General features: G+C 39.9%; 3 protein-coding genes across 3 annotated transcripts; 2 read left to right on the top strand and 1 right to left on the bottom strand.

Moving 5' to 3' along the window:
• Window positions 1-27,977: 27,977 nt before the first annotated feature.
• LOC104036679 (claudin-22) lies at window positions 27,978-28,631 on the top strand. The gene has a single exon (XM_009490361.1). The coding sequence runs from the start codon at window positions 27,978-27,980 to the stop codon at window positions 28,629-28,631; it is 654 nt and encodes a 217-aa protein (XP_009488636.1).
• A 1,264-nt stretch (window positions 28,632-29,895) lies between these two features.
• Window positions 29,896-30,549, top strand: LOC104036681 (claudin-22-like). Its single transcript, XM_009490363.1, has one exon. It carries the CDS (start codon window positions 29,896-29,898, stop codon window positions 30,547-30,549), a length of 654 nt encoding a protein of 217 aa, XP_009488638.1.
• A 3,523-nt stretch (window positions 30,550-34,072) lies between these two features.
• WWC2 (WW and C2 domain containing 2) lies at window positions 34,073-142,541 on the bottom strand. The gene is made up of 24 exons (XM_075709068.1): window positions 142,411-142,541; window positions 100,747-100,856; window positions 85,502-85,705; window positions 84,436-84,512; window positions 80,004-80,083; window positions 76,486-76,615; window positions 75,667-75,813; window positions 74,422-74,495; window positions 70,160-70,402; window positions 65,207-65,296; window positions 62,759-63,372; window positions 60,241-60,246; window positions 59,071-59,194; window positions 56,448-56,528; window positions 56,278-56,364; window positions 52,936-53,128; window positions 51,130-51,294; window positions 50,206-50,321; window positions 48,993-49,185; window positions 46,892-47,056; window positions 44,192-44,284; window positions 42,843-43,085; window positions 37,142-37,269; window positions 34,073-34,139 (listed from the first exon to the last, which is right to left on the bottom strand). The coding sequence occupies exons 1-24, from the start codon at window positions 142,539-142,541 to the stop codon at window positions 34,073-34,075; spliced, it is 3,561 nt and encodes a 1,186-aa protein (XP_075565183.1).
• Window positions 142,542-144,179: the final 1,638 nt, after the last annotated feature.

Below are 144,179 nucleotides of genomic sequence, written 5' to 3'. Positions count from 1 at the left end.
CTTTCATGCTTTCACCCATGCTGCTGATTATGCATAGCACAAAATCTGTGTAAATACCCCTAAGCCCATCTTCCTTTGCTTTTTCAAGCATTTCGTCTATGCCCCAAGGTTTGTCAGAGTCCGAGCATAGCTACATAACTGTTTTGCTAGATGTACTTTTTCATATGAACCGGTATCACACCTTCTTCCTGCTCATCTTCTCTCTATAAGCCTAGTAATAAATAATAAGCACTTTAGCATCAAAACAGCCTCTTTGTTTTATGTCTGTGCAGTGCAAGCTACAATGAGGGTGGGTTTAGGTGTAATTTTAAGAGCAGTATTAATAATAAAAAGAGAGCAAACCAAATGATTTGTCTTGTTTGTAAGTCTGTAACAAACTTCCAGGAAGTAGCTCCAACATAGGATGTTTAATTTTTCATACCAAAGTTGCTTAAATCTGTTGATTGCAGGAACAAATTTGCCATAGGGACTAAGAGAGAAAGAGGGGGACCAGGACTGTGCCTTTTGTAGCAGATGACTGTTAATGGCTTAGTCAGACTGCACCCTGAGGGGCTGTAGTCATCCTGTTTGTCTCACTCAGTGAGAACCATGCTCAGGATGGTGCAATGGGGGCACAGTGGTGTTTTTTACAGGTCTCTTACCAGCATCGCAATCAAATTCACCCACAATGCTGACTGGACAAACATCTGGCCACATCTGTTTAGAATTTTGGTTTTAGAATGGGCCTGTGTGTGGTTCTGCACAATTCTGTTTTATGGAGAGCTAATATAAAATGCCATTTTTCCCCTGTTTCTGTTCCTTTTGGAAGTTCTGTTATTTTATCATCTCATGAGTAGGTAAAGTGAATATTCCGTTGCAAGTTATACCTTCCAAAAAGTAATTGGAAGTGATGAGACTGGAGCAGAATTTAGGCTAATAACCAGGGTATGCAATTTAAGATTCTCAGAGACCTAAGACATCACTGAGAGGTGGACAGAAAGCTAGAGAACTGTGAGATCTACATGCTTTCAATACTTAGCAGCTAGAATATCACATTTTCATTCACTACCATAAAGCACCTGTTTTATTCAGGAAAAATGGGTCTTGTCAGACAACTTTGATATTGTTCTCTGGCAAGATTACAAGTACATTTGATAAAGATGACTCTATTGACATAATACACTAGAGTTTATGTAGGACATTTGTTTTATTCTGTATGGCAGCCTACATAGAAGAGATGTATGCAAAGCAAACAAATTAAACCTGTTTTTCTATATGGTTGGTTGCTATGTCACAGCTCCCTGCAGCAAGCCTGCCTGCTTTCCATGTTTTCCATGACTTTATTACCTCATAATGTCTCTAGTTTAAAGAAGTCCAGTCTTTGCATCATGTGTAACATCTTGAAGTATTCAAAATACCAAATAATGGGTACAGGAACCAAAGCAGTTTGTCAAGGATCTGTCCTTTTCTAGTTATACCCTAAAACTGTAAGGTAGACGTGTCTTCTCTGGTTTATAAAATCAGTATTATCAGATTCCTACTTGAATAAAACACATAAGAATCAATGATGCAACCATGGAAAAAAGCCCATGAACCGCTGATTTAAAATGAGCCCAGTGCAGGGCATGACTCAATGCAGTTCACAGTGGATATATATACATTTAAAAATATCCAGCTATCATTTGCATGCTGTTGCACTAATCGCCAGAGAGTCTATGGATTGAATAGTGAAAGGGTGAAAACTACTCTCAAAGCCCTCAGTAAGATGAGCCCCAGTAGTATGAACACACATACCAGTTGAGAGTAGAGGGCTTCAGTCCCTCTGGGATGGGCGATCAGTCCCTGATGACACTCACTGATAATAATTTAGATTAAGTTTAATCTCGGTGATTTCAGTACAATTCTCAGCACAATTCTCAGCACAGTTCTCAGTAGATTTCTTAGTAATTTCTCAGTGCAGGCAATGAAAGGCGAACCTTTTTTTTTCCTAGCACTCAGGAACAAAAAGCACTGATAATAAAATGTCTCTTTAATTGTCTAGTAGTTTGGCTAATTAAGGTGACAGGCCATGAACTTTCAGAAAATTTACACTTTTAAAAGGTGGATTATACACCCAATAAACACCACTAGATATTTGACTCCTCAGTATTCAGCAAGACTTGATTCCCAAGCTACAAACCCTATTAATCACCTGGATGTTAAGTATTGATTCTAGCAGGTACATAGTAAAAAGGCCTTTGACTTAAGTCATTCAAATAACGTACACACTATATGAATAAACCATACACAGACAAAACCTCTCTGACTACAGGTAAGGACAGCTCCCTCCTCCTTTATGTGAAAAAGTCTCAAAGGCTACGCATTCATGTCTTTTTAGCCATGAATGTGTAGAGAGGTGGGGCTCTGAATATTTGACTGGTGTGTGTAGGAAACAAGGCACTAGATAAATTATTTTGTATGAAATCAGTTCAATTGTCAGCAGTCAAAACATTTCGTTTTCTTCAAAAGTATATTTTGACTGAGACAGTGCTGTAAGAAAACAGGCAGTCTTTACCTGACTTTATTACTAAAATTGTGTAATTTGCTATAAGAGAGACAAAATTAAATCCACTTTTTAGTGGCTTGTAATCATCTGATATCTCCTAAAATAACAGAGTGCAACCTGTATTGTGCTTAAGAAAGTTTCTTGGGATTACGAATATGGCTGTAACAAGCGACTAGTGTTATCAACAGAGATTTTAAGTGAAGGCTTTACTGTGATAGACCTGTCTGAGTTGGATAACAAACTCTTTCACTATTTCAGCCCATAAATCCTGAAGAGAAAGATACTATTCTCTTAGGTCACTGACAAACTAAAAGAGAATCTTTGTTTGCAGAGCTCCACAGAGTTAACACAGTACTAGTTAATGATTTCACCATGGTAATTACTTTCTAGGGTCTGTCAATCAGGCAATTTTAATGTATTCACCATGGGATGCATTAATTCTGTACAACACTACTATTTTACCTGGTTTCATGCTCTTTGTCTACCAGTCTGTCCGTAACAAGTTTTGACTCTGTGGACCAATTTCTGCCAAGTTTGAGAAGAAAAATGTTTTTAAATATCAAAACCAGTTGGAATCATGCAAGTTTTGTGAATGTTGACAGGTGGATAGAGAGAAATTCACATGATGGCTCCCATGGTGAAAAGGTTTTGGAAGGAGCTCAGCTGTTACCATTTCCCTGTGGTATGCTAGATGACCAGTTGGTATATGCCTAATTCAGAAATTGCACATCATGTGCTACCTCTTCTCAAGCTCGCACGTAGGGGACGAGGTGGACTAAAGAGTACATGCCAATTATAGTTGTGTATTTTTAAAGGTACATTTATCCACTGTGTACCTGATTTAGTCCTGCCCTGCACTAAATTAGCAGTTTGTGAGCTTTATACCATGGTTGCATCACTGCTTCATATGTGCTTTATTCAAGCAGACATCTAATAATACCTCTTTTATAAAATAGAGAGAAGGCAGGTCTAACCCTATAGTTCGGTGTAACTAGAAAGGGACAGATCCTTGACAAACTGCTTTGGTTCCCGTGCCTATTATTTTGGTATTCTGAATACCACAAGACATTAGAGATTATGCAAAGATTGGACTTTTAAACGTGTTCATTGAGTATGCTTGCCAATGTTTGTAAAGGACTCTGGCACCCAGTTGGAGTGCTGACATTGGTTTCAATCAGTGTGTGATGAGTCCCTTTGTCGTTGAAAGCATCATGTTTAATGGTATACATAGACAGAGCAACTGGCTAATAAAATGTAAAGTGAAATAAAATTGGTTTTAATATGTTTGTAGGAGCTGGGTCATGACTTTTTTCAGCACAACAGTTGGAGTCACAGCTTGGAGAAACTTGAGAACATCTGTTATTTCTGTTGAAAAATACAAGTACATTGAGTGACTCACACCTTTGAAATTCCTTTGTGGGGGTGGAAGACAACTCCTCTTCAACACAAAGCTGATTTACTCAGGATTTGGAGAACATTTGACTAGTTCATCCTTTAGGTCTCTCATAGTTCAGACACAAATGTTCTTTGGATGGAAGCTTTGAAAAGGTTTTTTCCTGTGTGACTAATCAGTGAGGTTAGTTGATTCCAGAAGGAAAGGCTAAAATATCTTACAAATTTGCAATACATGGTAGTTGATTTTGCATATAAGCTTATTTAATTTGTAAAATACATGAAGTTGCTATCTTTAAAAAAGCCAGAAGAAATCTGGTTACAATTGAACTGTGATCCAAGGCTAAATTTCTTCTGTACATCTTAAATGCATCTACCTTACTATATTTTTTGTAATAGATTTTTGGAAATCCATTTTCTCCTATAACAAGTCCTAGGGGTAAGGAAAAAATCAGCAGGAGCTGAAAGCATTTCTTATCATCAACACACCTATCATGTGCACATACATGTTACACCCCTGGGCATATACATCGCAACACGTAATTGAAAAATGTTCTCCTTTTTATGCTTGAAATTCTTTGTTGGTACTGAGTCTTTTTTTTTTTTTTTTTTTTGACCTATAAATATGTATCTTTTGTGCCAGCACACACCGAGGACTTCATGTTTTGCCAACACACATCCTCCATCAACCCTTAACTAGCATCAGCTAAGAGGCTTGTTTTCTGGGCTCATGAAAAGGCTCTGAGTGACAGCCATTTGAGAATGAAGATTCCTGGACAGGCTGATGTATCCGAAATACCAAGGAGAGCATATTACTTTTCATAGCAGACATACTAGTCTTTGTAGCAGACAGTGTCTAGTAAATAAGGATGGGGGCAGAGAGAAGATGGCAGTAATGTGGAAAGAGATGTGGTAGTAGTGGTAAGAGCATGGAGCGTGGAAGAAACATCTTTGGGTGTGAGAGGAGGTGAGGGTAGGAGATAAGAAAGCATAATAAGGCTGTGGACTGGAAGCAAATAATGAGTACAAGTGGGAAGGGGGGTCTATGAAAGAAACAGTTGTGTGCCTTATTCCCAATTTTGTCTCCAGACTAGGTGTCCGTTTAGGCGGTGCCTGCCATGACATACCGGTTTTCCTGCAAGTAGTGTATAATGTAGCAGTTTTGGCAGATGGGAGGCTGCAATCCGCCTTGGGAAAGTTAATCCATTGAACAGAATGTGGTAGTTGAACAGTAACTCCCCAGAAACCCTACAACAATTCACACAGGAAAAGTTTAGTTATAGATTAACCCCAAATGAGGGTTTTGGATTGGTTAGGCAAATTTAATATCCATTCAGTTTAACTCAGAATAACATATTTTGTTCTACTTTTCCTAACAGAATAGAAACATTTCAGGAAAATTGTGATTTGGACACTTCATTTTCCAGGGAAAAAAAAAAAAATAAATTGTAGAGCTTTCCTGAATTCCTCTAAATCAAACAAAAGTGTGTGTAATTTAGATTAGGTTTAGTACAAATGAGAAAATGACAGATAACTTAGGGGGTTTCTTAATTTTTCATGTGTTTTTTTTTCTTTCCAGCTCCTGTTTCTTTAGTGTAGCTTAGTGAATTTTCCTGGTGATTTTACTTTTTTCTGCATGTGCAACATCAGTACTTACCCTGGTTTTCCCTCTCATGCAACAATCGATGATTCTCTCTCACATCTTCCTCATGCTTTTTCATTACTCTCTTCCTGTACCTCCCTGTGATGTCTTGTCAGTCTCCCTCATTTCTATACACCTTTTCTTCTCTGCATTCATCTTTCTTTCCTCTTCACCAAATTCACCAAAAGCACTATCTCACCTGCTTTTCTAAAGTTATTTTAAACTGCAATTTCTGTCTGCCATTAACTTCTCTTTCTCTCCCTCAGAGTCACATACGGAGTTATGTTTTCTCTCACATTATTACAAAGCAACTCCTTCAGTTTCCTTCCCTCTTCACTCCACTCAGCTGAGCCATGATTTTATTTTTGTAGATCTAGACTTTGTTTTTTTCCTCAGTTATTTTTCTTCCAACTTCAACTTTGCCCCTAGGAGGAAGAATAAGGTAGTAAATTTTGCCCCTTGGATGGCATTCCTCTCTAAATGAGGAAGGTTATTTCTGTTCTTGATGGTGTTTAGTCATTAACAAAGAGAGTTTGCTTTGCAAATATTTGTCAATAGTTTTGTTAAATAGTAACAAAAAGTAAACCATTTGATTGCAAATCCAAAATTCCTTCTCCTGTAGTGGTTCAAGTGGTTTAGGTCATACATAAAAGGGAATTTCAGGTTATAGAGTGAAATATTTAAAAGAGGGCTTTTTAGCATGAACATGTGTATATGCTGCAAGAACAATTACAAAAAATATTCCTATTAAAAAGTACATGTAACAACTAGAAAATAAATGTTATGAGTTACCTTATTAATACTTTAAAATATATGAAAACTAACTGAAAGAATACACACATTAAACTTTAGACAATACAAAGCTTATTTTTCCCCAGAGAAAAAGAAATCATGGCCAGAGTACAAGACTAGAGATAATTAGAGATTTGTTTCTTCTCTACCTCCCAAGGTAAGGCTTAATCCTACAGTAATCTCTTTATTGAGAGCCAAATGTTAGTCAAGGAGCCTGCTGCACAGATTTGAAACTACCATTTAGCCCATATTTTCAGTATCAGAGAAGGAACTATCCTAGGAATGTATAGTCTGCATTGTTTTAAAGAGGTATCTTGATATGTTTTTTATTTTATCCTGCACTGTAATGCATTGGCATGGCTTCATGATACATTTGCTAGCTTATATTGTGATACAGAGCGAGACTTCTCATTCATGACCAGTAAACCTCCAGAGCCCTTCTGTCTTTTAGCACAGAAAAGGGGTTTGTATTGGGCATACAATGAATGGCACACTCTGTGAATGTGCGTAAACCGATTATCCCAGAACAGTTTTGCCTTTGAGCATTTCAGCATCGTGTTGCCCCATTGTCAAGTGTGCTTTAAGGATAAATGCCCAACAAACTTGGGGTTCATTCGAGAGGGGTAGATGTTCAGCAAATTGGCCTTCTGTCTTTTTTATTTCCAAACTGTGGTTTGTAGCTTTGTTGTAAACTGGTTGGCTCTTTTAATTCCCAGGTTAGATGGGAACAAGAAAAGTAGTAAAGAGAGAAAAATACCTGCTGAGGTTAGGATTTTTAAAAAAAAATGGCCTAAAGATTAGATCCACAAATTGATTTAAGTTGAATTTATGTATGTGAGGTTAAAATTTACACTCTGCTGCAGTTTTGCATTGAAGGATCTGTAATCCAGAGGTACCTGCTTCTCTGATAATAATGTTCTCACACAGCACATGCTGTGCCCAGGGGTATCTCAGTATCTCAGACTTGGTGGTGGTGGAGAGTGCTGGGCCTCTCTCATCTATATAGGTTCCGTTGAGGTTCACAAATGAGGTGACCTCCTTCATATATGGAAATTAATGCAGCTGTCATTCTGGACTTAACAAGCACAGGCTCCGTACAAAACACAGCTATCTCAGGAACAGGTAGTGGTACCTTTTAGGAGAGGAAATACGGAGAAAGGGGTACTCTATAAGGCCTGGGAGAACAGCCATAATACTGAATAAAACAACCTGTGGGTGCCAGATTCATACTCAACTGCGTAAATTGGATACCAGTCCAGAAAGAGAAGTGGGTGGTCTAAAGATGAGTGTCTCTGGAAGGGATGGATATTCAGTGCATGTGGGTATCCAGGTGACCCTACGTGATGGTGGCCCGTTCCTACACTCTGGCCTAAAGGGTCAGGTAGAGAAAGGGTAGAGAACATGTTTTGCTGCTTGGTGGGTTGACATGCTATGGATATTTTTTGTTTGCGTTTAAAATGAATTTGAGATAGAAAAGTTTTATTTATTATCTTAGGCTGGTAAAAAGGCAAGAGTGGCCTATACCCTCCCCTTGTTTATCCAAGGGCTTAATGATTAGAGCATTCATGTGGACAGTAGGTACACAGTCCATTTCATTCACTGCTTGCAGGAATTCGAAAGGCAATGCCCTAATTGCCAGGCTATAAAGTATTCTAGTATTCTGCTTACTGAGTTCCCTTTAGTGAAGTTTTGCATGGAATAATTAAATATGCTTTGGATCAGGAAAAGTGAGTACATCACTTGCTGGTGGGCACTCCCGAAGAAAAGGGAAGGTGGGGGGTTCGGGTTCTTACGAATAATTAGTGTAGGATAGTTGCCAAAAGAGGGACTGAAGTCCATGTGTCCTCCCTTGAGCAGGTCTAACCACCAGGCTGCAGAGGTTACTCTCTTTACATGCAAAAATTAAAAACTGGGCCATTCAACTGAGAACTTTTCACACGGGGTTGAGGAGCAGCTCCTCACTGCTGTTCCTGAACCTGATGAGGCGTGGTGGCAAGAGTACTTTGTGTTCAGTTTTGCTGCATTAAAGGCAAAAATCTCCATGTTTTGTGGGGGAGGGAAGTGGGTTGGTTGGTTTGTTTGTAGAACCTGCTAGTTTGGCAACTCAGCAGTTTCTACAAGAACAAACCCATTCACTGATCGCTTCTCCAGTGTAAATGGCATCCCTAGTCAAAAGCGAGTGCACGTGTGTGAGTGTACCTAAGCGACTGGGACACTCATTTGAAATCTAAGGGACAGAGGTCAAAATCAGTTTGAATAGAGTCTCTTTGATCAACCAAAACTATTTACTCTTCTGGAGCGAGCAGGTCTATCTCATTTTATTCCTGTAGGTTTTTAAAGCATATTGGGTCCATCTCAAAGCAAAACAAAGTATTTTCTGAAACTGCTGCAAATCTACATAATGGCAGAAAGCACTCTGTTTCCAGCCTTGTTCCAAGTAAAAAGCAACCCAAAAGCTCCTGAATGTCTTTTGTACACAACAGGGGTTGAAGTCTGCCCTCTTTTCACTATAGGGATGGGAAGTTGTTGCAGGATTGACCCAGTGCAGAGATATCACGCTGAATTAGCAGGAAGGAGGCTTAATGGAGCCTGCATACCTAATTAGTCCTCAGCTGTGCCTGTGGGTGTGAGGAACCTGTGGCTGCAGCAGTGGAGGTGGGCAGGAAAGACCTACAAGAGGAGAGAAAGTTGCTGTGGTGACAGTGCTTGGCTACAATAAAATCACAAGATCCATGTGAACTGAAAGAGAAAACAGGGAGCTGGGGGAGCCCAGGTGGGAGCAGAAACTTAAGTGTTTATAGTCTGTGCTTTGAGTGAGGGGAGGCTGGGATTAAATGGGAGGGAGCTCTGCAGAGACCTGTGCTGTGAGAGGGGTGGGCTTACTTGCTCTGCAGTGGTGTTTAGCAAGGGATGCAAGAGCTGAGAAGGCTGTGCTCCCCTGTGAGGAGGAGTCGTGCTGCAAGGACTTGCTGAGCACCTTGAAGGAAGCTCTTGTGTTTTTTTTTTTTTGTGGTGCTTGTGCTGAAATCCTGACTGGGGCTCCAGTTTGCACAGTCCAGCAGGGTTTGTATGGCAGCACTGGTGTGGAAAGTTGTTGTTTGCAGATAGAGATTAGATTGAACAAAGGGAAATTTTGAGTGCTTCCTTGGAAAGAGGCTGATACCTTTGATGTCTTGCCCCACACATTAACCTTTTCCCTCCCTGAAAAAAGACGTAGCAAGGTCTATGCATGCGCATGGCAGGGCAGTGGGTGCTACACTTGGTATTGCTTTGGTATTCATGTTTCCGAGACAGTGCTTTTTCCAGTTGTTTCCTGGTGTTCATAAACAATGTCCTGTCTGTCCCCTTGATGTGAATGTCTGGTGACACCCAGGTGTACTGAATGAGTGATAATGGATTTCTTTCTAATGCCTGAGATGGAGGCTTTTGAAATGTTGCTTTCCAGAAGAGGTACAGGCAGCATAGCTGACAGACTAGTCATTACTACTGAGAGTTTTTGACTGTAGGACTTGTTTGCTCCATAGGCCTACCTGAACCTGGAATTTGTGACTTAAAAGGACTGGTGGTATATCCCCCTATATACCTCATCAGCCAATGTAAGCAAGGAAGCTCCCCCCCCTGCATACTTCTAACTAGCTTCAGCCCTCAAGAAGAGACACAAATTATGCCAGATTTTCTCTCTTAAGCTAATTAGTTGTATCTGTAATGGCATTGTGAGGAAATCTATAGTTATCTGAGGCCTTTTTGTAGCCATAGAGTTTACTGCTTGTGATACAGAGAATGTCTTGCATCATGTTGGTGTGGTGTAAGAGCTGAATCTTGTCACAAAACTCTTGCATAGGACAGGTCTAAATTTGGGAAATCCGTCTAGGTAATCTCAGGGGCTACTGTTTTGACCTTGCACATTATCTGGCGTAGCTTTACTAGATTGTTCTGCTTCCATTTAGAAGTTACCTTGCTTAAAAGGGAAGCATTTAATTCATTTAGAGAAGATGTATCCCAATCTCGTCTCAAGCAATTGTCTCTTTTGCAAAAACAAAATGGTCTCCCTGTAGCTATGATGCCTATTTTGTCTCACCATATAAAGGCTCTCAGCTGCTTTTCCCCTACTAACTTATAAATGGGAGGTTTTTTTCTTCACCCTCAATGCTCTTAAGTGGCATATATTAGAAACTGTGTTTGGTTTCTCTCACAAAACGCGGCTGAACAAAGAAGCAGTGCTATTTATCTTCTAACTGTTCAGAGCTTTCATCTTCTACCGTGGCAGTGTATAATATTAAAATGTTAGCTTCTGCTAATTGGCAAAACTGAGGTATTCTAATAAGAAATCCTACTAAAACTGGTTCATTGCATCTATTCCTGTTAAGCATTAACTTTCAATTTAAATTACATGCTGGAAACAGTTGTATTAGAAACGCTTCTATGATTAAGAAGTTATTAAAAAGTCACTAAAATCCTCCTTATGCATACTTATGTCATCTTACACTTTTATCTGTGTGTCTTAAGGCTCTCATGGCACTAGAAATAATATCTCACAATGCATGTCTCCATAATTCCCACTGGTATGCTGAAAGGTAGTATTAAGAAGATCATTAAGAGCATAGTCTCTTTATGTTCCCATAAGCTTTCCATTAATTTGCATTTAGCTGTCTAAACTACACCAAAGTTAATATTTACAGCAAGATAACACATTACTAATAGAAATGTGAAGCACACTTATTCCTCCTGGTTATTAATACTACTGTCTGGGCACAGATGTGTTTTCATAGGGTTTATTTGCTTACTAGATATGTACTCATGACAAGTGCACCCAGAATCTTGCTGGACATGCTCAAATTTGTAAGGGTGTTTTGTCCAAAACAACTGGATGATACACCAAGCTGTGAGGCCCCTCTGTGGTTCCAAACGTCCATGTAGAGTTGTGTTGGGAGCAATAGCAAGCTGGCTTTCCTCTAGATAAACATAGTATACAGACTGTAGAGCAACAATTTTGGCTGAGCCCATTGCAGATGTACAGCTCCATTTTGGGAGGCATGCATGTTCTGTGGGCCTAGCAGTGGGTCATAACGTTATAACCCATGCACGGTCAAGAAGTGATTTGTGTTTGCCAGAGCAACTGAATTAGGCTTTCTGCACATTCAGGCACGCATTGCTATGTTTGATGATCAAAAACTGGAAGCATAGATTTGGATGAAATTGTAGGACTCCATAAGCTGGTACTCCAGGCATGAGTCTACTCTGCCTATACTGCCAGGCTGCTGCTTTTATTTGCTGGTAGGGAAAGGGACAATGCTATAATCTTTCCAGATGTGATGAGATAAATATTCAGTTGGAATAGATCATATTTGCATGTATTTGCTACAGTCTGAAGGGACATGTTAGCTTCCATCAGATTGGAGAGGTAGTAAATTTCAGTGATTCAACTTGTTTCTCACTGCCGGCAGCCTTCTGCGCCTTACAGATCTGTCTTTACTGAGACCATTTCTAATGTTCCAAAATTGGAAGCAGTTTTAAACAATTGTTTGTTTAAAAGCTGTCAGAGAGCTGAGGAGAATGAATGTTTTCTTTAACTAGCCCCAGGCTGCCCATCTGATTGTGGGCTGTGCTCCTGTAAGAATAGGGACCCAACTTCAGAGCAGAGGGAGAAAGTTGAGGCAAGTGTTGTTACTTAGCACAGCATCTAGTTTTATTGTGCACTGGTTGGAGCCTCAGTGAACTTTTGCAATAATATTAAATGTGGCTTTTTCATCAGGCCTGCAGGGAAACTATTACAGAAGGTTTTAATCTTCTTTTGACTGAAAGTCCTTCAGGACCAGGCACTAACATTTTGTATGCTGTCATAGCATGTCTCGCAGCACTGCTCCATTTGTGCCTAGGATCACTGAGTAGTCGTATAATGAAAGGAAAAACAAATGGTGAATGACTCTCAATTGCTTTTGCGTTGTGCTAACTGCACTAAGGTATTTGTTTAAATGAAAGCTTTTAGCATAAACAGCTACGCATACAGAAACCAATTAAAGTTTTGAGACTTCTACCTAAAATTCCTACTTGCTTCTGCAACAGCTGTAAGAATGAAATAAACGGAATAGTCTGACAGGAACCATATGCCCTTTCTTACGTTAGAGCAGTAACAATCAACTTGTGCGTTATTGCACTAGTGTTAAAATGTTTGTAAGCTATGTAGTAAGGACATTTAGCAGTTAGTCTCTCAGACGCTGAAGAACTCAAGCTGCATTTAATTGAAAACTTAATCTTTGAAAACACTGTAAGGTCGTAACATAAGAAAAGTTGTAACATAAGAGGTAAGTATAATGTTAATCAATAGTCTGTTCTAACTTTCTCCGAGGTATGTAACCAATTGGTTTGGTTTATGAATACACATAAACTGTGTCTGGAAATAACCCCCTAAATGTCTCTCATTTAAGTGGAGAGGAAACTTATCTTTGGGGAAACTGTCCGGAACTGTTGTTCATCACTTTACTACTATTTGATCATAGTTGCAGAAATACACTTTTACACTTTGCTTGTTTAAAAATTGTATTCTTATTAAAGGATATTAGTATGTATAACAACAGAAAACATTGTGTATGTGAATAACTTTTTATGTGATTTGTTTAAAAGAACAAGTCTTAAAAAGAAGTAAATCTGACAAGTCAGGGCTAGTTTATGGTACAGTAAATGATTCTAGCTGCCTTGAAAGTGAATAGCTAGCAGCATAAGCATAAAACACCTATTGTACAGATAAAATAAGCTTAAAAATGCTACCACAACCCTTCACAACACACACCTTTTTAGAGCTCCTAACATAATTTTGATGACTGCCAGATCTGACTTTTAAGAATTTAAATAATGGCAAGTGTAGCAAATTCTAATTTCCATTGCCATATATGTAAGCCCATGCCTCAGGTTGAAGACTTGTTACACAGAGAAGTTTTACATTTGAATACTTATGGGATGTCTGTAAAGGAATGGAGTTCTACTACAGCTTTCCAAAACTGAGAAAGAGAAATAGAATAGAGGCTTAAGGGGAGATGGTTTAGTTCTGCTTCACTTGCATTTAGTTCTTCAGGCTTATGTTTCCAATTTCTTCTGGCTTTCCAGTTATGCCTGACATCATAGCATAAGGAAGGTTTATATAATTCTCAGAGCTTGTTCCTAAGTAATCTTTGAGAGACATGGATTTTTTAAATTTTTTTTTTTCCCCCCCACAATCCTGTTAGGATAATAACATGAAGGCAGCTATTCTTTACCTGAAGGCATATCAACCTAGTGGCATTTGCCTTCAGATTAGGATATAAGTCAGCAGGAGACTGATTAAAGCAAGATCCTGTCTCCTTGCGAATGTTACCACTGTCATATCCTGCTAAGTTCTAGCTTGTCTTGATATTGACCTTGGGTACCTCAGTGGTACCTGGGTCAGGAAGAAAGATGGCTGCTACTATTATTTTAATCAATACCTACAGAGGAGCATCTGGGAAAAATTATGATGTATTCTGAAGGGACAATCAGGACTGTCTGGAATAGAATAGGTATTGGCGGGGGTGGTGGTGGTGGTGGATACAAGAATAGCAAGAGGCAGAAATATTACTTCTTGGGAAGGAAGGAAGGAAGGAAGGAAGGACAAAGTGCTTAGCCTTCTATATCTAGTTGTGACATTGCTGCTGTAATAACTGAGCCTGAAGTTGAGAGTGTTTGGTGGTTGGGTTTTTTGTCTACCTGGATGTCTTGTTTAGAGAGGGTGGTGATAGATGACAGGGTTACAGCTGAAGTTCATAAAAGGTGTCATTCAGTTCAGAATTGCTTATTTTGGCACAAAATAAAATATAAATAGATAACACAATTTTAAAAAATGTTTTTGGATTCAAAGATTGGTGATAGGTAGTCCTGACTGTGATTATAGGGCTTGAGATTTATAGCTCACTTGTTATTCACTCTCTAGGATGCTAATGGGATCCCAGAGCTATGTATTATTGGAATTTATGGGCAAATGGCAATGTAGCAACATGCCGAGTTGTTGGAAATTTTCACATTTGCTGTGTTTTGATGGAAGACTCTTTGTGGAAATGCATTTCCTAATTTGGTTTGGCTTCCTGGCTGCTAGCAGATTCCTTGTGAGGTTATGTAAAATAATTTTGTAGTTCTTGCTAGAAAATGCAGAATGGCAAGATATGTGGGAATGTAAGAAATTAGTATTTTTAATCTTTTATGTGTGAGACTAAATATAGGCAGCTTGAAGGGGAAATGAGGTGTCCATGAAGGTGTGTCCACCAGAAATTCTAGAAATCCTCTTGTGCCACATGTTCTTTTTGACACTTGGGAGCACTAAGACAACATTTTTCTATGAAGTAAAGGTAAATGCTCTTTTTGGGATGAATGCTGTTGAATCCTGTTCTTGGGATTTGTGCACAACAGAGTTTTGATTAATTAATAGGCATTGGGGTATCTAACTGACCTGACAGTACTTGTTCAGGGATGAGAGGGAAAGATATAAGGAGCAAAACACATACATCTTACTTTTTCCTTTTTACGTTTGCCTCACCTGGAATCTTGAAAAAATCTGGTGTCAATAGGTGATCAAAAAGCTAGACCATTGCATGTCTGTTAATAAAAACATTGGAGCTGCTGTGTAATTTTCATCTATTCACTCTCGCAGGATGAGGGAGTTGTAGTAGGGTCACTGTTTAGATCCAAGACTCTGTGCTGGTTTATACCCCAGGTAACTTAATTTGGTAGGGTTAAATAGTGAATTATATGTTTCTTAAACTACAGATACTTGCTATCCTTGTGTTGGTTTGTTTTTTATTCATTACTGGATTGTACTCATGGCATGTTCTTACTCTTTCCTGATTTATAATGGATCTCTTTATTGAATTATTGAGCAAAACTTTTAAATAAAACATTGACGAATTCTCTTCTACTATAAATTCTCCTATAGTCATAAGACGTACCAACCCTTAGGACTGCTTTCCTCATCAGAATACTGACACTGCTAGACTTATTCCTAAATGTGCTGTGCACTAAAATGTTCATCCAATATAGCCTTTTTTCTTTTGAAAGTGAAATAATTTGCCTTATAAATATGCAAAATTAGATTGCTTCTTGTACAAATATCTTACACAGTATTAGTTTTGTTCTTTCTGGCCACCTTAGATGTGCAATAGTTTTTTCTGCTCTGAATGCCATTTTATAGGTGAAGAAAAACAAAGTACTTACAGAAAATGTAGTTAAATTTCTGCTTAAACTAAGTCCATTATCAGAGTTGAGGAAAAGACCAGAGCCTGACTTCCAGCCCTTGGTCATCTTCCTTGTTCTGCATGTTATATACTTCTTTGCTTGGCCTAGAGAGCCACTGAATCCAGACTATATTATGAAACTGTGAATTGTGATTATTTGTCAGCAATCCAGTTTGTGTGGAGATAAAAACTGGAGCACAGGCCTTCTCATGGCCACTCGTGTAAGCTCTACTTGTTAATCCTTTTTGGGGATTTGTCTGCTTATTTCAATGCATTAAAACTGACTTTATGGTTCTGATTACTGTTACACAATAACTTTATCATACCTTTGAGGTTCTTGTCACTTCCATAGAACCAGTAAGTCTGCTTTTTGCCCGGAGGGGATTAGTGTTTAGTTTGCACATAACAAAACAAAGAGAAGGCGTAAAGCACTGTTCAGTTATTTCAGAACCCCAAGAAATAGTTTGTAGTGTAAGTATTATGCTTTAAGGATAGATGAGATGAGGCTACTGGGAACAGCATTCAATTCCTGAAAGTAAAGCATAAGCTTTGATTCACAGAAAATGAAATTTGGAACAGCTTGGCATCTTTTTTTTTCTTTTTTTTTTAAATAAATGTAATGCCAAAAGGAATACACATATTTATATTTAAATGTTTAAATTCTGTGGGCACTATTAAATATATATTTCTGTCATCTGACTATTTTTCTAAAGGCTAGAATAGGCTTGCTAGAATATCTGAACTAGAAAACCCTTTTATGATGTCTTGTTGTCTAATATATTTTACTCCCTCAAAAGGGAATAAACTGTACAAGCAGAAAAACTTATTTAGGTGCTGATTTAAAAAAAGGGGGGAATGGACTGACTTTCACCACAAGCTAATACTGTTTCACTGGCAAGAGTTTTCTGTAGGCTTGGCCTGAGATGAGTAGTTTTTCGTAGCTGAACATTATTTCAGTAAGTGCTTGGACAAAATGATGAGAGAACAGTGTACATCTGTTGAACACAAAGACAGCACCTCTAGACTTCGGAAGCCCCTGACCTGCATTTAGGTGGAAGCTGGAAGAGATGTTGAGGAAATGGCACTATCAGCTTGCCCTGTTCAGATTCTGCTCTTCTCTAGCATGTACTACCTACTACCAGTCCCTGTCAGAAGTGGGATACTGGCTCAGCAGGGCTTTGGTGTGTGGCTGTGATCTGTGCTCTTAATGCACCTTCTTGGATTTGGCATGATCTCTGTGTGTCTGGGCAACAGAAGATTTTTTCTTACTGTTTGGGGCTGTCAGTATGTTTTCAGCTGAAACTCTCTGAGCTCTCATAAGTAACTGATCCCACCCCCCCATTTAAAAACAGAGTAAAGCAAGGTAGTCAAAGACAGTTCAAGATGTATTTGGATACAAACTGCCTTTTGAATCCTGCCACAACCCACCTCTTTGACTGCTTCTCATACCAAATTCTAACAATGGGGTTTCTTTGCTTTATGATCTAAATTATTTTATTTTTTGCCTTCAGGGCCCTAGATATGTCTTTAAAAATTAGGTTTTTATCTATATCAGAAGCTCATGGCAGTGCAGAGTCTCAAGTTTTCTATATTAATTATCGAATACTTAATATATGTAGCATTTCAAAGATCTTTTTATGCTTTAGTTTGCAGCATTTCTGTGAGGCACACTCGCAAAGAAAGCTTCTTGTCCCATTTTGCCCAGCTGACTGGAAATCTTTCTTGCCTTTATTGCTGCAATGTTAGTAGGCAGCTCTCGGGCAGCTCTCAGCTTTTTATCAGCTACTGCTTCTTCCCTGAGCTGTTGGGAACTCCCCAATTATGCATCTGCAGCTCCTGTTTCATTTGCAAGAGTCATTCATTTTTGCCCTTAATTCCTATTCCAGCTGGCATTGGGGATTGTGGCAGTCCCCGGCTCTGCTACAGTACTTGACACTGTAGATCCTTCTACTGAAACTTGAGTATCTTCCTTCCATCACACTCCAAGATCTTTTTATCTGTTACTGGTTGTTTAGGTCACTTACTAGGCTCCAGTAGTGTATTTTCACTCCTGCTGTTCTCTGATACAGAAAGCTAAATCACACAAAAGACAAAGGAGCCAGGATTTTTGTTATCTTTTCACCTTGAGAGCTCCCAAACTTTTCCCTAGCCCACTTCTGGTCTTGCACAAATAATGTAGCTCCGTAGTCAACAGTGGGTCAGAAGATCCTGTTGCGTTGGGAGTTCAGGGCTGTGTGCAGCACTACTGCTGTATGCTGATAAAAGCTGTTCCCTTCTCCAACTGGTTTCACTGCAACTGGTCTCCTCAGCCCCATGAGGATTGCTGGCTTTGCAGCCTGGGCTACCCCAGATCAACTAGAGATAAAGCGTGTTTTCCTGGTCAAGTCTGAGAAGCCAGTTTATTTGCTATGTTTTGTGGAACATGGTGTGATGACAAGAAAGGCAAATGTTCTGCATGGTAGCTGTGAGATGATTTAAGCACACTAATGTTTTCTGTGCCCTAGAAAATAATCCAAGAGATGTGACTGTTCTGTAATTAAGAAGGAGAAAGTGCCAAAGCTAATACTGACTCACCTTTTGTTCTGATACGCACTATGCCTCATGTGGGCACAGGATTTAGGACGTGAGCTCCAGGTCTTTAACAAGATGTTCTCAAGCTATATCCTTTCCCCTCCCTTTCCTCAAGCCACCCCACTCCCAGCCTTTCACAATTTGGACGTAGTTTGATTCTGATTCAGAAATGTGAAAAAGGCTGCCTCTCTCTTGCATTTGCAGAGATGTCATAAGAGTTCAGCAGGGAGCTCAGCGATCAAACGTTTCTGAAAGCAAACCACTTGCAGAGGTGAGAGACAAAGGCTCTTCTGTCAGGGCTACATGGAGGGATACCTGCATGTTCTTCATCATAACTAGCAGGGAGTAGAGGAAGAGGAATGCTTGTCAGCCCCTATCTTCTTCCATATGTGTGCTAAGCGCTGGGAAAGGTCCTTGTCCTCTCAACATCAGCAGCAGACAGAATGTGTGTGTGTGCTGCAAGGAACATGAACATCGTACCAGAACTCAAAATTATAGCAAATCATAAAGTGAATGTGATTTAATGATGGCGTCAACAACAACAAGCAGCTACTTCCTTTTAGGGATTGCAACAAGAAGAATGTTTTTTGTAAGAGAGCAGACAATGCTCATCTCTGTGACATTATCCACTAGGTGCTATTGCTTCAGAAAGGAGGACAAAAGGGGAGAACAAGAATATGGCCTTAGGAAATACGATCTATATTCCAGTGCTTCATTAGAACAGGTTGCTTAGGAATGCTCTGTTTTTTCTGTCAGCAGAGATTTTTAAAGAAAAGCTAAGTAACTGTCTGTTAGTCTAGCTTTGCTTTATTTTGTCTTGTAAGAAAAAGATGGACAAAAATGGCTTTTAATGCTTCTTTCAATTTATATGGAAACTACATGTAATTTTATTCCACCTTTGTGGGGAAAATCCCCAGGTTAAAAATATTTCTGCACCCTGCTGTCAGGGGTGTTCCTGGGGGTTGCGGTTCTTGTAACTGGTCATACGGGTCCGAGAGAGAAGTTCACTTGCACTCCTTGAGGGATATAATGCCCCATTTTTCCCTCTACCACAATAACAGCAAATTCTGTGATCATTGTCCTGCAGAGAAGTGATAATTAGGTAAAGAGAAAGCATGATAATATGATGTAGCATAAAGGGTTTTCACATGAATACAGATGCATTATTCCCAACCACTGAACCTATACTTTATGAAAATCATCATGCACTTGGTGCCAGGAGCACTTTCCTAATCTCGTGCCATCTGTGCATCTGGCAGAATATTACAGGAAACTCATTTGTACATCCACTTGGGAGTGTATCCTTCCTATTTAAAAAAACCCAAACCAAACAACAACAAACCAACCATTTTTAGATCATATCTTACAGTGGAAGATACTAGATTTCAAGCAGACTACTGTTGAGAGAATTCATTTGTTTCCATTTTATGTCTTAGGCTGGAGTTCTTATTTTCCCAAAGTGGTAAAATGCAGATACGAACATACTAATAGACCAACAAGATGGTGCTGTTCACAATGTTTTCAACTTCAGAAAAGATTTTAATGAAATTTCTTTTTGTCCTGAAGTGTATGGTGAACAGGAACATAACTATGACAATCATGATAGTAATGGTGTAAAAGAAGAGAGGTTTATTCTCCCACATTAATTCTCTTACGGAATGATAGTGTACATACTGTATTGAACCCTGACAGTGGGAAGGTAGGATCACCACAAGAGATATCACCACTCTTTTTCATCTGTTTAGAGATAATTGTATATATAATAAGCTAGGATCTTTTAGCATGGACAAGACCTCTGCATAAGGATATTAAAGAGTTATATACCAAAAAGAATAGTTTTGAGATGGTGAATTACAAAGTATAGTGAACATCACATAAGAACTAGGGACTAGTAGATAAAATGATCTAGCAGTAAGTTTATAATTACAGGGGATAAAATGATGCAAGGCAAAATTAAACTGTGGAAGTTATTGTCAGGTGCTTTGGATGCAGCAAGTTGTGCTTTAGGGGCAAATTCACAAGGGACGGGTCCATCAAAGGCTGCTAAACATGGCAATGTAGACTTAAAGTTCAGGCTCAGGGATCTTTACACTGTAGGATGGAGACAATATCAATCTATCCTTACCATGTCGTTACATTCTTTTCCTGCTGGGCTAGATAAACTTTTTGGCTTGGGCCAGCCTAGTACTGCCATTCTTGTATTAGGGAATGTAGCTTTGCAAATGTATACCAAGCTCAGTAACGGGTATGTCTGCATTGTCTTTATACATTCCCCTAATTCATGCAGTTGCTACCTTTTGTCTACATGGGATTTTGTACAAAATAATACAAAGACTTGAGTATATTGGAGAGTAGTCACTTTCCCAGTATGTCTTGCTGGGTACTATGTAAAAGAAAAAGTAAACTCTTGTGACTGACCAAAGAATTCAAAGCAGACGTCTGCCTAAGTGAACACAGATTATCTTTATATTGGGAAATACCAATTGTAATCATCTTCACAATTGTTTTCTTGCAGTCAGAACCTAAGCCTCTTCACTGTCCTTCATTTAGGATAAAGTATTCTCTGTTTAAATGTTTGAATACATGGTACAGAAGTAGCCCTCACCTCTATGCAAGTGTGTTTAGAAAGAGTGTGATACTTTGCAGAAGATGCTTAGTACCTTTCCAATATGCAGTTATCATCAATTAGTTAAAACAGAAATAACTATCACATAACTATTGTGAGGGATGATATTAGAAGTCTTCAGCAGTTATCTCTCTCTGGGTTGATACTGAACATGGGCAGGCATTATCTCAATCTACTGATGCAGAGTTAATCAGAACTCCTGGAGTCTCACTCATCTCAGCTATACCATATTTTGCAATACATCATGCATTAGATGTGTCAGTGGATTCTGTGCATCATCCTTTTCACCTCTTCAGGCAGTATTTGACATGGGAGGATGCTGCTGTTCCTCCTTCCCTCCCTACACCCATCCCTTCCTCAGGAGTAGCCATAGGCATCTCTACTTGACTCCCTCTTCACTGGCCCCTTGAAGGAACCTGAATAGATAGAGGCCTTTTAGCTTTTTCTGATATAAAGTAGGGAAGGTGAGAGGAAGTAGAGAGAAGGGGTGAGGATGAGTATGATGGAAGATGACAGTAAGGTGTTTAAGTTTTAACTAATACTGACAAATGTTAATGGTTTAATTTGTTAATGACAGGATCTCATGAACTCTTTAAACTATGAGCTTGCTTAGATTTCAGTTGGGGGGAGGATATTTAAATCCTGGGATGGAAGAAAAGCGCTTTTTTTTTTGGTAGCAAAAAAGATCTGCAACATTAGAGAGAACAGTTGCTTGCTAGGAAAGACCTTCCTTTTCTGCATCTTCTAGCTCCCTGCACCTTAAAAGGTAAAACACTAAAACAGTTTAGCCCAGTATAATCTGAAGAACAATCATATTTCAAATGACAACCATAAATTTGTTCAGTTTCTTTTCTCCCTTCCCCCCAAATCTCAATTATGGCAGATGAGCAAAACGCCACAGGTGCCCCTCACTTCCTGCACTTGTCAGAAATTCTCACGGCTCATTTCACACTCTGGCTAGCTTGATGTTAAAAGGTATGTGCAGTCTTCTAATTTATGGTTAACAAATCCATATTATCTTTGTAATCCCTATTGTCATGCAATAACAATTCCCCATGTAGGTTCAACTGAGTACTACAAATAATTTCTCATAAGTTTACTGATAATAAGAAACATGTCTTAAGGAATGAGAGAAAGCTTATTATAATAATTGTTTGCAGGTGTTAAATGAAAAGCATTATAGAAATACATATGTGTAACACTCTATTAAACCAGAATCTCATAATAAAGGATGGATAATGATAAAGAAGCTTACACATTTCACAGCTCAGAAATTAATTTCTTAGACTTCCATCATTCAAGGAAATCACATTCCAATCACTGTTCAAGTGACATGAGTTTTCATACTTACAGTAATCTGCTGTATTGACAGTACACCAAAAATAGTTCCCTGAAGAATAAGGCCAATTTTCTAACCCAGTCAACCCTCACTTTAAAGTCTGGATTGGGATGGTGATGGAAAAGTTGCTGCAAAGGTTGAAGTACTGAGCCTTAAAGCGTTCTTTATTCTTCCAGTATAACGATGGCAAATCTACCCTCTCTCATTTCAATCTTTTGAATAAGTCCCCAAAGCAGAAATAGGCAGTTTCCCCTTGCTGTGCTTAACTCTTTCAGTGCCTTTCCCTTCTAGATCTTGTCCAACTGCCATTAATCCTACATGACATCTTATTTCAAGCTTTTGATTAATCTTACAGAAGTGAAACTGTTAGCAAGGTTTTTCACTCCCAGCAGTATATTTCTTTTGCATACATAATAGGCTGTTGTTAAAGTTGCTTAATGAATTAAATCCAGTGTTTGAAGAGGGAAGGTATGCAGGGTTGGGCAGTCCCTGCAGTACTGAAAAGCTGGGAATATGCCTGTTTGAGGAGGGAGGTCCTATTCAGAGGACCAGTGAAGGCCGTTCTTTTTCCCATATGAGAAGGTTCTGCACCCCCTTCCTGGGCTCTTGTGAAGGTGCTGAGGTGGCATGTGCTTGCCAAGTCCTTACCTTCCACTGCTGCCCTCACCCCAGCTTTGCCTTGCTCTCTGCATGCTGGCCCTGGCGCACCTGCGGTGTAAAATCAGCAGCAGTGGCTGCACGGCTGGGGTGTATTCTCCGCCTGCGTCAGAGGGGTGGATCAGAAGAGGGGATACGGCCTTCGTGATGATTTGCTTTGTCTCTGCTGGACTGTCCCCTTCTGTAACTTCTCCACAAAATATTAAGTTGTTTGGTTTGTGACTTCTTTGCTTTAGCAGCGTCCTAGCATTCACTGAGAGGCACTATCTTCAGATGTAATACAGAAACAAATAATGTATTCTCATAAATCATCACCTCTAAATAGAGTTAGATGTTTTATGAAAGTGTAATGACGCCATGAGCTAACTCTGTGCATGTTTAAAAGTTACTCTCTTTTCCCCTTCCAAACTGGAAATCATCACTGTCTTCATCACCGGCACACCCCTCTCCCTACTGCCTCTCTTCCCTGCTTTTGCAATGGCCTCTAAGTGTCCATAATTAAGGGCTGCTGCTGTGGATTGTGCTAGGGTTCAAGCAGGTGTGTAATAATCAGTGCCACTCATACACTGGAGTATGGGGTATTTCATAGAATCATAGAATGCTTTGGGTTGGAAGGGACCTTTAGAGGTCATCTAGCCCACCCCCCCTGCAGTGAGCAGGGACAGCTTTAACCAGATCAGGTTGCTCAGAGCCCCGTCCAACCTGACCTTGAATGTTTCTAGGGATGGGGCCTCTACCACCTCTCTGGGCAACCTGTTCCAGTGCTTGACCACCCTCATTGTAAAAAATTTCTTTCTAATGTCTAGTCTAAATCTATTCTTCTTTAGTTTAAATCCGTTATTCCTTGTCCTGTCACAACAGGCCTTGTTAAAAAGATTATCCCCATATTTGTGGATGTTGTGTCAGTTTGTTTCACTGGACTTCTCACATGAGCACTACATCTACCCTTCCAGCTCTGGATGAGGCTGCGTCTAACTTGGTACTGTAATTTCAATGGGGGAAACAAGGAGGAAATTAAACAGAAGAAGAACCACCATAATAACTTTAGTTATGAATAAATAAAATTCAGATCGGTCCACTTCATTAGCAGGCCAGAATGTACCTGCTGTCACTCTGTTGCAATGTTTATTACTCTCAGTGGTTGGAGACACACATAAACATTCAGGGAGAAGTCAACCTCGCTCTACTGTGATGTTCTCTGAAGCACACTGAAACTTCAGAATTTCAGTATGGGTTGTGTTCTTTGCTTGGTGTTTCTGTTGGTTTCACTGAAGGGCACATAGGATATGCAAAGCCAAAAGATGCTTCAGCATCACAAAGAAATGGGTTCTTAGCTGGGTAAGAAAATGCTAACTCCCACAACTTCCAGTTCAAGCAATAAGGTGGAAAGCAAGAGACTGCAAAGCTGAATTAATTAACTCGCTTGTAGTAAGATGCTGAAGACACTACCTTGCCAGCTTCTAACAGCAGCTATGTTTTACTGGCTGTAACTAAGATTCAGTTATAGAAAATCTATACACTGGCTCTTATTTCCATCTTTTGCATATGTATCTATAAGATGGGAACCTAAAGATAAGAGAGACCTGTGAATGATTCATGAAAATACTAACTATTTAAATGAACAACAAAAAATATTTAGGGAACTCCGTGGCTATCTTCAGATTAGCAAAAATTATGGTAGTGTCTGGGGAACGTTATTTGAGACAATTGTACTTCACAGATGGGCACACTTTTGGACGGCTAGAGGAGAATAAACAAGCCCACAACATGAACATGCTTATGCCTTACGAAGGACCTGAAAGTAGAGGAAAGAGTCAGTCTCTTATAATACACTGACTGCTTTTGTGGGATTAAATTGCCTAATCAGCTCCCAAAGTGCTGCACCTGATCCTTCTTTCTGCTTATGCTGAACATAAAACATTTGGATAATTGTGTGGGCTGCAGAGCTGTGTAAAGACAACAATTCCCTAATACTCTTTGTAGGGGGGAAAGTATTAGTGTACCTATCTCTGGCCAGGGAGGTTCCCAGAAGAGTTAGTGTAGTGCTAAAGCTTTTTAAGAAGACATGTATTGCTTGCAATAAGATTCAGAATCCTTGTGTTCAGACTGAAATGGTTTTATGGAGAGTAAAAATTTAATGCACTTACCTGCATAAAATGATATGCATGCTGACCACCCCCATTCTGCTTTAGCCTAGTCAAAATCAGTTTGCAAAATGATGCTTGGAGTTACTTTGAATCAATCATGTGATGACCAACGCTTTAAAGTCAGGGGTGGGGAGAAGAAAATGCTCTAAACCCAGTCAAAAACCTCTCTAAATTCATCCTCACCTTCCTTAGCTGAAAGCACACTGGTCAGTGATAGCCGTACCCACTCTTCCTTTTCTTCTTGACAGGCTTGTGTTAAAGCACAGTCCTTGCTGCAGGGGCTGGCAAGGCGAGCAGAGGAAGGAGAAGGGGCAGAGTTGTCCTGGAGCAGCTCGCTTCTGCGCGGGCCCCGTGGCACTGGCCGGGGGGAGGTCCCTGGCAGGCAGTTTCCCTGCCCACCAGCCTGGGGGGCAGTGGCCATCTCCACTGAAACCCCTTGAGATGATCTGATGTTTCAGGCTGTGCAGATGTTGGAAGATGTTTTTTGTCATTGCAATGCAACAGTGCACCCTGGGTTTATGAGCAGTAGGGCAGAAACCAAAGGGAGCCCAATTCTAGCCCTTAGGCTTTGCAGTAACTCTGACATGTTACCTTCTGTGTAGGCACAAGTCTACCAAAATAAAATTATTTTGGGAATGAGACATTTTTAGATGTGAGAGAAAGAAATAATGGTGGGAAGAAAAAGTGTGAAAGAAGGACAAGGGAAATAGGACTAAGGCAGTTACCAACCCGAGAATTTATATATGTCAGTTCAGATGGAAGATCTTTTTTTGTTTATGGGTTTGCTGAGATTTTCATAAGATCAGTAAGTTCCAAGTAAAGGCATTTCAGAACTTGTTAGTATCCTGGTGACAAGGCAAGTCTTAGTTGTCGTCCCGTCCCATCCCGTCCCCGCTGTCCCATCCCCCCCCTCCCCCAGCTGGAAGAACAAGGATTCTTTTATAGTCTCTCACAGGATAGTGTTAAGGAAGCTTTGATTGCTCTAAGTTTGGGGCATGGTTAATAGTAAGTTGCAGAACTTAATTGGCAGATCTTACTGATGCAGCAGTCTGAATGCTGCTGATTGCTAAAATTTAAAGGCTGGCAGACTGCTCCAGCTGTGGTCAACACTAGCAAAATGAATGGACTTCTCATGCCTGATCTTGTGCTCTCACACTGTATTGACTGTTGGAATTAAGAGCAGAGAAGAAAATGTTAAATGTTCACAGACAAGAGAAGCACAACAGGTTTGCAGTACTAGTCTGGCAGTAACCGTGGTTCTAAAATCAAATAAGCATGTAGCCCCTGAATGAACAGAAGCACTCCTGAAGTGTAGTTGTTTATGTAAAGAATTATTCAAATGGCATTATGGAGTTTCTCATTGAATGTTGTGATGATTTCCAGAACTAGCATTCTTGCTCTGAACAGAGAAAGGGGAGAGAAACGACACTGCCAGATCTGAAAATACAGTCTAGAGTTTGAATGAATGCAGGGTTAGTCCTTTGTCGTCATCTTTTGCCATCATCTTTTGCCTAGTGGATGGCCAAAGTTAGGGCCTTGCTTGCGTCAATTTGTTCCTGATGTCAGTAATATCCTTGGTGATTCCTGCTCTCGCGCATGGTAATTTTTTGACCAGGTGTAAGCCATTGGACTGGGTTGGTACCCAAGCGAAAGGGAAATAGATCCTCTTTCCTTGTGTTGGCTCTTCACAGCTTGTGACAGGAAAACCACAAGGGTTAGAAATGAAGACTCAAGACAGAAATGAGGAAGAAGAGATCTTCACACTGTGAAATTTCTTAAGGATACCCTTCAGGATTTTGGAAACCTTCAAAAGCAGTGTCATGTTTTTCCATTGCCTGATAACACATTTTGAGCAACGAAGAATTAAAATATGCAGATGAATACCTTATCGCATCTAGGAAACAAAGTCAGGAAAGACTAGAAAACGTCTCTGGGTCACGCACATGTGCACGCTGCTCAGCTCCCTCCCATACAGGCTGTGCTGTTACGTCTGTGGAGGGGAGTAGCAGGCAAATGTTCTCCTTGCTGACCCTGTAGGCAAGCACAAGTGTAGCTGACACGAGAGCAGGAAAAAAGCAGGGTTTCCTAATGGGGTAATGGCATAACGGTATCTTGCTTTGATCAGAAGGGTACTAGGCATTCCTGGTCCTGGGAGCATTGAGTGCCAAATGTTGTTAGACACTGAGCGTATACACTCTGTGCCATCTGGGACATGGGCCCTAGGAAAGGGGACACTGAGCTGGTGTAAGCTGCTACCATGGTGTTGCTGAAGTCCTGGGGCAGGTAAAGTTTACGCTGGCTGATGATCTGCCTGGGTTCATTATGATGGAGGGATGTCTAGGATTTCATTTTCTATGGTACTTTCACCATACCCGTCTCCTTTTCCCCTTAAGAGTCAGTCAAAACAAAGCCCATTTTAAAGGAAATGAATGTAGAAAATGTGAAACGTAAGGATCTTTTACAAAGCGTCTTTTACAGTGCTGGGGACATAAAACAGGGCAGTGGAAGATAAGCCATTATGTATGTTGAGGAAGCCTAAGAATAAAGATTATAGGCAAACAGTCTACCTTTCTTTACAAGGCCTTGATTTACATCCCTGAAATCTCAAATTTAGCTATTACAATGAAGTCCTGTTGCACACAGAGCTGACTTTTTATCACCACTTAAAATCTAATTAATCCGTATTGAAGCACAAAGATTTCTGTTGTGTTTTAGGGTGAGGGGTCATAGAGCCCTCTTTGTTCATCCTCAGGCTTGTAATCATCAGGCATTGGGATATAATTTTACCAAGCAAATTGGAAGGTAACAGATCAAATCCTTATCGGAAAGCCTAACTCGTGGTTTAGTGAAGTCCTTCGTCCTTTATGTGAAACTTTATATTCGTGAAGAACAGAAAAGTGTTTCAGAGCCTACAAAGGGTTAATAGCAAGGGCTTATATTCGGGGCAGCAGAGGACTAAAATCATCATAGCTTCCACCATCACTCAAGGTAGCAGTTGTTACAGAACTGCCAGGGAGACCTTCCTCCTCAGGCTGTTGGGACTGTGCTCTTACAATGGCCTTGGTCTATCGACCAATGATGCAATGCAGTGGCATTGTGTTCTCTCTGTTGGGATGGGTCCTGTCCTGCCTCACCACCTATTTACCCCAGTGGAAAAATCTTAACTTGGAACTGAATGAACTGGAGATCTGGACCATGGGACTCTGGCAAGCTTGTGTTGTCCAGGAAGAAGGGGGAATGCAGTGCAAGGACTTCGATTCGTTCCTAGCTTTGCCTCCAGAGCTCAGGATTTCTAGGATTTTGATGGTTTTTTCCAATGGATCGGGGCTTTTGGGCCTCTTGCTCTCGGGCTTTGGGTTGGACTGTTTGAAAATTGGTGAAAGACAACAGGAACAAAAGAAACGGCTGTTGCTCTTTGGAGGAATGCTCTTCTGGATATCGGGGATTACAGCTATTGTCCCGGTTTCTTGGGTTGCCCATTCCACAGTCCAGGAATTTTGGGATGAGAATATACCAGATATTGTTCCCAGGTGGGATTTTGGGGAAGCGTTATTTGTTGGCTGGCTTGCTGGTTTTTGTCTTATATTAGGAGGATCCCTACTGAATTGCACAGTCTGTTCAACTGAAGTCCATCCATCTTCAGTCCATTATGCAGTAGCAGAACAGCAAGATCAGTGTCAACACTTGGAAACTGAAACTAGGCCTTAAAATGGAAGGTTTGAAGTAGTGCAGAAAGACTGCCCTATCTTTTTCAAACCCTAGTGCAAGCCAGAAGCTTGTTCCAGTAGTAATTCAAAGGACTCTTTGTTACCTAGCTGATTTCCTAAACTTATGTCTGTTTTCTCCATAACTGGTATTGGAAGGTGGTGTGTTTTCTCACCTGCAGAACTGTTTAGAACTTTGTTTCCCAACAGAATGCTGAAGTTTTCATAGGCTGTGCAGAAAAGGTGCTTTTGCTTTCTCAACTGCACTGTAAAATCCTGAAAATGAATATGCATGTTCCCTTACAGCTTGGCTTGTAACCAAAATATGCTTCCTTTTCATACATAACCAATTAAATGAGCCTCAAAGCTTGACTGCCTGTTGCAATTTTCCATTTGCTAATGGAGTGACGTACAAACTTGAGATCTTGTTTTTCACATCCTCAACTGTCTAAATACACACATTGCATCAAACTTTTTTTCTGTGTACTTGGAAGTTGCTCTGCTAAGAAAACTGTAGATTTCTGAAGTTCTAGCAAGCCTCGCAGATGTCTTTTTGTGCATGGGGTGTTATGGGGTGGGTGCTTTGTACCCAGTAAGTTGTGTTTTCCCAGTCTAGCGCATTAAGCTGCCCATACAAGTTATTCTAAGTGCTTCTGGCACCTGCATACTTTATGCACCAAAACCAGGCTGAGAAATGCTGCTTCAAAAAAATATGTACACTATCTTCTTCTGATACAGGTACTGAGGCATTATGCATCCTATCAAAGGCTCCTTAAGCTCCCTTCACTTAGAGCAACATGTTGTTCTGAATGTGTAACCTCTGACTTTAAACAAATGATACTTAACTGGCCATAAAGCAGACAACTTAATTTGCTCTAAGTAGAAGTGTATTAATGTGGTGTTAAAACTTAATTTTAAAACAAACTGTGAGATGCCAAAACTAGCAGGACTGCTGTAATGCTTTAGCAGATTGATGGAAAGCAAAGTATATGCTTTTCTTAAAAAAAAAAAAAAAAAGACAAACCAAAAACAAACCCAAAACTAATGAAAGGTGAGCCCAGCTGTGGCCACACCCTTCAGCTACTGGTTTACTGCACTATGTCTCAATCCCCCAAACACTGCACACAGAACCAGGCAACACAGAGGGGGAGGAGTATTTTGTGCTTTATAAAGCATTGTTTTAACTTTTGCTTATGTTCAGTATGACAAAGAATTGAGCAGAACAGTGTCTGCAAAAGTGAGCAGCTTAGCGCTTCTGACTGCTAAAAATGAACTCGGTGCACAGACGCAGGCTACAGTTAGTTGCATTTGCGTTGTCTGTACTAGGATGGATTTTAACTGGTACCTGTAACTATTTACCAGACTGGAAAAATCGCAGCTTAGACTTAAATGTGCTGGAGCTTTGGACCATGGGACTCTGGCAAGCCTGTATAGTCCAAGATGTAGGAGGAACACAGTGTAAAGATTTTGATTCTTTCCTAGCTTTGCCTCTAGAATTCAAGATCTCCAGGATTTTAGTATCTACATCAAATGGACTAGGACTTCTGAGCCTTGTGATCGCTAGTCTTGGTTTGGACTGCCTAAAGATGGAGGATACAGAGCAGAAGCTGAAGAAACAGCTGTTACTACTTGGAGGAGTACTCCTGTGGATGTCTGGAGTTCTGGCCTTAGTCCCTGTTTCTTGGGTTGCGCATACGATAATCCAGGAATTTTGGGATGAAGACATCCCAGAGATTGTGCCCAGATGGGAAATAGGGGATGCACTGTTCAGTGGTTGGTTTGGTGGATTTTTTATAATTCTAGGAGGATCTCTACTCCTCTCCACAATCTGCTTATCATCTGACCATCAGTTACCAGAGCAGTATGCAATGGCAGATACGCAAGATATGCATCCATCAACATCTGGAAATAGACGACTTTAAAAAGGGTAGCTACCAGGTTTTCAGATTTCTTACTCTTGCATTACAGTGAGAAAGCCCTGCTGAACAGACAGGTTACTGTTTACAAGATTGGGGGGAGGAATTGTTTCTTACTAAATAGTTCCTTTAATCACTACTTACCTTTAATTTTAATTACATTAATTAATGAGCTATGGAGATCTTAAGTCACCACCATATTTCTCCAAAATCTGATCAATTGCAGAGTTTGGTTTTGTAGCTTTGTTGTTTGGGTTTTCTTTTTTTTAGGATAAGTGAGTTTAAAATTTTGAACCTCTAGGCATGCATGGAGAGTTGACCTCTTTTAAATGGCAGAACTCCTACTGGGCTGCTTTAAACAATGTCTTTTTTACAAAAATAATATTAGCTTAAGTCCTGCAACAGTTTGTACTGCCAGTTCAACACGCATTACAAAAACCTAATACAGTACAACCTTGAATGAAGTTCCCTGGACCTTATTATCATTTACACTAGCACAAACTAAATGTTCTCAGGCATAATGTCATGTAATATGAGATTCTCCATCGCGTGTGCATGTATGACTGAATGTATCCCTGCACAATCTCTCTCCAAGGAAAGCCAGTATTGCTGAATAATAATGAGATGTTGTCCAGTGCGGAGTTGACCATGTTCACTGCTATTGCAGGTTTTTACTTAATGAATGTAAAGAACTAACTTCAAGTATATGAATCACTTTCTATATAACTTATCCTAAGACTTGTCAGTGATTGATGCGAACTTTCTATAAATTGCAATGATTTTACATTGACAAAGCTGTAGCAGCCATCTGTTTCTGCAAAGAGCATATAAAGACACAGAACAGCAATAAAAGAATTAAATAAGCCACTGGTCTGGAAAAGAGCTTTGTTAAAAAATGTATTTTCCAATCACTGAAACACATGGAAAGTGCAGAGACAAGTTAATCTATGTGATGTATTTGCATACTCTTACAGACAAAATTAGAACAGAAACACATTCAGAATATAACCTGATTAAATATTTAGTTCAGTCCTGAGCATTTGATATTTAATACAGTATAAACATAGCAATAGTAAAAAAAAAACCAAAAAAACTTAAAATTATTTGATTTGTGTTCTATTACAATTTCTGCTAAACTTTGCTTATTTGGCTAAATATTCTTGTACCAGTAATACTTAGATTCTGATATATGCAACTGCAATGACATTGGTACCTGGAAATAGAACTGATTACATTCGTTATACCCTGCTGTGCAGAGTAAATTCCTCTTCAAGAGTAATATTTATAATTTTAAACTGATGGGGTTTTATTTGTATGTATTATTTTACCTTATTCTATTGAGTGTTTCACATGTGAATAATCTGAATTAGTAAAAAAAACCCCCAAAACTCCAAACCCAGAATTGTTAAGAAGCTGCCTATAAATTTGTTCAACTTAAACATATTCATGCTCATTTTCCAAATTGTTTAAATCGCTCATTTTTAAATGAGTTTTGCAAGCTGAAGCCAGTAATGCTTTTAATTTTGACCTCACCTCATGCTTACAAATCAGACAATAATACTTTTTTTGAAATTTATTCAACATGTGAGGAGAAACAGCTCATCTGGCAAGAATTTAGACAGCTCTAAATATTTTTCACAATAGCATCCTTAACGTCAAATATTTTTATGGCCAGAACTGAACTATATTAAACAGAACATAAATAAGACTGTAAATAAATAAAAGAAAAATCATAAAGTACACCTCTAAACATCATTCTACAAACAACTTATATAATCAAACGGAGAAGTTGAAACTGTCAACCTTCATTTCACTTCTACATTAAATAATTCCAGATTTTTTAAAAAATTGACCTTTCAAACATGAGTGTTATCTCAAACCCAAGAAAGAAAAACCAAATCGGGCATTCATAAAGGATGTTCAATCAGTCATCTTGCCCAAAATAGTGTGTTTGGCTATACATTGAAGTGAACTGATGTATTTGTGCATAAAACCCTTGGGTGTTACACAAACCTCTCATCACAGAATTGTCACTTTGAATTTGAGACAGCTGCTATCACATTGTGGTTATATTTGCTTCCGTTTTCTCACCAAGTAATTATAGCCTTTTGGAAAGATGAAGTCCACGCATATGTGGCTTGTTGTTTGGGGAAGAAAATGGTAGCCAGTGAATTAAATGCATCCAAGTGCAACATATTAAGTAGAAAGTAGAAAATGAAATAATTCTGTTAGCTGCACTGTCCACCTACTTGCATGCACTTACCCACAGAAGGTAAGACCCCAACTGCTTTACCAAGACAGGGCTGCTTCAACACCTACAGCTAATGTTCTGGGCTTCTTACAGGATGAATCCAAGTTGATGCTGCTTCCTAGCAGACTGCTTCACATATGACAAATTTGAAACGTGCTGTTCACATCTGTTTATTAAAACTGTGCACCCTCAACTGCATACAGGGTCAATTGTGTATTTCTGAAAATGTTATTTATTGTACTGAAATATGTGAAGGCTTTTAGTCAGGAATGTTTCTTTTCCAGAAAGGGTTTACCTTGCCGGCAAGACTTCTGATCTTTGAGTGAGTATGCCACAGATTTTTCTCCTGGTACTAATACTTTAATGAAAACATCTTCATCTTTGTAAACCTAACCAAACATTTTATGTATTCCTAGTTGGCAATAAGACAGCCTCCAGAACAAAAGATTAACACAGAGAAACTCTGATTTTTAAGTGTACAGTGGATATAACTATCCCGATTTCAATGTTAGTATTATGAATTTGATTCAGCTTCCAGTTCAGAAAGCAGCTGCCCCTTTTGGTAGTCTCATACTAAGTTTTTAGGGTTACTTGTCTGCCTTGCCTTTCTCACTCTCCCGCAGATGCAAGAAACCTTTTAGTGCAGGTTAAAGTACTGTACATTCACAAAACTAAACTCTGAACTCTGGCTCTTCATACAAAGTAATAAAAAACAAAGACAGAAGAAATTGCTTTTCAGAAACAAAATTCCAATGTGGGTGATGAATCTAATTAGCAGCTGTTGTGAGGCAGCCTTGATGTTTTGGAAAGGAGCTTACACTTGTGGTTAACTTTAAACTATAAAAGTCACACTCTTGTACAAAAATATTGCATGGCAAAACAGCCATCTTCACAGTCTGCTCACATGAAAATAGTGAAAAGATAAACAATCTGCTGTTGAACATCATATTTCTCAACACAGTGCGGTTCAACAGGATACATGCTTAGTACTGCCTTTGTTCCTTTGTTCCATCTTTACAAAATAAAACACATGCAATACATACAAACTGTACAAAATCAGCATCAGTATACCAAAATTAATCTACTTTGGTTTTCCGGTTGTTGGGTTTTTTTGCCATTTTTTTAAGCAAACGACAATTCAATTCACTGTATTTTACAAATAAATGTATCAATAGCGAATGTAAAATAGAAGATCTTTAAAAAGCAGGTCACTGGAACTACAAAGTTCATCTGAAGAGAGATGAGCAAGTGGAAACACACTTCAATGAAAATGCATAATTATACATCATCAGCTGGAAGGGCTGGTACACTGATCTTTGCTCTTGTGAAGTATGCTATCTTCTCCCTGAAATTAGAAAAGAAAACAAGTTATTATTTTACTATTTATGGCATGACTCCAATGTCATCTGCTGTACAGTTGTTAATGTTACAGTGTAGTTCTTTAACATATAGGGTTGGAAAATAAACGGTGAGAAAAATACACAGTGAATTTATTTACAACAAATGTGGTTGCCAGAGCATTCTGACATAATTCCCTTCTTAGGCAGATTTATGTAAAAAGCAGCTCCAATTTTGAAAAAGAAAAAAAAAATCAATATTTCATTAATAACTCCAATGATGAGACTATGTCCTGGTTTCGGCTGGGATAGAGTTAATTTTCTTCCTAGCAGCAGGCATAGTGCTGTGGTTTGGATTTAGTAGGAGAAGAATGTTGATAACACGCTGATGTTTTTAGTTGTTGCTAAGTACTGCTTATGCTAGTCAAGGACTTTTTCAGCTTCCCATGCTCTGCCAGGCGCACAAGAAACTGGGAGGGGGCACAGCCAGAATAGTTGATCCAAACTGACCAAAGGGCTATTCCATACCATATGACATCATGCTCAGTATAGAAACTGGGGGGGGGTTGGCCAGGGAGCAGCGATCGCTGCTCGGGAACTGTCTGGGTATCGGTCGGCGGGTGGTGAGCAATTGCATTGTGCATCACTTGCTTCGTGTATCATTATTGTTATTATCATTATTATACTGTTACTATTAGCATTACTATTTTACTTTATTTCAATTATTAAACTGTTCTTATCTCGACCCAGGAGTGTTTCTCACTCTTACTCCTCCGATTCTCTCCCCCATCCCATCGGGGTAGGGGGAGTGAGCGAGCGGCTGCGTGGTGCTGAGTTGCTGGCTGGGGCTAAACCACAACAGACTGAAATATTGATCTAGTCACTAAATTTCCTATGATGATATTTCAGTTGGGGGATAAAAAGACAAAAAAGCCACTGTTTCTGGCTTGTGTGTGTGTTTTAATTGAGGTAACAGAACAGCATTTTCAAGTCCGAGTGCCTAGAGTTAAGCATCAAAAATTAACCTCTAAAGAACTTTAAAAATTGTTTAAGAACGTGAACTGCTTCTATTAAATTTTGATGGCTAGCAAAACTCAAAATGCAGTAAATCGCATTTGTCTGACAGTCCCTGCAGTCTAGAAATGAAGCTCAGTGCACACACAAGGTGGCATTGCCCATTCTGACTTAGGAAAAGGGAGGGGGAAAAAAAATAATTGGGTCTGGGCAAGACTCCGGGAAGCAGAATTGTCAAGCCATTCCCTAGTTGCTTCCCCTGTGCTGCTACCATTTCTGTCTCCTCTGAACTGAGAGATTACTGAAGCATAACAAGTTTACACAAGCTTGTCTGCCAGCAGCCTAGAAAGCAGATGATAAGTATTGGGGGCTTAAAAATTAAAGCTCAGAAGAGTCATTCTTCTTGAGAGCTTCAGAAATGCCTTTGTGTGATTAGTCTTTGCAGCCACAGCACTGTAACAAGGCCAACTAGCAGGGCGAATACAATTCAGCCTTAGGCGGTAACTATTTGTCCAGTAGACTAAACCATGCTTTCCACTGGTGAAGCTTGAGTTCCCGTCAGAAACAGTAGCTCAGAGCAAAATCAACTCTGTCAACTGGACTCCTCAGCTAATTGTGTGGTGATTAGAAGATAGTCTTACAGTACCCCTCTTAGAATCATAGAATGCTTTGGGTTGGAAGGGACCTTTAGAAGTCATCTAGCCCAACCCCCCTGCAGTGAGCAGGGACAGCTTTAACCAGATCAGGTTGCTCAGAGCCCCAGCCAACCTGACCTTGAATGTTGCCAGGGATGGGGCCTCCACTACCTCTCTGGGCAACCTGTTCCAGTATTGCAGGTGAATGATGCCTTGAGCACCATTATATGTCCTGTGAAATTGCGCAGCAGTCGGCTTGGGATGACTGTTAAACGACCAGCATCAACCAAAGCTCTTTCTCAAGACTTGCACAGAAAGTGAAAACTGTTTGAATATGCTCTGAATTCCATACTGAAGGCAAACAGCTCATCTGTAATGCTTCTTTGCTGAAGAACCCCTTTCCTTTCTCTCTTGCTTTGATTCCGCATCGCTTACAGTTGTGGTTTGCAACATGTGCCTCACAGGCCCCTGTTTGCTTATGGACTTCTCAAACTGCTCCCAATAGACTGGGTTAAAAAAGGAAAAAAATCCTCACATGTATTAGCAGCTAACTTAAATTTCCTATACAGGAATTCAGAAATCAAACTTTAAAAGCATGTGTTAATGACAAAACAGATTAAATTAGCTTGCAGTACTGCTTCTATGCGGAAGAGTAAGCACTGTATTTTTCAATCAATGGGTTTGTATTTATTTTTATATAGAAGTGTGGCCTTTGGGCTGCTAGCCTGCCACTTACTGTCCAGCCTTTTAGGAATTTAGACCTGTTAGAATTAAGGTTTGAGATAGAAAGTGTTCATTCTGGCTTATGCTAAGCAAGAACACTTGATTAATTGCTTCATGTAATCGGTGGCTGTTCCCGCAACCAAAGGAGGAGGGAAACAAAAAGGAGGAGGGATTCAAGATCCCTCTTGAATAATAAGTCTTGAGCAAGGCACAAGTAGTGGTTAATCAATTTCCTGATGAGATGTATACTGTTCTACTCTCCTTGAGGGGCGGTTTGCTTCAGGCACCTGCCATCACCGGAAAAGATCCCATTACTTAAAGCCCACTGCCAGTCTGCTGTGGGTGAGGTGAGCCATGGCAATGCCCACAGCAGGTGCCACACGGTGGTCTGAAACTTTTCACTCTGCTTCCTCACCACCGTAGCTCGGCTGACGCACTGCCACTCCTGCCACATGAGCCACTCACTGAGGCCCGGTCCTTTGAAACCTTGAGCTATGTTAGGAATGTATGACGTTTCTTGCAATTCAAAGGTGTGTGCATATTCGACTAATATTACAGGGCATGCCTGATTATATTTAGAAATAATTTGTGTAACTTCACTACATTAAAAAGAGCGTGAAAAGCAGAACAAGCCATACCTGAATGACTGCACCTGCAGTGGCACTTTCTGGCTCTGCTCCCGTAACCGGCATACATCCTTAGAAGCTTTCCTCATCAGTTTCTCAGCACTTAAACCTTGTTTCTGTTCTTCTTTTGACTGTTCAGCCTGTAAATGGGAAAAATAACTATATTTTACTAATAATGAACAACTACTCCTTTCAAAGAAATGACAAATTCTTCTGTGTCAAGCAAAACACTTGGTAGCGTTAGGTTTACAGTTGGACTCAATCTTAAAGGTCTTTTCCAACCTAAAGGATTCTATGAAAATCTTTATACAAAGGGTCAGCAAGACAAAGGACTGACATCACAAGCCTAAGCCATGGGCATGAAATATGGTAATGCAGCTTTTCCTAAAAAAAAAAAAAAAAACAAACCCCAAACCACCAAACCCCAAAAAAACAACCAAACCAAAAAGAGCAAATCCCATGGCATCACAGGTGGCTATTAGGTTTTATAAAGTTTGATGAGATATTTCTTAGGGCTACAGTTAGACAATACTTAAATTTGTATGAACAAATGTTGTCTATGCAAATATCTTTCCAGAACTGTGAGACAGTGATTCTCCTCCGATGTAAAATACTTTTATTTCCTAATGAAAGCTCTCAGGAAAGTTGCCTATATCTAATCTAAAATGACAGAGGAAAAAAAAGTTAGAGAAAGCATGCTCTCAAAATACACTTTCAAGTTTTGTTGACCTTGTTAGCAAAGTTAATCTTCATGAACTCTTGTGCTTTTATTCATGACACAACACCTGTTTTGCATGCGAGACTTATTTCTTTCATTTGCATTGCAGCGGTGTAAAAGCCAAGGCAAGTGAACAGAACACCAGTGGTAACGAGATCAAGGATCTTCCTTGACGTGAACACTGGTGAGCAGCTACATACCCACCAGTAAGTTACAGCAGTTCTGTACCTCAGTACTGCTGGCTCTATTACATGTGTCTTTACCAAGCACTGCTGCATCAGCAGGACAACCGCAGCTGTACCATCCACCATTTCGGGACAGACTGCTATTAAGAGTTGTGTTTTGTTTTCTAAAAAAACCTTTATCAATGGTTCCTGAATGCCCAATAATTTGAAGAGCAGCTCTTTTTAGGTGGGCAGCAACCTGGATTTCTTAGACAAACAGCCACCGTTCATATGCAGATGAGTCCCATAATGCATACATTATCACCCCCATCATGTGTGGGCTGCCTGGCACGGGCAATGCCACCTTGTGTGTGTGCTTAGCTTCATTTCTAGACTGCAGGGACTGTCAGACAAATGTTATTTACTGCATTTTTAATTTTGCCAGCCATCAAAATTTAATAGAGGCAGTTCATGTTCTTAAACAATTTTTAAAGTTCTTTAGAGGTTAATTTTTGATGCTTAACTCTAGGCACTCGGACTTGAAAATGCTGTTCTGTTACCTCAATTAAAACACACACTCAAGCCAGAAACAGTGGTCTTCAAAGTTAGTTTGTAACTTAGGAGTTCACGTCTCCAGTTCTGAATTCAACCTAGCAGACTCTCAAACAACAAAACCGACTAATTCAAAAAAGTTAGTTGATGCTATCAGTTTCATACTAGGTATTTATAGAAATCTGTTCACAGCAGAATAGTGGTACCCTCTCTCTGTTGAAATGCACTCCAGTGTTTGAGATGAAGGTGTTCTACATGAAAGAGCACCACCCTTTCAAAAACTCGCTCAAAATCCAGTAAGCTTGTACTGCTGTTAACTTCTTCAGTCCCCCACTCCAAAATAGCAATGATTTTAAAATTAAATTAACCTATAAATATTGTTTTTGTTATTAGTGAACATAAATTTGCAATCTACAACGGGTAGTGTATTAATTAATTTTACATATGTCACTGACCATATGTTTAACCAGCTTGCCTAGTTAATATTTATCATCAAAGCACTAAACATGGAGTATTTCAAAATTTTCTAATTTTATCTTTTCCCAAACTATACACAAGATTCTTGTGACTGCTGCATTTCAGGTTAACAGCATAGATGACTTCTTTGTTTTAATACTCTCTACTACCACGTACTCCTTTTTCATTTTTTTTAAATCCTTTTATTTTTTCAGGATGCTCTCAGAGAAACTTTGATTTCAGTCCGATGTCTGTAAGAGTAAGGTATGTACATGACCAGGTTTATATTTGCATCATGTTTCTTGAGTGATTTATAAAAACAGTGAAATCCTCCATCTATACAAAAGCACAATAATACCCTGGCCATACATTCAATAAGTGCCAAAAATCTGGCACTTATCTGCCAAAAATAAGTGCCAGATAGGAATCTCTGTATCTGTGCTTAGCTTAAGCATGAGATAAAGAAACAACACTATCCAAATTAAAGCTGAAACACTAATTCCTGTCTTGTTCTTCAGTGTTTTTTGTATAGAAGAATGAAAGTGAATAAAGAAAAACTGTTAACTGTGCTAAACACCAAAACACTGAACAAGGACATATTTGTGGTATTAATGACATAATTACAGATTACCTCCACATAGATGATGTACTGAAAAGAAATAAAATCTTTACAGATACTCACGGGAATCTTTTCTGGACATACACAAAGAGGAAGTACTTCAGAGGACACTAAGTGTCTGAAAACTTGTATAAGGATTTAAGACTCAAACTCTGAAATACTGCACGATTTCTCATAAAAATGCAATCTAAACAAGAGAAAATGCTTCTGGTGCACAGAATCACCTACTGTTTTCTGATCTGCAGGTATTAGCAGGCTTTACATACTTGCTGTACTTAGGAAGGTGTGGTAAAAAGGGGAGGGAAGTCTGTGTATTTGACTTCAAGCAGAGTAACTGCGAGCTAGCAAGCAGCCACTGATTTTCAACATCCTCCACATCTGCGGTTTCATTTTTCACTCGAGAGTCTCTCAATTTCTCTGGCACTTCCAGCTGCTGCATTAGTCTGCGCCATTATAATGCCTGCAGGGTCTAAAAAATAATCTATGACAATGTTCTCTCGGCTGCTGTGTTTTGCTAACCCAAGAGGAAACACTGACAGTAGAGTACAGCATTCTCAGGGTTGTTTTGCTCCACAGGGGAAAGCTGCAATGATTTTAAGGGTAAAAATATTTCTAGAAACTTTGTGAGCGCTCTTCAAAGAGGTGGAGTGGCTGTGATCATTGTTCTGACTTTTAGCTTGGAAAGAAGGACTTAAAAGCTGTGCTGCAGCCTGCATATATTTCAGGGAGATATATTATTACCCTTACTCCTCATCGCAGTGTGTGTCATGGTGTTGATCACTGACAGCAGAGATATAAAATACCACAAACTTATCTGCTGCCTTGAAAGAGCCAGCTGAAATAAAGCACAAATCCAAAGGATCTGTAAGATTAAATGTTGCAGGGGCGTACTCTATTCTGGTGGGAATAGCTTTAGAGTGGGAGTAGTTTTAAATTAAATAAACAATTAAAAATTAACATTTCTATCCTGCATCCAGCATTCGATATAAACTATGAACTTCTGAATAAATTTAGCTGTGCTTGTTTTATATAAACCACTATTTTTATGGTTTAAAACTTGGAAAGATCAAATTCATACAATGAATTCGTATGGTAAAAAACCCACACAGTTACACTGTGTGATGTTTAAACGTTGTGCTGTCTTACCCCATTTTGCCCAAGGGTTTTTCAAAACACTTGTCAATGCTCAGCCTAAACTCTGCTAGTATTTTATAGCCATTTTAGAACTCCACTATCTATAGCCTACAGCAGATGCCAAGGAATGAGAGACAGGAAGACAGAGAGGACAGAACAGGGCATAAACATAGAGCTGGGTGAACATATTGGGGAAAAGTTTTGTTTCCTGAGCTATCAGATGATCAAGGACTTCTTGAAGTAGTTAATATTATGATTAATGACCTCTGATAGATTTTTCTTCCATGAATGTATCTAACTGCTTTTTGAACCTATGCAAACTTGCAGCACTCACAATGTTCTGTGGAAAACATTTTTACAGTTTCTGAATGTTGTGCTATGTTTCCTTGCATTTAAACTGCTACCTCTTCAGTTCCCTGCTTCCTGTATTATAAAAGACAATGATTAATTGCTCTCCTCCACCTCACTCATGATTTTATAGACTTCAGTTGTAGCTACTTAGCCACTCCTAACATGGAAGCTGTTTCCTCCTTTGACCATCCTTGTCGACCCTCTGTAGTTTTATTATCCACTTTGGGAAGGGGAACCAGAACTGAACAATGTTTTAAGTTACAGGCGTAACATGTATTTACATCACAGAACAATGATTTGTATTGTTCCAACTTCTTTTCTTAATAATTCCTGTCTTATTTGCTGTTTGACATCTGCTGAGTGCTGTGATGTTTTTGCTGATATTTTTGTTTCTTATATCTGGAGTATCTCATTCCTAACATCTGTTCAGAGTTCAGCTTTGTATACATAAATATGAGGATCATCCCTTCCCTCCCTCCTCTACACAAGGCTATTTACTGGCACTCAGCTCTTCTTTTAAAACAAAACAAAAAACACCAAACAACTGTTGCTTATGTATTAGGAGGTCCTCTGCACCTTGTTAAAATTGCGCTCCATTTTTACAACTCTGAAGAACTTGGTGTCATCAAAACACTCACCTCTATCAACCATAAATAGCTGAAGAGTACAAATTGCTCCTGGATGGCTCTAGCAACCTCCCCTCATTGAAAACTGATGTACATTGACTGACATAGGTGGGAGGGGGGCTCCAGAGGGCATCTACTTCAACCTCCTGCTCCAAGCAGGTGAAGCTAGAGCTGGGCACTCAGGGTCTTGTCCGGTTAGGTTCTGAGTATCTCCAACCACAGAGGTTGGGCCCCTGTTCCAGTGTATGATCACCCTCACAATTAAAAAAAAAAAACCCAAAAAAACCCCACAACAAAAAAAAAGGCCAACAAAGAAACCCCCGACCTCCCCAAAACAAAACAAAAACCCCACAACATCCAACTTATTCCTGCATCTCATCAGAATTTTCCACTTCCAGCTTGTTACTGTTGCTGCTTGCTCCTCCTATCCTGTTTCTTGTCTTTTATCCACATGAGGGCATCCCATCTTACCTTATGGCAGAGTCTGGAGAAAGTGAATATATACTTGTATTCATTTAGAGGCCATCACATAGAGAACAGAAATTGGCTTTTCTTTGCCAAAACTAGAACAATTATGTCCTGCATAAGTAAATAAGCCACAGTGGAAGTACTGCCTTTCCCACATGCCCCTGCCACTGTAAGCAATGGTCATTGCCTCTCTCTACCTGTTACAAAGACCTTTTGGCTAGAAGTTCTGTGCAGACTGCAAATCAACTGATGCTGAATGACAAAAAGCGTATGCCTGTCTGTAGAAGTACGGCTGGGACATGAGAATTTTAAATTAACTTTTAAGGGAATACTATTTTACTACATCAACCACAACTGTTTCTCCAAATAACACAGTTTCTTTTCTGAATTACTAAAGTATTTACAGAGGGCACTAGAAAAATACCACTTAAAATTCTAGGTTTACATGCTGTAGTATTGACTAATCAAGAATATTGTTTACACGAAGTAATTCAGAGGTGCAATTAGTCAAATGGGAGCTTCTGTAAAAATCTTTGGCACGACAGACCGAGTTCTTTCACAAATTTATAGAAAAGGTAGGGGCATAAGTATATTCATTCACACAATATCTGTATGCTGCTCATACCTGTTTTTCAGCTTGTTTCAAGAGTTTCTGGAATCGTTCATCCTCTAGCACACACAGGGGAAGGTCTGTCTCTCCTCTACCTTTCATGTCCTCAAGCTTTTGTTTAAGATCCCGCAAGGCCTGAAGCTCATCATTCAGACGATTCTGTCTTGTGCGTGATGCCTGGAGGTCCAGCTCCAAGTCAAGGGAAGTACGTATGGGGCACTCTTGCGTAGCTCTTCGCATGATTGGTTGGCAAACAGGCTGAATCATTTGGGAGACAGAACAATAAAAATGAGATATCTAGAGAGGCTAGAGTGGGGCTTGACATAACACAGTCAGAAAAGCTCAAATATTTTTTGTTTTTCTTTAGCAGAAAGCTGCTATGATGAGATCCAAGTCCAAAAATTCATCTATTCTGGAATTTTTCTTCAGTCACTAGCTAAAAATAAATGGAAAAGTTTCTCCAACCGGGTGTATGATGATATATTTGCAGGTTAAAAACAAAAAGCCCATTCTGATCCCCAAGACAACACAATGCCAGGAGATCAACACTACATAGGCTTCCCCTCACATTTCAACTACATTATTTATTTTTATAAACATTTGTTTTTTCAAGGCCTAAGCAAACACATAATGTTATGAACTCTGTAAACATGCATTTTTTTTAGTGTATTTCACATTATTTACTGTCCTTTCGCTGTGTGTTTTCGCATAACTTGGGCAGGAGAAGCCACCCCAGACTATTTGGTATTTCTTTCTTATGCCAAATGTAATCCTGCTACCTGGTAACAACCCTTCCACAGAAGTGTTTTTTTAGTTACAATCAAGATTAAAATATAACTCTCTCAACTTACGTAAGAATGAACTCTATGCAAGAGAAATACAATCTTACTATCGTCCTTCAATCCTTTTGCTACTCAAACACTCCTGGAGAAGAGTAAATCCCCTTTACAGGGACAGCTGAATCTTTGAAATTTCCACCAAAATTTGCTCAAGATATATGTTGCTGGCATTGACTTTTGTGCAGCGAAAGCCACCTTGAGTCACTTTGGAATATTTAGGTTCTTTAACCCAGCTCCCTTTGACAGTAACAAGCTAAAGTTCAACAGTAAATGCCACGATGCTGAGCACCAGTGTCTTGCTGCTGGCCTCAGCCACAACTAGAACAACGTAAGCTTTGTTGGTGGGGGAAGATGTAGGACTGAGACCACTGTGTTAAGATTTCAACCTGAAACTACAGGACTACATGTGGTACTTGCATTGCTTTTGCTGAAATACTTGAAATAAAGCATATGGTTTAAGTCGTTTGTTATTTCTTCTCTCCCCACAATCTGTTTTACACCATGTCCAGGTAACATAGCACATACCCGTTTAACTCTTAGGCTCCGCCGTTCTGTGGCATTTCTCACAAAGAGAGACTTTTTGGCTAGTGTTGAGCTGTCGCTGTCACTTCGATTCAACTGTCAAAATACACATAACAGAGATATAAAGCATCTTCATCTACAAATACATCTGTATTGATATAACCAGTCAGAAAACCTCAATGTTGATATACATGTAGGTCATTCTTAGTATAAAGTAAAAACTTTTTCAACTACAATAAGCGTCTACTCTAAAATTCTATTCCTGAACCAAGACAACCATTTATAGAATCATAGAATAGTTTGGGTTGGAAGGGACCTTTAAAGGTCATCCAGTCCATCCCCCCTGCAATGAGCAGGGACAGCTTCAACTAGATCAGGTTGCTCAGAGCCCCGTCCAACCTGACCTCGAATGTTTCCAGGGATGGGGCATAATTGATCTTATTGAATGAATAGTAAGTAGACTCTTTAGGAATGCAAGGTAGGTAACCATAGTTATTAAGTACTGCCAAATCACCGTCTGGTTTTTATATGACTGCAGATTATAAACTATGGATTTTGTTTACCTGGGGCAGGCTTTTAACAAATTTACTGCAGGGAAGGTAAATTACTGTAGACATGCACCTGTCCAACAAATGGTATTTTCGTATTATTATTATTATTATTACTATTTGTAACAAGTATAGGTGTGCCTATGGCTTGCTTCAGAAGCACTTCCTGCTTCTCAAAAAAATGCACCACAGCTCGGCAGTAGTTTCTTCTTCATTATAGCATTAGTTCCACATACATCAGGGCAGACTGATTGTTAGATGCATCAGCATGCATGGTGGTAACCTTCAAAGAAAACAGAAGCAGCTATCTGCAGGATATTTGTTTCGCCTCTTCAGAAAAGGACAGACAAAAAGAATCATTCTGCTAACATTTCAATAACCAAAGCCAGAGCCCTAAAGGATGCTTACACAGGATTGACGGGGAGTTGGGGGTGAGAAATACAACCTCTTGGAATATGAATACACCTCTTGAGAGACAAATCTGTCTTTTCACCATGGAGCCGCTACTGGGAACTCACCCCTGGACCGGCACACTGGTGTTCTTTAAGCACTTTTCAAGGGATATTTTCAAAGGCACCAACAGACCTTGGGCCTGTCCTTTAGGCCTCAAAAATCTTTGTGTTTCCTCTAACATCGTATGAGAGTAGGTGCTTTCTCTTCTGAAAAGAGAGCAGCTGGCAGTTAGCCAGAGCGTACCCCACGGACGCTTTCCTCCAGTACAGCACCACAAAGCAGGCGAGGCTGGATGTGCCTGTGGTGCGCGCTGGGGACTAGGACTGGGGAGACCCGGGCTGTTCAGCCCTCTCCGTGGACTCGGATGCTGCTACAGTGCCCACTCTTGGGCCCTGACAGTGGACTACAAGTATTTCTGAGGCTGCAAAAATTCATTTGCGTGAACATGGGTTTCTCCTAGGCTACTTTGCTTCCAGGAAATACTGTACACAACGAGAAAGAGAACGGTTTATTCAAGGTATGTTTTTTAGATTCTGGCTTCTGGCAGCAGGTACGTAGCAATGTTCAAAGCTACAAAAGCCCAATACTTTTCCAGATGAAAAAACCTCAGGAGTTTATACTAACTAAACTATCAGAGCAACTAGTGTTACTTCCCGTCAAAGACCTCCACAGGCAGTAAGCTAAGGCTACATTTTTTTGCCAATACAACTAATTTCCAGTGTACAGGAATTAAGATGAAGCCTAGGTTCTGAATTCAGCCAATAATCTATCCAAATTATGTAAACATTGTTACAAAACGCTTGGCTGTGTTTCATTCTGGAGGGTATATGGAATAGTTACTTAAGCATGTAGATACTGACTATGGATTTTTTTTTTTTTTTTTAAAGCCAATGATAATCACAGAGATGTGATCGACTTCAGTGTTCCCAAACGATTAAGGCAACCACCTCTAACTGAACTGGAGAAGAATTAAAGCATAAGTACTTTTTTTTCTAGGGTGTCTGTAATTAAAATCTATAGAGCTGGTAATCCATACTTAAATCTTTAAACACATGATTTTCACAGTTAGTTTAGCAGCAACAGGGCTGATAATTTAATTTTTTTTTCCATGCTACCATAGACTGAGAGAGACTGGAGAACTTTGTTGCCAAAGCCATGTTTAAAACTCAGCCCCTAGGCAGCACTCGCACACCTTTCAAAGATGTAGTTACAGCAGGATTTGGGCTCCCCAGGTTTAAAACCAGTTGAGATACAAAGTGAGGTTTAAAACTGATGACTGAGCTCTTTCCACACTGTTACCCTTAAATGGTTACATTATTAAAATATGGTAATGCAATGGCAGTTTACAGTGAACTCTATTCCACGTTTTAACAAATTATTTTGCTGTGCGAGAGCTGTAGTTGCTGATGTGCACTGAAACACACTTTTTGCAGACAGCCAGCACAGGAATCCTTGTCACTTCTCTCCAATGGGATGTATTTTTGCCCTAGTAAAGGTGTTTTGCAAGAGTATGCAACTCTGCTGAAAGTCAGTTCTACCATGCATCAGGTCAGCTAGGGAAAGAAAAAACCTAGAGAAAGCACAAGCTCTGCCTCTTGCAGAGAAAATTGGTACATGACTCACTGTCATTAATGCATCATTCCCAAGAAGTTAAATGACTCTTTAGTTAATAGCTCTTCATTCCAAGTGTTTTTCCTCTTACCCTACAGATGTATTGGTTCCGCTCGCCTGGAGAGAAGGTTTGCGAGCGCACTATCATGCTGTTCCTGACAAAAGGACGCTGTCTTGAGCTCCAGCTGGCTCTGTCCTTGGGTCGGACTATTGCGTTCTCGTTAACCGACTCCTCAGTGTTAGTCTCTTTATCAACCTATGAGAAGGAATTTAGATTATAAGAACTACTATATCCAGACACATGCCACTACCTAGTTTTTGTGCCTTTGGATTTTACAAGCATTCTCGCTACCTTGCAGCGGATGGAAAAAGACCAGCAGCAAAAAGCATCTTGCACATACAGAGAAGCTACGCTAAGTAAAGAAACACAAAATTCCCCAAACACGTACCAGTGTGTGCGGAGTCTTTCAAAGTACTCTCCGTATTCAGAAAACCCAAAGCTTTTGCAGAAAGGCCTTTGCTGCCCTGCAGATGGTCTGATGCAACCATGATGCAGACATCATTATTATTGCACATTTATATTTATTTTATTCTGCATTTGCAGAACAGCAAGGTTCTGCCATGCTAGGGATGGTGCCTGTGCACACTGAGAGGGGCAGCTGGGAAAGTTACGTTGCCCAGCTTCTTCCAGACATACTGTTGTATGTCCCCCAGACCCCAGCAGCGGGGCTGCTTTACGGCAATCTGCAGAGCTGCACCAGCCTTGTGAACCCAGGGAAAAAGACGCTGCTAGCTGCTGTCCCTCAGAAGGGCCTGCTGCTTACTACATTGCTCCTCGGGTGCCACCAACCCCGTAGGTGGCACAGCTTGTGCTTGCACGCAGCAATCATTTTGGCAGCCTGGCTAGAACAAGCACTGCAGCAGCTGGCACATGTGATGTTACTGATGTGCACTGGGGCATTTTCTCAACTCGGGTAATTTAATGAGGTTCATGGTTTTCAATGTGCCAGTGATAAATACAATGACCTAAATCACACAACTGCAACCCTGAGAGGATCTGGCACACAAAGATCTATACTGCGGCTGGCTTTACAATGAAGTCTGCTATGTCTTTCACTCGCTGTCCAGGTCTGTCCAGCCCGGGCTTAGCAAAACACTTGTGTGCGTGCCTAACCTTCAGACATCGTCCTTGATGTCTCCCCTTGCCGAGTTAAGGCTTTGATCTATATTTGCTCGCTACCCAGCAGAATGTCAGTCCTTTTAATACCATGGTCTTAGCTCATTTGGCATCTTGCCACATTAATTGGAAGTTAATTACAGTTTCCAGCAAGTTCACTGAGGTGTTGAACTTTTTTATTGTCACAAACTTGAAGGAACGAGATGTCATTCTTGCCCTTTTACCTTTGCTGTTTTACAGAACCTGTGGGTTTAACGCATGCAACAGTGTTTTCATTAAGATGCAGAAAGGTGTTCTAAGAATTTTATTTCTAGAATATGTGCTACCACATCAGGGATATGTTTACTAAATATTTACTAAAAGTCCTTTCAGAAAGGTGGAATATAATTTAAAGTGAACAGTTAACAAGAAAATGGAATTAGAATTTTTTTATGTACAGTGTGTGGGTACCTCAATAGTACACAGTTTAATACACATTTTGGACATTTTTGTTCATTAATGTTTCCTCCTCTTCTCTGCTAAGCCAGTTTTTGTATTTCACACCCTAAAATAAAGGGAAGAAATAAGGAAATCCTGTCATTGGTTTAAAGATCTTGACCCCTGTTCTCTTTCCTGCTGTTTATCAGATGAATCAGGAAAAAAAAAAAGGGAAACAATGAAGCAGATGTGCAGAAATATTTTAAATATTTTAAGTATTTTAAATATGCACAAGTTGAAGCTACCAAACTGCACTTGTATTTTGAATATTCTCCCTGTGCAACAAAAAAGTGAAGATAGACATTTTTAGTTAATTGTCTTTGACTTAGAAGTTCTGCCTAGCATGTCTGTTAAATGCGCTCTTCATAGTTCAGAAGCAACCACATGATTTCGTTAGAATATGTACTGACAGGTGCTACAGCAAAGGCCACATCAAATTGTAAATGCTCAGATACAGCAGACTTCTCCACTAACTGCTCAGAAATAGAGCTTCAGACACAGTAAGATACTGTAGGAACACGTATTTTAAGATATTCACCAGTGTTAGTATCACAGCAGCTTGCTGGCTTTCATGGGCCTCATCACTGTTCTCTCTGTCCTTGTCTTCATTTGCTTCTGGTGCATCAGTGAGTAACCCCACGTCATCAGTACAGCTGCCTTCTACTGCCAGCTTAATGCCATCTTCCTCTTCATCCACAATTTCATCAGAGACTTCTGCTAGCATTTCTAACCTGTATGAACAGAATTAGCCCAGGCTTATTCTCAAACTGAAAAAGCCCACCAGAGAAAGACATCAGAAGGTGGGCCTAGGAAGGCCTAGGCCTTCACCCATGTATAATGTATGCATTTTCCTGACAGGGAAAACAAGAGTGCTTCCATTAATGCTTCCATTAAGTTCACGTGAAGGCAAATTTCATTATATGCTCCAATAAAACCCAGCAAGCTCTACTACAGTTCACCTTCAAGATCATTATAACAACACTGCACTACACTCAATAGCTGTATGTTGATAATGTTGAAGGACTTTGGTTGCAATAAATTAATAAAACAAATGAGCGATTCTCCCCTTCCCCCGCAACACAGCATGTATTTATTTCTACACTGCAGCTAAGAAATTGCACAGGAACAGAACTCAACATAGCAATTTAGCAAGAAATCTGTTTCTTGGGAAAGCTCGCAACTTCTTCAAAAACAAGACCAGCAATGGAAGCACACACATGCTGTCTTTGGCAGACAGCAGCTCTCCTTTCAAATCCTATTAGTTGCTTATTATAGTGAATGCAACTAATATTTGATATGAGGCATTCTAGCACACCTCCAGTGGCTTAGGCTCCCCAAGTAGTTTCACAGGAAGATGTACATGGAATGGAGGAGCATCAACAGTAGGAGTTAAATAGAGCAGCCAAGACACTGTAAACCTAGAAGAAGGTGAATGAACTGACCACACAAGAGAACAAGGCTTTACCCCAATTCCAGTGGTGGCAAGACACTGCAACAGGTTGCCCAGAGAAGTTGTGGATGCCCCATCCCTGGAAGTGTTCAAGGTCAGGTTGGACGGGGCTTTGAACAACCTGATCCAGTGAAAGATGTCCCTGCCCACGGCAGGGGGGCTGGACTAGATAATCTTTAAAGGTCCCCCCCAACCCAAACCACTCTATGATCTCCTCTGAAAGTACAGCCCTTTCATTTGTCTAAGAGGAACGAGTGGAATCATTCAGGCATGAACAGTGAGGGAGGAAAAGTGGCTTTACCAGTCTTCCTCAGAGCACCTTTGCCCCTGTTCCTCCTCCTCGTCGTCTTCAGCCAGCTCTTGTTCTACCGCTTCCAGCTCAGCAGATGTCCTCTCCAGCAGAGCCGACACAGCATCCTGCTCACAAGGAAAGACAAGATGAAACCAGAATTGAGTGATACATAACATTAGTAAAAAAATGACAACTCTTGCAAGAGCTGCATTACCCTGCTGCTCCCTGATGCCAGCAAAAACATGACTCGGATCACAAGCATAAGGGGTTTGAATTACCAGTGTGTAGCACATTAACTGATTGTTTTTATACAGAGTAAATCTCAATCAAAAATAGATTGTTTGTAAAGCAATAATGCAATCAAATATGCTCCTGTCAGCCTTTAATGTCTCATCTCTCCTTCCCTCTCATACTTGTAATATCCCTAGGTAAAAAAAGGTTGTTCTTAAAAGTTACATTTTTAACATAGTTCTCTTGAGGTATTAAAGCAAAAAAGCTTATTTAAGCAGAAGAATTAGCATGTGTTTTGCATAAACAGCATTTTCAGTGCAATGGCTTTAAGTATGCAAATTCATCTGAATAATAAATAGCAATTTTTAATGTGTGCATATGAAAGTCAATAGTAAACTGAAGGAAGTTCTTCAATAACATTCTTTTAAAAATGAAACACCGCTGAAGTGTTTCAAATTGGAGTGCAATTTTGTATCCCACTAAGAAGCATCAGCCCTATCCACACTTGCTAACAAGTCTGAAACCCCACATAGGACCTGCTCGCACACAAAGTCACTGTAGACAGAGGTGCCTGCAAGACGACAGGGCCTTGGACCTTCAGGGAAGGACAATTCACATATTCAAGTAACCACAGTGCGACAGCACGATTAGAGTCTATGGCTTTTTTCTTGCTATTACAGTAATAACCAACACATTGCTCACCAAGTCCAGTGAGGCTGATGACTGCTTGCTTAACAAAAACATGGGTTCTTCATTTTGTTCCTTGTTTCTTTTGCCAGGAATTTGCTTGCAAGGCAACAGGTTGTACCACAGAGTACAAGTCTCATCAGAAAATGATAAATCTGCCAGACTGATCTGAGTCCCAGCCTGCAGAAAATAAGAAAGGGGAAGAAAATTGTTTAAATTTGGGTTTTTTTCCTGCAAGACAGCTGAAAATAAGTTCTACAGTACTTATAATGTAAAATAGGCAGAACAAATGTGACACAAATCTTAATTCCCTTTTTAACTGTACAATTTTCTATTTCCCTCCACTTCTAGTTAAAACAAACAAATAGAAGTGCATGGAAAGGTCCTTCATATTGTCCATCCTGCCATCTTTTATTTCAGTCTGTGGAATTTCTCCCCACGTGCACACACACAAACCCCTCTATATCACTGTAATGCACACATCTGCTTTCTATAACATTCAATAATGAAAACTGTGTCAATGAAACCTGCAGCATCAACTCATGGAGCAGCAAGTTTCAGTCAATTTTTCAGTTGTTCCACCACAAAAATTATCAATACAGCAAACAATAACAGATGACCTTGTTTGCTCTAACCAGTGAAGAAGCAGATGAAAAGGCAGTAAAAGAGATTAAGAAACCCTTTCATTTGGACAAGCACTGACATCCACTGAGCTGGCACTCCGGGAAAACTTATGAAGAACTCGTGTTTGGGCTGTGCCTTGGAGATTAAAATCCTCTGTTCTTTGGCAAGGCAAATCATCTTACAGCTACTGGGCTGCATACATAGCTCTTGCCAAGACTCTGGTCATGCTGCCCAGGGCTTTCTGCTGGGGGTGGTACTCCCAACTCTTTCTTTTGATCTTGTGATTAACCCTTATGTCTTTGGTGGGGTTTTGTTGTTGGTGTTTTTTTTCCTTCACCTTTGTATCCTGCATTCTGTTGCATTTTTGTTCTGCTGACCTTCCCTTACCTGAGGGGAAACCTCTTACATACTGAAAAAGGCCAACACGTTCCCCAGGAATTAAGTTAACTTCTACATTTCTGAAAGTGAGAGGGTGTTCCCAGTAGTTGGAGATGATGAACCCCACCAGATGCCAGCATCTCTTCAGCATGTTGTAACTAAAAATCTCGCTGTGCTACTACATCAGACTCATGGTGAAAAACTAAACTGAGTTGAACCAGACCATGCAAAAGCAATTTGAAAGTACATGAAGCATCACTAATTAGGTGATGACCACAATTAACAACAAAATTTAAAAAGTGCCAATTTCCAATAGGCTGGTCTATGAATGTCATACCTTTTTATTATTTCTACGGATCATAAAGACTAAAAAGGTGGACATCCTATAATCTACAACAACGTGCAAAAATGTAATTTAGTTTGTTCTTTGTGACAAGTTGTGACAATGAGGGTTTGCTTTTTTTTTTTGGACATACTGTGGCTCTTACTCAGCTTTTACTTTAAAACCCACTGTTAAAGTAACATTGCAATGAAGTTTATGGGTGTTTTATGTATAAAACTGCAAAGATGAAACAGCAATCTGTAATTAAAGGGTTAAGGTAATGCAGTGTTAGAATTATCAAAACACCTCCTAAAACTTCTACCCAGGATTAGATTCTGTATAAGGAATTTCAGAGAAAGGTAGTATTTTAAGTACTATAGCAACAACCAAGTTATACTTCAGAGTACTGTGGAATTTTAGCAGCCTTGACCATCAAAATAAGAGGGGACACTATAAACAAATGCATGCCAAAAAAGGCCAGAAATAAAACTGCATACCAAGCATTCTTCCCGACGACTTCTACTGACAGCACAAACATCTACTCTCAGCGTCTTCTGTAACAGTGTTACTTGGGAAATGACTGCTCTGAATATCTCGTTGAATAAAATGGTTTCTGTGGCAGGATGAACTTTTGTGCGGAACAGACAGCTGGTATCAGTTGAGGATGGAAGTACTGCTACTCTTATATATCTGCCGGAAAAAAACCAAAATCTTTACCTGTATTTAAACTAGCACTTCCTGGTGATGCATGATAGAAGTTGACCTCATTGACTAAAGAACTGCATAGCAAGAAAAATGAAATAGTAACAAATCAGAGGTGGAATAGAAAAGAGGTGAGGAAGAAGAGTGAGAAACTCCTCCTGCCCCTTGCAAAACATTTCCCAAAAAGGAATTTCTGTGCCTGGTAAGGTAGTAGCAAGAGAGGTAGCTATTTTTGTCTCTATCCAAATTTATCCTCTGGTTTAGTGCTGTGAACATTGAGGATCATGTCACAGATGGGTGGAAACACGATCTTAATTATAAAAATGAGAAAAATTTGGGTGGATGTAAAAATTAAACTCTTAGAATGACGTGAGCAGCACTGAAAAGCAGTGGCATATTTTAATCTTGTAAAGAAACAAATTAAACAAAACCTCCAAAGAAACCAGCAAACTAAGCAAAATAAGGAAGAAAATAGCTAGGCCCATAGCTGCTTAAGATCCATTCATAACGTATTAAGTAAGACTTAGAAGAATGCATCTTGCAAGCCTAAACTTAAGCACAGGAAATAACTTGAAATTGTTATGCAGCTGCATTCTTTTTACAGAACAAATATCAATGGATATTATGTGGATAAAGGTAATACTGGCTAACTCGCAGGTCTCGCTTTAGTAGTAGGTTGATAAAGACACTCCTAATGCAATTTGTACCTGTTATTTACCTATCGCGCGGCTTCTCATACACATGAATGAGCATAGTAATTGTTTTACGTCTTTTCTGTGTCTATGCATTAGCCTATTTCTGGTACAGCCTTTAAATATAATTGACATTCACTGTAGAATAGAATGCAATGAAGCTAGCTAAAGCAAGAAGAAAAAGTGGGCCAAAGAAAATCATTCTGGAAAAAAAATTGTTCTCCTAAAATGTATAGTACTATTGCTATATTTTCTGGTAATGGCTTTGTACATACTGTTATTATTATTAAAAACTTAGTTTTACATTAATTAAACCAAAAGAAATTAGGTCTGTGAGAAATTTCATTTTGTTATTTGAATTTGGGCATAGCCTTCATTCCCCAATTATGCCAAGCTTCTTGGGATAAAGAGTAAGATCTAAGTTGTTTGGTTTGCGTGTATAGCCTGGATAGCAGGTATCCAGCATTTTGACAAACCGATCCCAAGGTTAAGTGGTAGTGTAACGTAATTCCAGTAGTGCTGCTGATGTATTCACATAGATGTAGGTGAGCAATTTGCATGGTCTACTGAAATCAGCCATTTTAATAGATTAAGCAATTAGGAATCATTCAGAAAAGAGGTAGGAATAGAAGATAAAGTATATTAAAAGTGTGTTTAAAAGGTGGTTCATTGGAGCTTTCTTTTAATAATTGTTAGCCAATTTATTGGCATCAGGCCAGAATGAGGGGTAAACAGAGAAGCAAAAGAAAAATTGCTCTCTGGCTTTGTTTTACGAGAGTGCTTACTTTCATTTTAATTAAAAAAGTTAAAAAGCCAACCAGTGCCTCAGATTTTGCTGTGACAAACCTATGACTCCTCAACTGATGAAAAAAATGATCCTGACACAAATCATAAGTATTCGGCTAGGCTCTAGCCACTCTAAAAGTGAACAAGTTTTACAAACAGTGTGGAAACAGGTATCAGTAAGACCTCATGTCAGATCTATTCCTCTGTGTGTAAAGGTTCAATAAAGTACTAAACTAACCAATTTGATGTTCTAGAAAATACACTTATAGCATCATTTTCCAGACCCAATTTTTATCATTATATGTATCTGTACAGTGTATATATATATATAGACACACAATGGCAAGTGACAGGAAAAAAACCTATTTGCAAGGTCCTTCCTTTACCCTGTCCTTTCTTCCTCCTTGTTTTGGGTAGCTTTAGTTTTATTAAATCTTTTTAGCAGCAGCAGGTCTGGACTTCTGCACTGAAGACACTTGACTACTAATTACAACTTCATACTTTAATTCCTAAAAAGATGCCAGCTATGACCTAACTTTATCTTACTGAACATTTTGTTGACATTCTTTTTATATTCTACATTATCTACTTTTCCTCTCAGCTGTGTCGATTTATTCTTCTACAGCTTCTCTATATTCTTGTGCTAAATGCCAGTGGACTTGGAAGGTCAGCAGGGGAAAGACGGAGGTCAGAGAAGGAAGGATGGTAGTAGACAACCATTTGTTACTAAAACCAAACAAAACCAAACAGAAAAATCCAACAAGCACCCAGGCCTGTATCCCTATACATCCTTTCCATATTCAGTGGCTTCCTATTGATCTGCCAATCAAATTCAAGGTGACAGGGGAAGGGAACCAGCAAGAGAATCAAATTTTCCAAGGATTGATTATGTTCTACTCTAATCTTACTAAGCTTCTCAACAGTTTAAGGTAGCTTTCCAGTCTGTAAAAAAGCTCCCTGAAGTACAAGTGTCCCCAAGGAGCCAAGGCAAGCTGTACTTGTTTGTACAGATGAGAATTTTGGATTAGAATCTCAGTGGTAACATTTTCTTATTCAGGCATTTTTGTTCATTTCCTACATATGATTTCCACTGTAATTACTTTTAGACCTTTCCCATCCAATTCAACACAAAACCTAATTTTTAACAGACCTCCAAGCTCCAGTTGTTAAAGAAGGTGTGTATCAGTGTGGCTGTGCTTGTCCACTTGTAATTTATCAAATTACCCCTTACCTTTAAAAGCTCACTTAAAAGATACACAGTATTTTAACATCATTTTACATCAAAATGCCACATAAATGTAAAAAAATAACATTCTGAGCTGAAAGAATGGCAAAGTATCAAAAGAATGTTTTTAGTAAATACAGAATAGCTGTTCTGCACTCGCAAAGCTACAGAATGTTTAAAAACACTAAATGAAGCATCATTTTAAAAAATCCTTCTTGTTCCACTTCAGTGAAATGTGCAAATTTCCCTATAACTTCTTTTTCTTGCAGCACTGCTGGAATATGTAAAAGCTAAGTACTACTACAGTTTGAAAAGCTTTATACATATTTTAGTGCTGTTAAGCAGTAAATCAATCCATTCCTTTGGAGAATTTCTACTATTTACTATTATACTCTCATATTTCAACACTACTGCTCAGTGATTGTTTGACTTACACTTTAGAGCCAAGGGGGACCGAAAACACTGGAAGATTTCTGAGTCGTACTATGATTATCACAAAACTTGAATTGCTGTGGTCGTATCTGTTAAAGAAAGGACAACATGAGGGAAGTTTACTATTTGCATTTATGTACAAACAGAAATATTCCCTTTGCTGGTCACTTACCTGAGTCCTATTTGTACCTGGGCAGCCTCTAGAGTCGTTACATCATCTTCACTATATACAATGTCCTCAGTTTCATTTGGTCTAGGGCAAACAAGCAAATACTCAAGTTTAGGAAAATTACAGTTAGCTTTCAGCAATAATTAAGGTATGCGTACACAGAATGTATATACATTCTCCTAAATAGGCTGATTTAATTCCAGCATACACTCCAAATGAGAATTTCAGAGCTTACACAATAGCAATGCCTGTTTTAGGGACAGTTGCTGCCGGGACAGTCTGACAACTCCAGTAACAAGCTGGGAAGGCCTTAGGCTGATTACTGAAGCAGGCCAGACTAACAGGCAAGAGAAAAACTCATGACATTTTCCTATACATACTTAGTACTTCTTTATCCCCCTCAATACAAAATTGAAAATTAAAATTTGTGATAGACATCAGACCACACGTAAACTACATATGAAATACTACTTTGGAAAATATTTGAGAAGCAGGAGCTCTGTACAATAAAGAGGTTTCTGTGCAAACAAGAAGCATCTTTCCTGTCAGCCTGTTTTCCGAAGCAGTCAAAGAACCAAAGGAACTCAAGTCTTGCAGCTGAAAGGCAACTCTAGTGTTGAATGGAATTACAGAGAATCCATGTGGCAAAATAATTTCCAGTCATTTTCTGGGAGGTTTCAGTGAGGATGTGGTATTAATGTGTTTCATTGATTTTTAAAACTAGACTGTTTGGATCAATAAACAAGATCAAGATAGAAAATGTCAAGATAGGAAATAGGGAGAACAGCACAGAGACAACCCACACCTTATCAAGACATGACAGCATTATTTTAGGACTCTGCATTTAGAGGTTTGCTTTTTACTATTCATTTTCTGGCTGATGGCTCATTTGATAGCATGCATTTATTTCCTCCCCTGCCTTAAATTACTCTCTACAAAGGACTGGTCTGTACAGCAGAAATCACTGTACTGTAACTTCAGGAGCACACTGACAAATTGTAAGTCATTTCATACCCAGTGCTCATAAAGACACTTCTACTAAACCTAAGCAACTTCCACAGTGGCACTCATTACCTCCTTCACTACTTCCTACTCAGTAATAATTAAGAGTATCTGCACCTGGAGCTATCATGGAATAACCAGTGTCTGTAAATCTTAGCTTGCACAAATGGCAACAGTTTCCTTTTGTACACAGGCTTAGGGGATGCAACTGTCTTCTTTCTTCTTTTCTTGAGTAACGACAGGAAGAAGACAGGAATTTGTTCTGTTTTCCACCTATCCCACCACTCGCAGTCATTGGAGAGGTCAGCTAAAGACTTGCTCCACAGAACATCCACAGCTTTTGGTCCAATGTCTGTTCATTTCTATCCACTGGACTTATAACTGGAGCAGACAGTAAGTTTTGATCACAATGGCTCAAGAATTGAAACAAAATCGAAAGACAGCAATGGTTATTGAACCAAAACACACATTCACAGCCACTCAGTCAAAAGAAGGCTGAGTTTTTAACAGATGGGAATTTATTTCAGCCTAAGAAGTTGCATCAGGTCTAACTGAAGTCATGGAGAAAACCAATACTAGGATTCTGAGTTTGGTGTGAAATATGGGTCCATGACCTAAGGTGAGACTGAATGGGCATTGTAACACTTCAGAAGAAATCCCTTTTGTATTTGAGCTTTTTTATTTGGTCTCATCTACTTTTATTACCTTTTAATTTGTGAAAGACTTGACAAGTAGAAGTCATTTTATCAGAGGCCAATAAAACCCATTTATGATACCATGATGCACCTTTACCTGTCCTAATAGAAAGCATTTAGCCTGGCAACAGAAGACATGCACCTGCATCTCTGTAACCACCCTGCTAAAACATCTCTCTCTGAATACTCAAAAGGACAAAAAATTCTTAATGTCAACAACTTGCCAAAACTGAGGTGAAAAATAAAGATTTTGGTTTCTCTCATAGTTTGCAATAGTCTTCTGTTATGCAATCTAAAGCTCATTGTTCTCACTGCCAGGAAACAGACAATAGTATATAAACTAATATGAAGAATCCTGTAGAAGTTATGTCTCATCAAAAAGCAACAACAGCAAATACATTTCTTGTATCCTGTTCACCACAGTGAAGCGTGAACATTAAACCCCAGCCTGGATTATTTTTATACCAACATTACAATGGAGGATTTTCTTATCTTTCCTATATGCTCTTTTTTAAAAAAGAAAATATTCAAGCAAAATGCTATGCGATCTTAAGATCATATCTAAACAAAACAAGAATTAACAAGAGTCAGTCTGAGTGAAGTCAATACAGCCACATGGCAGAACCTGTATAGTATAAATCCAGCTTTTCTCCTAGGAACAATTCTAGCAAGAAAAAGACCCAGGACTAGAAGTCTGTGTATTAATGCTACTCAACCAAGTTATACAAGCTGTCTCATGCAAATTTATTAGCTTAAAAATAAGCAATCAAACTTCACTGTTTGGCAAATGTGCCTTCCTTTCAATATGAAAGTACAAAATATTTATTAAAAAGGCAAGACCGATAAACTACTTATGCTGGTATTATGTAACTGCTTATAGATATATTTAAATTTTTGGTGGAAAGACGTGCATTATTTCTCAAACCTACTGTTTCACAGAAGCTTCATATACACCACTATCTCCAGCTACAGACTCATCGGACACGGCAGCAGATACACAGGCTGTTTTCTCCTCAAGCAGGTGACTAACTGTTCTTCTCGGTAAGTCAACACCTACAAAAAGAAAGAAGAATGAAAATCAGTCCAAGAGATTAATAGTCAGAAAGAGAGACGCGCATAGCTTAGAAAGTTGTCAAGTTGAAAGCAGTGACCCCGAACTGAGTATCACAGAGCAGTTTTGTTCCACATCATTAAACATTCTGAGACTGTACTGCTGTTATCACATATTCTGGCAAGGGATATATCCAAACTGATGAACTTGAAAATGTACAACTATTATTCCTTCCCAAAGATACAGGCTCCTATCATCACCCGTGTCAGTTGAGCTAGTTATTATCCTTCATTATCTTCATTATTAACCCTCATTATCCTGATCTTTAAACCTTTATTTGCCATGTTCACATTCTGCACTGTAGTAACACTTCAACTACATGCAAAGTGACTGCTGACTGTTTATTAAATACTCAGAAGTCAGACAGACACCCCCTCCCCAGTGATATAACTCCTAGAAATGAAAAGTCCCCTCTGGTTTACTTATCATCAAAAACTTTTTATGCTACAGTCTCTTTACTATCAACTGCTACTTAGCTTTAATCTTCAGCTCGCATTCATATGCTAGTGTCATGCAGTGAAGAAGCAGCATTCACCGACAGCCACGTTCTGCAGCATAGTAAGTTGAGAGCCTATGCAGTACTTTTATCTGCCAAGGGGTGAGGATATTGGTATGCATTATCATCCCCACCTGAATCATGACTTTACATCTTGTTAAGATGTTTAAAACTTAAGGCTTCAGATTAGATGATTGATTGCTGCATTTGTGCTTTTATTTATGGCAGTAGGAATGCTTTTTCCTTGATGATGAAGTGCTCTTTCCCTTCCCCCCCACCATGTGAGGGGTGAAGGTGATGACATGATTTATTGATTACCCTTAGGAATTACCACAGCAGCCTGAATTGACTTTGACAATGACACAGACTGACTGTGGAAGAACTACATGATATTCCAACTTGGTTTCTGACAGCAGGGACATGTGCAGAGGAGCAAATATCTGTATGGTTCACCTGTACAGAAAAGTCAGAGACAGAGAAGCAGGTGAGCACTGACATCTAAAGAGCCAATGCAGATTATTACATGAAAATACTAGCTATACTGTCTTCAGGAATGTTTGTCTACCCCCAAGTTAAGATTCAGCAGTATTTGGATTTGTAGTCTTGCAAAATTTAAGTGTGCAGGCTGAAAATTTCCATGCAGGTTTTATGCCTCCAGCTGAGTTTGTTGAAAACCTTCCCATTCATTCCAAGAATGAAATTGGAGTAGAAACACTGAACCAAGCCCAGGTCTGTACCTCACTTCTAATGTACTGAAGCCTCACCATGAGGCCCATTTTACTGTGGAAACTAGCAGTATTAAAGCATAATTAGTTGATATCTGGCTTTTCAAGATCTGAGTGCTTGTTTTGGCAATCTTAATACAGATTTAAAGATAATTGTATCACATATACGACCCTACATTAGGAAGTATCAGTATGAAGAATCACAGGATGAATTTGTATTTTAAAACCATAACTGCTTATAGACTTAAAAGACAGCCTGACACTATCCAGAATAACGGGCCCTCAAAGAAGCTCAAAAATATTAGAAAACCACATGATATCTTTGCAAATAATGATCTAAAGAAATTAATTTTTCAAAAAAAATTTCTGATTCCTCACAGCTCTGTGGCCCAAATTCCAAACCATCTAAAATTCAGTTCTCAGACTAGATGAGTTGCAGCCAGATTGCAAAGACAGACAGACCAAAAGTTGTTGTTAATTTGGAAAGGATATGCTGCTGAAATATGGGCAGGAAAATTAATTATATTTTCCATCATTTATAGTACGGCTCTAAAGCAAAGTAACTACTGTGTTCTGCTATACTGAAAAGACAAAGGACAAAATGACCGCCTCCTCCCCAAATCCCTTTCCATGTTTTTCCACTTTGCATTTCACAGGTTTAGACCATTAGGACATCAGTCAATTTCTTTTTTTATGTCTGCACAGTTGAATGGAGGAGGACTCCCAGCTTGTACTATGCACACCACACATTTCTCTTCTGCTGCCACATTGCTCTGTTTAATATTGCTATTACTACAGCACTGCACTAAGCTAAGCTAATTAACTAACAGATGTTACAAGAATTCCTTTTTTATATATATATATATAAAAGTTAATTTCGCATTAAAATATATGTCTGTATCTACATGTCCAGGTATTTTTATTAAAAACTGGCAAACTCCAGGCACAAGGGCTCAAGCCTGGCAGCAACCCAGGACAATGCACTCTATAGAGCTAGGATGTATTTATTCTAAGACACCCAAACTCCTCAGCTGCTCCACTGTCAACTCAGGCCCAGAAATGTGGAGCTGGGAATGCTGGGTGCTGATCAGGTTTCAAGCAGGGCTGGCAGTGCTCAGCACTAGTGGCAAACTGGCTCCCTCAGTTCTTCCTTGTGAAAACAGAGCCATTGTGTAACGTAAATATACGAATGGTTTGCAAGATACTTGAAGACAATGACACAGAAGGACACTAGAAGAAGTCAATAAATGTGCAGAGAAAGCACAAGTTACTGTCAACCCTAACAAAAGGCAGCAAAGTCAATGCTCTAAGACTGAGGACAAGCCATCAATTCTTGACAGCTGGGATTTTTGAAGTTCTGACTCTGCCAAAGGTTTTGACACTATAAGATGACTAAGCATGTTGCATGGCTTTTACTGCAGACTAGAAGTGGAATTCATGACACCTAATTCAGCCACCTCAAAGTTAAAGTTAACTAATTACTACGGATACCTTGATAACCCACAGGGTCATTCATCCCCTCTTCCTTAAAGGGAAATATGTTTTAGGATGAGATGACTCATGCTTTCGGAAGTTACCCACAGACTGCAGGGGAGCCTAGACTAGCTTAGGAGCTCTGTCCTAACTCAGATGGATAAAAAGCTAAAAAGCTATGAAATCCATGTTAAAAATGGGGAGAGTAACTTACATGGTATGTGGTCACTTGTCTTTCTCAACTCACATTGAAAAAATGAACTGCAGATCTTTGTTTCAGTGACAGCAGGTTCACATAACTAGATATACACAGACACATAAAAATTCTAACTGTTAAGTCCAGAAATCTCTTTTACTGAGGATGTCAGTTTGTAACTTCTTCAGTAAGAAACAAAGTATCTGATTTCAGGTTACCAAAAACCAGCAGAGGGTATTTTTGCTCTATCCCCACACATCCTGACAATACCTAGGAACACCACGCATCCTCTGTGTCTTCAAGATCCAGCTTCAGGTTTTTCTGTTATTTTTTCACGACAGAGTCTGCAATACATGAACTACCCTTTTGAGATAGCTACTGAAAAATGTAGATAGAATTGGGGTGATCATAGCTCTCTGCACCCAAAACTAGAATCTAGGTAACGTCCCTCAGAATTACTGACTGCCCAGCATGGCAAATGCATGCCCAGCATGGCAAATGTATGCTGATCAAGATACTTTTCACTTACACGAGGTACCTCCCTATTCAAGAGCCAGCTGTTAGTTCAAAATTTTCATGTAACATACATTTGACGTTAGATGGTTTTTTTTATTACCTGAACTTCCTTCATGTAGAGAAGGCAGAGGCTGCCTAATGCCTTCATTAAGATCTTTATCATCTGTAGGAATCTGAGATCCTGCTCTGGCTTCAGAGTTCAATAATATTTGGTTCTCACAGAGACTAATGCCTGCAAAATCACCTGAAAGGTCACAGTCTTCAAAGTCCGTAGTGAGGTGATGCAGAGGGGAATTTTGAGCTGACACTGAATATGCAGCTTCTAAAACCAAAGGGGAGCCTGGGGGTGACAAGGAGGACAGTGAGGATCTGGAAGACAGTGATGTCACAGATTTGGGAGGTTCAGTCAATTTGGGATGGTCTGCAGCTGAAGGAGAGTCACTGTAACCCAGTCTCCCATGGGAACTGACCACTTCATTTTCATGAATAGTAGTGATAGGCCCCGAAGGAATGTAACCACTTTTTTCTTGCAATATGAAGTCAAGTTTATACTGATAGTCCAAGTCCGTTATTTGATCGCCTTGGTTATAGTAGAGATCCGTGGAGCTCAGCGAGTTTAGTGACCCTCTGCTTGACGTGTTCAGAGATCCCCGGCTGGATGCCAGAGATCCCAAACTGCTCCCTGAAGACACAGACAGTGTACTAGCTGAGAGGCTGCAAAGAAAGCACAAAGACGTACACTAACGTTACTAAACTAAACCAGCACAAAACAGTACAAGGAGAGGTAAGATTGGCTGGGAGCTGCACCGTAATGCTTCACAACTGAATGCTGCTTGGGGCATTACATTTTTTAAGCACCCATACTTGGCTTAGATCACTGTGCCCAACCTGCACACCATCAGGGCAATTTATCCAGCTTATGGCCTGTTGCCAAAGCCCCTTTTCTTCCAGAAAAGGCTGCAGATTTGACAAACTGGTCCAGCAGTAACAGCAGCCTTCTCAGCTGATATATTCCCTCAAAGACCTGCTCCACTCTGATGTGGGTGCTCAAGGGGTCAACGTGACAGGAAAGGGATGCCCAGGAAGGAGGTTACGGCAGCAGAGGAGTGCTGCCACCTCTAAAGCAATTTATGCAGCCTGCCCTCTGCCCAAGCACCTGGGAAAGATGGCACCTAGAAACAGGTGACTTATAGCTGAACAGCTTCACATCTGTAAAACACTCTACATGCAGAGTAAATCCAACTACATAAGCATGGCAAAAGCAAGCCATAAGATGCAATCTTTTTCTGTTAATAATAGGAGATAAGGGGCCCTGCCAGGCCAGAGAAACTGAGTGTCACTGTCTTGGCTCAGGAGGACTCTGCTGGGAAAAAATGTCAGGAAAAATAATCCAAGGCAGCCCCTTCTAAACACTTAAGAGATATTTAGTGAACAACAACAAAGCTATTAACTTTAAAAATTTTGCAACTGGGGCTAGAAAACTGCCTTTAACAGGATAAAAAGACCCACAAGGCCAAACAAACATGAGCACAGAATAAAAAAAAATATTTAAAGACTCTTTCCCTAACTAATCACTAGTCCAGATGCAATTTATGGTACCTGGCTCAGATGTTTGAAATGGCTAAGCCAGCCTAGATCCCAGAAGTAGGATGGCATGGCTTTTTGTGAGAGGACGTTTATAGAATGCTTAAAACCTTTTTCCTCTTAAAGCCCCATTTTGATTTCTAAGATAATTGGTAAACATTAATGCAGTGTCTGATTGGTGTGTCCCACCGTGATATGCAAGGAGTTTGACCAAATTCAGGATTTTCTAAATAAATATAATGGACAGATGGTTTGGTAGCCCAGGGTACAGTCCAGAAGTGAGAGAACTCTTCCCTAGAGCCAGTTACACGTATCATTAAATATCAGAATTCCCATCAGAGCACTGAGTTTGAGTTCACAGTTGCTGTAACTGATTACTTTTTTGTTATCACTGTGAGTTTCATAAACCCAGAGTCAGATTTTGAATCAATGACTGTCAGAAAGAAATACCCTGCTGTCTACAGGAAGCATAAGTCAGTGTTGAAGAATAAAACCTGAATCAACTGTTCACATAAGTATTTACATGCATACCTGTACTCATTGAGCCTCTCCAGTTATTACACAGAATAAAGGCTACAGTTCTAACAACTTATTTTAGACAGAACTCTGAGAAACCATTTGGTCTCCTCAATGACAGCATTTTGGAGATATGACCAATTAGAGAATTCCCGATTTATTTATTTATTTACACAGAAGCAAAATAATGGCTCCCTGCTTAGTTATAGAAGCTGCACAAAAAATCCATTCAATCCAGTCTCCAGTGCTTACTGAAATTATAAAGGCATACTAGGTTCATATGGTGGCAAAATGCTTGAAGCTATTAGACTTGCATTTTCTTACTTAAATATTAAACAAATTTTGTTCAGCTTCCAGCTAAGAGAAAAACCTAAGAATGAAGTTTAGACATCCAGGTCCACTAGACTGTTGCTGAAAACAGGCTTTACATTATGCAGTACAACCTCACCTCCTAAGTTGTGAATGCAAATAAGTAGTTAACTTTGTAGTTTCTTCAAGTTTCTGTACCAACTCTTTTCTTCTCTCCTCCAATTTCAATCTGGAAAGAGGAACATATAAGTATAGGAAAGCATTACAAAACAATCCAGAGACTAAGATACTTTATAGATAAGACAGAATCAAAGTGAAGATCCCTCATATTTTCATCTGGTTGCCAACTACTAAAATCCAAGAGACTGTGTTAGCTCTCAGTCCTATGATAAAACCCTAACCACTTCAGCAGAGTGACTTTACCTGCAGAATACTAAGCACTGTAAGAAACCTGCTGAGTGTACAAGCAAGCAGAGTGTTGGTACATTCACACTGTACCAAGGGGAACACGCACCCAATAAAAGAGTAACAGATGAGCACTGGGAAAACAGGTGCAACTTCAGGAAAATAAGATCTGCACTAATACAATTTTAAAAAGCCATGTTGTAGACTGGCTCCTCACTTAATATAGTTTCAGAAAAAAACCCAAAAGAACACTATACCAGTGTAAGTTCTGATAATACAAGAACTTGGGGTAGCACTGCAGGAAGTTTAAAATTAAAGCACTCCCTTTGATTTCAGAGTCTTCATATAGAGACAAAGCACAGTAAATCAAAGCAGCATTCAACCTCAAGGTTCTGAGATGATGGACCATATTTAGGAGTCCTTGGTAACAATTTCTACATCCCCAACAGCTTTGTCATCACCTCAGAGCCACACAGCATTGTAATACTCATTATCAAGGTTCACCTTTATGAAAAAGCAGTATTTATTGCCTCCTGCACTGTTATCCAGCCTAGCTCTAAAACCACAAATGGTAGATCTCTCCCATTCCTTTTAGCTGGCTGCTAGCAGAAAGGATTCACTAACTTTACAGTGATTTTTCCTTTTATAATTCCCTTTTATCACCCATTTACAACACCAAAGAAATTGCTTTCCCTCAGCGGATTCAGCTAAAACCTTCCTGTAGCTGTGGATTAGTATATTCTCCTCTAGCCCTTGCTCAGTCAACTGACACATGTCACAAGTTCTCAAGCAACAAATCTGAGGGACAAGAAATTACCTCCCCTCCTTAAAAAAATAGAAAAAAAAATATTTATGTTCATTCTCAGAAACCTTTCCTTTGGCCTTTCTGGCATCTCAAGGATGTATAAATTAAAATTCAAATGCAGAGAACACTTCAAAGAACAAAACCCAAAAATCAACCATTGCTTTCTTATGCAAACTGAATGAAATACTCGAGAGTTCACAGAATTCACTCTCTTTGAGTGTCAGATACCAGTAAAAAGACGTTAAGTCCTCAATTCAGCAAACCATGAAAAGCACTTGCTTACACCCATGCTTATTCAGCAAGCAAATCTGGGTTATGCAAAGGTGAATAAGTTACCCCGAGGTCAGCCAGGGTGTGAACTTCCACTCCGCTGCCTACGCTGCCTGTGCTCTTCCACCGCAATAATGTGTTTGTCTGCCAATACCTGCTAAGACTGTTAAAAGCATACACAGTATTTCATTCTTTGCTCAGCCATGCGCATGGGTTTCCAAACCAAGGATTATGCTCGTCTATGGTATCAGACGCTCCTTCCTACCACTTTACTATTTATCAATGCCTTCTGCCTGCCTTTAAACCCTAATCTATCCTGCTTTTCCCAAGCAAGAGCGCTCTTCACTAACTCTTTTGTGGCTTTTCAGTAGTGAACTATTATTTTATCTTCAAGGAAGAGGCATGAAAATTGCTGTATGTGTTCAACTACCAATGGCAAAAGCCAAGAAAGAAAATTAAGAGCTTAGGAACTTCTCTGACTGGAGTCCTCAAAACAGACACCTGTAGTTGTTCTACTGAATTTGTACTACTAAACTAGAAAGGTTTGTTTGGGTTTTTTCACCGAGGCACAAGCACAAGTTTCTTTTATTATCTTAGGGAGGTTGATATAATGTAATTTATCCCATATAAATTAGTCCCTGAAAAAAAATTCTTTCCTAGATGTAATTGCATCTACTAGTAACTAAAGGAGTATCATTAATACCTGTAGGTAAATTTCAGAAAGATGTTAGTCACAAGTCACAAACGCGAGTTAGATGATGAAATCACTCCTGGAAGTTCCAAGACATATAGGAAATAATTTTACTATTGAGATTCAAGGAACTTTCTTCCATTCCACATCAGGCCATATTAAAAAAAAAACTTAAAACAACCAGCTTTCAAACAATGAACCTTCCTTCCTTATAGCATAAGCAGAAATTTTAATATCCATGTAAACACCATGTAACTACCTAAACAACCATCATGTTATCTATTCTGACATGGGCCTCTTTCAATCTCTCCTGTTTGCACCCCTCCTTATCTAAATTAACCTGATACTCATTGCAGGAGAGACTTCAGTGTTACTGAGACATCTTTTTCCAGTTTTGATCATAAATTGTAACATTGCTGAGAGACCCACAGAATCTTAAAAAAATACATTAAAAAGTTAATGTGCACATAGCTCATCTTTCAATGCAAACTTATGTGGACATGTTTGTTTATGGCAGACACAAGATCGGGGCCAGTTTTGCAGGCACCAGCACAATCACGTAGTTCAACCATGCATCTGTTTAAATGCCTGTGATTACTTACAAGATTTTGCCAAGAACTAAAGTAGTAATGGAAACTCCCGGACATGAACGCAGAGGCAAGAAAGTAGTTCTTAATAGTTCTCAACAGTTCCACAACCCAGATATTTCTATATAGTTGCTGGAAGGCTTCTTAAAGCAGTCAGAGTATGCCCTGTCTCTGCTTTTTTGAAGCCGGTATGTTATGATTTATACCCTCCTTCTGTAAATTGATTCTGAGTACATCTACTAGTGGCAATTTCAGCATCCTACTCCAAAATAACCCAGGGCTATCCTATAATGTTTTTGTTTTAAGTCAGAGCAAGTCTTCTGTTTCTTCCCCCTTTAGAAAAAACTAAAAAAAAAAAAAGTGCCACACAAAACCAAACCCCCGTCACATCAAGCTCTGACACAATCCATCGCTTCTTACACTGTTGCTTCATTATCAGTACCTGTGAAAACACTGGAAACTTAAGGCATTCATGAACTTCATAAAAGAAATTAGTAATGCAACAACAGTACAGTGCTTTGAAGATGGTGTGGCTCCTCCACTGATAATGGAGAGGAAAATCTTCCTTATCTCCAGGAATTAAAACGCTGATGGTTGATGAGATACAATTAACTGTATCCTTTTCTCAAATTAATATTTCAGGAAAAGTTTCACCATCTGAATCCTTCTACAAAATGAAGATTTTCCTTACGTTTATAGCAGACACAACAGAAATAATCCTCAGAATAGCTTAATGCGAAAGAATTGATGTGCTCTGAAGTCACCAAGGGAGACAGTTTTAATGTCCTACAGAGTTGCAGGTAGAAATTCACTGGAGATTCACTGAAATGGCAAAAAATCAAATCAGAAACCACCATGAATGCTACCTCAACCAGCAGTGTATGACATGAAATCTTACAGTACCTCAGGAAAAAAATTCCACATTTTCAGGAATGAAAATCAAAAGGAAAAAAATTCAAAGGAAAGAGGGGAGAAAAATTTTAAGCTGTAACAACTAGTTGTGTCACTATACATGGAAAAAAATCTGCCCTTTCATTTCTTCTTGACAGTGGAAGACAATCTGACTTGCCCTTGGTACTCCAAGTTTGGCATCTGACATGTATGGGAAAATGGTCAGGTGCAGAATTTTCTTTGGCACTAAACATGCAAAGCCAAAACACAAGACTAAGAAACCAGCTACCAATTTACAGCATGAGTCAAGATTTAACTATTACTTACAACAGCATATTAGTAGAACCTTAGATTCAAATTATTTATTTGTGAGTGTGACTTTATTATTGACCCCTTATTCTCCATTTATTAATGGAAGTCAGAAAGCAACGAATCCATAGTAATTTAGGTGCTACTAACACAGACAGGTAATTTCTCCTGTAAAAATATAGTTCCAGTAGGACATAACCCTTCTTCTAAACCACATCTGGATTATCAATATAATGCAGTTTATTATGAAGTATACAAATGTGTTTAAAAAGCATGCCTAATACACACATAAGTACTTTGTAAACAAAAAAATTTCCTCACTACTTGGTTACAATTTAGGACCCAACTTCTAATGCCACTAACAGGAATTTTGTCATTCAGTGAAACTAGAGCAACAGCAGGTGTTTCCTAGCAGAGGAAAATAGGAAAGGCTTACAATGTATTACTTCAATAAGGCATACTACACTGATACACACAATGACATTTTGTGTTTATTGCATTTTATGTGTGCTAGAGGTGCCCATAAATTTATTTCCGCTTACAGTTGATGAAAAGTCCGTTTGTGACAGTCACCTTTGATTTTCTCGAACTCTGAATCTGAATTTATTGTGGGAGTTGCTTCAGTTACCAGTTAGGTAGCAGCAAGTTAGGAAACTTTTGCAACAGTTATACTTCTCCTCTGAACTTTTTTTTTCCCCCTTTCGGTTGCATTTTTGTATGGAATAAAACTCACAATGAAAGGCTTCAGATGTTGCAACAATCAAGATAATCTTTGTAACCTGAGTTCAAATAGTTTACAGCTATTATCAGAAATGAGTGAATGATGTATTGCCCTCCTGCTGGTATGTTGACATTCCTCAGTTATTTAACATCTGTCACAGGCATTTTCATGCTGGTAACAAACGCAGAGCAACTGATATTGCAGAGCACATACAGGGTGTTCACATTCTCTCACAGTACAGAAGACTTCTTTGTGTTTCCGCCCAGCGGGCTAATAACAAATTTAATTAAGATCTACATAGAACAGTTACTGAAGGAAAACAGCCCATCAAGGCATAGTTCAGGGTCTGTAATGAGTACAAAGGTTAGACTGCAGAAAGCAGCATTTAATATCAGCAAAAGACAACCCCTTACCTTTCAGCAAGTGCTTGACTGGGTGTGCTTTTTACAGACAGCAGCTCTTCTTCAAGCCTCTTCCTTTCTGCTTCTAGCTGCTCTAGCTCATCTTGAGTACGTTTACGTGGTGTAATAAACTGCAGTTCCTTTAAAAGCTCTTCTTTTTCATTGATTAACATCAGTTTTTCCTTTTCCACATCCAGTGCCCCAGGCCAGGCTTCACTATCTAGCTTAGAGAGTTCAATCTTCAAGTTAGCCATGCTAAAATAAAACACAGCAGATCCGTCTGAGTCCAGCACAGCACGCAAATCCCAGGAAAGAGAGAAGTGATAGAGTATTTTGAAAGGTGTCAGGATATAACAACATTTTCTACTCAAAGCCATACTTCTAATTAGTTTTGCTTCACAAGAACGTGGACTATGCCAGAAAGGCAAGCCACCTATCCAGGCCAACAACAATATGCATATGCATTAAAAATGAGTTGCTCCTGTTCAAATGCTGAGTTGGAAGTAAAAGTCATAACATTAATAAAATCTTTATTGAAAGTGATCTGTCTGGTAACATAGTAGTGGCACTATGCTTTACTCATCTAGGAGTATGCTGGATTTCTCCCTAAGCTGTTGGAAGCTGACTGTTCCTCAGAAACAGCAAAAACCATGGTGAAAGGAGGTTGTAGTGAGGTGGGGGTTGGCCTCTTCTCCCATGTAGTTAGTGACAGGATGAGAGGAAATGGCCTCAAGCTGCGCCAGAGGAGGTTTAGGTTCGATATTAGGAACAATTTCTTCACGGAAAGGGTGGTCAAGCATTGGAACAGGCTGCCCAGAGAGGTGGTGCAGTCACCATCCCTGGAAGTGTTCAAAAAACGGGTAGATGTGGCACTTTGGAACATGGTTTAGTCTAGTCTACCCTTGATTGGTTTAGTGTGGACTTGGTAGTGTAGGTTAATGGTTGGACTGGATGATCTTAAAGGTCTTTTTCAACCTAAATGATTCTATGATTCTATGAAAGAATGTGTACTGCAGCAAGGTGCTCACTTCAGCAGCATGCACGTATGCAAATCTTAAAAGGCAAAAGCATTTTTCTTCTATGGGGTTAAAATAAAAGGTAATAGGACAGCGGCCACCTAAAGAGAAAGGAGATTATTAACTCAAAAGTTTGAGTTTGTGCAACTGCTGTTCTCACTGCAGATGTCACCAGGCACTACCTAAGGTAATGACCCATGCCATACTTCATAAATACATGCAGATAATCTGGTATGTGTAATTTTTCTGTAGTTCTGACAGATTTCTGGGAAAATGTTTTTCTTCTTTCCAGTTTGTTTTCTGTGTTTAACAAAACTAATAATACCATGCTTATTTTGCATCTCTGGTATTAATTTTACAGTACATTAAAGCATTTATTTATGGTCAAATCTAAGAACAGTTAATGTTGAATCTAACTATCCCATTGCTTATATCAGAAGCTTAAGGGGAACTCCCTTTTCTTTTTCCATAGGTAACACTTCCTTCTCACATCTGCACCTCAATGAAAAAACAACAGCTTAAAAAAATTAAAACAACCCATACTCCCACCAAACCCCTGCAAGAACAGGTTTGACTCAGGATATTTTCACAGAAAAACAATGCAAGATAAACAGAAATACTATCAGCAGTGAAATTAAATGAAGCATTTCAACATATTTTGCAGATGTTACATATATCATTTATATTCAAGAGTCCTTTAGAGAAGCAGTACTCAGAGGGAAAACAACTGAGTAATTTCAGATGGATAATGAAATGTTAAGACTTTCATCTCCAGGTCACTGGTTCTAGCTAACCTTGTTCTGAAAGTAGCTGCTACTGACAGCTGTTTGATGGCTTATGGGAGGGGACGGTGGTCTCCCCGCAGTTCTTTTGCTCCCCCTGCTACAGACAACTCTCTGCTACCGTAACTGACACTCTTTCCAGCTGCCTCATCAGACAGGCAAAGGACTAGATGGATAAGAAAACTGAACCGGTCTCATGCTTTTGAGGAAGTCCTTGCTCAACAGGTCAACAAGGTGTATTAGCCAGATCTTCACCACATCAGGATAGGATTGTCAGTAGGCTGTATCAGATCCTTTTGAATAACAATTGCAACTGAATTTAGCATAGTTAACATCAACGTTCCACCTCTTCAAGACATTCTGCTGGCTAAGCAACATGAAATATGCAACATACAAAATTACCTGATAATTTTCAAGTAGAGAAGTTCACTTACAACTTCCTCTCTTTGTCTTAGTTATTTTAACACAAAACAACTAAGAATATGCACATACAGTATTTCAGAAAAGATGGCCAATATTTATTAAATCTAGTGATGATTACAATGGCCATAATAATTTGGGGGGATGTAATCAGGTACTGAACGTTATGTGCAAATATTAAGTTCACCCTGTAGTCACTGATAAAACCAGTATGTGCAAACACTTTAAAGACTTTAACAGTGTCTTCAAGGCATATGACTGTCTTATTTAAAACTCAAAAGAATATTCATTACTGGGCAGTTTTCAGACAAAACTGAATGAAGATACCATTTAAAAGGAGGTAATTTAACCTTGAAACACACTAATGTTATATGGAACAAATAGTTATGCAAAGGTAAGTACATGAACTACTGAAATTTCAGCCCACATTCTTGGCTAATTTGTGAGAAAGTAAGATCTTGTGCTGCAGTAGTCCATACTCTGAACACCATACTTTTTTCTTTCTTCTTTTTTTTTTTTTTTTTTAAGGTAGAAGTGGTAAACTGACTTAGTACCAGGAATTTTTTTGTTCCTACAAAGGAGAGATAAAACACAATGCTGGGACTTCTTGGTATCAAGACATAGTCAAAACAGAGGATGATCTGGTTTTGCATCAATTATGCCTCAGAAAAAATGCCATCTATCTGCATCTAAAACACCGTCTGACAAATTTATGTACATGATAATTCTGAGCCAAAATCATACGCATTCAATACTGAACAAACAAAAGAGCCTTAGCACTCTTTGTTGGATGCATTGATTATATAATAAAGTTTTATGGTCTGTAATGAGGATATAAAAGATTACTGTTGTTACCGGCAAGGATGGTAGCTACTACTCTGTATGAGGAGGGTATATATTTGAAATTAGGCAAAAAAATGTTGGTTGTGCAGCCTCCTAACTATGCCCTTACTTTGTACTTGCAAGCTGCAAATTTTTTTTCCTAGTTTTCTAATTGACCACGCCACAGTATTCCAACTGAAATAATACTTAAATCTCAGATTAAATGGCATTTTAGGCACAGTTTTCCTGTGGGGGTAAGTGCTCTTTTTTATTTTATTGCCTTCTTTGGTTGTTTATAGTAAAAAAGGAACTTTGGGTGTGGGATAACTTTTTAGATTTCTATTCCCCTTAAATTACACAAAGCACCTCCATAACAAAAACTATAAGGTTTCTGAATAGCTGACACCTAATTTTCTGAAAAGTATTAGAAAATAATACAATGCAATTAATACATTATTAATAGAGAGATATCCTCCCCACAGTTTTGTTTTTTTTTTTTTTAAAAAAAAGTAAATCTTCCCCCAGTATTATGCAGCACTTCTGGTGCACCAGAAGACACGTTGTTCTAACCCCGAATGTCCTGCTTTCTGATGCCCATTCTTCAGTGCTGTGGCAATTCATCAAAATGGCACTGCTTTCATGAGCAACCAGTGCAGAACTTTATTTGAAAGGCATTCCACATTCATCAGTGGAGCAGTTCCTGATTTCTTTTCTCCTCAGGTTAAACTCATTAAAAAAACCCAGCCCCACAATGATAACAAGTATTTAAATTATCCAAAGTCCCAGGGAAAAAAGACATAATTAAGACTACTAAATCTGCACTGGAAGTCTGAAGCAACTCTAAAACTGAAGAGCCTTCAGTGGCATAGTAAACTGAAATGATGATCCCAAAGGAGGATATAATGGACATAAATAACCTGGCAACCCCTTTCAGTGGAAAGGCAGCTCACTCTGTTCCCTTAATCCTGGAACTGCCATTAATTTGTCACTGCCTGCATTGTCTGTCTTAACACATTCAACTTAGCATTAAACGTAAAACCTACTGTTCAAAAGCACCGACTGCTCCTGAGAGCAGGCTTGCATTCGGAAGGGAAAGGAAAGCCTTGCAGCAAAGCTCGGGGTGCCTCCGGAGAGCCGCCCCTAGGTGTCACTGCCAACACAACGCTGGTGCTGCAGAGCTCACGCACCCCCCAAACTCAGGGCTGCAACTTGACAGAGCAACTAACCCTATTACCTTCTTTTTGCCTCTTCGTATTGAAGACTTAGTCTGACCTTCTCTGCTAAATTTGATCTACTTCTTGCTCCAACCTATTGAGGAAAAAAAAAAAAAAAAAAAAAATTAGCCCTATTATTGCGTAAAGCTGCTAAATGAATCGACAAAACCCATGCGCAGGCTAGAAAAATCACGCCTTAAAAAAATAAAATCACACCCACCTGCAGCCACACACTTGCTGTTAAATGCCTAGGTAGAAATCTACTCAGAGGTACAAAACAGTGCTGTTTTCTTCTGATCCAGTTCACCAGAGAGGTGGTGGAGTCACCATCCCTGGAGGCGTTTAAAAAACGGGTAGATGTGGCACTTCGGGATATGGTTTAGTCTGGTCTACCCTTGATTAGTCTAGAGTGGGCTTGGTAGTGTAGGTTAATGGTTGGACTGGATGATCTTAAAGGTCTTTTCCAACCTAGATGATTCTATGATTCGATGATTCTATGATTCTATCTATTTTTAACTATTGTACTACCAATTGTCCATACTCCATCAGATAAAGCAAGAGCATTTTCAAACAAGTCTTGCAGTGGTTGCACCCCAAATTTTCATCTCCTACTTTGAACTCCACCGAACTCAGAAATTAGAGCTAAGTCAGCGCACTTCAAAGTAGGACTTCAATAAATTTGCTACAAAACATAGACAAGCTTAGCTCTTTGTTTGGAAAACCTCGGACAGTCTCTTCCTTATAAACTTAGCTCACAGAACTTCAAAGAAGGTACCAAAATTAAGCACAGCTTTCTATGTAGGTATATATACTGTCAGTGAAACAGAAAAGGTTTTACTGAATCACTGAACAAGCAGTTGCACTAACAGTTTTCCAGCTGTGTGGAATGAAATTGCACATTTAAATTCCAAGAGCTTGTTTCTGAAAATTAAAAACATCTTTATATTGAATTAAGTCTGTAAGGTGAAACATATCCTGTAGACAGATCCAGAAAATACTATCTACTTATGCTGATCTTCACTGTACTGGAACTATTTGACTAAATCAAATTGTCATAAACACTTCATGCCAAACGTATAAAGTTCATCTGAATCTTGATTTAAAATTTAAGAAGAAAAAAAACAGATAACTAAGTCATTCTCTCTTAAACATGTATATATATACACCTATCAGAAACAGTAAACAACCATTTGATTCCAATTCCATTAACCACAGCATTCTGATTCAATTTCTCTTTACATTTGACAAAATGGAAAAAAGCTCACCTCACCAGAAATGTCAGTCTGAGACCCTGTATCCAGAGTTTGTCTAGAAAAACACAGCTGGGAGTTTACAGAGCTGGAACTCAAGTCTGGTTCAGATGTCCCAATGGTCTGGTCAAGATTGAACTTCTCTCTCAGCTTTGCAAGACTCTGTCCAGGAAACAGAGAAGGAGGTGGCGTTAAAGTTCCTTTGTACTTTACCGTGTCTATACCAGTTTATCCCCAAAAGATGTTTACATAAATGACTACAATATAAAAATTCTGGGTTTACTTCATATTAAGCAAACTATCCTTTTAACCAAGCACTTGGTAGGTGACACTAAGGGTGACCAACACCTGTGACAATATAAAAAGTAGTCATATGGTTCTGTGTCTCTCTTGTTTTTGTCTTGGGTTTTTTTAACTTGTCAACCAATTAAATACTTCACCGATTAAAAAAAAAAAAAGATCTGCTTTCAGAAAAGGAAATAGGGTGATTTAGACTTGGAAAACTTTTCTAACTCAGAGTTAGAAAATGGCCGTGCATCTCAAAAACACATCTCACAATTTTGTCCACTTAATATTTTAAATTGCGGTTTAGAGGTAACATCTGCATTATACCTTACATACAGGTTCAGAAATATATATTCTCTGACTGACGTGTAGTGGCTTTTTGAATTAGGAAAGTCACAGGCTTCAGTTTCTAAATTGATTTTAATACTAGTTTGGCTCAAAAAATTTTGAGAAACCCTTAAAAAGTATAAAATGCAAAGTATTTATAATCAGGAAATTTACTCATGTTAAAACAAATCCACACAAAACTTAGTCAACCGTGCAAAATACCTTCATTAAATCTTGTTTTTCTCTCTCCCCTGAACTTATTGCCTTTCTGATAGACTTTAGTTCACTCAGGATGGCTTTGGCCTCACATAGTTCATACCCGCTCTGGCCTCCAGACATTTTTTGGTCAATTCTGTGGAAAGAGAGAATATTAATACTGGATACAGAAAACAATACTAACATCTCTGCTGTTCTGCTTCAGGCAGAAGCGTAGTTAGAGAACAGAAGGGAAGGAGATAAGAGACACCATTTCCTGTAACAGACATGCAAAGAGGAAAAAGGACATTGAAGTCTCCATTAAAATACTTACTACTTAATCCTGGGCAAAAACGTCAAGCTATCTAACACATACACAGTGCCCAGTGGATGGGGTTTGCTGACATCAGGAAGGTTAATGGAAAAATACTTCTGTTGGCTTTAAAACCACCTCAGCTAAACTACGGGGGCCTTACCAAAGGCAGAGACTCAACAAGCAATTCTAGTGCATGCAGTCTTAAAGACATAAGGGGCACAGAGCACTAAAGACTCCTACACATGCTACCAGCAGTATAGCAGTATTGCTGACAGCACTGTCAAAATTCCCATTCCCACCATAACTCTGCAGCATAGAAGCAGCTTTTGGGTACACCTTTCATACTATTCACTGTTTGTGACCCTTACAGAAGAGGAATTTATTAGTAGTAGTATTCCTCTACCCAGATCCACATCGTGACATGGGCAGACAGGCAGACTTCTTGGTACGAATCAGCCTTGCAGAGAAGAAACATAACCAGCTCCATTCTTGTCTCAGCTTCCCTCTCGTTCACCCTCATCCTAGGCATTAACAGTCTAGAACAGCTGTTCTGCTCAGCTAGTCACCAGGCTCTCTTTATTCACAAAATCTCTGGAAAATTAATACCATATGTCATACATCGGACAATTTATTAAATTCCTGGACTATCAATGATTCTAAAAACTATAGCTTGAAAATAACAAAACAAAAAAGCCCCCAAACTTAGAGGTAAAAAGATATTTCATTTTAGTATTTCCTTATTTACTTCCAGAAGTACAGTTTGTAAACACACTTCTCTAACTTCTAATTTAACTATTTCATAGCATCATAGAAATGACTGCAGCTGTGCTTCACAAAACTAAAAACAGCCATCTTCACAAAAGTCAAGCATCTAGTACAGAATACATTCTTTTATAATGCAATTGGTTTCCTGTTTTTATCATCATCCATCATCTTTGCTAGAAGACATTAACCTTGTGAGGAATGGACAAACATTTTAATGATCAGAAGTGACCTCAAGCATCTCCTGCAAAGAACAGAAACACACACGAAACACCTGTAACAGTATTCTATTTTACTTCCCGTTTTGTGCACAAAGACATCAAGATTCTAAAGTGATCTTTAAAGCTGTGAGCATGTTTTCCTTTTCCCACATTTGAGTTTTTGTGCAAACTAGAACTGCATCTCTGTAAGAAAATTACCTATGTGACTCAGCACTCAGATTCCTGTTCAAGGATGTATTTGTTTCAGCTTGAAAGTTCCTCAAACTCTTTCACAGGCAGGCACTTACTTACTGTCTGACAACACTCAATTTTTGGTAACTTATCAGGTTGTTAAGGTCAAACAGATACAGGATATGCCAGCAATTGCAACCATGAATGAACAGTTGGGTAATACACCACATGCTGCCTAGTAATATGATGTGTCACATTCAAATCACAACTGCTTTATTCTGTATATAATTAAGATGGACAAGAAGGATCTCTGACATATAAGATATTCCATCGTCCTGTTTTAAATTAATGGGATTAGTACTGTTTGAAAGTGGCTGACTGAATTTTAAAAACAAACGTCCATTGTGTTTCTGTGGAATGCTGTTGACAGTTTCTGAAACATGCTTTGGATTCCTATCAAAATGGCTTGTGAGCAAGCTGCTTTAAAACAATACTTCATTGTTGAATTAATATAATAAAACCAGCATGATTGGCTAACCTTTAATCCTGGGACAGCAGCTTGAGTTGTTATTACCTTAAGCTTTAGAATCAGTATGTCTGTCGTCTTCTAAATTTTGCTTCAAATGAAATCTGATTTATGGTTAAATAAATTCAATTAACTATCCTTTTCTCCCTTCACTCCTCACTAGTCTCTATATATTTAAATAACAAACAAATCTTACATTTCTATTTTGTCAAAATGAAGGAGGATAGAGACTTGACTGGCATCCTCCTAAGGCGCTGAGGGTTTTCAGTTTCCAGCTGACTTCAAAATCTTCATACCAGAAAAACATTTTTTGTCCATTTTGACATGTCTCTATGATTGGCCATTTCCTGGACCAGAATTTTTTTCTCCCATGTGAAAAAATTCCTACTGCATAGAACTAATCTATTAAAATACACAGGCAATAGCCTACAAGATGTTTTCGTTAGAACTGGGAACTGAACTCCAATCCCTCGGCTCTAAATGCAGATGTTCTGTGATCCTTCACAAATTACTTCTCTGCATTTTAGTACTCCACCTGGAAGATGGAAATGCACTTCTCTTCCTCCCACTTTTTGTCCATCTTCCCCATCTGTTCTGCAAGCTCTCCAGAACAATTACTTATCTGACAGTACACTGCCATACACAGGAGGTCCTGAGAAAAAAGGTACATGAATCCAGACAGTATTACATTAATGCTGCAACATTGCTTCTACTACTGGAACTAGTGTATTAAGAGCACACAGCTCAGCATTTTACTGTGTAAATATATCCTTAATGTATGGGTACATACCACAATACGGGAAACAACTAGCATTAATAAATTTCTGTTCACATTAGTCAAGAAAACATGCTTGTTAGCAAGGTTTCCTCTGCAGCAAGTTCTTTGTGATGACAGTTACAGAAATGTTTAATATTTTAGGCCCCAACTTTGTAAGTCAGGAGCAACAGGGAGTGCTCAGACTGAAAAAAATTCACTCCCTAATAATCCAACTGGTTAAATACCCAGAATGCTCACCCGGTTCAGCATCAGCCCTTTGGACACCAGGCATCCCAGCAACTGGAACAAAGAAAGTCAGGTCTCTAATCCTCAAATTGTGACTCATTTCAAACCCTGCACAGTTGTGCACCATTTATACCTCCGAGAACAGCATCCTTCTCTGTGTCCCTCTTTTGAGCTCAGAGGTGGGAAAGGAGGAAAGACAGACCTAATTACTTTTTCAATTTTAAAAAAAAATTTTTAAATGGAACATGCAAAGCAGCTAAATTCTTCGTCTGGACCCTTAACCACTGCCCTTCTTTCTGCCTCTCTGCAACACAAGCTACCTCATGGAAAAAAATAGGAGGGGGAACAGATTTCTCATGTTAACACTTGCACAATAGGTTTGCCATTTCTACAGATTTCCTGCTTCCTAACTACAACAAAAAGAGTTATTAGATTCTCATTTTTCCCCCCAATAATTCTCTCACATAAGATGGATTCAATTCCATGCCAAAAAAAAGAAATCAAGTGACTGAATTAAGTCAGTTTCAACTATTTTCTTTTACTCACTGTTGCAGTGTTTCAAAGCCCTGTTCCTTGTACAGCAGCTCTTGCTTCATCTGAGAGAGTTCCCTCTTCAGCTTCTTAACCTTGTGTGTTAAATCAAAGCAAGAGTTAGAAAATTCCTCTTGTTAAACGGCATAACACATGGCTTTGAACAATTAATGTATTCTCTACATCAGATGAGACAAAAAAAAAAAAGAGAGAGTAAATTGCTCTACTGACACATATTAAAAACAAAAGGATCTGTTCTCTTCCTGATGTCTATGGGCAACATGCTTTAGTATTAAAGGGACACAAAGCAGATTAAATCACATTCCTTATTTGTATCGATACCACACTGTGTTATTAAACCTGAGAGAACTTTAACAAGTAATTTACTTCTCACTTGTTAAGCATGCATTCCAACTGTCCTACAGGGACATGCCTGTTTATTTTTAGGCTTATTATATTTTCACTTTTTCATTCCAGGAATCTCTCAAGTCATTTGCACTGTAAAGACAAAGTGTGGACTCCTTTTTTTTTTTTCTTTTTTTTTCCCTATGAACCATCCTTTCTTATAAAGGTTTACGGACACTGGATCACTAAATATGTAATTTACATTCATTTAATTCAAAGACAACAATCACTAAACACATTTGGATCGCAAATGTATGCGTCTATTTAATAGAAATGTCTTTGGCAAAACATTCCCTACTTTCCCTAAATTTGCATGCTCAATTGCTTTTTAATCTTAATATTGCTATTTCAGATTTTAGCAGACATGAGTACACTACAAAATATTTGTGAATCAAGATGAAATAAAAAAAATCCTCCATTTAATTTTTTATGCCATACTTCACAGATGTATAAAGGAGTGTACTTTAACACAAATTAAAATTCATCCTCAGCATACATATAGAGACAGCAATGCCCCCTTGAAATGTGGCGTCACGAATTTTGGTATTTATACATCTATACCTGGCTCATTTGCACTCTACATACTAGCCAGATATTGTTAGGATTTTTAAGTTTCCAATCAGCAAGGTGAAAAAATGAAAAGCCTGCTGGAAGTGCCCTGCTCTCACCTACCACTGGGAAATTCTTACTTGTTTTCATATATGTCCTCAGATATGTCTCCAAGACTTTTTGTATGCAAATACCCTTAGACTTCCTACTTGGTGCTATTCTTCAAATTAAAAAAAAAAAAAAAAAAAAGGTCAGACTTTTGGAAACTATCATCACTAGTTGCTTTACTTGACAGAAAAGTGTTTTTATCTTGACCATAATGAATAGTTAGCATGATAAATAGGCAATGTCTCTAAGTGCACATTCTGCACTCCTTAACTATTTCTTCTCCAACTAGCATGAAAACCCCAAAAATACTCTCTCTCAAGTGTTTCGTTCAAGGTTATAGAAAATTAACAGATATTACCTCTATGTTCCAGGCAAAGTAATGTGTAAAATATGAAAGAAGTCCCAACTTTTCTGAAAAATGCAGAATGGCTAGACTTTCTTCTTTTAAATCAGAAATGCGAATTTATAGTAATAGCAGAAGGCATACTTGATTTCAACTTAGAGGACTGGATCTCTCAGAAACCCTTACATTTTTCCTCAAGATCATCTTCTGAGTGTCCTCTGCTGTAATTCATCATCATTTCATTATCAAGAAATGTGCGTTAGGCACATTATCCTAGAAGGACGTGACCTACACCATAATACAGACTCTGTGTTTACTGCATCATACTTGTATTAAACTGTTCTTGTGCTCCTTGTCTTCTCCTTCAAAACTTTCATTTAATTCCCACTTTTTCACAACTCTTCACTTGTTTTATCCTTCACCCCCTTCCTACTGCTTCTGCACATCATCTTAAGTCACCTGACAGGCCTCTCGCTTCCTCCTTCTAACTGCATCTTCAACTAACTGCATTTGTGCTAAACCCATTCTATTCCCAATGCTCAAGTACTGGTGGAACGGTGACAAAAAAACCCTCTTGTTATTTTATAAAGGTGTATCACCTACTCGCTGCATATGCATAAAACATACTGTGGTCACATATACTTTGTGTTGTTTGAATTATCTTACTGATTACTAATTAAGACCCCAAATGGCCTCACTTAAGAGTCCACTGCAGGATCAGATCCTTCAATTTGAATCTTGTGAGAAAGGTCGGTCTTCTCCTGATTATTTAATTTAACAGCTGTCTGATTTCTGTCATATTTTCTCAACGACCCATTGCGCAACAGGCAATTTGTGTACCCAAAAGGTTCCACATGCATGTATTAAGCACAGCTAACAGGGAAAAGGCCAAAGGCCACTTCAGAACTTCCTCAAATGCTGACTTTCCCCTGCCAGCCACCATTAACCTGATGATACCAGCAAGCCTCAGCCAGCATGAGAGAGAGAAATCTGACGTAATAATTCACTAAACAATGTGCTAATTCTAACTAGCTGGCTAGCAGTTTACTAATGACTGACTTTGTTTCCCATTAATGCCATGCATGCATATACTGTAAAATGCCCAAAGGTGGCATATTAGCAAAGCATCCTCAAACATTCAAATAAGGGTAAACTATGATGATAGTCACACCTCTCTTGCCATCTTCCATGAAAACCACTTTCCAGCCCTAGCATCGCAGGGCTTCACTTTTTCTTATCTCAATGATTTTCATATCCAGTGGCTTTGGATGACAACACACTTTATGCTGATACAGATATTCTTGGACTTGCACCCTTCTAAACTCTGCGGACAAGATTCAGGTCACCTATTTTAGGCACATATGCAACTTGGACTTTGCAATGCCAATAAATCAGGTGTTGGGAACCAGCAGGATATTAGGCTCCTTGACTCCAAGAAACAACAAAGAGAGGAAAGCACCTCCAAAAAATGAATAACTGTGATTAACACATCTGCCTCTCCCCTCAGTGAACAGACAAATTGTCGATCTGCAGCCAAGAGGTGATTCAGTGTTTCTGCATCTTGAGCTAGGAAGTGATCAGAGCTAAGTAACAGGAAAAGCTGAGTGCAGGACCATGTCTGAATTTTCCCCTCTTTCACTTCTAGGTGACTATATTTAAATTTGGTCATGTGTTTTGTTCTTCAACAACACTTTTAATTTCCCACATAGACTAGTGATCCTCTGGCCAAAGGGAACATCTGTTACTGCTCCACTCACTTCAGAAAGAAGCTGTCGCCTTGTCTTTTCATTCTTGTTCCTGACAGAGTCCTTACTGCTGTTGATTCTCCCTCCTAAACTTACAAAATTTTTTCTCCCACCTCCTCCAGTGTTGAAATAAGTTCTCTCACTAACCACGTTCCCTTCTTCTTAAAGGATAAGGGACTACAAATTGAGATTGGTAAGGATGAAGGGGTGTACAAGCAGTCAGGAGGGCAACATCCAGATGCCAGTTTTACAGTGTGTTCCATCCCTGATTTATACTGGGTTTTAAAATTTTAATGAGCTATTCCACAGTTCCTTTTAAACTTTAATTGTTAGGCTTCCAGTCATAACTCTTACTCCAGGTGAAGGAGGATGTTGCTCTCAGAGGCTTCTATGAGTGCTGCTCTATGCAGAAACCAGGAGGGGGCAATGGAAGAGCTGAGTAACTGCTGTCGCTTGCTGCTTCTGCTTCCGCAGAGCCTGTGTTCCAGCCCTCATCGAAGGACTATGCTGTGAGGTGCTGTCTTTTTAACCTGCATGGTTTGATCTAATTTTTTTCATTACTAACTACAGAAAGCCTAGGCTATCCATCGAGCATTATATGCCACCGCTTAAATAAATCAACTCCCTATAGAGTTTTTAAATGTCTTCCACACCATTTTCTCCTCATTCAAGATAAATTCACTAGAGACTAACCTGTGAAGGAAAGTTCTTTATATGGAGCCTGTTAGTGACCAAACTGAACACAGTTGACCAAATAATGGATTTCTGTTCATTAGCAATTTCAAAATGCGAACACAAACTTTCATTCTTGATCTGAACTGTTCCATTTTGACAGGAGTGAAGTTTCACAGCATTACTAAAAAGTGTTTTTTAAACCAACAGAAATTTGTGAGGCAGTTCACGTAGCTAATGGTGCATTTCTCACAGAAGAAAGATTGTGTAAAAACAGTCATCTAACTGCAGCTCACCTTGGCCTACTATTTTTCTATTTTTACCTAAAGTTTTCTACTCTCTCTTTCAAAAACAAAAGCATACAAGTGAAAATAATTATCAGATTTATTTATTTATACCCACATCTAATTAGAATATCTGTCAAAGTTTCCCCAAAACGTGTTATCTGAAAGTAACAGAGACAGCTTTAAAAATTCATTAAAAACCTCTGAATGGTATTTAATGAGAATATTAGGAGGTTTCAGTACCAGGGTACAAGACGCATCTGCTAGTTCAAGCTTTGCTTATTCTATAGCCATAAACTTTGCACACAGAATACAAATGAATATGAGTTAAGCACTCTCACCCTTAATCTTGTAGTGGAGATTTCAGCCTTCAGAATGTCAGGGTCATACTTTGTGCTTGATGAGGAGCCTGAGAACACTTTTTAAAAAAGACAAAAAAGGACAAATATTTAAGTACTTTTAAATCATTAATTAGTCCCTTCCTCAATGAATCCACATTGATCTAAAACTACAAAGTGCAGAAAAACATATAATACTTTTAGAAAAAAAAAAATCCTTTTATGAAGTAGTCAGCATTGCAGGATGGCAATAATTAATGAATAATCAAAATTTCCCCCACCACTATTTGGTATCTCCCCTCCTTTGTCTATCCCAGGATCCTAAAGTAGCACCTCATTCTCCCTGGCTTCTATCCCTTGCTTTCTGTTCCCATTCTTCTAGCTGAGCCATCTTGCGATCACCTCTTCCTAGAAGCTGTAATTTCTAAGGAAATTTCTGGAAAGCAGAAGAAGATTTATTCAGAAGCCTCAGAGGTCTGCCACTCAGTTCTTCTGCAGCTGTACATCTTACTTTTATCACACTATCTAGTTCTAAGAGAGATGTTTGGCCAATGACAGGCCTCTGACAGCACTTTACTACATGCCAATTCCTTGGCCAACATCGTAACACGTATCGCTACTTCACCCCAATCACAGCACACAGGCTACAAAATTACTGCATGCCATTCTTATAAAGCAGCAACAAATTCCCTTCTTGGTCTATTGCAGACACCTGTCAACACAGTAGGGTCATTCCAGTATGCAGCCATGAAGTGCAAGAGATCCTATTTACTTTGAACCTAAATTTGGCAGAATTTTGTTCTGACAAACTGCATGACAAAATAGATTTCAGAGCCAACAGCTCTAAACCATGGCTCAAAGGAGTTCAACCGTATCAGAGAGAAGAGGGTTCTCTCCAGCTGGATATCTTTATATTAAATAAAATCTTTAAAAAGTAGGGATGCTATCGCTAAAAAAGCCAGAGTACACGGTGTTCATAGGAAACCTTGAAAACTCATCCTAAAGAGAAACAGGATCCCCTGCAAGGCACCGATCGAAGAAGTTACATTGTATTCTCTACTGTACTTACAGCTTGTACGAGAGCTTGATTTTTCTTTGTAGGCATCATTCAACCGTACATACTCATCCAGTGCAAGTGCTAGCCTCTGTTCTTTCACCTGGTACAGTTCTTTCTGAGTACTGAGAGCATCCTGGGCTACCATAAGATAATCTTTTAACATTCTCTCTTGTTCTTGCCTCCATTGTTTCCTGGGATCTTCTATTTGCGTTGTTTCTTTATAGGAGATAAAAAAAGGATTTAAACAGACCTTTACTGAAATCTGTTGACAACTAAAGTGTTTCTTTGCCTGTAATCCACAGTTAGAGAAGTGTAAAACCATAGCTTGTCTTTGGTTACTAAGCAGATGCCTAATCTTATTTAAGTTTTTCTTTGCCACAATACTGTGTGTAAGAAACAGTATTTAAGGGCTCAATTGCAAAATTAGGAATTAGGGTACAATAGGTAAATGCTTATGTAGATCATTCCCACATCTTCAACCTTGAATTAGTAACACCCTAAAACTCAAGAAAAAAATGTTTTAAAACTCTCCAAAAAATACATTGCATCAGAGTATTCAGAAATGACTGATCAATAAAGTCTTTCAATGACATCTTAAAATTGAACGCATTTCTGAACAAAAATGAAAAGTAATCTTAGCTATTACATTTTTTCAACCCCCCTCCTCCCACTTCATTAATTTTTACAGCCATATGTTATTCATGTTTTATAGTGGTTATCGCTCTCCTTTCCCTCTATGAAAACAGTTTTATCTTTTTCCCCTGTAACTGAACTAACAGAACATTAACCCTCCAGATCGTATCACCTAACTCTGTCCCCGTCCCTGCTAGCCATCTGATCCAAGATACAACTTTCTGTTATGGTCCACAGACAGAGAGGGCTGCCCTCAGAGGGCACGTCACTCCATCAGAGACAGGTGCCCGAGATAACATGGGACCGAACTGCTTTTTTGAGGTGTCTACTTCTTTCCACTGACTACCCAGGTAATATAAATGAGTAGGCTGGAACAGGCCCTTAATTCACCTGAAGGGCTTCAGGTCAACTGTTTTAACTCCAGCAGGCACACAGAAGACACGCTTGCATAGAATGTGTAGACAAGAGGATTAGACATAACATAGTGGTATATATTAAGAAAGTATGTGATGAGATCAATCTAATTGTATCCAAGATATTCTTCTTGGTTTTTTTAATGCAAACATGCAAAGAGGAAGAGTTAAGGCTGAATGTTCAATCTTATCATTAATATTTCCTTAGTTCAGCACTTTTTGAAGCTGTACAATTAATATTATTCCTTTAAAGCTGTACTAAGTACAAAAACATTCTCATAACACATAGGCATGAAAAGTTTGAAATCTAAATGCAAACATGCACCACACTGCATTTTCTTTGTAAGTTACATACTAAAAATCTACATAGATCTACAGAGATAAAAAGTAACATTCAGTACCAAAGTATTTAAGTGCAAAGTATTTCCTTCAGAATTTTTCTGCAAAAAGGAGGAGGAAAGTTTATTCTCTGGGTTAGATTTCTGCCACTTTAGTTCTCTCCATTGCTTTACTGTGAGAACCAGTGCAGGAGGGATGGCGGAGGGGGGGAACAGGAACACATGGCTGAAGACATGAGGGGACAAAAGAACTGCAGCAGAACCAACCCCATTGCTCTAAACTGTACCTGAAGCGCACTCTTGGGGGAGAAGGCACTCTTTCAACTCCATGTATGAAAACAGATCTTGTAACAGCAAAAGCTGATAAGGACAGGTTCTGGTTAATAACAATTTCCCATACTGACTACCTACCAGTTTTTCAAAAATGTTTTTTGGTGTTAGTATCACATACACCAAAAGACATGCAAATAAAAAGAAGCATCCCATAAAACTAACCCTGTAGAATCCTAAACTGACAATGTCTGTGGAGCTACTGATGCTTTTAAAAACAAATAAATACACACACATACACACCACCACCACCACTACCACCCCCCCCCCACCATGCTGGTGACCCCTTCCACCATTTACAAACATGACAAGCTTTTGTATTTCTACTTGGGAAAGGTATTTCTTAGATGTACACAATGGATGCATGGAGAGTATATATCACAAACCAAAGTGTGATGCATAAAAGATTAAAGCAGAGAACCTTCATACATAGTTGGTCTTCCAATAACCCCCCACAGGAACACTCTCTCCAAAAAAACTAACTATAGCTACAGGCGCGCACACACACATATATCCATGTTAATAGCCACCTGCTCTTTTTCACAAAGATATCGGGCACACAAAGAAGCAAATCGATACCTTTTCTCTCCTAAACGGTAAACACATGTCCCTATCTGTGGCCACTTATTGCTGTTGTGCTTTAACACACCTCCACATTCGCAGTTATTTACACAAGATAAGAAGTGCTGGTTTCCAGAGCTGTCCTTTTTTGTGAAGCAGGATGAAGAGCATGAAGCAGAATTCTCATGGGTCAGTGATCAAACAGGATAAATGCAGTTATGTTGGTTTTTTTAGAAGAATGTAATGATGTGATTGTGTTTAAGAGTGCAACCAGCAGCCACCAAATAATCTTACAGGATTGGAAGGTCTCATCTTCAAGCACGTTGTAGGTAATTGCCTTGTAGGTTTTAAGTGAGGATTGCTCAACATGCAGCCCAAAGACCAAATGTAGCCTGCAGAGTCCTAAAACGTGGCCTACAGATGCCCTGTCCTTGTGACTGCAAGAGAAGGACAAAGCTGATCAACAGCAGATTCTTTTGTACTGCTGACAAATACAATCAAACATTTTCTTTTGCCTCTCCAAGCTGCATGTGCAAAACAATACTATGATTGTATGAGCTAACATCTTTTGTACTGACAGTCTTATAAAAGAGTTAAAGGTAACCCTGCATTTTAAAAATTGCACACTGTAACTTCAGCATACTGAGGTTGGGGTATTTGCCTGTGTAGGTACCTGCACCGGCCTAACTATTCTCAGCGAATTCTATCTGCATGTATTTTATTCTAGAACAAATGCTCAGTCAGGAAAATACACGTAATCCTGGAAAAAGCAAAGCAGTACTGGAATGACTACCCCAGAATTGTTACTCAACTTTTACCAAGCAGAGAAGGCTCTGGAGTATTTTTCACTCTATGTCTTCTTAAATATTATGAAGTGAAAAACCCACTTGTTTGGTGAGTTGTTCTCATTCAGATATATAAATACACACACACACACGTGTGCCTGTGTAGCAGCACCATATGCTTGTTCATCTATAATTTTCAGTTGCCTCAATTTTAATCAGTAAGTTTACGCCACAGAGAAAAAAAACCAAAGACAGAACTATGGGTAATGTTTCTGGTACTGTAGTACTCAATTTTGAGAAGTATGTTCATTTGAGCACAGGTACTTTCCAAGAGCCAATACATTTTTTTAAAAAGCAAAGGTCTCCTTTCAAAAACAAATATTTATACTTCTCAGAGTACAGCCTCACTTAGATAAGGATTTTTTCCCTTGGACAAGAATGTTTTAAGCACCTGCTGTTAAGGTCAAACTTGTACACGCAAGAATATTATTGGGATAGTTACATGCACGTCATTGTGGGAACAGCTTGCTGAACATTTCAAAATGAGATGTGAAGCCCTTCATGCTTAAATCAAAGAGTGAGATTTAAACCACAAAGAACATCCAGACACCTACCTAGCCTTATTATTCAATAGCTGATGTAAAATAAACTTGGGACATCTCATTCCTTTTTTGGGGCAGATAAATGTTTCCACTGGAGACTGCAACAGGATGCCTTACAACCTTGTCTGCAGCAGATACAAATCATGCAACAAACAGATTGCTAGCTAGACAGATGGGGAGATGTTATTTCTGCTGGTCAGGTGAGGAGTAAGCACTGGTTATGAAGACTAGACAGAGCTGTAGGGTTGTATCTGTTCTAGAAAACGCTAACTGGACTTCAATCATAGCAGTGGAGAACGAACAAACCCGCCTCAAGCATGACCTCTCCAACACATTCTGCATCACCCGATAGTTAAATTCAAGAGTTCAGCTGCTTCTTGTAGAGAAAATGAAGATACACTGGCCATCATTTTCTGTGGCATAAACTTAGATATGAACTAAAGGAATCTCCTCAAGATGGATCTTTAAACAACTAAGAGTTATACATCAGGCTCTATCAAAAGTACTACTTAGATTTTTTTAAAAAAATCTTTATATATCAACTTCCTCTGTCCAATCACAATACAAAATAATGATCCATAGTAACAGAACAAAGAGGGTGGTAGTGTGCCTAATATTCAGATTACACATTCCTAATTTGACTTCGTTTTAGTGTCATTTGGCAAAGCCACTTGCCAATCAAAATTACTCAATTCTATTAAGAGATCTCGATTTAATGCAAATTAATTTAACTTTAAACAAATTACTGCAAGTACGTAGCTAATAAATTTATAAAATATTATAAACAAGCAATTTATTTCCTCTTATTTTTAAAGATCTGAGTGAGTACTCAGGCTGGGGGGAAATTCTGCGAGCCGGAACACTTGAGGTCTCGCCCAGCGGAACCACACAAGCAGCAGGATGGCACGCTCCACCCAAGGACATTCCTGTGCACTGAAACGACCACAGCCCTGTATCGTAGAAGAGCAAGCTGCGCTGGCTTTAATCATATTGCTACTCATGAAATGCACTCTTCCTGGCTCACTGCCAGCCAGGTTTGATGCACTTAAACTCAGCAAAGAATTTGTCCCAAACAATAATTCAAAACCAAAATGCCAGGACTGACTTTAGGCCTTGAAAGTTTTGTTTATTCCTTTGGCTAAAACTTGTTTCAAGGGCAGCAATGTTATGCATGCTCTGTGTAATTATACATAAGATATATATTATACATAGGACACAGGCGATAGTCAGGCATGACATTTTTTAAAAATGAGATATTTTCATATGTTATGTTCCTGTCTGCTATCAAGAAGCTCTGCCAAATTTTTACAGTCTATGTGAACAGAAGGAAACTATTACCTTATCAGCAGTAGATCATATTTCCCTAAAATACATGAAATTAAAATCCCACTAGAAAATCCCACAGGGAGAGGAATGGCTCCCTGACGCCCTACTGCTAGACAGGAGAGAATTGGACATTTTACTACAGGACTAACAATATGTGGAAGCAATAGTTTTCCTACATCTCCCCTTGCCAAACAAAATAATAGCATTGATTGGCTCTAGAACGACCCACATGTAAGCTGTCTTCAGCCAGACACATTGCATTTAGGCAACACAGAGAACAAGTACTCTCAAGGGGTCCCACTAAAAAAATGCTGGAGATGCTAGATTGCTACTGGAGAAGGACACATACATAACAAAAGGAGACAAAATTGTGGCATTATACTTTTCATCCTGAAGAGAGAACTTGCATCTGTTTAAACACATGCCCGTATTATTCCAGTTTGTAAACGTAGTAGAATCACGATCTCAGGAGAGGCTATTCCAAGGGAAACTAGTTGACCTGGCTAAAAACGAGGACCAGAGACCTAAGATCTGTAGGGAGGGGAGCAGGGGGGAGTTGCATGCCACAGCTGGAGCTGCTGTAACAGCCCTCCTTTTTGTCAGTGATGGTTTCCACCATGTCACCTCAACCCACACTCCCCAATGTTACACATTCACACGTTCTCTTTTGCACAGTCTCTGGTGCTCACTCAGCCCTGCACGGAGCCTATTCAATGCACTAAACCCACCCAAACACTCACTGGGTCCAAAAGATAACATGAAAGCAGATACATCGTGTTCTGGCAGGTTAGGTGAGTTGTGCCATGTTATCAAAGGTCCACTGAGACAGTATAAAGGAGGAAGAACTACCCACCTGGGGAAGGAACTAGCCATCCTTTTTTTGCCAGCAGCAAGTCTACTTATGGACCTACTCATCCATTAGAATCTTAAGTATAGATCTACTCATCAATACCACGCACCTTCTCCCTTATATGCCAACTTACAGGAAAGTTTCAGACCTGGAAACCAGGACTACAATACAAGAGAAGAGGTGGCAACACTGCAGTGGCTGAGCCCTGAAAAGAGGGTGGTTGCGACTGACGCAGAAGTGTGCTGCACACAGCCGGCTGTGCTCTGGGCTGCACTATGTCACAACTCAGCCAGATGCTCTGCGTCAGGGCGGCAATTCCTCTGCCTGAAATAGTAAGTGATGAAAAGATAACTCCATTACACCTTCCATCTCTGGTTATCTTGCATAATAATTGCAGGACTACTACCTCTAACCAAACAGAGCCCCACCTTCAAGAGAGTAACACAGGCCTCAAAACCCCAAACCCAACAGTTGACTGTGTTCTTGATCCCTCATCACTGGTGCTTCTCCTGAGCCCTAGAGGCTGAAGGAAGTGCGCAAGCTAAACCCAGATTGCTTTTTGAACAGCCCCCAATGCCTTTGCTGTGGTAGGATTACATCCTACTCCACAGAGGTGGTTTGGGAAGGAGGGGATACCTGGAAAGTGGCGTACTGCATGCTGAGGACAAGCCCCTGGAAAAGAGCTGCAGGCAAGCCAAACTGGGGCCAGCCGCAGCAAAGGAGAATCAAGATTTCCATGGTATCTCGCACAAAAATGTCTCAAGACGGCACAAACAGAATCAACAACCACCCTTTGACATACAACACCAGAAGAGGAAAAATGGTGCCTGATAGCAACCATCACAGGATAACATGAGTTAGCTTAGTGGTGGGTAGTGAAAGCAATTTTATCAACAACATTACGTAATCACTACGGATATGTTTATTCTACAAGTATATCCCACGCTTCTTGATACACAAACTGGCTTTCAAATCTCCAGTACTTCTGCCTGCAATCAGACAAAAATACACTCAGAAAAAAAAGCGTGCAAATATTACTTCATTGTACTTCAACTGGCATAACAAATATTGCAGGCAACTGAGATGCAAGTCTTAATGAACAGCAAAGTAGCAAATGTACTAGCACTAGTTTCAGGGAGAATAACCAAGTGTTACTAGACTGGCTTAAGGAATGCACTTTATTATTTACATACCAGAGGCTTTCTAAATGCATTTTTTTTTCTTATTCCTTTCCCCCCCCCCCCCCCCCTTTTAAAAATACTTACAATTCAAACTCAAACAAGAAAAGCAATTCATACCCAAAAATTTGAGGAAGACTTCACAAACAAATATATATCATTTCACACTGATGTATTTGTTCAATAGGTACATAAAAATAAGGAATAGCACATTACAGAGAGAGCAGTTTCAGTAAGACCATGCAGCCCAACAAGATGACATATACAGTGTCTTAAAAATGATCTAAAACATTGCTGGATACTCAAAGAAAATCACACACTACCACACAGTAAGATGTAATATGGGTTCTAAAGAGAGACATGAGGGAAAACTAAGTTATTCAGAGTATGCTCTGAACTGAGCTCTCTACAGTTTGTTTCCTGCCATAGAACTCGCACACAAAAAATGCCTCCTCTCTTCCAGACACCTTCTTCACTTTTCCATAAAATAATTCTGTGCTTGAATTTGAGTAATGAGATAAAATGAGAATGTTTTCCAGCTATACTGTGCAAGCATGAGCAGATTTCCAAGGAATATTTATTCAGAGATTTTTACAAAGAAATATTGAACATGTTATCCTTATGGCACATAAGACATCTGCTTATATATCTCAGAGTCAAATGCAGCAGAAACTCTGAGCATTTTGCTGTACATTATCCAGTAAGTAGGTAATGTTCTCCTGCTACGGCTATCAGAACTAAGACATAAGAAAAACATGCAAGTATGATCTTTACATAAAAGTCAGCAGCTAAAATAATCTTTAATCCAGAATCTTCATTGCTCGAGCCTTCCTTCTGTAGCCAGCAGGCACCAGATTAATCCCTTCCTATAGCCAGGGGGCAGAGAAGATACGTATAAATAAGATTCAAGATATACTGCATTTGGGTTTTCACTATGCATGTTTGCTGACAGTAGAAAGTCTTCATAATTGTTTCCCAAATGCTTGCATGTCACTACTTGCTTAGAAGATGGTGATGGGTTGTGGGAACAAACAGTGCACATTTATGATCGTGATACACCATTCGACTCCCTCAAGCTAATGGTAATTGCAGACTCATGGTGGGATTTTCAGATTTCTTCCTTGTCTGAAGATACAGTCTGGCATACTTTCATAGATGCAGATGTACTAGAGTCCCAGGCTGGAGTAAAGAAGAGTCAGTCTATCCACAAAAATTGCTGTGTTAGATAAACCAGTTGCACAGGCATAAACTGGCATGAAATGAGATTACAAGAAGAAATAGAATACCTGTAGTTAAAATATCATGTTGTAAATGTCAAACAGTGTAGGTAAATAGCTAGGCTTTGAAATTTTAAGAAGGAAGGAAACCAAGTGGGGAAATAGAGACCTCCAATGAATTCTGTTCTCGAGCTAAGCAGACAAATCCCTCTACCTCTATGCTTCCAGATGTTTTAGCATCACTCTGACTCAATTTTCTTTTTCTTTGTGGATGAAACAGTGGTAGAAAGCAATCTTGGGGAAAGGTGCATTCTTGCTTCCAAAGTGGACAACTAAAGCTAAGTAGGGAGGAGCTGCAGAAGTAGAGAAGGTAGATGTCCACCTCCATTTTGAAGTAAAGTGGTGGGGATGGAGGGCAGGGAGAAAAATCATCATATTGAATACAAAGTGCAGAGTGGCGAAAAGAAAGTGATGTGATGGTCTGAAATACTACTGGGCTAGGAGTAGCTGTTCCTTCCCATCCGTGTCTTTTAAATACTGTCATTCAGTTCCTTTCTGTTACCTTTGCCACTAAACATTACTAACAGCAGAGTATGTGTTTTCTAGGTTAACTAGATCAATGCAATGAAGAAAACAACCACTTGCCTGGTTATTCCTGTGCCTGAAAATAAGAACCGGAAGTAAAGGGTTTAAGTTATTTAGGAATACGCAGGGTGCTGAAGGCAAGGCAGAACTTGTCCCAGCCCAGGATTCCCTCACACTATTCATGTCAAGCCAGAAGCAGAAGTTTCCCTTTCCTGCTCCCATTACCTCCACAGCTGTTCATCTACACACATCCCATGCAACGATCCAGATCAGAAAACCTGAGCGGCTGGGGGAAGGAAGAGGAGGTGCGGAATGACAACTCACACACCTCAGGAAGCAGAGCGCTTCCCCGTTGTTTGCGTTTACTACACATCCTCATGCTGACACAACGTGGGAGCGGGAACCAGAGCAAGCCATGACTGCTACTTCAGCTGCCGCCACCACTCAAGAAGTACACCTGGAAATCACAGCCTCAGAGTCAAAACTGCTTCCTGGCAAGCCTGCACAGGGTGTGGAACGGATGAAAGTTCAAGGGTGTCATTTCAAAACACCTTTAACCAGTACTACCACGAACAGCAGCTGTCCCCCGTCTCTTTCACCTGACTGTTCATTCATATCCCCAGGTCACCTTCCCTCTCTTGCTTGCATAAACAGGGGTGTGGAAAGGAGAACAAATAGCAACTTCCCCCCCCCCCCCCCCCCCCCCATACCGGATTAGTTTCAACTCGAATCAGCTCCCTCATCTGATTCACTGTCTGGCCATGCAAATGTTCATGCCAGTATAAGCAAAAACGTTGCAGGGACAGAACAAAAGGCCAGAGGTAGCAATAGAGCAGGACCAATTCTTTCAGAGATTGTATCAGCTTAAAAGTGTTTGCAAATCCAAGCTCCAAAAGCATAAATGTTTGCATCTCAGCCACTTAACACCTGATGTTGAAAACCCTGCAGAAGAATTGGAAAAATGTGAAAGCAATGACTTTGCCTGTAGATACACAAAATAAACTGGAGTAATAGGTTTGTGTTATTTTTGGTATTGCCTTGAGTTCCTGTGTTATTTAGCAAAATTAGTAAATGTTAGCTAATTAGACAGCTGAAGTAGATAAACCCATGAGTACATATATACAATAACAATTATAAGTGAACAGCATTAGCTATAAAATCTTTGGACTCTCCCAAACCACAGGAAGAAGGATCCTGCAAGAAAGGAACTCCTCAGCCTCTGAACACCAAATAATAGCCCTTCAGTCATCCCTCTAACAAAGGGCGCTACTGAACCCTGTGGGGTAAGCATTTAGGTTCTTACAGCATTAGCTACCCACATCATCTGCATGTTCTGCCTTGCCAGATGGCCTGTAATCTGGTCTCCCTTGAAGCTGAAAGCCTCACATTAAAACTCCTAATTGGGGTAATATATTCATAAAGCAATGACCTCAGTCTGTGTTTCTCAAAGTGAGTTACATCATCCAAAAGGATCATGAGAAAGCTCTAAGGCAATCAGTAAGAGCTGGGGGGGGGGGGGGGGGGGGGGGGGGGAGACGCACGGACACAACCCAAACCACACCCACACCTGTATTTGAAAACAACTCGTAATATATAAAATTATAGAAAATGTGTGATGATAATAAAACCAAATTACACTTAAACATATTGACACCGAAAGCAAGTTCCTCAAGTCTGAGGGAGTGTTTTACAACTGCAGACAGCTCACAGCCAACTCTCATCCCTCTGTGGAGGAGAAATCAAGGTTCCACTGGCAGTTAAGGAAAGTAGGCTTTTCTCAGGTTTGTATGGGAGAAGGGAAGGTAAAGGACTAAGAGAGATAATTACACAGATGGGGAATTTTTTTTTTTTTAAATATATATTGATTTAAATAATTTTTGAAGAATTTAACCTTTCAATACAGAAATTTGGTAGAATTTTTAGAACTTTGCAAGCTCCAGTCTAGTACTGCTTTCTTGAAATCAGTGGGAGTTTTGCTAATATCCACCTTCAAGAGGAACAGAGTAAGTCCCAAACTGAACATTAATGGAAATTCCATCCTTAATGTTTTCAACCTTCAGTTTTTAACAAAAAAGGAGGGAACAACTATGAGTAAGACCATCTGAATTAATAGTCTGTTGCACTAGGGCCTAGCCTGCTGCTCATTGTTTATTGGGTTTGTTTGAGAAATCCAAAAAGATTGGCCAGTATTACTACAACAGTTCCAAGTCCTGTGGACAACTTGAACCTTCACAGTTGTATCAAATGCAGCTTTGTACAGAGGCAGAGAGTAGGAACAATACTGGAAAAAGACATGAAAAAGAGGACAGATAATAGAGAAGCTGTTCAGAATAATTAATTGTGGGATGCAAGAGGAGAGAATCAATGGGCCTTCCCTCAAACATTTTGCTGCAATAAATCCAGCCAGAAGGCATTGAACATGAAACATTTAGTCACCTCTCCCTGCTTAATACATGGGAGCAGATTTCTTCCCAAGGTGCTATCCCTCGGGCTGCCATTTACAGGCCCTGAAATCCCACTTTTCCAACCTGTTTTTCAGGCATCTATCCCTTTGGTCCTTCTCCTAGCAGTGGGTGCAGTTTTTCTTTGCCCAGTAAAAGAGAGAATTAAGAAAATTATAATCTCTACAGGTGAAAGAGTAAAGAAGTCTTCCTTGTTCTAACATATCCCCTGTCCTGACAGTGAATTTTAACAGTTCAAATCCAGAAAGCATATTAAGCACATCTGAATTATCACACTACTAATAAAGCAGTAAGCCGGTACAGAAACTGCTTTCTAGAAAGGCTTTTCCCCCCTAATTATTAATGGCCTCCATACTACAGATTTCAACAGCATCAAAATAACACATGCACACCAGTCAGATGAAGTACAATTATAATCTCCACATTTGGCACATCAGACAAAAGACCTACTTATAAGACACTTAGACAGTTTATCTCCCAGCAACTCAAAGAGTACTGTCACCAAAACGCTGCACAAAATACAGTGTACAAAACTAAAATAAACCACTTTACAAAATAAGTTTCACTGAAATTGCTACAAGGCAACATATACATTACTGTAACAGAAACCAAATGCACTACTGAACAATGGATGGACACCACTTCCAAGTATACCAAAGTATGCCACTTTGTCATCCCTCACACATACTAACATAATATAAAGAAACCTAGCTAATCACACTTATTTGTCCTGGCCACAGAAAGACACATGTACAGATGGATATACACAACTCTTCTCTATTAAGTGAAGCATTAGTGTTTGCAGTATATTAACAATTGTCAAGATACTTCCAGGACAATGCTGTCCAAGGCTCAACATTTTACATGTGTGTGAAGCAGAACTTCAACCCACGAACAGCTTATAATATGCAGGAATTCACCTTCAATGCACAGAAACACCATTTAAACATAAGGAAAATATTTAATCTCTTCCAAAAAAAAAAAAAAAGGCAACAAAACTAGAACGCTGAGATTTTTAGAACTGCTTAAAAATTTTGAGCATGTATGGAATAAAAGAGCACGATTATCAGAGCATTGATCTGAAAGCACTTTCAAAACACCCAGAAATGCAGATTGCCTGCTCAAATTTTATAACTTTAAGTTTTATAGTTTTGGCCAAAGCAGAAATTAAAGACAAGTTTCCTCTTATAATAGCATTTAGATTCAGAAGCAAATCCTCTTCTTTCTTCACCTTTTGAATTCAAACACGTACGTCCCTATTTTTTAAAGTTCAGAAACATTTAACACCACAGGTAAGATCAGAGGAGTCTCATTGTTATTCTAATAAAGCAGGGCTATAGAACCCCAGTTGAGGTTACTGGATGGGATTCAGTTCAAGATTAGGTGTCTATCTGCAGGTGTTCAATAAGCACAGTAGATGTCTAACGACTCATTCTAGTTATCAGAGTTCCAGTTCAACCCAACCAAAGGAGTTTAAATCAGCTCATCTTCAAAGCAGACACCCAACCAGGCAGCTATATCACACTTTACATTACATTGGCTGTACTGACTAGATAGCTATTGACTACAAAAGCAACTTAGACATCTCAGAGTTGATTCACTTGCCCATACATTTAAGATGCCACAGGGTAACAAGCCTCGTCTCCACCTTTGTTCCAGAAGACCATTGGTCTCTGACCATCTATGCCGTATCTACTGACCTTGTACAGTTGTCTCTGCTAACCTAATGCATCTCAAATGGCCATAGACACCTTGCTATTTTTTAAATAAGTAAGGGTTCATGAAAGGCAGGTCCTGCTTGACCAACCTGATCTCCTTTTATGACCTGGTGACCCGCCTGGTAGATGATGGAAAGGCTGTGGATGTCATTTACCTGGACTTTAGCAAAGCCTTTCACACAGTCTCCCATAATATTCTCCTTGGGAAGCTGGCAGCTCATGGCTTGGATGGGCGTAGTCTTCACTGGGTAAAAAACTGGTTGGGTGGCCGAGCCCAGAGAGTTGTGGTAAATGGAGTTAAGTCCAGTTGGTGGCTGGTCACGAGTGGTGTTCCCCAGGGCTCTGTTTTGGGGCCAGCCTTGTTTAATATCTTTATCAATGATCTGGATGGAGGGATTGAGTGCACCCTCAGTAAGTTTGCAGATGACACCAAGTTGGGTGGGAGTGTCGATCTGCTCGAGGGTAGGATGGCCCTGCAGAGGGACCTGGACAGGCTGGACCGATGGGCCGAGGCCAAGTGTATGAGGTTTAACAAGGCCAAGTGCCGGGTCCTGCACTTGGGTCACAACAACCCCATGCAACGCTACAGGCTTGGGGAAGAGTGGCTGGAAAGCTGCCTGGCCGAAAAGGACCTGGGGGTGTTGGTTGACAGCTGGCTGAACATGAGCCAGCAGTGTGCCCAGGTGGCCAAGAGGGCCAACAGCATCCCGGCTTGTATCAGGAATAGTGTGGCCAGCAGGAGCAGGGAAGTGATTGTGCCCCTGTACTCGGCTCTGGTGAGGCCGCACCTGGAATACTGTGTCCAGTTTTGGGCCCCTCAATACAAGAAAGACATTGAGGTGCTGGAGCATGTCCAGAAAAGGGCAACAAGGCTGGTGAAGGGTCTGGAGCACAAGTCTTATGAGGAGCGGCTGAGGGAACTGGGGTTGTTTAACCTAGAGAAGAGGAGGCTGAGGGGAGACCTTATCGCTCTCTACAACTACCTGAAAGGAGGTTGTAGTGAGGTGGGTGTTGGTCTCTTCTCCCATGTAGTTAGCGATAGGATGAGAGGAAATGGCCTCAAGCTGCGCCAGAGGAGGTTTAGGTTCGATACTAGGAAAAATTTCTTCATGGAAAGGGTAGTCAAGCACTGGAACAGGCTGCCCAGAGAGGTGGTGGAGTCACCATCCCTGGAAGTGTTCAAAAAATGGGTAGATGTGGCACTTCGGGACATGGTTTAGTCTAGTCTACCCTTAATTGGTTTAGTGTGGACTTGGTAGTGTAGGTTAATGGTTGGACTGGATGATCTTAAAGGTCTTTTCCAACCTCAACGATTCTATGATTCTATAAGTACACAGCACTGCTAGCACAGATGCAGGCATCTATATTCAGGTATCGATCTCAAATGCAATCTCTTCTATTATGTTATTAAAAATAATTTCAGAGAAAATAGAAAAAGGTATCAATTAATATGGAGTAATGAACACATAAAAAGAAGATAGAAATACTTTCAGGAATATATTCATTTGAATAAGTCTAACAAGCACTGTTATTTCAAATTTTGCTCTAGTTTTACATGGTTTAGACATACTTCCTGTACAATTAAAAATATATGTAGAAACAGATGTAGTCATTTTGTATCAGCAGATTTTCTTGTAAGCCTTTTAAAGCCAATAATGTTATACCAAAGGGCAATTTTTTCCCAGCATTTTGATTCCCTGTTTCCTTTCCAATTACTACAAAATATAGCATTATTTATAGCCTGAAATGTATTCTACAACATTCTTAGAACTACAGTACATTTGCCAGACCTCATACACAAGTTACAAATACCCCCCACACACTCCATACTACCTTATCTACAATAGTTCCTTTCAGTAGTTAGACTGAAGCCAGTTTTTCTCACTCGTATCAGACTATCTCCACCCAGTGTGCATTGCTGAATATTTAATAGCCACCAAACGTCATACCCTTTACAAATACCAACAGATGTAAACTGTCTTTATTTACTCCACATTACATGGACTTCTTCCACAGCAAAAGATGAAGAGTCATTAATAATTTTGAGCCAGCTATAACACATCTGCAACAATCCCCAACAAACCCATGCACACAAATGGGATAATGGGTCTACTGAAATCCAGAAATGGTTACTTTCACTACACTTCTCTCACAAGAAATCTTTCCCTACTCCCAGTCATATTTTAAAAGCCTCTTAGGAAGGTCTAATCATGGTGAGCCTTCTTATATAATCAATATGGCAAACTGAAAAATACTTACGGTTGATGTGATCAATATAGTATACACCAATCTGAGGATCATAAGCGGCTTCCCATCCCCATGGTAGTTCATCCCCAACACAATCCGCAAATGACAAGGGTTTTGTTAACCTAAAAACAAAGAAACAAGTCAATGATATAGCTTTTCTCTCTTCCATACGAATGTTTATTAGTCATATTAATTCCTATTATGACAGAAGCTAAAGAAAGATAGCGGGGAGAAAGGAGAGCAAGTTGTTTTCTCCCTCTTAAAGTTTAAGCTCTTGATTGTTTTTCCCATACTCCATCCTTCTGAATTCATTAACTCCAAGAACATAATATAAGTTATTGCAAACATTTTTCAGTACAGGCACTCAAGTGAGAAATTCACTGCAACATCTTTCACATTTGACAGTTTAAAATTAAACAAAAACCAATAGGTTGTTTTTAAAAAAGAAAAAAAAAAAAAGAGAATTCTACACTCCTATTTGTCCCCAGAAGAACCAGACCCTTCAACCCTGAGTCTGTGATAAGAGTACAAGATTTCAAGGTCATCTTCTCCAATGACCGCCGACAGGAAACTCAGAAAATAATGCAACCACCTAAGATGCAGTTAGCAGCACTTACCAATCCACGTACTTGAATAAAACAAGAAGCAGTGTGCATAGAGTAGACATTTTAGAAGTAACATTTAATGGGCCTTAAATGTTCACATGGTGCTTTTTTAGGAAGATAGACAATTTAAGTTTTTCATTTTAATAATGGAGCACCTATTTGTTACAAGAAATAGATTGACAACAATAACACATGGACCCTTTTCCAGTCGAGGCTGAGCAAAGCTTTACATTGTCATCTTTTTGCCCCCATTATTTTTTTTTTTATTTAAAGAAGTGAGTGTTGAGTTTCCTGTTAATAAACCCACAGAGAAATGCCATGTCTGATATACTGATATATTTAATAGGAAGAACAACAGAGTTAAGGTTTTATTGTCACCATAGTGACAATAAGATTAGTACATATCCAGAGTTTAATAAAAAATCCTCAGAGTAAGATTATCAAGAGCAGTCTGTGGGACACACAAGCATCACCTGCTTTGCTCACTGCTGCTTAAGTTCTACCACCTGGTTTTTTTCATCTCATCATTAAAATTCTATACCAATAAAAAGCTAACAGTCTAATTCACATATGCTTTTCTGCGTTTCAGTATTTTTTCTTCAATTAGTTTCTGACCAAAAGAAACTGGTTTATCAACATTTTTGTGAGGAGTGAAAGAGGAAAGAATAGTACATTTTACTTTCTACAAAATTAATTGGCTTTTTTTTGTGTAGAAAACACCAGATAGAAAATACTTTACAAAACCGTTGAATTAAATTCTTCATGCAGCTGAGAAAACAGAAATTTGAGCACAGGTTTGATTTAGAAATCACTGTCCCACAAACATATCATTATTATTACTGATGGATTTGACCTACCAACTCTTTAAGTAGGGCAACACTTTATTCTTCCAAACTAGCATTGCAGAAATTACAAAGAACCAAGCTCTTAGGATCCAAAACCTTGTGAATTGTGGGGGGTTTTAATTTATTTTTTTTAAATTGTAAGCATGAATCCAATTCCTCATATTTATCCAAAGTTTACAACACAGTCCTATGAAGGTTACTAATGCTTAATTTGAGGTCCTGAACACATTCACATGTATAAGGCAAATTCGCTAATTTATTGCCACTTACAAACTGCTATGCAAAACCACTAAACACACTGAAAACTATCACAAGATTCAGATGAGATTACCAATTTGGAATTACATCTGGATCGCTAGGATATAAAACATAGATTATAAGCAGCACAAGCAAGCTGTAAGAAAAGTTGTGTTTACTGGGAGATTTTCCATGAGAATGGCCAGCCACAGACACTTTTCTCAGTTGAGTGACAAGGTGTAGCTTCTGAGTACCTGTTCTCCTTCTCACCCTTAACCCACTATAAGCTGCCTCGCAGTCCAAGAGCTCCTTTTCTAAAGGAAATCTTAAATGGACATGACCCATCCTCCTCATTATGATGCAGGAGAGGACATCTCACTGAAGCTGACTGGGGTAAACTCCCCAGCGAACTCCAGGGAGACGAGGTCCGTAGTAAGTCAAGCCTACCCGTTGTATCCTCTCCCACCACTGACATGCATTCTTAAATCCAGACATGGCACTGCTCTGAGTGAGGCTGCTCCGAGAAGGACCTCTCCAGAAACCCCAGCTCAGACCTGCCACTCTGCTCCTCACCCTCCTCCTCCTCTCAGGGCAGTGGAAGCTCTGCTGCCGTGGCCAGGACGGCAGCTATGCAGCTCAGCAGGCTAAGAACTGGCCTGCAAAGCTGCAGCTGCCTAGCACTGCCATATCAAATACACCTGCCCAAATGCTACCTACTAATAATTACCAGCATCGCTTCAAAGATTACTGTTTTGTTTGCAAATAGTAACAGCTAGGCAGAAAGCACCTCAAATACTATGTCCAGTTTTGGGTCCCTCAGTACAAGAAAGACACTGTCTTGCTGGAGCATGTCCAGAGAAGGGCAACAAAGCTGGTGAAGGGTCTAGAGAGCAAGTCTTATGAGGAGCAGCTGAGGGAACTGGGGTTGTTTAGCCTAGAGAAGAGAAGGCTGAGGAGAGACCATGTCACTCTCTACAACTACCTGAAAGGAGGTTGTAGTGAGGTGGGGGTTGGTCTCTTCTCCCAAGTAACTAGTGACAGGACAAGAGGAAATGGCCTCAAGCTGCCTCACAGGAGGTTTAGATTGGATATTAGGAAAAATTTCTTGACGGAAAGAGTGGTCCAGCATTGGAAGAGGCTGCCCAGAGAGGTGGTGGAGCCACCATCTCTGGAGATGTTCAAAAAATGGGTAGACGTGGCACTTCGGGACATGGTTTAGTGGATATGGTGGTGTTTGGTTGATGACTGGACTGATGATCTTAGAGATCCTTTCCAACCTTAATGATTCCTAGTTTTACTTTCATTAAAAAATAACCCAGCCACCAAGCCAGGAAACATGAAATTACTACTCTACCCTTAATTGGTTTAGTGGTGGACTTGGTAGTGTTAGGTTAATGGTTGGACTGGATAATCTTAAAGGTCTTTTCCAACCTAAACGATTCTATGATTCTAATGGCTCTTAGGGAAGCCTTTTAAAGCCAGGATAACACACACAATCACAGCTTCAGCCAGGTTGTCTACAGCATGCAGCGGACTGAACACAGGGTACGCATGTCAGAGAGTTCCCAGGCCACTACTGCTCAGAGGAAGCATCAATCACATAAAAGCAACAGCCCTTCCGTGAGTTTGGTTAGTCATGTGAACCTGTGCCAACTACTAGGGCTCATCTTGCTGTGAAGAAAGTCCTGCCTCAAATTAGATTGCAAATGTGGATTTTCAAAAAACATTTCTTAAACGGAATACAAATCAAAGTTCAACTTCATCCTTAGCCTTAATGTTAGATATTAACTCAAAACACAAGTCTTGCAGTTCAAGTAGTAAAAATATCTGAAATACCATAGAGCAGAACAGGGATCATAACAAACCAATATAAACATGCCCAGATGGTGTCTAATAAATTAATTTAGAACTCTGTGTAAGCATTTAATACTGCCACCAAAGACACACCACAGTTAGCAACAATCACAAGATGTGATTTTTAAACTACCTCTACAGGAAGGATATAATCCCAGTACTATCCTGGCTTTTCATCTGCACTCCACACCAGTTTTATTTTTAATCAAATACTGACTACTTACTATTATAGCTCATTCTGTAGGTTAGACTGCAGACCAGTCTGGCCATGGGGATGTTCTGTCCAGGTGTTATCAACTGTCAGAAATCGGACACCGTGAGAATGAATAGCAGCTGCTCTCTCATCCCAGATACTCCATAAATTACAGCAACACTAAAAAACTGTGGAAAAGTACTTAAGTGACCCACTCTAGACCTTAAGCAAAAGAAGAAGAAGAGAGAGACAGAGGCCCCAAAGTACAGGCAATACTCGACAAATTCTGCTCTGCTGGATCACGCTTGGACATCGCAGCCTTAAGATCTGAACTATGTCAGGAGAACTGGTCCTGAGTAGATTTTTAAAAAATGAAAAGGTTTGTACATGACAAGATCACAGTTACTTAAAAGCATTGCATCCCCATGACTCTCTTTTTTATTCCAGTATCTTTTAATAGCACAAGATTTTTGAGCCCGACATGGACTTTTACAATTGAGCAGTAATCAGCACAAGGTGATATTTAGACTGCTTTGGGCCCTCAGAACTGTCTCAACATAAATAGTATTTACTTTCAAAATACGTATGGCAAATGGATGAGATTAACATGACATGAAGATAAGCAAAATGCAAGAGAAAATTTGCAAGACCAAAGCTGAAAGTAAAGAGAGTTACGATATGTAACTGGAAAGGAAGTAATACCTAGGAGCAAGGACTGAAGGAATCTTGCCTGTGTGAAGATCATTATCTGTGACATAATAACCTATGATAGACAGACTGCCATTACATTCATTAACCCTGACCCAAGAAAAATGAGGTTTATTGCACCATAATAGAGGATTAAGTGCCACGTCTCAGGGCACTGATATTCTGAGGTAGTTTATAATACTTTTTCAGTTTGTAGTCATCAATTTACATGTTCTTAAAAGAACGCTGATACTCTAAAAAGGATTACTTGAAGTCCACATTTAGTATACTGTGAAGTTTAATTAGTTAACAAAAGGTAGGGTTTTTTAAATGCATATCATTAAGCTCAAGTATTCTCACCTGTGGGCACTTTTTTAACCTTACAGAACTCCTTCCAAGTGAAGACTAATTTATTAGCCTTTAGCTCATATATAACATTTTTACCTACTCAATCCTATATGGCTGCAACACCCCCATTTCAGCATACAGACTGAAGTGTACTCTCCGGACCAAGAGAATATGAAGCAGGTGTGTGTAATGAGAAGTGGCTACTCTTAAGAAAACCAGGAAACATTCTGTAATTCCATTATGTAAACAGTATATAATTATGTTATTGCCAATCACTTCACAGATGCCCTGGGAAACCTAGGAGACAAATACAGCTTACAAATTGAGAAGCTGTATTACGACCTCAAATCCACATTTTTCTTTAAAGTTTTCAAAATACAAAGTTAGCTAAGACCTTAAAATGTAGATTCTACAATGATGTATGTGTTATCATTAACAGCTGCTATTGCATCTGCAGCCATGCCTGTAAGAATAAGTCTGTATATGCATTTAAAGTTAATAAAGAGGAAACATTACTACGGACTGATGGATTGTCAGTGCGATATTGTTCCATTTGGACAGCTTTGTGCACTTTCTTGCATGATGTACTCCCTAGACCACGAAAATACGTACCAAGAAAGGTTTCTTCCTAAGGTCCACAAAAAATGAGAAATTTACTACTTATACTAGTGAATGATGTCATTCTGGCAAGATACAGACAACCCATGGTATTTCACACTTCTATAATCTGAGATTATCAATGTGCATGTTCGTAAAATTGTGTATGTATATACACACACGTACGTATATACGTACATATACATACATGCAATTTTCAACACATTGTTCTATGCAAGAGTAATGCTGCATTCTGCTGTACTCCTTCTCTGACTCCTTTTTTCTCCAAAATCTATTCAGGATGAAATCAATTATAACACTGAAATAGAGGTACCCATATTGTGATTAGGACCCTACTTTATCAACAGGAAACTCTGGACTTTGGTCTTTGTTCTCTTCTAAACTCAGTTAACACCAGAATCACTGACCTCCTTAGCATACTTCAAGACCTGATTTTATCTACACTCCTAAGTACTACGTGAGTAAAGCTTGAGTGTTTTGCTTAGAAAGAACTATTTGCACCAATTTGGTAAGACTGCTTTATTGTGATTTATGATGTACGTGATGGAGGGTGTGGGGAGGGGAGAAAGGTTACAGTAGGCAGATCTCAGAAAACAGCAGGGTGGGAAAAGACACAGACCAAAAAAAAATCCACAACAAATCTGAGACTCTTCTATTCCTCAATTAGAAAGGAAGAAAATGCAGGTTGGTAAGAGGTACATTAAAAATACCTGAGAATTATGAACAGGTTAATCTCTTTCAAAATTACTTCCAAGAATACCTCCTTTGCTGTGTGGTGCTTGACATACAGTCAAGACTTTGGAGTTTTGAATTCAATTGAATTCAGTGAATTATAACTAGGGTCAACGTTCAACTTCTATAGCAACTTCAACATGCATTTGAAAACTTCCTCCAAATCCCAATTATCCTCTACCCAAAATGACCTCATGTTCTCTCCCATGTAGCAAGACCTTCTATGAAACTTACACGAAGTGTTCTACAGATTAAATTTCACGCCCACTCGTTCTTGTACACAGAATCATATATAATGATGTACATTACATTATTTATTTACTCTTACAATGCGGCACTTGCTATTACTTTTCTTAAACAGACTCCTAGACATTCTGAAAAATGCACCTCTTCTCCAGACTCTAGAAATTGAGAAGACAAAACATAAGTGACTATTTAGATGTGCAGGGATGAGTACCTGTTAAAACATAACTGACAAAACCCAGTGACGGAAGGACCACGTGCACACCTACATGGAAACTGGCTCATTTAACTACATACACCCTTACAGAAGGGCATACAGATGACTCACAAATAACACAATACAACAGTAATACAACTTCTTCCTCTGAGCACTTCCCCACAAATATCTTCAGTTAGCACAGTAACACAGAATAGGAACGTATGATCAATGTCAGCTAATTCCTTACTTTATTTTGCAAAAGGACAACCAAAAATGTTTATTTCTTATTTCAATCCAGTAGCTCAAGACCAGCAAGTGTAAAAAATTTAAACTGACTGAACAGGCAAAGGAATGTATAAGAGGAAGAAGAATGTTCTAAATTCTTCACTAGAGTTCCTGAATTCGGTGTTTGAGTTGGCTCTTAAAATCAATTCAACTCTTACCCAACTTTCTAATGCTATAGGCATTGTGACTTTGAAGGATCTATGAACATGTCTTCTAATCCCATCCCAAATATCGTCCCAAATGTGGATTTTACTCACTTCAGGCACCCAAGATGGATTTATTATATAAAACTCAGGAGTGCAATTCATCTCATTAACTTCAAAAGTTAGTTATCTAACCTGAATTACTCTTTTAGGTTCCCTAGAGAGACTGATTCAGCACATCTATTTAGATTGAAGATGAATCACACTGAAGGTTTCTCTCTTTTTCTACCGACTGCAGGAGGAGTCTGAATGCAAGGTTCCTTAGCCTATCCAACGTAATGAAATTTAAGTGGGATGAATACTTTATCAGGCAGCAGACAGAGTGCATACAGAACGGCAAATGAGACCAAGCTGTAGCTCCACGTTGCAGGTCAAAGAGAGGCATTGCTGCTCCCTGTGGCTGAGTTCAGTATCCATTAACAGCATAAAAGTTACATTACGTCAGGGGGACAGTTTCCTCCTCTACAAATTACAGTGGCTGAAGCTGCAACAAAATGCACTTACTTTCTATTAATAATACTGCTGTCACTTTCCTAACATTAAAAAGTGGTAACTGGGACACGTACCTGTAGAAAGGGGCAGAATTTGCATGCCCATAAAATACCCTTTTGCCATAGTCTTTGTTCATTCAAGTCTATAAACTAGCAAATCCCACACACAATTTCTCTCTCCAGAAAACTCATTCATGAGTCTGTTGGCAGACAGGATTTCAGCTTCTAAACACCATGTTCTTAACACAGTAGCGCCTCCCTGTTCAGATACCAGGCCAAGACATTATGTACAACCTTTGTATTGCTTAGGTACATTCTCTTTTAATAAGGGTATTATTAAGATATACTGCCACTCTATTATGGGTATTATTTTGAAAGAGTATCTAAGTGGACATCAGTACAACATTAGAACACATCAGACAAGGAGTAGCATGGTGGCAGCCCTTGTTTTAGTATAGTGGTGTAAAATAAACATGGTAAGATCATGAATCCATTTACCTCATTCACACGATTTATGCAACCAAACATTAACAAATGCCTATATTTAAAAGACAGCAAACATGCCTGTTACCTTTTCTACACCAATATAGAATTACTAAGAGTAGTTCAAACTGTCACCCCATTCTTTAATTATGAAAAATTCTCAACAACATTAAATTATGCTGTTTTATGCCTATAGCCACTAGCATGTGCACCATTAATCTGTTTTACGTTACACACGCATGCACGCAACAGAACAAGTTTACAGTCAAATGTTCCTAGCCACACTGCTAGCGTTTAGACTTAGCAATCAGCAATACACTGCTGCATTGCACCTCAATGGGATACTCAAAAACTAACTGGAGAGAATAAAGTCACAGAGGAGTTACACGCTTTTAGGAGACAAAGATTTATTAACTCCAGCAGCAAGTACTTCCTGGATATATTTAATGAATTTTCACTTGTTTTCCAGATTTCAGATAATTTTGTTCCTGGTAATACAAAGATGGGTGAAACAGTCAAATTGGTATATGAATGGAAACTTGAGATATGTGGGCACTGATTCTAGTTTTCAAAAAAAACCATACAGGTATAGTATCATTTTTAATAGGTTGCAATTTGTATCCTGTGATTCTTTTAAGCTCTTGAATACTTATGACAGACAGCAGGCCTTAAAGAAACGTAATTCTTGGGTTTTAGAGAATTTTCTTGGTAAACAAAAATGTACACACACACAGATAGGGAGTTATACCAAAAGACATACATAAGTAAGTTCACCACCTTACAGCAACACAGAATAGCTGGACATTATTTGCGTATGTATTACTGGGATAATGGGCTCTTGCAACTATTTTACAAGCTCAGAAACTTGGTTTCCAGTACTGAACTCAAACTGACAGTGGTTTACAACATCTTCCATATTACAAGTGAGCTGTAGGTTCACGTAGATAGGACTAGACCGCATTCAGTGATGTTTCAGGGAACATCTAAGACTTGGAAAAATACAATTTCCATTAAAAGACTCTTGTCTAGCTAGCCAGCAGCCCAGGTGAACTCAATATAGTGTTCAAGAAGCACGCAAAGGTCAAGAAGAAACTAAAATCTAATCTTTTTTTCCATCCTCGTAGGGTTTGGGGTTTTTTAAACCTTTATAGAGTGCTGAATAGGCTGTTTCTTCTCTATAATTTAGGCAAAGTACTCAAGGCTGTTTTGAAATGCTTTGCTGAAAAGGGCAGTGTGCTGAATGGTGTCTTAGTTCCCAGTTAGAGAGCCCTCCAGAGAGACAGGTGCATTAATACTACCATGTGAAATGGCAGCGTCAGCCCACTGTCGGTTCTGTTACTGCCAAAAGGCCTTCCTGAAGACCAACTCAGTTTCGTAGACTGTACCATGGCACACAACTGTTCGCCATATTCAGTAAGTACTGCTTAGAAATAACAAGCTGATACCTCACCAATGACTGGTTTTGGAGACAAGCACTAACTACAGTAGAAAACTGTATTCCATTCCTCAAATGTTTTCCAGGAACTACTCTTCTTGATTTAGTTAAACATTTAACTGCTAGGGGAAGGCTAAAAACAAATGAACTAACCTTTCTGCAACCCTACTACGACAAAAAAATCCTGAATTCAATATATTTATACATCACTTACGAAACTTGTACAACACCAAAAACCAGAAATCTGAGAAAACCTCTTAACTTCCAATATCTATTACAAACGTAACCATTTTAAGCCAGTACAGCCATGTATTTAATAGAAAAGATGCACTGTACATTAAGAGCAACAAGTTCTTTAAACAAAAGTCTACTTATCTCTGCAAAGAATGAGTCCACTTATTTTAACAGCAGCACAAGTCTTCAAAAACACAACCCAGTAATAAAAATAGCTGAAGAAAAACAACTACAGAATGAATGATATCCCTTTAGACAACTAAAGGGCTTTTCCCCGCCCCCCCCCCCCCCCCAGGAGCCAGTAAAACCTGTAAGTAGTGAACCAAACTAAAAAACAAGAAACCCACCAAGCAACGTGGGGTGAGGAGGAGGAGCGGAAACAACACACAACACCCAAAACAAATTAAAAAACTCTGTTAAATACAACAAAATCAAAATACTTATATGATGGAACACACGGAGTTTTCCCAAAAGACAGCCTTCTTCACTTAGCAGTTTTGCAAGCATCCTATAAAATCATCAGCAATTAAGTGCTTGTAATATATTAACAAAAATTACTATCCTTTTTATTTCTTTACTTCAAAAGACATATCTTCATTGCTCAAAAATCCTACGCATCCCCAAACTCCCTAAGCTTTACACAATACAGGAAAGTTAAGGATGAAAATCTTCAGGTCCTCTAAAGATCTTGCCTGGTTCCTCCACAGAAAAAACACTAAACGGGGAACTGATATCCCTCTCACATGCACACACATGAAAGGAAGCAAGCAAGCAGAGAACACGCAACTTAAGATTTCAGTACAGGAGGCAGAAGATAGGGGGAGGTGAGCAGAAAGGGAATGTGCTGCCTTCCAGCTTACTCTAAGATGCTATGTGCATGTTAATGACTGCCATAAAAATATGTTACAACAGCAACAAAGCAGAGCATAACTGCCTCTTCCCAGTTACAAAGGGGTTAACATTAGCTCAATGTCAGCTCCCTCTGTCCCTTCACAGGTGCTTCTGAAAAGGCACATAAACTGAATAGCTGAGACCCAGAAGGGGAAGAATGCTTTTGGGAAGGAAGGGACCCACACCCACTGGTTGCAGGACCAGGTCAAACTGCCTGCTGGCATGGTTTTTTTGTTTCCTTTTACTTTTGATTATGATAAACTGTTTTGGCTTAACAATTACCATCAGTGAAGAAAAAAACCTCACGCTGAACACAGCTATACATTTTCCTACATTATTTTATCGTTGAAGGTACCGAAAGAAACCAAATGTTTAAGTGAAAAAGAGAATCAATATTTTCCAGCTCAGCATACTAGCTATTTCTTTTTCTAAGGCAAAAAAACCCAACCAAATCACTACTTGTAATTTGTTTATCCCTTTAACATTGCCAAGTTCAATGCAAAGATGACATTTTGAAAGGTTAGGGGGAAGGGGGGGGGGCAGAGGAGTGGAAATGGGTAATGCCATGAATGTTTTCTCCTGCGTTTTTCTTTGACGCAGCAGTTGGTCCTGCGCTGGCGTGTAAGCACTATAATATTAGACACCTGGAATGTGAGGAATGTCTGATAACCATACCCTAGCACAGGGATAATTCCACAGCCATAAACCAACGATACGACCTTTGAGCTTTCCCCTGGAAAAGCTCATCCAATCACTTGTTTTGCAACTTTCCCCTGGAAAGCTCAAATGCAGTGACATTATGAAAAGGCTATTATGCGCAGTGTTGCTATAGGTTATTTGTATATACATGACGGTATACTGTTGATAGAGGGAAACCATGTTGTCATCAATTGAGAACACTGTTAAGAAACTTAGCTATTAGTTTTAATCTAAGTCCACAAACCCCGTATTTTTCCAGTAATTTTAAGTGTTCCCAATCCTACAATCTCTACCTGCAAACTTGACTTGGAAATGTTTCCTTTACCTGTCTTGATCACTCTGCTTCTCATTTCATACATTTATTACCAAATCTGCAGTATTGGGTTCAGCTCTGGGGCCCCCAACATAAGAAGGACATGGAGCTGTTGGAGCGAGTCCAGAGGAGAGCCATGAAGACGATCCGAGGGCTGGAGCACCTCTCCTATGAAGACAGGCTGAGAGAGTTGGGGTTGTTCAGCCTGGAGAAGAAAAGGCTCCGGGAAGACCTTATAGCAACCTTCCAGCACCTGAAGGGGGCCTACAAGAAAGCTGGAGAGGGACTTTTTACAAGGGCATGTAGTGATAGGACAAGGGGTAACGGCTTTAAACTGAAATAATAAACAGATATAAGGAAGAAATTCTTTACTATGAGGGTGGCGAGGCTCTGGGACAGGTTGCCCAGAGAAGTTGTGGATGCCACATCCATGGAAGTGTTCCAAGGCTAGGTGGGATGGGGCTTTGAGCAACCTGGTCTAGTGGAAGGTGTCCCTGCCCACAGCAGGGGCATTGGGGCTAGATGATCTTTAAGGTCCCTTCCAACCTAAGCCATTCTATGATCTTATGATACAATAGGAAGATGTACCCTTAGAAATACACAAGTTAAAAAAAAAAAAAAAAAAAAGACACCCCCCCAAAAAACCAACACAGTCAAGCATTGGTTTGTGAAATTCAAAAAGGCACAAATTCTGCAATAATTTCCATATGCAAACAGAAGCAACATCTGTCCCCAAAAGCTTATCATTTAACTGAAGCAGTATATAACAAACAATGGGAGGAAAACATCCACAGGTTGGAATACTAGAATAAATCAAAACAGATACATTTATAATAAAGGATTAAAATATTTATTCTGTTATTTTGGATGATTTGTCACCTTGGCTATCTGTCAGGCACTAAGTATCGAAAGCAGGCTTTGTGGTAGATAGTCAACTACTAAAGGGTTAAATATAGGACATTTCTGTAGTGTGAAAATTAAACCTGGGAAAGAGAAATGCATTTCAAAGAAAGAACACAGTCAAAATAAGAAAACAATCATGATAGTTAATGACAGCGTTAAAAGATCTTCCCTGTCCATAACCTTTCCTATCCCTCCTTTCCGTAATTTCATACACGCGCTAGTCCAAATCACCCCACTACTCACCTCAACAGCTACAGAAAATTATTTTGAAAATTTTGTTCTGTGAACTCCCCTTCACTCCTCCTACAAACAAAAGCTTGCATTGCAAGGAACCTTTGGATTTATAGAGAGGATATTTAAAGACTCTCCTCGCCTAACTCTGCTTCCACTGAAGTCAGCAGGAGTGTTACCAATTTCAGTAGCAGGAAACTTAAATCTGTGACAAGCACTTTTGAAAAGTATCATCCATCTGAACATCTCAAATAACCTCACAAACATTCAACTTCGGCGCTGTGAAGCACTCCAGCCAAGTACACCAATCATTCCAGAAGCAGGGAAGAGCGAACTTGAGTTAACCGTCCAAGGTCACTGCAATTCGGTTGCATGCCTACAAGTTGTGCCAAAGGGGAGACAGCATCCCACTCTGTTATTGTCAATACTGAGCTCTTCATGTCCCGATTTCTAGCTCCTCATCCAATCACTTGTTTTGCAACGATTTTTAATGCATATGTCATTAAATCATTACGTGTTTTGCAGTACACTGCAGCTTCTGTTGCAAAAAGACTGAGCTAGATCAGAGCTCAAACGGTACACAACCACTTGGCCAACCTCTGGGCACTGGTAAACTATTTCCAGATGCTACAGGAGTAGGAGAAATCTTTAAAATGTATTAAGAATTTTTTTACATGGCACACCACTGATTTTATACAACTGCAACCAGCATAATACTAAAAAAAGGAAGTGGGAATATATTTATATTTTAATATTAATAAGAGACCATAAAAAAGCTGCCAACCCTTAGCGCAAACATGTCAGAAAGTTCCCTCAAATCATTTCAGCTACCATTTCATAGAAGACAGCCTCTAGAAAAACCTTTACATTCTTGAGAGTAGAGTGATGGAAGCCACAGCTGACACACATTAGTAAAACTGCACAAAACTGAAATAACGAGTAAGGGCTGTAGCAAATCTTTTTGCTTCATACAAATCTAGCATTGAACTTAAAAGTGCAAGATGCTGAAGTGTCAGGATACTGTAAAATTACAGTATTGTAAAACTAAAATTATAAGAAGATTTCAGATGTATGTTTTGGCCTACATTTAATCCCTCACTCCAATTACTTTAATATGTAGAACTGTAGTTTGCAATGCTTACATTAAAATTAAACTGCCTTTCCTTGTATATTCCAAGACACTCCCAAAATAGTATTGTATTAAAAAAAAAATCAGTGCAGAGTTCCTTCAGCACCTCTCCTGGTTTTAAATTCTTTATTCACAATATTAAATGAATTCAAGTTTTAGATTAAATTTATTCCCAGTGGCAGTAAAGTTTGAGGAATGGGAAATATGCAACAATTATATAACAGGAAACATCTAAGTGTTCTGCTGTGACTTCCTTCCCACACACACACTCCCAGAAACTGCCTCAAAAAAAACCCACCCCAAAACTTGTAACAAATGCAGCAAATTTTCTAGGAGTCACTAGCAGGAATACAGCACATACGCAGTTTATTGCAGCATGGCTTTCTATTTAAAAGAAACGAAACCAGCTTTTGCCTCTCACATCAAACTGACTAAACATCTTTCAGGTCAGATATGCCTTTCGGTTCCTAGAAGGGTGAACCTCACAAAGGAAAAAAAGAAGAGAAAAAAAAGGAAAAAAGGTGGGGGGGAGAAGGCACTGAACCCTTATAAGCCTTTCCTCTACCCCCAACATAAAATTGCTTACCACATACCCATCTTTACTAAGTACATTTGGCACAAACAGCTGTTCAGAGCAGGTGAAATGCTTCCAAGGCAGTAATTTGCGAAGATTGCTGAGGAATTCTGTGAGACACTGTAAAAGGAAACCTGGAGCTGCCAGATGAGCTAATGTTCTACTTACCAGATTGGAATAGAGCTGTCTACCTTTCCCACATGTGGAAATGGGCTACCTTCAAGTTTATTATGAGTTTGCATCGCTGGTTTAAAAAGATTATTCTAATCCAGGTTAAAGAATTACTTCAGAGAGCATAGCACATACTAACACCTAGTCCCTGGCTGTGGTCACTAACAGCACAGAGTAAGTTATCATCATTTCTTCAAATAAGCATACAAACATCAAAACGATATTCACTATACTCCCATGAGTAGGTAACAGCAATGTTTTACCAGTCCTGTCTTTCAAGGTGCAAGCATATGTGAGGAGGGGTAAGAAGATGAGAACACCAGAACGAGGTTATTATGCACATTTTCAAATCTAATTGCTTAAGCTAACACTTAGAAACTCAAAATTAAAAAAGGAATGAGGTTATGCACAAAAATCTGTGAAGAGATTTTGTACCACTGAAAGACATTGAGTTGGAGCAACAGACATTAAGTATTTTTGCTAACACCGAAGTCATTCAACTTCTTGGGAATGGCTCTTTGAATCAGCTCAACGTTTAGCAGAAGCCAAAACACCAAACAGCTTATTTACAAGTTATGAGGAAAGAAATATAAAACAAAACAGAAAACATCACCATATAATTTCTATACAGCTATTGTGTGTGATTACACTTTAATACCGCGTTCAGCTCTGACAGCCCCGTACTTCCACACCACAAGAACATCTAGAAAGTAAAACCACTGAGCAAGATACAGAGAAAAGCGGGCAATGGTGATCAGGGTATAGAATGTATATGTAACTGGACAGATTAAGCTTATTCATCTTGGAAGTTGCTTACAGAGTGGAAATATTATATACAAGGAAAGGAACAGGCAGCACTTGTTCTTTATTTCTCACACTACAAGGAGGCACATGCAGAACGTACAGAAGAGCAGGCTCAAAACAAAGTTCTGTAGAACACACAATCATATCCGGACCTCACTCCCACAGCACTTTGTTGAGGTCAAAACTGTAATTGCTTTCAAAAACAGAACTGACAAAAATCACAAAGAATAGATCCACAGTGACAGTAAACGTGATATTCCAGATGCAACCATTTTCTTATTGGAGTTTCTATTCTAAATTCACTCTTCTTCTAGCACATGCAGAAAGATGAATTACATCTGCCACTCCTTCCTCTCCCAAGGCTGTTATGACTGGAAATTGGAATTCCAAAGACAGAAACCATGTCAGGTACAGTACCTTGTCTTAAAGTAAATTTAAAGAAAAGACTCTAATTACAGAGAAGCTGCTGACCTTTACATTAATGATTAAAATGACAACAAAACAAATAAAAAAAAACACAAAAGAGGAGAGGTGGTACTTTTCAAGATAACTATGAAATAGCAGCATAGCTAAACAGTATGCCACAATCTTTATTCTTTGGCAACAGAAAGGAACACATAATAGACAAATCCTAAGAGTTAATTTACAATGATGAAAGTGAAGAGAACGCTTCCCAGTGGGAGGAAAAAAGACAAAAAAAAAAAAAAAAAGGCTTTGGCCTTGTACACACACTTCAAACTGGATGCTTGTTAGAAAGAATTCTTAAAACTGCCTCACTACAGAGAACATCATGGAGCTACTGCAACTCATAAGCAAAGATATCTTTGAAGTCCCTTTAATAAACATTGTTATTTAACATTTTATAATGAGTCACTAGAGTTTTTCCTAACTTTTTTTTTGCTTCTGTTGTGTTATATTCACAAACGATCTTTTTAAAACAAAGTATTACTTGAAGTTGATGCTTCTTGGATTTGCATTAATCCCATTTATGGCAAATAATATATGGTCAATATTGAATTTTAATAAAAATGGAAAGCTAACCTAGTCAAGAGCAACAAGTTACTTCAGTACAGCTCCCACAAAGCTCTCAGCCATAGGTTCCATCTTGAATTGACAGAAAGAAGTCATAGCTAGTCTCCACTTTTGACTAAAAACATGGTACCAATTCTCTTCATCTGTCCTAGTATTGTAACAGCAGCCTGTATTCCAGGCTTGCCTTCTTTTGGGCTAGTGGTCAATGGGTTGTATTCTACCTGGAAGCCAGTAAGAAGTGGATTATTGGAGGGACCTGTCCTGTTTAACATCTGTATCAATGACTTGGAGAAGGCATCAGAGTGCACTCTCATCAGACTTGCAGATGACACCAAACTCAGGGGGAACAATCAGCACTGTCAAGGACGTGACCACCATTCAGAAAGGACTTAGGCTACAGGAATGGGCCAACAGGAACCTTCAGAGATTCAGCAACAACAAAGTGCTGCATCCAGGAAGCAAATGCCCCTTACAGCGATACACGCTGGGAGTGATCAGCTGTGGAGCAGCTCTGGGGTCCTGGTGGGCAGTGAGCTGGCAGTGATCCAATGTCCTGGCTGCAGAGAAGGCCAACAGCCTCCTGTATCAGCAAGAGTGTGGCCAGTAGATCAAGGGAAGCGATTAACCCCTCTACTCTGCACTCATTAGACTGCATCTCAAATACTGCATCCAGTTCTGGTCTCCTAAGGCAAGAAAAACCATCAACAAACTGGAGCAAGTCCAGGGGAAGGCCACCAGTATGGCTGGGAGCTGGAGCACTTGCCCTGTGAGGAAAGGCTGAGGGTTTGTTCAGCCTGGAGAAGAGGCACCTTCAGAGGAATGCAACAAAAGCCGGCCCCTACCTACAAAGAAGTTTTCAAGACAACTGTGTCAGGCTCTTTGCAGGGGTGGGCATGGTGGGAGGATGAGAGAAAACAGGCATAAGTTGAAAAAACAAATTCAGACTGGATATAAGGAAAAAAATTTTCACCATGAGGACAGCATGCGGTGGGACAAGCTAACCTGAGAAGCTGTACCTGAGTAACTCTGATCTGACAGCTGACCATGCTTTTTGCACATTAATTTTAAAAATCTTTGCTATCGCCACACTTCCAAACCATGTGTGCACATACACATGTACTCACTCCTGCCTTGCCGTCGTTTCTTGGGGCTTAGAACTCCATCATTGTGTATCTTGACTACAGAAAAATAATCTTTGTTATTTGCCTATATCACACCAAAGTTCCATAACAATTTAAGTGGATCTAAGCTGGCTATCACAGTTCTGCTCTTCCTCCATGCTACATGTTCATGCCTCTTCTCTTTTACTTGTCCTGGCACTCATCTGACTCCATAGGAAGTCAGTTCAAAGAAATAAACTAGTAGGAGAGATTTCATTTTTTTTTTAAACCAGTTTAGCTGCCTAACCCGTTCACTACAGGTACAAATGCCAATGCAAGAGAGAGGGTGGAACCACTTGCAGTCCCAATTCAGATTGGTATGAACTACTCATGAAACAACAGAGTTCCTAACAGACCCAAAAACCCTGGTTCTTGATAAAGATTGGAGGCAGTACTGTGATATGTGATTACTACTCCTCCTCCTTACGATTAAGCTATTAAAACAGACAGATAAGACTAAGCATGCAAAATTGGAGAGCTGCTTAACTACCCTGTGTAGTTTTTATGTGGTGAAAGTTAGGAGGCTGATTTTGGTAGGTTGAGGGGTTTTTTGACTAACAGTGAACCTTAACTAGTTGCAAAACCCTATTTCTGAGAAAAGGGAAGATGATAATGGGTTTGATGGGTGGACTGTTCGGTGGATAAGGAATTGGCTGAATGGCCGCATCCAAAGAGTCATGGTCAATGACTCAATATCCACATGGAGACCGGTGACAAGTGGGGTCCCTCAGGGGTCCATACTGGGACCGGTGCTGTTTAACATCTTCATCAATAACATAGACAGTGGGATCGAGTGCACCCTCAGCAAGTTTGCAGATGACACCAAGCTGAGTGGTGCAATTGACACACCAGAAGGACGAGATGTTATCCAGAGGGACCTGGACAAGCTGGAGAGGTGGGCCTGTGTGAACCTCATGAGGTTCAACAAGGCCAAGTGCAAGGTCCTGCACCTGGGATGGGGCAACCCCCGGTATCAATACAGGCTGGGGGATGAAGGGATTGAGAGCAGCCCTGTGGAGAAGGACTTGGGGGTACTGGTGGATGAAAAGCTGGACATGAGCCAACAATGTGCGCTCGCAGCCCAGAAAGCCAACCGAATCCTGGGCTGCATCACAAGAAGCATGGCCAGCAGGTTGAGGGAGGTGATTCTGCCCCTCTACTCTGCTTTGGTGAGACCCCACCTGCATTACTGCGTCCAGCTCTGGGGCCCTCAGCACAGGAAAGACATGGAGCTGTTGGAGCAGGTCCAGAGGAGGGCCACCAAAATGATCAGAGGGCTGGAGCACCTCTCCTACGAGGCCAGGCTGAGAGAGTTGGGGTTGTTCAGCCTGGAGAAGAGAAGGCTGCGGGGGGACCTTATTGCAGCCTTTCAGTACTTAAAGGGGGCCTACAGGAAAGATGGGGACAATCTTTTTAGCAAGGCCTGTTGTGACAGGACAAGGAATAATGGATTTAAACTAAAGAAGAATAGATTTAGACTAGACATAAGAAAAGTTTTTTACAATAAGGGTGGTGAAGCACTGGAACAGGTTGCCCAGAGAGGTGGTAGAGGCCCCATCCCTAGAAACATTCAAGGTCAGGTTGGATGGGGCTCTGAACAACCTGATCTGGTTAAAGCTGTCCCTGCTCACTGCAGGGGGGTTGAGCTAGATGACCTCTAAAGGTCCCTTCCAACCCAAAGCATTCTATGATTCTATGAATTCTTGTTGTATTGTGAAATGGAAATGCTTGGGCAATTAGGAAAATTTCCATTTATTGCAATACCTTGATCTACTAGCTACTTGAATTTCAAAGTAGAACAGTATAAGCCAGTGAAGTGCCCAATCCTGTGAAGGATACAAAACTTCACGGAACAAGCCAAGAACACTTTCCATCTGCAGCCTCCTACACCAAAGTCAAAGGCAGCCTTGCCATTGCCTTCAGCAAGCAAATTTTGTATGCGATTAATACTTTAGTTACCTGACTTTTGTCATGTTTGCCAAAAACTGGTTAAAAAAATATTTTGTCCTTCTGTGAAAGGCTTTACTTTTGCCATTTAGACTTTTTTTGGCCAAAACTAATTCCTTAATAAGGGTCTTGTAAGAAGAGAGTTTAAAAACAATTGCTAATGACACTGAAAACTACCATACTGTCTCAAATACTGAGCAGAGGCACTTTCATAGAAAAACAACACCTAAGCATAAACAATTGATTAAACAGTAATCTCCCATGCTGTACATTATCTTTTGTACTGGAAGAGGCAAGTTGCCATATAAGCAATGTTTCAGTAAATTCAGCTGACTAGAAAGCTGCAATTTCACAGACTTCTGGAATGTCTTAGAGACAGTATTTTTAAATGATTACTTCATAAAAATCACCTCAAGTATTTTGTTAGATGTAAAGTTTTTATACAGTTTGAGTAATGAAAAACCTCAACATTAGCTCACACAGTGGAAATACGCAGTCACTCCTTGCCAAGATAAGCATTACATCTCCATTTGCTATTTATTATTCTTTTAAACTGAACAGAAGATTGCTCTTAAGAGATAGTCCAGATACAAATCTCTACTATCCAATTACTTATGTAATCTCTTTAAACTTCTCAATGGAAGTCTCTTACTGTCTCTCATAAATCAATCTACATTAGTTGCTTTTGTGAAAAATTCTTAACATAAATACTAATACTTTGAGATACTATTTTTCCTCCAATTCTACATGATATCCTTCAGTTGCTTTGGGAAATTACTTCATGTATCCTTCAAGCTTTTAAAACAAAACATATCTACTTGGAGGCTAGGCTTCTGACTCTTCTATAAGCAGCAGTCATCTAAAACAATTTTCCAAAGTTTTGGAAAGCTTAAAAGTAGGTGCACCATTATTAAATAGGAGTCAAACTTCTAACCTGTTGCAAATGCCATTAGGTGCCTGCATGCATTTCAATGATCTACAGTATATTAAGTAAAGCACTGAAAACAAATACAAGGAAAATTAACATTCAGACAGAATGTGTACGAGCACGGAGTTTGACCTAACAAGAGGACAGATTTCCAAGCTCATGACAGTCCATGCAATTCTTTTTTAGCTTATCTGTAGGCACTCAGCATGGCTAAAGTTCTATTCTAGAAAGTATGTGAAAAGATTAGGGAAGAAAGAGAGGATCGTGATTATTCACAGTCCAGCAAAAAAATCTGCTTTCTGCATTTTAGACTCTGGGGATTCCACAGTAAGTTTAAGAGAAGAAGCTGGAATTTCCTGATCTGGCAGATATAACCTAGGGTGGGGGAAGGATAATTCTCAAAAGAGCTTTCAAATGTGGGCTTGGAATTTTGCCGGACAGAACAATGATTGATTTAAATCAGCCATAAAAAGAAAGATTTGATCTTCTGTCAAGTCTTTGAAATGGCAGAAGTTAAGAGGAATCATCAGTGCTGCGTGCTTGTTTAATGAAAAATCCATTCTTTTACATTTAGTTCTAAACATTTTCAACACAGTTGTGGGCTGATCATTTCATGCTTTCAGTTGTCAGTATACCAAGCATCTCTTTTTGTGCCGTACTATAATGAACTGAACTTTTATAGGCAAAAACAGTAAGGAAGAAAGGTAGGGTTTTGCAATAAAACAAAACACTTGCATTCCTTCCTAAGGTGATCTGCATAGCTCTTCACTGACTTTTTCAGTATATGGTAATTTTACCCTCTCCCAATCCAACTCCTGTGTTTCATTGTTTTTTACACTGAAGAAATAGTGGAAAAACTCTGCTCTTTATTGGAAGTCCAGGTGAAAAGGTCCAAGTTTTGTCTTTTTTGCTGACTTCACTGCTTCATGCCAAAGATACAAAAAGCATTTCATTTTGCCCATCACATTTTCTCTCCTTCACCTTACTACTTTCTCTGTGTTAAAGTCATTGGATTTCTATCACTTGTATTTACAATAAACAGAGTATAACAAGGTCTCTGGTGTCATTTACATAAACTTACATAAATAGCAATATCACTTTAAAGAGCTAGAGACATCCACCGAATGGTACCAAAACAGTCTCTAGGCACCAGTGGAGCAACAGGACTGCTCATTTCTTAACATTACAGTATTTCAACCATTATTAGCATTTCTGCATCAACACATACAAGACATGCTGTCTAGAAGTGATTTCTGCCTTCAAGAATCTAATCATAACAGCAGATATTGTTTATTTGGAATCCTAGAATCCATAACTGGGGAAGAAAAAAAAAAGGCTAAAAACCAAACACTGTCACATTTAGTTTTTAATAATGACACCTGGCTTCATTTGACCAGAACCTGCAGAAGAAATGCATGGCCTTACACAACAGAGATGGATAGAGTTTGCAAAGTAATTAACAGTGTTGTCGTCTTGTTTTCCCATGCCTGGATTGTTCTTCCTGTTCTCCTTTTAAAGCCAGCTGCTGGAAGATACGCAAGGAAGCAGCAGTGCTTGGTGACCCTCACTGGCAGCCAAAGAATTAGTCTGGTTGATGAAGCATGGCAATCCACTGCACCAGCTGAAAAACACAGGCTAGAGCATTTTTTGATCCTTTCATTGGGCTTTGGGAAGACAAAATCTCTTCCTTTCACAAACCTGACTAGGAAGCTTAATTGCTGTCCAAAGGACCTTTACTGTACTGACACTCACTATGCTTAGGCTATAACTGAAGCCCTTTATGGTTAGCCCAAGTGCTTGTGAATGGGTTGTAACTGAGAGTGTGCTGCTGTATGGATAACTGCTTTAGGCAGTAGGGACACAGGCAAAATGATCCATGTGGCATGATGCTCCTGTGATACATTAGGCAGAAAGACTGCTAAGTCTGTTTGTCAGTAGAGCAAAGTGGGACTGAGTATAGCTTGCAGAGCATGATTTGCAGTCACTAGGTGCAGAATGAGGTAGAGAAGGGTCAAAGAAATCCGTCAGCTGAGGTGTGGGGGATGTCTGTAGCCTGCAATTTCTGCACTAATAAAAGGAGTGAAACACCCCAACCCTGACCTTCATGTCTTTGTTTCCTTCTGTTTTTCTTCCTCCAGCTGCTATATACCTCATAAAAAGAAAGCAGAAGGGGGAAAGTAATTTCTAAGGAAAAAGGTATCCCAAAACACAGCTAGAGCCTTCTGAACTCAGTTTTGGGGGATCTGCAGAAGGAAGGCCTGGCTAAGCACATCTTTGTGGCCCAAGAAACAGAACTAACACGAACTGTACAGAGCAAATCATGCTGCTCCTGCCAGTCACCAACAATCCTAGTTGTGTTGTTAAGCTGCCAACAAGCTAAAATGTATTGTGGACTTCAGGGCATTGAAAAATGTTGCATTCTCCTGCTGCCATCACCCTTACCTACCTTTTATTTATTCCACACTATTCATACAGATGGAGTGATACATTTGAACAGGCTATGACCCACTCTTTCCATCACACTCCTATCTTCTGCTTATTCACTTGAGCTATTTTCTGAATGAAAAGAGAAAAGATCAAATGCTAGGAACAGAGGACACACAGCACATGGCAACTGAAGCTGGGAACTGCTGTTGATAAAAATCTGAGAGGAATTTATGGAGATTACAGATAGTCTTTGATTGGTTAAATATTTCTAGCGATAGGCACACCTCTGAATGCTATCTAGAGGACAACAGTTACATTTCACAGGAATTTCTACAGCATTGTTTCTTTTTATTAATTTGTCTGCTTTTCCCCCACAAAAGTTTTCAAACTGTTCCATTTTCAAAACTGAAACCTAGATTTTCCTGTTGCCTTGGGTTATGGCAGTTCAGGAAACAGGCCTGGGATGTTCAGGTACCTCTTTGTCTCATTCATTCAGGGAAGATGGCTTTTCAATAGCACCAAGTCATTCCGAACCAGGAAAGGAACTGGAATCCGATTCTTTCACATTGTAGACCAGTACCCTGACTAACAAGCTACAAAATCTTCCCCATCTTTTACACTCCCAAAAGGGCCTCTGACAAAAATTTTTCATCAAAACAGAAGAATGGAACATTTTATACAGACTTATCAACACTGCAACTTCTGAAAAAAGTGGTTTATTCAAAATATTTCAACCAACTTCAACTATCACTTTGTCTTATGACATTCATTTTCTCTCTTCTTCCTGTCTTGTTAGTGACAGTCCAATGAAACATCCACCTGTGGAAAAACATGTAGCACATTAGTGCCATATTGATATTTTCAATAAGGTACTAAAGCAGTATTGCTTTTGTGCACCACTGTTATGGATGTCACTTGGAGCTTTCCCTATGACAAATGCATCTCTTCTAAATTAAACAGTTTCCAGTCCGTCAGCAACTATTAGGACAATAATTATTCATTACATGATTTACAGCTTCCAGTGGAAGAATAATGCAAAATAAACAGCATCTTTATAATTTTTAAAAGAAACATCTCTGTATATCTTAGCTTGAAATGACACACTTTTTTTTAAACAAGAAAAAAAATTATAGAATTACTGTTCTTCCTAAAATTGCAAGAATCTAAGAAACAAAACAAACTATGCAGTGCAAAGAAGATTAGAAAATGCTAGGATCATCAAGAACCCCATGTAATTTAAAGGCAACTTCAAGACAGCCCCCAATCAACCCAAATATGCAGCCAGCAGGCCAATTCTTTCAAGTATTCATCCACAGGTAGTAATTTAAAAAACAATCACAGCAGTGAATAAAAGCTGTTATGATCTATGAAGTACAGCGAGGTGCCATTCAGAAGAGTTGTTTTCAATCATCCATCTCTGAAAGTGCCTTCTGGAACAAACTTTAAAACACTGTCCCTTCTAAAGTCACATTTGAAGGAACAGACAAGAAATCATAACTAGATGCTTCTAGTACATCTAGTAGTAGTAGTAGTAACTTTAACCACAAATAACTTAGCCCCCACACAGGTATCTTCAATAAACCTGTCACTAGATGTAATATGCATTTTCCCCATCAAATTCTAAAACTCACGCTATTAGAAATACATGCTAACTTCTGTGTGCTGGAGATCTATTCCGATACCACATAGAGCAGAGCTGGTCTTCAAAGTGAGAAAGAAATTTAATTTCTATTCTTTTGCTTGTAGAACTGAGAGCTAGAAGAAAATCATAGTCATAGAATCGTTTAGGTTGGAAAAGACCTTTAAGATCATCAGGTCCAACTGTTAACCTAGCACTGCCAAGTCCACCACTAAACCATGTCCCTAAGCACCACATCGACAAGTCTTTTAAACACCTCCAGGGATGGGGACTCAACCACTTCCCTGGGCAGCCTGTTCCAGTGCTTGACTACCCTTTCCGTGAAGAAATTTTTCCTAATATCCAACCTAAACCTCCCCTGGCATAACTTGAGGCCACTTCTTCTCATCCTATCACTTGCTACTTGGGAAAAGAGACTGACACCCACCTTGCTGCAACCTCCTTTCAGGTAGTTGTAGAGAGCAGTAAGGTCTCCCCTCAGCCTCCTCTTCTTCAGGCTAAACAACCCCAGTTCCCTCAACTGCTCCTCATAAGACCTGTGCTCTTGACCCTTCATCAGCTTCACTGCCCTTCTTCAGACATGCTCCATCACCTCAGTGTCTTTCTTGTAGTGAGGGACCCAAAACTGAACACAGTATTCCAGGTGCGGCCTCACCAGAGCCGAGTACAGGGGCACAATCACCTCCCTGCTCCTGCTGGCCACACTATTCCTGATACAAGCCGGGATGCTGTTGACCTTCTTGGCCACCTGGGCACGCTGCCAGCTCATATTCTGCCGGCTGTCGACCAACACCCCCGTGTCCTTTTCGGCCAGGCAGCTTTCCAGCCACTCTTCCCCAAGCCTGTAGCATTGCATGGGGCTGTTGTGACCCAAGTGCAGGACCCGGCACTTGGCCTTGTTGAACCTCATACAATTGTCCTTGGCCCAGTGAGGCCTTAGATGAATTTATAGACACTACTGACGTGGACAGTGGTTGAGTTAATGTCATTATACTGCAAAACACCACTAGTAACCTCCCATTACCCCCATAATTCCCATTCCAATATAGCACATTTTAGTCTCCTTGTCTGGCAGCTCCTTGATCATCACCTAATTTTTCCATTAAAGGCACAGGTGTTTAGGATTAAAGACTTCATGTGAGGGTATGGTAATAAGCGCTTTCCTTGCATTTAAACAGATTACATCAACCCATTACTTCTCTGAAACTAGTCTTTTTTCCAAAATATGATGTTTAGTTAATTTGATGATCTAACCTGATAAAGCCACATTTACCCACATATGCCTGGTAAATAATGAAGGAACAGCCAGCTATAAAATCCTGAAACATTTGCTTTTAGTAATAGCAGGCCTGTCTTCCCCAGAAATAATTTCCCCCCCCCCCCTTTTTTTTTTAAAAAAAAAAAAGGTAATCACAGAATAATGAGGAAGGAACCTCTGGAGGTCATCTGGTCCAACATCCTGCCCAACGCAGGACAACCCTGAAATCAGATCATGTTGCTCCGAGTCATGCCCACCACTACATAGGACAACCTGTTCTAGTGTTTGCCCACAAATCCCCGTCTCGGCTGCCTTTTTTTTTATTATTATTATTTAGTAAATAATTGCAATTCCATTTGCAATTATTTTTAAAGCTCTTCTGGGTTACACATTATATATTGGCCCATCAGTTTCAACATAATGAACAGTATAAATTCTATCTCCATGTTAAAACACAGTGGTTTCTGTTAAAAAAAATTAATTTTCATCAGTTGCCTGCTGTTACTGTCACATACTTTCAACATCTGTATGGAAGGCCAAAGTCAGTATTCATTCGGTATGCATTCTGTACCTAATTTATCATCCTTAGTCTCCACACCATCCAGAGACTGTGCTTTCTCAAGATGAAGTCTTCAGTACCAAAGCTAGTTTAAGGAAGATGATCCATTTTTTCAAAATAAAAAAAAAAAAAAAAGAGCTGATTTAAGTTTTCACTGATGCAGTAGTACTATAAGCTTTTGTTGGGATATAGCCTTTAATGGGGTATTTTTTTCATCTTTACTCTTGCTGCTTTCAAGCCTTTCTACTCTGGTTCACAGCAAAGTTGCACAAACAGCTATGTAGTACAACTGAAGGGAGGGGTATCAAACAAAAGGTGGAGAGGGAAATGTCTTCAGCCTTTACTAGCACAAAATTTTCTTCATGAAATCAAAATTTCAGTGTCTGCTAGTCCAATTTCTCTTTCACAAATTAATCTAAGCAACAGACCACCCAAATTGAGAAGTGTCAGCTGAATACTGCCCCAATCATATTATATCATGAACCATTTTATTCTCAGAAACAAACTTAAAAATGTTTTCACATGAAAATCAAATATATCTCAACCAGACAGGCAGAACTGAAATACAGTAACACACTAATTTGTTTCTCTGAAACAGAACAGTAAACATGGATTTTGCAAAATTCTGGGTTTGCTTCTTTTTATTAAAAAAAAAAACCAACAAAAACCAACAAAAAAAAAGAAACATCAAAAGATTCTCTGCCCACCCTCCTCTCTTCCAACTTAGTATCTGATTTCCATTACCTGGTGCATTCTTAGGATATTTCTAAAGCAGACCCAAAGGTCTCAACACTACAGATAAAAAAACCTGTCCCTAAGTTGTCTAGCTTGGACCTTGATAAATCTGTCCACAGCAGCAGGAAGTTCATTTACCCTTCTTCTTGATTAGCTCACAATTCTACGACTTCAATGTAGACATTCTTGAAAAGAGAATAGATCACCCAGTATAGGAATGGGCAGTTTGAAAGATTTTGCCATCCCAATATTCCTTTTTTACCTTCATCATCAAGCATTATCAGGCTAATTGACAGTCAAAGGAGATAATCCTGAGTAGAGAAAGAAAGGTAGCATTCTTTGGCTACATTTCAACTGGTGAAATGGTGGGGTTTGGGAGTCCTTCCAATCTCCTGAGTTGCCAGACACTCTATAATGAAGGGAAACTTGGTTAAGTACTAGTCTGATCTCTGAATGCTGACTTCTGGATCAGTTGGGCCAAAAGAAAGGTATGACCTGTTCTGGTCACGACAACAGTTCAGGAGACTGCGGGCCTAGGTTTCCAGGTGTCGTGGTTTAGCCCCAGCCAGCAACTAAGCACCACGCAGCCACTCGCTCACTCCCCCTACCCCCATGGGATGGGGGAGAGAATCGGAGGAGTAAGAGTGAGAAAAACTCCTGGGTTGAGATAAGAACAGTTTAATAATTGAAATAAAGTAAAATAGTAATGCACAATGCAATTGCTCACCACCCACCAACCGATACCCAGACAGTCCCTGAGCAGCGATCGCTGCTCCCCAGCCAACCCCCCCCAGCTTATATACTGAGCATGATGTCACATGGTATGGAATAGCCCTTTGGTCAGTTTGGATCAACTATGCTGGCTGTGCACCCTCCCAGTTTCTTGTGTACCTGGCAGAGCATGGGAAGCTGCAAAGTCCTTGACTAGCATAAGCAGTACTCAGCAACAACTAAAAACATCAGTGTGTTATCAACATTCTTCTCCTACTAAATCCAAAACACAGCACTATGCCTGCTACTAGGAAGAAAATTAACTCTATCCCAGCCGAAACCAGGACACCAGGGTATGTCCTGACATACACACTTCCGTTAAGATGTAACGATTCTTAAGTCAGGATCAAACCTCACCTTGGCATTAGGTGCCACCGTAGGAAGGAGAAGTTGTAGAAAAGATGAGTGTAAGATCTCTGTCCCTCTAACTCTCTTATCAAGATTATAAAACCAGCTAGTTCAACTTTTGCTAGGCATCAGAGTAGTCACATGACATGAAAGGTGGAAGAAGAGAGACCAAGAAGTTTATAAACATTCTGCAGTGGAAAACCTCTAGTCAGAGCTTGCAATCTAGCACAAAGAATACATCTACAGGGAGAAAAGGGGAAAAAAGGAAAGAAAAAAAAAATCAGGTTTCACAAGTACCTCTGCTTACAATATAGTCCGTTTTTAATAAAGCATCTGCACAGGTGACTTCCTGTGGAGAGATTAATTCCATGTATTAGTCTAAAAAGCTGAGAAGTAATGTCTTCCTTTAAGCTTACTGTCCTTCAAAATTTTTACAACTATCCAATGATCTTATGTTTAAAGTTAAGTACTAAGTTCTTATATAGTTTATGTAATCGAAATACCCCCATCAGGACATCACCATCATCAAGGTCACATGAAACCTTTCATGATATCTGAATGTTACTGTGTTCATCATCAGTGCAACATCAACTTTAAACATCACTGTGTATCTCAAACAGATGTGTACTATTCATACCTAAGGAAAAAGGTAGCATTCACATAAAGTCCTAATACTGGCCATTTTAAAAAGCTTTTCAAATGAAGTATTACAAAGTAGTTGTTAATGTGAGCTTATTCCCAAAAGATCTGTTAGAAACCTACTACCTCAATAAGCAATGACAGTACTGCCACAAGGAGGGTCCTCTGATAAGTACCACCACCCCTCAACACCAGACACCTGCAGTGAAAGTGTTTCACAAGAGCTTCATGAAGCTGGCTGAAGCTGCTTAACTATCTAGTACACCTGCCAAATCTAGAATAAAGTAAAAAATGACATGCTGATTATGGGAACACTACTTTGTTTTTTCCTTTTTTTATATACTCTTCATATATTTTTTTAAATACTAGCCACATTAGGCACCACAACTATGACCAGAAAGAAGATACCTTACAACTTTTCAGAAAAACCTGACTGGCAAAAAAAGGACATGAAATATCAAGTATAGGAGGTTCTAAAGATTTTTAAGACAAAACACTTAACTGTTCTACATTTGTCCTCAAAGCTTATTTTCTTGCCAAAATCTTGCCTGGAAAAATAAAGTTTTGATGGCTTTCATGTATTCCAAGGAAATGGGCCAGCCAGGTCCTGAATGCAAATCAGCAACCTGCCACAGCACAGAAGTCCATGGCTCATTTTAGACCATTGCAAGCCATGCTAGCAAGCAAGGCAGAGTAACAAGACAAGCAAGACATAAACAAGAACCAAAAAGTGCAATCCATATCACCATAATAATTTGGTGTGCTATGAGCAATTCACCTTCTAGACCACAGTATCATTAATTGAGTTAACACAGCAGCGTAACCAATTAACTCCGTAGCAAACCTCAACCTTTAGTTCACTAAAGTCTTTCTCTCAAAGAGTAGATATAAAAAGAGAGCCTAGGGATTATAAATAACAGAGAAAAACCAGAAAAGAACATGCAAAGCTCAGAAACTTGAACAAATTGTCTGTTTACTGTGCAAGCTCCTGCGTATTAAGCCTTACTTACTGCAGTAGTAAACCACTGACCACACTAGCCTGACTAAAAGGCGTACAGTGTTTGTGTGCTTTGCTGCATCCCATAATTTCTCTAGTCATTTGAACACTATTTCAGGAATGTCCTGTAGAGGTCTCAGATGATTATTCACATCCATAGCATTCTACTATTCACCGGAATGATTGTAAATGTGTTAACAGTTCATTTCAAACATTGCAGTACTCGCAACATGATAGGAAGCGGTCTTTGCTCCTTGTCAGATTGCTGTCTTGAATTGCATCCTCTTATGTACAATCATTTACTACTCAATGCTTCAGCAAAATATATTTTAAATATTTAATACTTCCATTCCAAATGATCCTTCTTCATGCCGTAACCCACTAAAGCACCACCTCAGCCTGCCACTTCTGTGCAAAACAAAGCTGGCAACTGCAAAAGAATGTGGGAAATACTAAAAACTTTGGCAAGACTCCTACTGTCCAGGAACATTAAGATACAGAAACACAGAAGAAAAAGACCTCGATTTCTGGGGCTTCTCTACAGGTCTACATTCCAATACAGTAAATTAAAGGGAACATTATTATTTACTTCAGAAGGGCAAAATTGAAGCCAGACCCTCAGAGATCACATCAGCTAAGCAGTATCCTGTTTTCTCTATTTCACTCCAACTCTATGGACATTCCAGTTCCAGTTTTGGCAGTTTGTCACTGTTCACTCTGGAATTTAGTACTGCATAGTTTTGTGCCTTAAACTTGTACCATAGCTTATTTTTCAAATCTCTCTGACAGAAGTCCGTAACACTCCAAACTAGAATTGTTCACCACTGTACAATTCCATCCAAACTAAAAAAAAAAAAGAAAAAAAAAAGGGTGTGTGTGTGCAAGTCTTTACACTTTGCACTAAAAGTCTCAAGCAACAAAAAAAACCAAAATACCATTTAGGTCAGATCTTGCAGACAATAAAACTGTCCATTACTGTGAATGTGATTAAAATCAATGCAATGCCTCAGAAAAAACACAGTCATACACAATATTTGCAAGGTCATACTTGCAAATTTATCACAAATTATTGTACAAGACGGCATGTTAAAAGACAACCACTGAAAGAATGAGCTGAAAAGGACTTGATTTTTCTTTTTGGTAATATGTGAATACGCTGAGAACACATTGTAAGGTCTTGTAATATGGGGGTCAGATTTGGATGGACAGTGTACTTAGGTACACCTGGGAACACATCCCCAAGAGGATACAAAAAGCATAATTAAGTCTCATATAGTCCTTAAGGCAGAACCATGACCTAACTTCTATCAAAGTTTTAACAATAAATTAAGAATAGAAGTAACGCGTTAATAGGTTCCTACTCAGCCATCACTTCCTAAAGAAAATAAGCTACTAAGCTCCTAAACTTCTGAAGGTTCTTGAGTTTCTCACAGGATGCTTGCCGTATCACTTTAAAAATAATAAAAAATTTAAATTACATTATTTGGTGCTGTACCAAGAAATGATGTCTACAAAGATACTCAAGCTGGGTATTCACAGTGTAACTCAAGACAGACAAAATGTTTTAAAATTCAAACCAAACCCCAATTACCAACACACATTTGACAAGAGAAGTACAAGTACACTTGAGCGGTGGATGATTTATGGCACAGAAATGTCACTTAGCTCAGGAGGAAGTTTTGTATCGTACGCATCTCAGACACCAAAGATTAAAGATAGGTCAAAGGAGCTTTATAAGCAACAGTAACCACACACAACTTCACAGAAGCAAAGTCCACTAGATTCCATTACATGTCCCTCTTTCCCCTTGCCCTCCCAAAAGCAAGAAAAACATTCAAATGTTCCCTCCCGGCTACTGCAGCCTTACTGCACTGTAAACCTTTCTCTATGACAACTGGTCTCCACTGGATCTTTGTGGAACAGAAGCCAAAACCAGCACCCTCTGGTCAGGCTCTGCATCGGTCAGGCTACAACAAGGACTGCAGCACACACCTTGGAGGTCCTACGCAGCCAGAACAGCTCATGAAGATGAATCAAATCACAGGATGAGACTGTAATCATTTGCGAAATAACAGCATTTTAAAAATCTAGTTTGTGAATCTTAATTGCATCTCTTTCTCTGATGCACAGTAACTCTTCATTAACCAGCTGAAATTTTGCACAGGGTTATTTCTAACAGGAATTAGGAGTTTTCATAGAGACATTTTGTTAGCACCAGTGAAGAGGCAAAAAGTTGTAAGCCTACATAAACATTTTTAGCATAATCAAGGAAATCTGAATTAAGAATGAAAGGACTAGGCTTTGAATAAGAGTATTCTTTCTTGGACAGATCATCAGGCCATGAGACAGGCATTTCTGGACTAGGCTACAGTTTAACAATTGACGGTATTAAACAAAGGAAAAAACCCACCCCATTGTTTCCTCATCAAGAACAAATAAATATCTTTCCCTGACAATTTTCTGCAATCCACCACAGACAGTGAGCAAGGTTACAATGCCCACTTTTTCAGCTGAAGTGAGCCATACCTCCTCTTCTGGAAGCATTAGAGAACTACATAGCAAATCATCCTGTCCTCTGAAGACCAGAAGCATCCCAGAGAGTGACAGGCAGAAGCGACCAGAATTGTTCCTCCACAGTGTGATCCCACTAAATACACGGCCATGCAGCTCTGACAGGGGACACCTGTGCTTTGGTCAAACCCTGTTACTTGACAAGATGCTACTGACACATACACCTGCCACATGGCTAAAAGGCAGGCACCATTCATTGTGTGTTGGGCTACTTACTGCCATATGGCATAATGTGCTTGTACGCAATCTGCAGAATATCAAAAGTTCATCTGCCACATGATTAAAAATACCCACATTTTTGTCAGACATTCCCAGCTCTATGAGGGAGGTAAGCTCTTAAAAGCAAAGGGCAAGGCACTGAATCAGAGTAAGAATTATTTACAGGTCAAATCTGCAGGCCATAAGATATGCTTATCTGGACAAGACTACAGTTTAGCAATTAAAATTACTTTAAAAAGAAACAATAGGTGCGTAAAGTACTGTTCCTTCATTAACAACATGAGAAAGTTGCTAATACAAAGAAAGTGTCCTAGCAGGATTTAGTTAAAATACAGATTCTTCTAGATCTTTCCCGCTATACCACAAGTAAAATAAACAAACAAACAAATAAATTGGTATTTCTAGACACTGAAAGCCTGATTATCAGAACAAACAGGATATTATGGAAGGCATCCCAGTAAGGTCGTTCTTTTTGTTTTTCAAATAAAGATTGGAGTTTGATTTAATGAATTGCGAAAAACAGCACAGACATACCAAAGCAGGTCCAACACACAGTATTGTATAGCATGCAGCAAAAGTATGCAGAAATTTGAGTTTGCTGTCCCAAGACAATATGTCTTTACATACCCAAACAATCACTTTGAATACAATATGCATTCAGAGTTGATGAGATAAAGTTGCCTTTCTTCAAGTGCAAACAGTATCCAAGTTCAAAGGATAGCATCTGATCTTGTTCTATGAGATGCAAATGATTGTTTCAGTTGACAGAATACATTCATACCACTGACAGACTGCCTCTAGCCCAGAAGTCCTAACCAACCAAAAAATTCCAAAAGCAAATTACCCTTAAAAAAAGTACACTTAAAGAAGGGGGTGGGGGGTGGGGCGGGGCAGGCAATCTCTCCCCCAGGAAGCCCTTTCATTACCTTTTAAAAAAAAGAGCCAGAGATTGAACTCATCAGGTAGGAACTTCACCATCACTAATGATTTTGCACAGAAAAAGTCACTGGAAGGAGCAACAGTATTCACCTACACTCAAAATATACTATTTAAAAAAGACCCAAACCCTACACCCACAAAGCAAAACCCTACACAATATTCAAGCAACACAAAAGGGAAACCGTGACTACTGTATCTCTCCCCTTTTTCAGCCACTAGCTGCTCCTTCCAAGTGAAGGACAAGTCAATTTGTCCATACAGATGACTCCCTCAAATACATGCAGACAAATGGCTCCAGTTTGCTTCACACAATAAAACATTCAAAATGTTGAATTACACCATCATTCTGGTGAGATACTTTGCAGCAGTCTAAAACACATTTTATGAATAATTAGGAAAAAAAATGCAAAGTCAAAGAACTTCTGATCTACTTCCACACACAGTAGAAATTAGCTATTCATAAGCATATTGTCAACAGCAGCACATTCCTGGAAAACAGGATCTAAGTCTGCAACCATGCAATGACAAAATTTCTCTTCAACAAGAGTTTCACCGTAACAAACATTTAAGAAGTCAGTAAAAAGTATGTAACATCATAAAGGTTTCTTGGTGACAGAAAACTCATTTAGGATCAAGATCTCTGTGACAGTTGTACTGTGCTGGTTCACAGCAAAGCAAAGGTGAACACAAAGACACACACCAGAAAACAATGGAGAAACCAAACCAAAGAAATGGACACCTAAGATGACAGTTCCATGGCAGCTAGGATTGATCTGCATCTTGGTTTCTACAGCATCTCTCCCCTTTTGCTCCCAGCTCTGGACTTGCCTCCTGCCTCACACCAGCACTTGTATCCATTCAGTGACTCAATGAGCTGATTCTGCTGGAAAACAACCCTGAAAACAAGTAGTACCATTTTAGCCAAATCATCTCTTGCAGTCAGTTTACTATTTGGTGGCAGGAGAGGGACAGGTAAACAAAACCACGACAGTCTAGACTCAGTGGGCTGCGTTACCCCTCTACAACCCTTTTCCACTTCCCTTGCAGGTTGCTGTAATAAGAATTTACACATCCCAGCATAACAGTTGTGGAATCTCAGCACTGTTTCTATTTGTGCCTTTCTGAAAATGTGTCACTATGGAAACATTACTGTATGTTGGTCCATTTTCAATCTTTTCCATTACTTCCATGAGTATTCTTCTAGTTTTTGGTCATCCGTGTGATATAAAAATTGTGAAATCTCAAATACCTGTAACATTTTTTTAGGCTAAAAAGGAAAAAGTAGCAAGAAAACCAAAACAAAACTTATTTCACAAAATTCAACTTGTCTCTAGATCTTATAAATACCAGTAAGTGGAAGTAGAGAAATCCTCTTATCTTATTCTAATAACCTTAAAATTCTATGCTTTGAACATGTTATTAACCAAAAGGTTGAACACAAGTTATTTAACTGGAGGAAAACAAGAACTCCTAATGTAATCCATGCAGATCTCTAAAACTGTAAATAATTTGTCCTATTTGATCTCTATATTGACCTTTACCTGGAAAAACAAAAACTTCTTTCACAGCCATTACTTCAAACTAAAGCCAGTTCCCCTTCTCTGAAAATATAAGATAGTTCTGAAGGATTCCTTCATTTAACCATATTGTAGTAGGACAACACCTCTAGCAAACAGCTCAGCTCCATTCATTTGAGAAAAGGTCTATTTTCCTTCATGTGTACAACTTCTCATTAAGACTTATGTTGTGCATAACAACTACAGTAATGCTATCTTGTAAGTCAAGATAGGTTTTAATCGAAATAGCCCCAGTAGGCAAGTACTGCAGACATAGGTCTGGATAAACCACAGTCTAGACCACTTGCCCCACTTTGCATACCAGGTCACGGTCCTTGGCTTTAACCAGTGGTACATACTTTGCCCACATAAGCAAATACTCCATAGCGTTTCCTGACTTGTTAACTTCCCATGCTCCGAGATGAAAGATATAGTGCAGGCCTATCACTCCTAGAGAAATAAAGAATAAAAGCGTTATCTCAGAGTTACCATAGTCATTTTCACTAATGCTAAAATCAACAACACATAGCCCCAAGCAAATGACAGACTGGTTAAAAACCCCACATACACAATCACTATGTATTTTAACACTGTCTGATGCTATCACAGCTATATTAGCACTGTAATATTAGAATTCTACTTTACACTGGATAAACAAATGAAGGTGTCAGAAGTTCAGACACAGCTAGTCTCTCATTGCAAGTTCAGTACTTGCATCACAGGTTTTATTTTGAATAAATACACATCTATTAAATAAAAGCAGTTCCCAACCTGTCACTGAAACCGGAATGAGATACCAGACAGTTTCACAGGGATTATGCACATTCCTGAGCAGACAAGGAGACAGGAACAAATTATGTGGAGTTAGGATGAAAACCAGCAAATGATACTACAGGATGAAACAAGGCAGAAAAAGATATATCTTTTTTTTTTCTTTTTTTTTTTTTTTTTTGGGGGGTGGGGGGGATCATTGTCCTATCTCACTACAGGATTATTGCAAGTTGTACACCTTGGAGTGTCATCAAATGATCCCCTACTGATTTTAGAAATAGGCAGGTATTATTTCTTATTAAGGTTAGAATTTTATAAGATATGTTGAGGAAATCATTTAACAGCTCCATGCCACCACAAACGTAAAAGCCCCACTCCCACCTCAGCTACTAGCAAACAAGGGAGATGCAAGGGAAAATAGAAAGGGAATGAGAAAGAGAACCTTTCAGTGATGGTTTGCCATTAAATTCATTCTTAGTAAACAGCAGCCTAAAGAAAGGATTTATCAAGTAGTTACTCTAGTTGTACCTTAAATCAGCAAGATTTGCACTTATAACAGAATCAAGATCCATCCCTTTCAAAATGTAATGACTAACACTTCAATTTAACATCATTACTTTTCAAAGGACGGATGAATTGTACTCCTATTTCTTGCCTAAATTTTGTTCCCTCCCAGCCACCCAGAAGTTTTAACATTTCAGAAGGTTTTCCTATTTTAGCTGAAGTCCTGCAATCACCAATTTCACACAAAACTGTACTTGCTTCAGACACCAGACACTTCAGATAGTAAAAGTTATTCCACTCATCTGTCACAACACAGCTTACTTCCACGCAAAAAAAAGAATCAATCCAAATGTATTTTGCAATCTTTGATGATGCCTCCTGTCATGCCTCCGTTTTCAGCTTGCCACTTATTTGCTGCCTTTAACTTTTACCAGCACAGTACCTTATATGTCTCCTATTTCTCCGAGTCTCCACTGTGACTAGAAGCCTTCTACCAAGCACCCCTGAGCTATGGTAGTGCCCAGGAAAGAGACAGGATGAAAGCCCCCCTGCTCAAGTAACTACAACCTCAGTATCTTCCCTCCTCACAGCCTCTGCTGTTCACAGGACAAGAGAAAGCAAGCTCCAGTGAAAAAGTAAGGAACAAAGTGCTCTTTTCTAAGAGAAAAGGGCACGCAACATTTAATTGCTGAAACCTAATAATGGTTCTAATTCAGACAAATCTTGCACAAGTTACATAATTCCATGATAAAAATTGTAGTGTTTTCACCTCCCCAAAAGGTGAAAGCAGTAATGGAAACCGCATTCCCTCTCCACATCAGCACGAAGAAAACTCTTTTCACAATCTCTTCACTCGTAAAGTTCTGTGGTTGCTGCACATCCAATGTTTCTCAAGTGCTTCCTTGATTATATAGTTACCAAGTACTCTAGAAACATTCTAGCAAAAGTATACTACGAACTAGTTCAGATGTACAAATATATTTTAAACAGATTTTTCTCCTCAGCAGAAAGAGAAAAGGGGACAGAAAAAAAAGGATAGTTTTGTTTTCATAGCAGCTCACTCCTTACCACTCTGACAAGAGTGAAGATAAATATTTAAATAAGGATCACTTGCAGCTTCAGAATTTGTGATGTGGCACTCATTTTAGGCAAGCTATTTAAAAAAAAAAAACCAAACAACTGTTTTCAGTCAGTGGTGATCAGTAGTGGAGCATGGACAATTTACTGTGTAGAAACAGAGATATGAGGAGCCCTGCATTCCTGGTGAGAAACCCAAACGTCATCCAACTGCTGAGGATTTGAGGGTGCTGAGATTCTTATCTCCTATGCCGCTCCTCCTTGGTGCTCTACTCTGTTGGTTCCACTAAGGAACACAACAGACTGAGGCTTACTTAAAATGTGTTGAATGATGGAAAAACTGAAAAATTTTCCTTTTCAAATTTCTGTCTCCACCCCAAGCCCCTCTTAATTGTCTATCAGAAAAAAAAACCAACCCACATCAACACCTTACTGTAACTCAGTATCCCAGGAACTTGAAAGAGTTTCAAGGGAACTTCAAAGATAAGTATGAATTCCTCTAACCCTTTCTCACCTTTTCATCTGGCTCATCCTCTTCAGTCCATAGTTGTCTCTTTATAACTTTGTCAAGTAGTAGCAGGATATAATTGATATTTTGGGCCACTTCCCTTCTTACAACAAAGTTTCAGACGAACTGTCAAGATCATGAGTTCTCAGTTTGCTGTAGCTTGGAGGAGTCATAAACAAAGAAATAACATCTATATATTTAGCGAGTGAAAATGTTACTACAACCCCCAGATTCTTGCCTTTACGTTTCTCCTTCTCACACTTTATAACGTAAAGTGCCCTCTCTTTTGGGCCACCAGTCTTCAAAACAAATCAACACGGTGCCCTAAGTGTTTGGAGAGAAAAATCACTGTGGAATAGTGCAAAACATTAAAAAAACCCTGAAGAACAGAGCAATTCAAATAGCCTCCACAACACTCCTAAAACACACGAAGCCAAGTCACTCTTGCCCTTACAAGTGTGAGCTTCTCTAATGTCAATGGGATTACTCAGATAAATGAAGTGGGCAAAACTGAAAACTGAGCCCCAGGCTTGAGGCTGATGTGATGTTTTCTTCACAGCTGTATACAAGGCTATCATTATATTAACAGACCTGCACCATAGTACACGTATTTGTTACTGCTTGTATCAGAACAGTCTAGAGAAGCACATGAGAAAAAGCATCACTATATTAAAAAAAAAAAAAAGCTGCACAGAATTTTCCAAGAAGCTTTGAAATACAGCATTTCCAACTGTCAGCTTATTTCTAGACATGAATATTTTAAACCAGTAACAAAGAGGTTCCTAATTGTGCTCAAATACACCTGGCAACCCACAGACATATGGCTGATGTCTCACAGCACTAGTCTTCAGTATTTGTATCTTCTAAATCAAAGAGGATAGAAATTATTTTAAAACATCAAGCATGACTTTTCTGTGTAATCATCCAGGGAATGCAGTGTAACAGCAGAAGGAATATTGTCCATAAAAGCTTATCTATTCTACACTTGCTCTACCAATGGAAGATTTTAGGAGGCCATGTACTAGAATATTCCACAAGTAAATCATGAAAACGTTACGGACTCCATCAGAGAAAACAGTTGGAAGAGTCCTAAAGTATCACCAAACAAGGGAACGTGTTTTCAGTCTTTCTGTAGAATGCATTATCTTGATTTTGACAATTTAAGATAAGTTTTAGAAACAGCACGAATCCAGATTTTATTGTATTGACGAACTTGGAAGATCCCTTTTCAATTTTTCTGACAGCAAGCCCTAATTATGTCTTGTATGGTTTCCAAACATATATTCTCTAAATACCTGGAAGACATAATGGAATCTAGATCAAAGTGATCACAGGACTTTCACACATTTCTTACTTGCTTTTCCAAACCAGGTCACCAATACAAATACAGATTGTAAATACAGATATTGTAAATACAAAACCTGTAAGCTGCATATTAAATGGGCTTGTCAGTCTCTCTTCTGTGCAGGCAATTCAGCTTCATAGTTGAGCCATGTACACTAAAGCATGGATTCTCTCAAACACCTAGGGCAAAATCTCACTGTTTGTTTTGCATGACTGACATAGGTTAACAGCTATTTCAAACATGACTCTTTCCGAAAAAGGTCTTTACTTCCTTAGTTCTCATTATAGATTATCAAGTCTCAGGGCTTGATTTCTCTTTCACTTGTAATCAAGTTATTAATGAATATGCCTATGGGATGGCAAAGACACAAGTGTTACTCACTTAGCCGTCTCCTCTGCTAATGAGTGAAGACTCAAATTCTACCACCAAATATGAATACTGTTGAACTTTTCGGGACTACAGAATGTGTAAAAAAAATTTAAATTAGTATACTCATGAGGCAGTATTATAACGAGTACACTCCAACATCACATTTTGCTTTACCTCAATCATACCATCTTGCATTCTGCTTTGCAAACACAAATTAATAAGAGTCTAAACCTAAACAAAACTTCAAATACACTATTTCCAGAGACAGTAAAAACATTAGTTTTTATTGTCCGCAGTAAAAAAAAAAAAATTACTCAATCACCTGAGAAGGCCAGGTGTAATAAATAACACTGTCCCGCATACCTTACCACCTCACAAATATTTACGAAGTATTTAGTGTGTTTTGAAGTACAAAGGAATTTAAGTATTAAGTTTGCCACTACTGGAATTTGCTGTTATAGCAAGTAGGACAGAGAAGTGGGCCTAACGCAGCGTATGATGCTTGTCAAAACTTTCCCTACGCAACTTACAGCCAGCAAGCTTCGTCACAACCACCTTTTCTAATTTCACCAGAGAAATACGAACCAAGGCTTTCATTTATAATTCAGTGCAGCTTGTCCCATAAATTTATAACGTCTTTCAAAAGTTTTTGATAATTAGACTGCACTGTTTTCAATAGCAGCATTGTATTTCAAAATACGCACAAAGTTTGGGGGTTTTAATTACTCCTCAGGACCACTTTGGACAAAACATTTTTACAACGGGCATCTTGGGCGCCTATCACCCAGCTGCTCAAACCAGCCATCGAAGCCTACCCAAAGCGCCAGAATCCCCCCCCCAGCTGAAAGCCCTGCCCTGCCGGCTCCCGGGCCAGAAGCCTTCCAGCTGGTTACCTCGCTCGCCGGAGCGCTGTCGGAGGAGGCTTGCCGATTTACAGCGCCGAGCCCTGGGGAGGGCAGCGAACACCCCGGGCCCCGGCTGGCGGGGGGCTGAGAGGGTTTGGGCTTGCTGAGGCCTAGCGAGCACACGAGGCCTCCCGCAGCCCCGGCTCCTTCCCCGCCAACAGCGCGGACCGCTCCGGACGGGCGGTCCCGGGAGCCGGGGGGGGCGGCCACGGGAGGGACAGGCGGTCCCGGGGGCCGGGCGGCCACGGGAGGGACAGGCGGTCCCGGGGGCCGGGGGGGGGGGGCGGCCACGGGAGGGACAGGCGGTCCCGGGGGCCGGGGGGGGGGGCGGCCACGGGAGGGACAGGCGGTCCCGGGGGCCGGGGGGGGGCGGCCACGGGAGGGACAGGCGGTCCCGGGGGCCGGGGGGGGGGGGCGGCCACGGGAGGGACAGGCGGTCCCGGGGGCCGGGGGGGGGGGGCGGCCACGGGAGGGACAGGCGGTCCCGGGGGCCGGGGGGGGGGCGGCCACGGGAGGGACAGGCGGTCCCGGGGGCCGGGGGGGGGGCGGCCACGGGAGGGACAGGCGGTCCGGGGGGGGGGCGGCCACGGGAGGGGCAGGCGTCCGGGACGCTCCGCCGGCCGGGAATGAGGGAGGGAGGGAGGGAGGGAGAGGGGGAGGCGGAGGCGGCCCCGCACCGCGGCGCCCGGGGGAGAGGGATGGCGAAGAGCCAGCGCCTCTGGCTTGGGAGGGACTCGCAAACTTCGGTACCTGTCGGGAACTCCCCAAACGCCGGCGACCCCCGTCGCCTCCGTGAAGAGGCTTCCCCCCCCCCCCCAAAGCCAGCTCACGCAAGGGGCTTAAAAGCGGGCTGCACCCGTGCCGATGGGAAGGAGCGCACGGCGTGCCCGGCTGCAAACGGGGCTTCTCCTGCCCTCCCCCGCCCCGAGAGGGGCACCCCCCCGGCGCACCCCCCCGCCCCGTCCCTCCGCCACGGGGCTGCCCCGGCTGCGAGGGGCCCGGCAGCGCCGCTCCGAGCCCACCCCCGCGCCCCGGGCCTCGCCGCCTGCCCGCCCGCGCACCCACCTGTCCCGGGGGTCGATCCAGCTGGTCTGCTTGGTGTTGTGGTCGATGTAGAAGACTTTGCCGTCGTAATCCCTCGCCTCCTCCCAGCCATCGGGTAAGGGGAGCTGCCCATTCCCCGCTTTCCTAGGCATGGTCAGGCGGCGGGGGTAGCTGCTCCATAGGGACAAGAAAGAAAGACGGGAAGCGGGAAAAGCCCCCACCCGAGCCGGGGGGACGGGGAAGGGGCCGGGAGCGGGGGCCGGAGCGGGGGGCCGGCAGCGGGCCGCTCGCGGAAGCCCCGGAAAGCCCTCCTCCGCCGCCGGGTCTCAGTCCACCATGCCTGGGCTGCCGCCCTGCCCGCGCCGCGGCAGCCCGCCCGGGTCAGGCTTGCCGGCGGAGCCCAGCTGCCGTCTGGGCGCGGGGAGCCCGGCTGAGCCCCGGGCGGCCGCGGCCGCCGCTCATTAGCATGAGATTAGCATCCGTCTCATCTGCATGCACATTCCTCCCGCCGCATTCCTCAGGGTTAACCCTGCCGGCGCTGCCCGCCGCCGCCGCCGCGCTGGGCAGGCCCGGGCCGTGGATCCGGGGGGGAAAAGCGTCCGGCGAGGGAGCGCTGAGCGGAGGGCAGGAGAGGGGGGGAACGGCGGCGAAGGGGGGGGCCCTCCTGCTTCCAAGCGCGCTCGGCCCACGGCAGGCAGCGGCTCGGCCGGCGTGGGGGTAGCAAACAACCACCTGAGGGGGAGCGGCGGCCCCGCGGGCCGGGCTGCCAAACCGCCGTGCCCCGCGCCTTCAGCTCCCCGGCGCTTAAGCGCCCCGGCCGCGTCCCCGCCGCATTTTTGGCCTCCCACCCCCCAGCCACCACGACCCTGTGGGGGAAAGCGGCCGCCGAAGAGCTGCGGAGGGGCGGCCGGGGCTGCCGCACCCCGGCCTGAGGGCCGGCCGAGGGGCCGGCGGCGCGTCCCTTTGTCTGCCAACTTGCTGCCGGCCCCGCGTCAGGCGGCGCGGGGGACTTTTTGGGGAGGGGGGGGAACGTCCTGGCCTTGTGGGTCACGGGGAACACGTCCCGGGAAAAGGCAGTTTTACCACTGCCGCCGTGCCCCGAGCCGTGGCGGTGTCGAGGGGATTTCCTTTCCCTTCCTTTCGGGTCCCGCTAACCTTGCTTCACATCCTGGTGAACTCTCGCTAAACTCCAGCAAGGTTCAAGGGTTCCTAAAAAGGACCTTGACATTTAAAATACCTGAGTTCAAAACTTTAAAAAAAAAAAAAAAACCACCAAACTCTTCTTTAACCCTGGAAGTACCTAAACTTACTGCCTTTTTTCTTTTTCTTTTTAACAGAAGCACCAGTGGAGAATACGTGCACACACCATTTGTGCCCTGAACTGTTCTGGCCTAAAAAGCAGGCAGCTAAGTTGCATTAAGTATAGAAGCCAGGTGTGAATTACTGTGCATTTATCTCACATTTGCCACAGGAGAAGAGTACTCCAGGCTGGTTACCATGGTTCAGCTGATATAAGGTAACTTAATGAGCTCTATTAATTTGCATGTGTATCTGATTCCTAAGATTTGGCACCAGAAGTAGAGCACCTATGGGGGAATATGACTCCCTAGTTTAGTGGCTAAGACTCCTAGGTAACCTGAGTTTTAGTCCCTGTTTCTTAGAATGTTTTATTTCTTTTCACTTAAGGTTCCTGGTTTAAAGTAACAAAATTTTCCTGGGAGAGGAAGTTTGGGGGCCAGAGCTGTCCTTTTTCTTTCTTTCTTTTTTTTTTAATCTGTTTATCTACTCTA

This window comes from Pelecanus crispus, chromosome 4 (assembly GCF_030463565.1).
Source record: "Pelecanus crispus isolate bPelCri1 chromosome 4, bPelCri1.pri, whole genome shotgun sequence".
NCBI lineage: Eukaryota > Metazoa > Chordata > Aves > Pelecaniformes > Pelecanidae > Pelecanus > Pelecanus crispus.
Note: the sequence above shows the minus strand (reverse complement) of the source record. Positions and strands in the feature narration are given on the sequence as shown.

Excerpts from the sequence above, each read along its gene's own strand:
- LOC104036679 (XM_009490361.1), top strand. The coding sequence starts at position 27,978 with ATGGCCTTGGTCTATCGACCAATGATGCAATGCAGTGGCATTGTGTTC.
- LOC104036681 (XM_009490363.1), top strand. The coding sequence starts at position 29,896 with ATGAACTCGGTGCACAGACGCAGGCTACAGTTAGTTGCATTTGCGTTG.
- WWC2 (XM_075709068.1), bottom strand. The coding sequence starts at position 142,541 with ATGCCTAGGAAAGCGGGGAATGGGCAGCTCCCCTTACCCGATGGCTGG. Across the intron at positions 74,496-75,666 it reads AGACTGACATTTCTGGTGAG|GTTGGAGCAAGAAGTAGATC; the intron begins GTGAGCTTTTTT and ends TTTCCTCAATAG. Across the intron at positions 37,270-42,842 it reads TGAAACAAGCTGAAAAACAG|GCTGAACAGTCAAAAGAAGA; the intron begins GTATGAGCAGCA and ends TCCCATTTACAG.